Source organism: Carassius gibelio, chromosome A17 (assembly GCF_023724105.1).
Source record: "Carassius gibelio isolate Cgi1373 ecotype wild population from Czech Republic chromosome A17, carGib1.2-hapl.c, whole genome shotgun sequence".
Taxonomy (NCBI): Eukaryota; Metazoa; Chordata; class Actinopteri; order Cypriniformes; family Cyprinidae; genus Carassius; species Carassius gibelio.
The window spans coordinates 21,444,756-21,578,634 of record NC_068387.1 but is presented as its reverse complement, the minus strand read 5'-3'; the positions used below and the strand labels follow the sequence as shown (position 1 = coordinate 21,578,634).

Here is a 133,879-nt window from a genome sequence, read left to right as displayed (position 1 = left end):
TGGCTACACAGTGCGCGTTTTTTAGTTAAACTACTATTCCATTTGCATTGTGAATACTGCACAATACATACTTTCTTTCCTTTGTGTATGATTCTTATATTGTATAGATTATTTATTATTTTTTGACAAATAGGCCTTTACACAAATATTCATATAATTCATGTTTTCTTTTATTTCGTCGTTGTGCATTTATCTTGAGAACCGATCACTACACGTCGGTCGTGTTTGTGATGCCATCTAGTGGCCATTCCTATATGAATATTGGACACTTTTTGGAATGGGATCATAACGAAGCTGGAAATTAAATAAAATGAAATAAAAAATAAAACAGCAATAAAATAACGTATGCAGAGTAAAATAACGAGTTGTGCCCTGGCTTAAACCAGGCTTAAAAAGTCTTACGAAGAGTAAATAAATAAATATAAAATGGTATGGTTTTTTGATTGAAATAATTAATTAATACACACACACACACACAAGCAATGCAAATTATGAGAAAATATTTAATTTTAAGACATTTGATTTAATACCCACTAATGTTAAAAAGTTTGGGTTGGTGAGATTTATTTAATCAAAAATACAGTAAAAACTGTCAAATTGTGACATATCATTACAATTTCAAATAACTGTTTTCTATTTTAATAAGCCATTTAAATTTCATGTGATGACAGTAGAAATCTCAGCATTAATGCTCACGTCATCAGTGTCACATGATCCTTCAGAAATAATTTCTTATTATTTTCGGAAAACATTTGTGCTGTTTAATATTTTTGTTTTCATGAATCAGAAAGGTCAGAAGAACAGCATGTACTTATAAAATGAAATCATTTGTAACATTATAAATGTATTTGCTGCCATTTGCGACCAGTTCCATGCTTCATTGTTGAATAAAAGTAAATATAGAAATAGATCAGTACCTTATTCGGCATATAGAGGGTGCAAGATGTAAACAAATAACACCAAACCTAACTTGACCACCATAGATGCCAGTAATGGGTTGAAAGTTAAAGTTTTTTTTAAACACTCCTCTACAGCTCAAATTTATATATTATTGTTTTAAGTGACTTGTCTGCTTCATTTATTCCTCCTATAATCATAAATTATACAATAAGGTTTCCTTGTTTCATGACATGTTCAAATGCACGTTTGGCCAGTCAATATGAGCATGAGCCAAGCTATTTGTGCTGTAACCATTTGAGCTATAGCATTTAGTGTGTTTACATATGTTTCTCAACATCAGACAATGTGGTACAGAAGGAGAGCTCTACAAATACAGCCATCATAGTAAGCCTAATACAACTGGAAGCTTCACAATCAAGAAAAAAAATTAATTACTTGGGTGGAAATATGCCTAAATAGCTAATAATATGAACAAGACATTTACTAACAAAGCAGTATAAATCAAATTTTATTGTCAAAGCTGTTTTATCATATCATGAAACATAACATTGCACAGAATGGACCAGGGAGAAAGAGCACAAAAATCCCTTTCTGGTCAGACTTAAACGCGTAGCCGCATGTTGGGATCTCAGATCTGTACATGCCCAACTTTATAAACCATGGAAAACTCTAAAATTTTTCAGGATTCATAAACGTCTGTGACAGCTAGAGGAAGTAGACTTTTGGAAAATATATGCCAACTAAGATAAAATTTCATAAGGTCCCAAAATATAAATCATTCTAATATGCTGATTTGGTGCTTAAGAAATATTTCTTATGATTAACCATGTAGAATACAGTTTTGTACAGAAAGTTCAAGAGAAAAGCATTAATCATTTGATTTTATCCTTATAAATGTCTTTACTGCCAATTTTGATCAAACCATCGCTTAATACAAGTACGAGTTTCTTAAAAAAAGAAAAAGTTGCTCAAAAGCAATTAGTGAACAAAATTTTGGCCAACAAATTTATTTATTTATTCATAAGCTCTTATTAGAACTATGCGTTAAATCTATTGATTTAATTAAATCTAATTATAAGGTCTAATAATTCTATAAAAAAATAATATGCAATTTAATTATAACATTTAAAAACAATAATTTTAAGTCACCGATTATTTGGGATCCATATAGTCTTTCGTTGCATGATGGTCATTTTAAAATAGTGGTCATTTTAAAGATCAGTCTTTTTTAAAGGCACATTCAACTGGTTATAGAACATGTGACCCTTAAGAGACTCATTCAAGCTTACTATTTAGTAAGTTTTTAGCATTATAAAAGCTATTTGATGATTATTATTTTTATACAGTGCAGGACCCCAAACAGTCAGGAAGTAAAGTCTCAAAGGCACATGAGGTTTAAAGGAAGCTCGAATTTCTCATTGCTGTGTCTGGATCAGTGTGTGTGTGTGTGTGTGTGTGTGTGTGTGTGGAGGGTGGGGTCAAGACAATGACGTTGTTTCACCAGCCAACAGCTCATTCAACAGAGGAACTCATGGCTCACACTACGTTCTCCCACTGCCTCTTTGCCTTCAAGAGCATGGGGCAGGCTAAGAGGCAAGTCTGTCTGACTCTGGAGGCGCTGAAATACTTGTACGGATCTGTATTTTGGAACACACCATGGTTACACTGATGAGCTCCATTCCTTTACCTTGGTGAACCACCTTTCAGTGTTGTAGATTCTACTCCCAGCAAGAAGAACAGACTAACTGAATGCAGTCTTTCTAATATAGAGTTTGAATTTAAACATGCCAACCTAAGCTAATTCAAGGAAGCCTGGAGAATTTCCAAGAAGATCTACAAGAGGAGTTTGGGTATATCTCTGGCAGTAATGGGCACAGAAAACCAAACCTGTACTGAAAGTCTGAGCGTGGAGCAGAACGGTGGCCCGGCCATCAGCGCGATGATGTTTGCAGCTGGAGTTCTCGGGAATCTGGTTGCATTGGTTCTCCTGGAGTTCCGCAGGAGGAAAGAGAAGAACCGGCAGCGACAGTCTCTGTTCCACTTGCTGGTGACAACTCTGGTCATTACAGATCTAATAGGAACCTGCTTGATCAGTCCCCTGGTGCAGACTGCATACTTAACCAACACCACACTAGTTGGGATGAGTGAGACACGTGCGGTGTGTGAATATTTCGGATTTGCCATGACTTTCTTCAGTCTGGCGACGCTCTCCATCCTCCTCGCAATGGCACTGGAGCGGTGCCTCTCCATCGGTTACCCATACCACTACGGGAGGCACGTCACCAAACGCTGCGGATACATCACCATCCCTTGCATTTATCTAGTCTGCTTTTTATTTTGCTTAATGCCATTTGCAGGCTTTGGGAGATATGTGCAATACTGTCCCGGGACATGGTGCTTTATTGCCATGAATCCAGTTGGGATGGAGGATCGGGTTTATGCCAACGTTTATGCCACTGTGATGCTGTTCATTGTTACAGTTACAGTGGCATGCAACTGTTTTGTAGTTTACCATCTGGTGTTAATGTACCGGAGGCGCAAAGTGAACAGAGGGTCAGTGCAGACCCGGAGTAAAAGGGACAGGAGGTACTTCTCATGGACAGAGGAGGTGGAACATCTCATTCTCCTGGTCTTCATGACAGTCATATTTGTCATTTGTTCCCTGCCATTAATGGTAAGACTTAAAGCATCTTATTTAGGATGAATGAAAGTGATCTGCAGTAAATTGGATAAGTTGCATTTAGAAAGATAAGTGTATATATATATATTTACCGTATGTATAGTTAAAATATACTATATATAAAAAAGTAAAGGTAAACATTTTAAACCAGATTTTCACTAAACTACTTAATATTTCACTTCTTAACTTTAATATAATATCTTTATTACTATCATAACCATAAATTATATTAATATAACATATTGTTTAAACTGTAAACCTTGCTTATCTAGAGCTACTTCTACTTTATTTAACCCATAAAAAGTTGTTTTGTTGGTATAAATTAACGTATTTAGGTTGACTTGACTAAAACCAGTTAATATATAATTTATAATAACTGTGATAAATTGCACGATCATGATATCTATCTAGAAAAGTAAATCAAACAACATCACGGTGCTTCTATATTACAGTTCGTGTCACTGGGCATGGGGATGTTATGGTTTCTAAGTAACCACATATTTAGTTGCATGTTCACTGACCGAGTGGAATGGTTACAAAAATTTAAAGTATTAGACCCATCTTAGAGAGGCTGGTATAATAAAAAAAAACATTATCAGTGCATGAAAGCATTTAGCATTTTGAAAATGACACTACAGCTCACTTAGATCTAGTGTTTCTATGGAACAAAGCCAAGATCTTGGTGACACATGACATTTTTCCATAATCATTTCATCTGCCAGTTTCTGGAACAATACGTTTCAGTGTGATTTAGATAGCTGGAGTGTGTTTTTCTTTGGGTGTTTTATTCAGTTCTTGTGTAAAGCAAGGCTGTGGATGTCACACACAAACACTCTAGGTGCTGAGTCACAGACTGATCTTGTTTTATATAGTCTCGCTGAAACCAGACTCAGACACCCCTCACTCACCCTTCAGTGATCTGGAACAATGCTACCTACATTAATTATTTACAAACGACAATTAACAATAGGTGAAAAGATATTAAAGTATTACAGTTTATTATTTGTGGCTCCCTGTGACTCAGAGCCTTTTGCAAATGTATAGCTGATTCACTGGTTTGAATTGAGTTTATTAAGGACAATAATAAAGTGACATAATTTCACATCCCAGAAGCCCATTGACTAAATTTGTGGTACGGGTTAGTAGGTAAATGCAATGATGGATGGCTCCAGTCTGGTGAAAGGTTATGTGAGAAAATATGAATATTTTTATTTATTATGTATATTGGCATTGATAAACTTGACTAAACTTAAAAAATATATATATGTTTGTTTGTTTCAATTACTTCGCTTACACAAATCAAATTACAAGTGTTTGATTGTAGTCTACAGATAAACACACATTAGCTTTCCAGTTTGATGAAATGCAGTGCATGAGAATTTTGTAATATATTGATCATACTTGACAGTCTGCAAAACAGTTCTCCTGACCAAACAACACTAATTTTTTTGTTTTAATGTCAAAATGAGTAAAATTGCATTTTTGTGTGTGGTAGAGAAATAAAACAAAAGGCTTTTGTGATAAAAGACTATGAGCAGAAGTAAACACACTTAGGAAAATCGGAATAATATGAATCATTCCTGCTCTGTTATTCATCTGTTATTTTTATGAGAATAAACTGAAATGATCCAAAGTTTTTAAAATGACCTTATGACTCATTGATGGGAAGTCCAAGATGAAGACAGAGAGTGGGTTATATATTACCGCTTGCATGGGTGACAGAAAGAGAGAACCCAGGTTTTGTCAGACTGTGCTGTGGTTACTCTTATTTATGTTTTTGAGTTGCTCTACACCCCCAAAATTGTATGTGCCCACATGATTGTCTCATTCAGTTATATCTGAAATCTTAGTATAAGCAAAATCTCCTTAAATTGGAATCAATGCGAAAAATGACTGATAAGTCTCTTGCACAGCCACGATGCTGTCATTAATATTGATAAATGAGCTTATAAGCATGCCAACTATTATAATGGTTTCTCACTTAACAGATTACATATGATTTGTGGGATGTGGAAAATGACATGAATTATTAAATTCATAAATGCAAAACTATACTTTGGTCCAGAGAGTGTATACAGAGGCTGCACATATCTCACCACAATGCTTTCATTACAGTTAGTGCTAGCAGCTCTACACAACGTTTAAATTATCATTTTACATGCTGCTTCTTCTATCTATCTATCTATCTATCTATCTATCTATCTATCTATCTATCTATCTATCTATCTATCTATCTATCTATCTATCTATCTATCTATCTATCTATCTATCTATCTATCTATCTATCTATCTATCTATCTATCTATCTATCAATTTTTTCCTGCTTGACATTTGATATGATTTATTGAAACCAGATAAGTTTCTTCATAATTCTCTGGTTTCTTTGGCAAATCTCACAGTGTTGTGCTCGGAATAATCATTGCCTATGACAACATCTTTAAAGAAAGTGCCATTTGTGGTTAAGGATGGATGACTCTTCTGAATACCTTCTTCTTCTCTCTAGATCCGTGTGTACATCAACTCCATGGGAAAGCCACAAGGCAGCAATAACACTGATCTCATAGCGCTGCGGTTCCTCTCGGTCAACTCCATCATCGACCCCTGGGTGTTCATCATCCTCAGCCCCTCGGTTCTGCGCTTCATGTGGGGGGCGCTGTGCAAGACCGGCTTCATGCCCACCAGAAACTCCCTGTTCAAAACATCCATTTCCAAAAACCCAGCCGGCCAAATCGAGCTGTACCAACCCACTTCCACCTCTGTGGAGACCACACACCTCAACAAGTCAACCGTTCAGATGTTAAGACCTGATGTGGACAGTATTTATGGACTAGACAGATACATCTAAAAATCAATATGCTTTGGAAGGTTCTTTGATAGCATTCCCTATCTATCTATCTATCTATCTATCTATCTATCTATCTATCTATCTATCTATCTATCTATCTATCTATCTATCTATCTATCTATCTATCTATCTATCTATCTATCTATCTATCTATCTATCTATCTGTCTGTCTGTCTGTCTGTCTGTCTTAAAACATCTGAAGTGATTTGTCTGCCATAAGTAATCCGTCATATTTGTTTGTTGATCTAAAGATGGATTTAGAAACCCCCTTAGGTCGTTTAACTGAGTTAGATAAAGCCAACTGCGAGGTCAAAGGGATAAGTTCTGTTCCCTAAACTACAACATTAATTGTTTTGAGACCGAGGGCCCTGTCAACTGCGATTGCCAAGAACTTGAAAAATGTTCAAGGCATGTTGAGTGGGCGTTCAGTCAAGGAGCATAGTCCAGTTCGGAAGATGATATTCTGTGTTTGGAGTGTCTGAAGACAGAGGAACCGTTCTGAAGCTACTGTTCCACAGTCATTGCTCATCCAGGTTTCTTTTTAAAGGCGGTTGTGCTTGCAAACAGGTCAAATGGCGTGTCCACACAGTATGTCACTTTGGACACTTTGTTGGTTTCCTGCATTTCTAGTCAAACAGTTCTTCAAATGTTACAAATGAAAGCTGTCTGCTTGTATTTATATTATCAACATATTTATTGTGCTTTAATTTATGTTGATACAACAGTAAGTCAATGCCATATATGTGTCTTCATATGTATGCCGACTAACATGATTCAGTGGTAATCAGTCATTTCTTTCATGTGAGAGATTCCGATTGTACATAATTGTACATAATTAGTATAAGCATATAAGCATGACGACATGCGTGGTGCCGTTTAGTAGTTACAGACCTATTCTTTGTGTCAAGTTACTTGTTTTTCTGTGCCTTAGAGGTTCTTGAATGTAGTTGTGAAATAATGTGACTCATTTTTACTTGTGCTGTCTATGCATGTAATTTATGTTTAAGTGTCATGAAATGATCTGTTAAATGTAACATTCTAATCACATCGTATCTGTCCTGATGCACTGCGAGAAGGATCAGAATCTGAAGTAGGATTGTGTGTGATTTTAAATTCTAATTCAGTTCTTGAATTTGAATGAAGAAAGCTAACAGAACGCAGATTGCGTTTAGGAGTTGAATTTAAGGAAGTAGAATTAAAATGAATACAAAAAAGCATTCCCATGACTGAATATTTTTAACTAGAAAAGCTATATTTTTAACTAAAAAACTCTGAGAATTTACTTGACAGGTTTGAAAAATATATATATTCCAATTTATGAACTCAAAGGGAGCCAAATCTGCAATTCTGAATTTTGCCCGGACTTATGTGTCTTTATATAGAAAGAAATAAAGAATACATACACTCCCTGAGGCTATAAATAAATAAATATGCAAACACTCAAATGCTTGTCTAATGCATTGCTTGCACAACTTGTATATATTTAATATTCTTGCATTACAGTGCTATGATAAACCATAGGAAGTTTCCTTTTCGTGTGTTTTTGTTCAGTTTACTAGTTCCTAAATATGTTGACAGTTAGCAAGCTTTAACTAACTTGCTTTGCTTAGCAAGATTTTCTTCAAACTGCTGCTCCACCATGACAGCAATTGACCTAAACTAACCTTATACACGCTGGAGTAATCACTGATGGACAGGAATTTCTAACGTGTTTGTACAGATACCTACATACATCTGTATCTGTTGCTGCAACACATTTCTCAACATTTGGTGCATAAGAAGGGTTTTCCCTAACTCGAGTTTGTAAACCCCTGGAGGTTTATGAAGGAACTGCAGTGAGTGAAAAACGAATAATTAATTAAACCATAAAAATGTCAAATTAAAATACTTAATTTTTTTTTAAATAGAATTAAACACATGCAAAAAAGATTAAAGGAATAGGTCACCCCAAATGTTTTTTTTTTTAAATCTCCTAAATAGCCATCCTCTGGCTATTCAAAGTGTACACAAGTTTGTTTCTTCATCTGGACAAGTTTAAAGAAATTCAGTGTTACATCACTTGCTCACTAATGGATGCTCTGAAGTGAATAGGTGCTGTTAGAAAGAGAGTCCAAAGAGCTGATAAAAACATCACAATAATCCACATAAATCATGTCCATATGCTAAAATCTTTTTATAGTATTTTATAGGCTAAGTGCAAGTAGCTCTAGATGCTATTTACAGAAAAAATTTACAGTGAAAACCGTGATATATTCTATTTACCATGTAAAAGTAGCAGTTCTTTGCAACAGGCTAAGTGTAAATAATAATTGTTATACTTGTTATACTTTATACTGACAGATACATTTGCACGTAACTATTGTTATACATTAACAGGATTCAGTAGTAACAGATTGTAAATGATTATATTTATTACAATTATAAATAGTTGCATCATTATTAAACACTCGTTAAGCACATTACTTCCACTTTTAGAACATTTTGTTCATTTTTATTGAAAATAATTTCTAATGTGACATGTGATGGGAAAAGTGAGAAGAACGAGCTCGGCAAAAGCCGGACTCTAACCCAATCAATCGCGTTACAAGCTAGTTTTTTGTGCCCAAAACATTACTATACACCATTGAACCCGTTATTCACATGTGTTGTATTTAACCGATGGAGTCGATGGAGGGCGGAGCTACAGTAGATTTGCGTTTAGTAATAGACACTTAGAATAATTTTGTTTCCATTTGCATTAAGATCATTTTTATTACCACACTGGCATATAATTTTACTCAAGTAAAATGCACTTAATTTAGATCCCCCCAGGAAACAAGAAAAAGTATCTTATAGAATTTTCTTATATAGAAAATCAATCTTTATTTTATTTAATTTTTTTTATATTTGTACTTGGCGGGGTGAAAAAATCCGAAAAAAAAAAACTTAGTAAGAAGAGCATTTTTCTGGCCTGCATTAATGAAGTGTTTAAAAACGGGGAGGAGACCGAAAGAAACTCTGGGTTTCTAAAAGAAAACCTGCTCCTGACCAGGTTAGGTTCATAGAGTAAGTATATGGTAACTAACTCTGAGAATAAGTTACCTCTCTTTCAGAAACGGGCTTGACTTACCCTGCTTTCTCGGGTTTGACAAACCTCCCATTCTGAAACAGAAAACCCAGAGTTTCCCTCATTTCAGGTTTAACATACTCAGAGTTTTCACTTAACCCCCTTTGTGAAACTGGCCCCAGTACTGTTGGTTTGTGCAGATTAGTGAATTCACTCCTAGCACGTGGGCGTCCTCAGTCCTGATCAGTACACCACATGACGTGTGTGTGGCTCAAGGGGAACCACACTGATTTACACACATCTGTTAAGAACAGAAAAGAGCTCTGCATTAGTCTATTAACCATTCAGCAGATATGAGGGTCACCCACACGCTGCTTACAAAAACAACTCTGTTTATTTTATCAGAAAGATGATTGCAATAAAAGTTGAATTCTACTTAGCCTGAGTTTTGGCAACTTGAGCATTTTTTAAGATTTAAATATAATAATATGCAACTATTTGTAAAACAGTGCAGGGTCCGATATTCGTAACATGGTGCATCTCCGGGAGTGTGGGAACCAGGCACAGATCTTGATCTGGCTGCTCTTCAGCTCAAGCAAACCTCAGTTGTCATGGTAACATATCTATACCAAACCACAGCCAACATTCGAGCTCAGGCATCTCGAGAGCTAGAATTACCTGTGGTTCTTTCAGAGAACTGTTAAAAGTACATTTCCTGCATCACCAATGAGATAGAATCACTTCAAACTTTCACTATCAGTCCAAACCCGCTGTTTATTTCTCTGAAAACAGAGGCAATGAGGTTTCAAAGTGATTTGATCTAAAGTAGCTTTTTTCCCATAATATCTGATTCTTTTTCTTTCGTCTCTAAATAATCGTCTCTTACAGTGGTGTGTGTAGAAAGTCACTGACTGATATACATGTATTCACAGACTTACAGTCTCATTTGAATAGCTAAATTTTTCTAGCTATTCAAATTAGTTTTTTTCTAGCTAACAATTTCTGGTCATGCTCCCATGAGAGTTATCAGTTATGAATTCCAAGGTTATGCATGTTAAAGGGATAGTTCACCCAAAAATGAAGATTTGATGTTTATCTGCTATCATGTGATGTTTATCAGGGGCTCGTTTCACTAGGGAGGTTCAACCAACTATGAGTTTAAACTTGAACTCTGAGTTGACTTACCCTCAGATGGGAAACTCTGAGTTTTGGGGTACAGAACAGCTGAAATTAATCGGTTTAATCAACTCTAAATTGACTGACTCTGAGTTAAGCGCGTGCACCGCAACTATAAAAGCCATTATCAATGGAGCGCCGATATTGCGATTCACCATGGCAACAGCTCCCGCCAAAAAGCCGTCTGCATACTTCAGACTGAATAAAATTTGCACCTTAGTATTGTTATACATTAACAGGATTCGATAACAACAGATTGTAAATGATTATTACAATTATAAATAGTTGCATCATTATTAAACACTCGTTAGGCACTTTACTTCCACTTTTAGAACATTTTGTTCATTTTTATTGAAAATAAATTCTACTGTGACATGTGATGGGAAAAGTGAGAAGAACAAGCTTTGCAAAAGCCGGACTCTAACCCAATCAATCATGTTACAAGCTAGTTTTCTGTGCCCAAAACATTACTGCCTACCATTGAAGCCGTTATTCACATGTGTTGTATTTAATCTTGTGTCGATGGAGTGCGGAGCTACATAAGATTTGCACTTAGTAATAGACACTCAGAATAATCTTGTTTCCATTTGCATTAAGATTATTTTTTATTACCACACTGGCATATAAGTTTACTTAAGTATAATGCACTTAATTTAGACCCCCCCCAGGAAACAAGGGTTGTGATTCTTTTCTAAACCCACTGTATATACAATATATTGTAATATATTTTATAAATAATTTATAAATTTATATGTGTAATTGTATATGTGTAATATTTTATGTAATCTGTACAATAATTTGTAATAATCAAATATTAAAATATGTAAACAAAATATTATTTACATTATAAAGTATATTTGCAACATGGATTTTTTTTTGTTTTCAATTTCATTAACTAATTCATCAGAATATAATAATAAAAAAAAGACAACTCAGAATTCAGTTCCTGAAGATAATCTCATTTATAACCCTAAAAATAGGCTTGATTTAATTAAGCAAAATGCATTTTTTTTTTTTTTTTTTGGGGTGAATTGTGAGCTGGGCATGTTGCTTTGAGATTTACCCAATTACACCAATGCTAATGAAAGCTATTCACTGTATTTGGCGTCAACGATGGTAATGAAGATCGGAGAGTCATGAAGGACTGTGTGCTGCAGTGGCCTGTTTAATTTCATGGAAGTTTTCACTGTAATCACATAAAGCAGATCTAACTGCGTTTACATGCTTCTATTTGTTTTCTGACGCAGTGGAGGATGCATCTCTGTTGACTGCAATGATCGGTGAGGTTATTTGTGATCCCCAGCCAGAGCACCAGTGGATGACTAGCAGGAAACAGCAGGAAACAGCTGCTTTTCTCTTGGGAGATAGCTGAAGCCATACATCAGTAAATACCCATCATCATGTATTACAAGCACACACTGACACAAGACTCCGTAATGAACATTGCTCATACATTTACTTCCCTTTTCATCTCAGTTTTCTCTTCTCAATCTCCCCAAACACTCATTTCTATGATTTCAGACCAGGGAAAAGAAGTCAATATCCATGCAGTCATATTTGGTGCTCTTTGAGGTTTAATGTGGAGTGAAATTAAGCAGTTTGCTGAGTTCAACAGTACTGCTCCCTGATGACCTTAGACCTTAAAGGAATAGTTCAACCAAAAATGAATATTCTGCCATCATTTATACTCACTTTCAAACCTGTATGCATTTCTTTCTTCTGTAGAACACAAAAGAAGATATTTTGAAATATGTCTTGGAAAACAATGTTTTTTGCATATACAGTGAATCTATCTATCTATCTATCTATCTATCTATCTATCTATCTGTCTAAGAACATCTGAAGTGATTTGTCTGCCATAAGTAAAGGCGATCTGGTTTGTATGTTGATCTAAAAATGAATTTAGAAACCCCCTTAGGTCGTTTAACTGAGTGAGATATAATAATATAAAAATATCTCTAATATATATATTAAGAGATACTGTGCTAAATCTTAGACTTTTTTGTTGCCTTTTTAAAAGTACATTAGCATTTAAATCATCTTTATAAAGCTACCATTTTTATTACTTTTTTTATTACATTTTTTTTATTCCTTACATCTCCATAAATGAGTAACAAATCAATATCCCAGAAAGCAGCTTTTAAAAATAGGATTTTGTTGATTGATTTCAGCCTTACTGACCAATAAATTGAATAATGTACTAGACAAGTCTAGACAAGGAATGCATAAACAATGTTTTTACTTAATGTGATCACTTTGTCCATATGGGAAATCACCAAAAAACACTACAGAATTATTATATATATATATTTTTTTTTTGTCATTATTTTATATTTTTTTTCATGTCATACCCACAAATCCTGTCCTGTGCCATATCCTGTGCCAAAGAAAGAGTCACCAAATGGCGTTGTGTTTCCCATTAAGAAGAAAACTCCCAGAACAGCCAATTATTAACCATCTCATGCAATTGGATGATTTTTATTTGCCCTTCTGCTTTTGATTAGTACAACTGAGGCTGGGCTAATTAGGCATAACATTCATGTCCTGTCTGCAGTGAATGCCAGGGTTGAGCATATATACGGGAAAACGCATAATCTCATCTCACTGGTCATGCTCACGTCTGAAGGACTCCGGCCAAGCGTGCAACCGATGACGTGGACTTCCCAGCCCAAAAATAATTTAGATAGTTTCTTGTTCCTCAGGAGAGAACAGCTCAGCCTCGATGTTCATGAAATCCTCTGGAGAGACTCGACTGGTGGAAGACCATGAACTACGTGACAGAATAATGCTGAAAGTTGATCTTACTCAGAATTATGTTCTCATTTGACTGACACAACAACAGTATTTATCAAGTTGCACCTTAATTTGCAGCCAGCATCTGCTTGTGTAATCATTTGCGCCAGAGGCCTGGAAAACTAAAGGCAACGAAAACTATGACCCCAACAGCACTGTTCTTAATTCAAGATGGAAACACTTGAAGTCTGCTTGGACAAATTAACTTGATTTGTTTTTACAGTCAGAAGCATTAGGAGTGGAGTTGAAATAACCGTGCAGTTTATTCCAAACACAGCTAGAAGAACATCACTGTGTCACTATTTTTCAGTGGCTTACCCATTTAATATATATATAAAAAAAGTCCAACTCAAAAAATAAATAAAAACTAAGAAAAGTAGACGAAAGGGTGCAAGATTGTGTACTGAAATCCTTTACGAGGAAACTAACTACTTTCATATGACGCATTGAAATTCAATTATATATTCCCAAAAGCTCAATCCAAATAGGGGTTCTGTGTATTCTTATAATGGAATTATATCACTTTGGTTTTCCTTTCTGGCTTATTTAACTATAATCACTCTCATATGCAAGAGAGACGGGTCTTTTTGCCCACTTAATGCTTGTTATATCACAGGTGCAAGAAAATGAACCAACTTAGGCTTCGTTTCCCCTGGGCATGTCATCAGCTGTCTTCATCCAGATCTAAACAGACATCACTGTCATTACTCATGCTTTGTGACTGTATATGATGCTAAACAATACGTCAAGACTCCTACTGTTTTAATGTACAGTATATGGATGATGACCCTTCCCATGTCTCTAAGGGTGTAGTTTGTCTGGTAATAATACACAACCCATCGTTATTTATAACAGTCTCGGTCCTTTCATAAGCAAGATGGATTTGGACTGTGGGCTAAAAATCTGTAAGGCCTGATGGCACACTGGCCTCTGTTCACTTGGCTTTAAGTCTGAACTGTCTAGAAGCCACTGAATGAAATGTAACCTCTTGGATGAACTGGTAATGTCTTTACTCACGAAACCAAAAAGCTTCCGGTATACAGACCTGTCACCAGTAGCTGGTGAATTACCATTATAAGTCAGGGGCATTCTGTCTATATGAGCTGAGAAAGCTCTGAAAACCAAGCCCTTGGAGAAAATAGGTTTGCAGGCTAATTAATATGAACATGATTGTAAATTGATAATTTGTCTTCAGAGATGTTACTTAAAGTTAACATTAAAATTTTATCAAAAAGTATTGACTGCAGCATTAAATTGAGATCTGCTCAGTGCTGCACCATTATTCTTTATCTTTTTCCTGTTGAGCTTATGGAGGCAATGGTTAATCAGAAGTGTTCAGATGAAGCATCGCTGAAAACCCACAGTTATTTTGTTCAATGTGTGTGCTCTCGCAAATTCGTCGTACTTTAAAACAATTTTTTTTAATAACAGCTAACATTAAATATGCATAGCCTAAACATTTGCACAAATACATGTAGTAAAGTAAAATAGATAAAATATATGAAACATATAGTATGAAAGTAATGTTTTAAAAGGTTATCACATTTGTTTATGAAACAAGTAAAAATAAATAAAGTGACAAGATTTGTAAAAAATGTTTCCTTATGCTTATGTGTCAGTTACAGTAAGTCCTCTGATTTTATTGTTGTTTGCAACGTACTCACCAACATGTCATCCAAGATGTCTTTATTTCTTCGGTCGCAAAGAAATTAAGTTTTTGGAGAAAACATTCCAGGATTTTTCTTCTTCAGTGGTGGCCAATGAGTTGAAGGTCCAAGTTGCAGCTTCAAAGGGCTCTTTATGAACCCAGCTGAGACATCTAAATGCATACATATGTTTCCTGACAATTGTTCAAATTTCCAAACAAATTTTCATTCTTAACAGATATACTGTAGGAGACAGTAGTTGCATCCCAAATGACACACTATACACTAATACACTGTTTATGCATATGTATTCAAACGTGTTAGTGTTATGTTATCATTATTAATCACAGTCTGATAGCCCCTGAGTGCATGAAGTGTCCAACATTCCCCACTATCTGTTATTTAAGAGCTTTTTCTTTTTGGAATTTTCAGCCTCAACACACTCACTTTTTATACTACAATACAGAATAGAATAGTGCATAAGTACGTGAACTGGGATGTACCTATTGAATGACATTTACTATTAGCCTGTGTTGAGTTGAGTTGAGTTAATGTCACACTTCTACAAGTCTTCTATAATGAAGTGACTTGACATACAGCCAAGTATGGTGACCCATACTCAGAATTGGTGCTCTGCATGTAACCCATCCAAAGTGCACACACATAGCAGTTAACACACACACACCATGAACACACACCCGGAGCAGTGGGCAGCCATTTATGCTGCAGCCCCCAGTGAGCAGTTGGGGGTTCAGTGCCTTGCTCAAGAGCAACTCAGTCGTGGTATTGCCGGCCCGAGACTCAAACCTACACCCTTATGGCTAGGAGTCAAACTCTCTGACCATTAGGCCACAACTTTCCTTATCATTAGCTTTGGATGTCACAACGCAGTTCCCATGTGAAAAAGGTTCACATTTGACTTCGACATCAGGAGTAGTCTCTTGGGCCTTGTAAACTGGTTACCCCTTACAATCTTCATCGGTCTCCTGGGATGTGGACAGCCAGCAGAAACAGTCTTGTACACGGAGGACGTGTTGAAGAGTGCATGCTTTTGCTTCTTATGTTTTATTCTTTGAAACCACTTTCTTTCTTTTTCCATGGGGTGTCTGAAGCGGATGCCGCTCCTTACCCAGTAAGGAGAATGGACCAGACGATGTTTGTTTTTTTCCCGAAGAAAGACCTACCACCTGAAGCCTGCTTCTGCCAGACAGGCATAAAGGTTAGACATCTCTCCCTTAACACATACATTTGTTGACAGGATTTGTTAGTAGATTCAGAATAGGGTTTAGATGTTTTTAATTTGTGTAAAAAGATTTAAAAGTTCAGAGTCAGTAAGATTAGCCTATACTTTTATACAGCAAAGATGCATTAAATTGATCAAAAGTCACACTGCGTGTAACACTGAAGATTTAAAAATGTGTCTTTGCCATCACAATAATAAAAGGGTTTAAATATATTTAAATAGAAAACAGTTGTTTAAAATTGTAATAATATTCCACACTATTACTGTTTTTACTGTATTTTTAATTAAATAAAGGCAGCCTTTGATGACCTTACGGGATTTATTTCAATCTTATTTTCCCCTTACTGATAGAAAACCTTTTAATTGCAATGTGTATGTAAACAAAATAATAAACACATACATTTGTGAACAAACTATAATAAAACAATTTTTGTGATTTGAGTGTATTGAGTGTATTTGACTGCAGCTGAAGATATCAATGATCATCAAAGCAAAAAGATAATTCCACATAAATAAAAACTGTATGAACCTTATCCTGAATATATTAACTAAATTTTTACTCTTTTAACTAAATAAATATACGTAACTAAATCCACTAAATAGTTTGATTTGATTTAGAAAGAAACAGAACATCCTTTTTTCCCAAGATATTGAATATTAACCAGTTGGCAAGAAATGTATCTTGTTGCAGCAGGTGCTGCAAACAAAACACACAACATAACATAAAACATAAAACACGTACATACATGATCACAGAAGGCTGTGAAAATTCATCTGCATTGTTAATCCTTTTGATGTTTTATTTAAAAGATACACAAAAATGTATCCTTTCATTGGATAATAAGAATTTAAAAGTGGGGGAATGGGGGGCATTATGAAATATAGGTTTTTCTCAAATACTCGACACAATTATTGGCCCCCCTAGAAATTCTTATGAGTAAAATATCTCTGAAGTATATTCCCATTCATATTCACAATTATCCAGCCATGGCTACCTGTTTCACAGAAATATAAAGCCCAAATTCCTATAATCACCCATCACAATGAGAAAAACCAAAGAATATATTACTGATGTGCAGCAAAAGATAATTGAGCATCACAAATGAGTGAAGTGGCTTTAAGAAAAGAGCTAGAGCAGTGAAAATTCCCATTTCCACCATCAAGGCAATAATTAAGAATTTCCAATCAACATAAAATGTTACGAATCTGCCTAGAAGAGGACATGTGTCTATATCGTCCTAATGCATGGTGAGGAGGAGAGTTGAGTGGCTAAAGACTTACCAATGATCACAGCTGGAGAATTGTAGAAAATAGTTAAATCTAGGGTTCAGAAAACCTTAAAAGAAATGTTCAAACAGAACCTACATCACCACATGTTGTTTGGTAGGGTTACAAGAAAAATTCTCCTAGCTCATCCAAAAACAAACTAAAGCATATTCAGTTATCAGCCAAAACTGGAACTTCAAATGGGACTGGCTTCTATGATCAGATGAAACTAAAAAGCTTTTTAGCTGCAAACATACAAGATTGGTGAACACCAAAAGTACACATGGAAAGTACCACATGTGTACAATTAAATATACTGCCCTTTTTTATGTTGCGGGCCTATATTTCTGTTGGAGGTCCTGGACATCTTGTTTAAATACATGGCATCATGGATTCTATCAAATACCAACAGATAAAAAATCAGTAACTGACTGACTATGTTAGAAATCTTATAATGGGCCATGTTTGGATCTTCCAAATGTACAATAACCCAAACACAAACCTCAAAAACAACACATAAATGGGTCACTGAGCTCAAAACCAAGCTTCTGCTATAGCCATTCCAGTCCTCTGACCTGAACCCTACAGAAAATGAGAGGAGTTAACTGAAGAGGAGACGCTGGGAATCTGAAGGGTCTGGAGTTATTCTGGATGAAGGAATGGTCTCTGATCTCTTGTTAGGTATTCTCTAACCTCATCAGGCATTATAGGAGAAAATTTAGACCTGCTAAACTGGCAAATGGAGGTTTCTAAAAGTATAGAATAAAAGGGTGCCATTAATTGTGACCAATGTGTATTAGAGAACCACATTTATTTCATAATGATATTTCCACCCATTTTAAATTCTTATTATCCAATGAAAGGATAAAGTTTTGTGAATCTTTTAAATGAAAGATCAAAAGGATTAACAATGCAGATACATTTTCACATTCTTCTTTTATCATATTTACCAAGGGGGACAATATTTTTGGCCACGACTGTAAACGGCATGTGAGATTCAACTATCCATACAAGATCAAGAGATCACCTGCAGTGCAGCATATCGGATCTGTATTTCATCGGTGATGGATGTGGGCTAACATTCAGGACAAGATACAAACTAAAGTGTCAAGAATCGGGCCAAGCTCATTTATCCACCGGCTGATTTATAGGATTTCATCCACTAGATGGAAAGTTTTCTCAAGGACATACATGCAGTTTTATATCCGAGTTGTGGGGATGTTTATTGGAGGCTGAATCATTAAAATATCAATATTTCCCTCTGATAAATTAATTCAGTGGCTGCAGATACACACTGAACACAAGTTGTATTTCATTTTTTTTTATATATATTACAATTTTCAGAAGTAGAAAAACATCCCACACACAAGTTTTTTGTATTTTCATGTGCATTGTCCGATTCTAATGACTTTCTTCAGATCCTCAAAACCTAATGTTTTTGGTTATATATAGTGTGTGAGACACTTCATATTTTTCTGTAAAATGTAATTATTAATAATAATATTACTCACTCACAAAACCTGTGCTGACTTTTTGCAGCAACCGATCACAAGATTACAGTAGCTAACCAGAAGCTAACCAATTACTGTTACTGATTATCTGCATTTTCCTGCATGCATTTATATTTATTGTGAAATGATTGTGGCATGTTACTCGTCTGCTCTGCATCCTTCCTCTTTGATCACATTAGTCCAAAGTATCATTATTTAATAACGTCAACATGCAAACTGAGTTAGTAAATATCAATTTAATATTGACTACACATTTCCCAAGGAGTTGTGGATTAAATATGAAGGGTTTTATTGTGGAAACGCACCTGGCTTATACACACCATATATATATGTATATATATATATATATATATACACACAATTTTTTTCCAGATAAATTGTGCACTTAAATCCTGTTACAAGAGTGAATATCCTCATTCCTGTCTGTTCTCATGATTTATTACATTACATTACATTTTGCAATCCACTGGCTTGACTTGCCCCAAAATAAATAAATGAACTGAAAGAAAAAACAACTTCTGCTTCTGACTTTCCCCCCAAACAAGCCAAACATCTGACAACTCACAATTGGGATTTTATTTCATCATCATCATCTTTTTTTTGGCTTTTGGCTTAAATAAGCCACACAACAAGACCTTTAACCCATGAGAACAGAGGAAACTGCATGCTGTTGTGGAATGTCCATCTTATAAAAAGGCTGTTTCTTTGGTTGAAAACGTGACAGCAGTCACACACATTATGTTAAAACAAATTTTCTGCTCAAGGTAGAAGTGCTGAGGGTTAATTACAAAATTTACATTATAAAAGCTTAGAGGGCTGTTTTGTCAATAAGAAATAAAGGATGAGTGCTTTGAAGGCTGAAAGACAGACACAGTCATTTTATTGACAAAATGCTCTACAGAGCCCCTAAAGCACCATGCATGATGTGGAAAAATGCCAATGTTTTGCATTCTAGTTTTGCATTGCATTTACACAAATTACTACTTCTGACTGGTCCATCTCTGATGGTTGTGCCAATGTAGTTTACAATCAGTGATTTTAAAAAAAACACTTTAAATTAGATATAACACTTTTGTTTGATACTGACAGCTGTTTGGGGATCTGGGAATTTATTACATGTTAAAAAAAAAATTATTTTTTGGACCAGTTTAAAAGTTATTGCTCTTTCTTGCTCTTGAAGTCCACCCTTCTGCTAGGATAAGAATAATACTTTTTTTTTGTGATCAAAAGTTTTGAAAACCACAAACTGAGGATTTAATCCAGTTCAAAACCAATATTAGATTTTGTGATTTTACTGTATCTGAATTCAGAATCCTTTTTTTTTTTTTTTTTTGAACAACCCATTTTCAAGATTTGATGATTTTATCTGATGGCCAAAATCTGATCAGATTACTTTTGACCCCAATGCTTATATTGCATCCAGGGGCGTCGGACTGGGGGTAAAACCAGTACTGATTACCAGGGCCCCAAAGGAAGAGAGGGCCTTTGAAGTCTGGAATATATATTTTCAGGGGGGGGGCATTAGGACTGCCTACGCAGGGCCCGGGATCTTATGCAGCGCCCCTGATTGCATCTTGCAAAAAGGGCAGAATAAGACCAGTTTCATAAAAACTGATATACTAACCATTCATTCTAAACTCCACCTGTAGAAATCAGTCTGCAGCAACAACTTATTAGACTGGGAGACTGCAACCTTTCGGGGTAAATAAATAAAACATAAAAATCCTAACCATCAGGCAGCTTGACCTCATATAAAAGCTTTGCATTGATTTTCGGAATCAAAATTACATTGAGAGCTTGTGAATATCTAGGACTATCTGGAAAGTTGGTTAGTATGGATTTCATCTATGTTCCCAAGAATTTGTCTGAATATCAATGGGGCAATAAGCCTCTAGTCAAAATCAATAAAACAATATGATTGGTCCCTATTTCCTCAGTAACTGGACTGCCAGCTAACATCTGAAGTCATTTCTTACCAGACGCTGCGAGACAATATCTCTAATTGCCATCATTATGGCATGATGAGTAGCCAATAAATTCAACTTTTAAGATTTGACTATATAACTGGACTGCCAGAAACAGACAAAGCCAAAATGACTGCTTTCATGAATACACACACTTCCGTTTGGGGTTATTTTTTAAATTCAAAGAATCCTGAAAAAAGAATTTATCACTGTTTTCACAAAAACATTAAGCAGCACCATAGTTTTCAACATTGATAATAAGATTTTTTTCTAGAGCCTTTTCCTGAAAAGCAAATCAGCATATTAGAATGATTTCTGAGGGATTATGTGACACTGAAGACTTGAGTAATGATGCTGAAAATTCAGATTTGCCTCACAGAAATAAATTACATTTTAAATTATATTGAAATAGAAAACAGTTACTTTGAATTGTTATAATAAAATCCAAATGCAGTGTATGTATGTAACATCATGTATATTCAGACCCACAATCCTGTGGGACCCCTGGGAACCCTGGCTCATTGTAGAAGTCAGAAAGCTCATGAGAGGACATAGCACAGATACTGTAAACAGAGGTCTTTATGACTGTATGTTTATGGAGTCAAGCAGTCAAGTCTGCTTTATTGTCAATTCTTCCACATGTACAGTACATACAGATAATTGAAACTGCGTTACTCTCAGACCCTTGGTGCATACAGATAACACTAACAGTAGAACATTAAATACAGATAAAATATAAAGCACAACTATACAAATAGGTAATGTAAAAATAAATATAAGTAAAGTAGCACAAGGCACGTGGCAAATAGAGTGCAAACCAGTGAAGCTGTCCTTCAGTCTGCTGGTTCTGGCCTGGAGACTCTGCAGTCTCCTCCCTGATGACTGAAGAAGCTGTGTGACGGGTGGGTGGGATCACCTGCGACGCAGAGGGCTCTATGAGTGAGACGGGTTCTGTAAATGTCCTAGAGGGAGTGGAAGGAGACACCAATGATATTCTCAGCTACTCTCACTATGTGTTGAAGGGTCTTCCGGCAGGGCGTGTTGCAGGCACCATACCACACAGTGATGCAACTAGTCAGGATGCTCTCGATGGTGCTACTGTAGAAGGTGCACATGATGGGGGCCAGGGCTCTGGCTCAGGAACTTGGTGCTGCTCATTCTCTCCAAAGTTGCACCGCTGATGGTCAGAGGAACTGCACCACTCGGCCAGGCTGCTCACCTCACTCCTGTAGTTTGTCTCAACTCTTTCGCTAATGAGACCCATCACAGTCGTGTTATCCGCAAACTTAATAAAGAGGTTAGAGTTGTGTGATGTTGTGCAGTCGTGGTTCAGCAGAGTGAATAGGAGGGGGCTCAGCACACATCCTTGGGGGACCCCAGTGTTCAGTGTTATGGTGCTGAATGTGCCTGAGGTCTTCCAGTCAGAAAGTCTAACAGCTAGTTGCACAGCGAAGTGTTGAGCCCCAGCTTGACCAGTTTGTGAATGAGCTGTTGAGGTATGATAGTGCTGAATGCTGAACTGAAGTCTATGAACAGCATTCTGACATATGAGTCTTTTTGTCAAGATCTGTGAATGCTGAGTGGAGGGCAGTGGTGATGGCATCATCGGTCGAGCGGTTTGGACTGGTATGCAAACTGGAAGGGGTCTAGGGAGGGGGGGAGGGAGGTCAGACTTGATGTGGTGCATGACTAGCCATTCAAAGCACTTCATGATAATAGGGGTAAGTGCAACTGGACGGTAGTCACTGAAGCAGGATGGAGATGGCCTCTTCGGAATGATGGTGGTAGCTTTGAAGCATGTGGGAACAACAGTCTAAGTGAGATGTTGAAAATGTCTGTGAAGACATCAGTGAGTTCCACTAGTCTAGACACTAGATGCCCAGGAATGTTGTCAGGACCCAGAGCTTTGTGTGAATTGATCCTGCTGAAGGATCTCCTCACTCCGTCTGTGATAAGAGTCATCACTTGGTCACTGGGAGGAGGTGGAGACTTCTGTGCAGAGGTGCTGTTTTGTTCCTCAAAGTGAGCAAAGAATGTGTTCAGCAGGGAGAACGCAGGGAGAACGCAAGGAGAACTTTCTCTTAGCCTCTCTGAGGGATAGGTTGGCCCTAGCTGTCCTCAGGCCCACCTCATCTTTAGCTCTGATGGTAGCATTCCACATCTTCAGGAGTCTGTAGACCTCCACTGTGATCCACAGCTTCTGGTTGGCCCAGACAGTGATGGTCTTTGTGACTGTTACATCATCAATACACTTGTTGATGTAGGTGGTGACAGTCTTTGAGTACTCTTGGAGGTCTGTGGTGCATTAGTTTCCATGCAGGCTTATCCTATATAATGACCTACACATGGGTGAGTGAACATGAAACATGATACATGAACATCTCTGCTCATGTGAAAACACATGTGCAACAAACCACATATTGGGATTGCATTGCATTTCTAAAAAACTGTTATTTAATATGTCCCCAAAAAAATCTGCATTAGGGTTTAAATACAAGATACAGTTCCCGGCAGCACACAAAAGACAGGGGGAGGGGGCTTGAATTATATAAAATATTTCTTCCCTTGTTAAATGTGAATTAACTTAGTGTTTCCACAATGAAAGCAGCACGATATGGTAAAAAAAAAAAAAAAAAAAACGTAGCCTTTTTTTCCATGACTGAAACATATGACAATATACACATGTACAAATGCCATGCATATGTGAAGCTCTGTATTTGTATAAAAACATTGCCAAACACACCCTGCAAGAAACAGGCTCTTTGGATAAATAAATACATTTGTGTAGACCTTTTTCAGGCTTTAAATATCACATTCACTGCATATAAAGTTACAGCACTAAAATACAAACTAGTTTGATTTAATTTGGAAAAGTACATTTAATTTGTGAAAAATAAGTTGGAACATGAACATGTTCAATACCGACGTGCTAATATACACACATTTCTGCAAATAGCATTGAAGATGTTAACGTAACACATATTGTGAAATCTAACAAATGACAAGCAGTCATGTGAACTGCTTACATAACCTTCTTTGCCATGAGAAGACTTTACTTTATAGTTCGGAGTGCTGGTGAGATCCTTAGGGGTTTGGTGATGGATGTGGAGTTTGCCTTTGGTTTGGGGTCACATGATTCTGCTCTCTGTGGTCTTCCCTGTCCCCAGTCTTCATTTTAAGACCTTTCTGAATCCAAACATTCAAAGAATGGCACAGGAGGGCCCCATTTCCCATCTGGGATAAAGGCTAAAAGAACAACAGTGAAGAAAGTAACAAAAAAAAAAAAAATGTGTTATTTGTGACGTCTGTCAAACTCGTTGTTTCATGATAAAGAAAAGCTAGCGTAACTTGAGTAAACACTAATTAATTTGTGTACATGCTACTTCTGACAAAAGAACAGCACTTGGGGAGTAAATGATGCTTGATACCTGGAAATCTGAAGTAGAGGAGTTTGACTAATGGAGAGTGACAAGTGATTCCAGATGTCTTGGTGTGGAATCTGTAAACTGACCTACAATAATTCCTGTGAAAACACAATGAATTGTGCATACAGACAGCATAGCTGCATGTTATAATAAAACAACTGAATGCAATCGTTAATGCAAATAGGGCTAGTCATTTGATTATAAGCATTGGTGAAATAAACTATGTTCATCATGCACAGCCCAAAGAGAGATATTAAATGTACCAAAAATGTAGATTAAAATGTACACTAAACTTCCTATTATTCCAAGTTTGGAGTCAGTATACTGTTTCTTGACCACTCTTACAGCATATTAATATGATTTATGAAGGATCACACTAAAATTTTGCTTTGTAATCACAAAAAGAAATTAAATTTTTAAATATTTTCAGATAGATAACAGTTATTTGAAATCTTAATATTTCACAAGATCACTGCTTCTACTGTATTTTTCAAATCAACAAAGCCTTGATGAAACATAAAAGACTTCTTTTAAAAACATTGAAAAAATTTGAATGGTAGAGTGAACATCAACAGAAAAGGGTTGCTTAAATAATAGTAAGTCATGCATTCAAAAAAATCAATAGTGTCTGGAAATCAATACTAAATCACAACGATTTGACACACCGCAAAAGTGGTGGCTCTATAGTCTCCACTGAAATAAGTATAGATCCCAGAGTTTCCTTCCATCCAAAGGAAATAATTGCAGACTATTTCATCGATATAGATGCAGTTTTTTCCCAAGCACACTGATAAAAACCTGTGCACCCCCAACTGGAAGAGTCCAGCAGTTTTTCTTTTCAAATAACTTTCTTTTCAAAGTGAATTTTGGATCAAAGAATCTGACAGATTGATAGATGGATGGATAGATAGATGTGTTTTTGAAAGTTTCCTACTGTATGCTCACTGAGACTACATTTATTTGATCCAAAAGGGAGTAATAATGACAGTAATATTGTGAAACTTATTATCAATTAAAATATTTGTTTAGGATTTATTCATTTTATCATTTTTTAGCATCATTACTCCAGTCTTCAGTGTCACATCATCCTTCAGCCTTTTAATGGCACTTAATATATTGAACTATGCATTTGATCCAAAAAAATCAGCTTGTATCTCACTAGGAATGTGGATCCACAAATATGATATTAACTGTAGAAGACTGGATGAAAGAGACCACTAGCACTCCTCTTCTCATAAATCACTGATGCAGAGAGTCTTCTGCTACCACTAATGTCTGTGGTGTGGTGGGATTAATCAGCAGGCTGAAATGTTTTGCAGCTCTGACGAAACGCATAGTAACCAACCAAACAATGCTGGTTGCTTAAATTACAGGAAAAGCGGACATCTGGGTCCTTGGAATTATTTAGGAAATGAGAATGATATTGGTTTTTAACATATTTTAGTGGTGTTTGCTAAGACAAGCATCACTATTAATATTCCTCATATTACAGTACTTTTTCCTAAGATGTGTTCAGCTGGTGGACAATAAAACATGTCAAAGTGAATTGGGACCCAAGCCATATCTAGAGTCCTGAACAACAGAGAGACTCTTTAAAATTGGCCCAGTAAACAACCACTTAGCCATCACCCTTGTAACAGCTCCACTCCATAATATACACACACAACCATTCAAAAGTTAAGAAGTTCCAAATATTAAGCAGCACAACAGTTTTCAACATTAAAGGGTTAGTTCACCCAAAAAGGAAAATTATGTCATTAATGAAAGATTGACTCGTTCTCGATAACCGTTTCTGTTGGATGCGTCCGATGATACTGCGCATGTGTGATTCAGCGTGAAGCAGACCTACACACAGAGCGTCTGAACCAAACTGATTCTGTGCTAATGTTATGAGCGCGGGTAAACCAGGTAAACAGTTTCAAACGATTCAGTTCGATTTGGTGATTTGGTTCAAGAAGATCCGGTTGCATCGAGTGATTCGTAAACTGCATTGAACGTGCTCACAACAGACCTGGAAGAGAAGACAATGCTGAATAAAGTCGTCTGTTTTGTTATTTTGGCCCAAAATGTATTTTCGATGCTTCACATGGACTACTTTGATGATGTTTTTCTTACCTTTCTGGACATGGACAGTATACTGTACACACAGCTTCAATGGAGGGACAGAGAGCTCTCGGACTAAATCTAAAATATCTTAAACTGTGTTCCGAAGATAAATGGAGGTCTCATGGGTTTGGAACAACATGAGGGTGAGTTATCAATGACATAATTTTATTTTTTGGGTGAACAAACCCTTTAATAATACTTGATGTTTCTCAAGCACCAAACCAGTTTATTAGCTGATGATTTCTGAAGGATCATGTGACTCAAGACTGGAGTAATGGCTGCTGAAAATTCAACTTTGCATCACAGGAATACATTATTTCTTAATTTCATTATTTCTTTTTTTTTTTTTTTTTTTACAGTATCAGTTTTAATTGTATTTTTGATCAAATAAATGCAGCCCTGGTGAGCTAAAAATATTTATTTTGAAGAACATTTTGAAAAATCTGACCAACCCCATACTTTAGAACCATAGTAGGATTCTCACTATTAACTAGCATGTGTATTACTAGCATACTAGCTGTTTATTAGTACTTATAAAGCACATATTAATGCCTTATTCTGCATGACTATATCCCTAACTAACTATTTATTAGCTGTAAATTAAGAGTTTATTGAGGCAATTCATAGTTAGTAGTTAGGAAATAGTGAGAATTGGACCTTAAAATAAAGTGTAACCAGAAGGGTCGCTCATCGCTCTCATGAGCACAATGGAGGAAAAGTCCTGATGCATTTAAACTAGCACAGATTAGATCCTGGACCACAAAACCAGTCTTAAGTAGCAGGTATATTTGCAGCAAAGGCCAATAAACACATTGTATGGGTCAAAATTATAGATTTTTCTTTTATGCCAAAAATCATAAAATGAAAATCATGTTCCATGAAGATATTTTATACAGTTATTACCATACATATATCAAAACTAAATTTTTGATAAATAATATGCATTGGTAAGAATTTAATTTGGACAACTTTAAATGCGATTTTGTCAATATTTAGATTATTTTACACCCTCGGATTGCAGATTTTCAAATATTTGACTCTCTGCCAAATATTGTCCTATCCTAAGAAACCACACATCAACTTAAAGCTTATTTATTCAGCTTTCAGATTATTTATAAATCTCAATTTAAAAAAAAGACTGGTTATGACTGGTTTTGTGGTACAGAGTCACAAATGTGGTGATAACACAGAGGGACATAGCCACTCTTTATGCAAAATTTCCATGTGAAATGTGAAATTAAAAGCAGAATCTTTCTTGTGTTTAGAGACTGAATACATCCTCTGATCACACAGAATAGAGAAGGACAAACCCATGAATGTGTAATGGGAATGATTACACTTACCGCCCCATTACACATACAGGTCTAAAAAAATAGCTTAAACACTAACATTATAGTCAGACATGAGACAATACAATACATACACTGCCTAATAAAATCCATGAGGCCATACAGCAGAAAGGAAACAACTATTGTGTTTTCCTAGTACCAAGAGTCGCAAAAAAGGCACATATACTACAGCTCTTTTAACAGCAATGCAAAGGACATTTCATTATAATTACACTAACGCTTCATGGATAAAATTCAGATGATGTGTATACAATTGTATTTGTTCTGCATCTCACTGGCATATGAAATTTAATAAATATCTTGCGATGGATAAAGTGCTTCATCCATCCTCATAAAACACATTTTAACCGATTTTTCGGAAGCACAAAAAGCTGCCAAAAAAGGCCCCAGGCCCCAGAAGTCCAGCAGAAGGTTTCAGGGAAATAACTTGTAACAATCAGACACAATTAAGGGATACAATTTCCTCTGAGCTTCACAGGAAGCAGATGGAGCAGATGCTGAGAAGTGGGTATACATTTTTTTGTGTGTTTTTTTAACCACAGGCAACAATAGTGATTGTATTAGGGCAAAAGTGTCGATGAGGTTCTGAATGCATATTTTGTGATCTCATAAATACTGGTGAGTGTCGAAGTACTTTGTGCCAGCTTTGTCATGGCAGGGGCATGGGATGACCGATTCCTGGAACTGTAGGCAATTACAAGGACATATCTGATGTCTTCAAATTAGGGCTGGACAATAATTCTTATATCAGATATCAATATATGTAGCAATATAATTTTTTTTTTCAATTACAGTGGTATGATTTTTAAACATTTCTAACATTTCAATATACATTACCCATACACTGAGGTCAAAAATGCACTCTGAACGCAATTCAACAAGCCGAACATTTTGCGCTGTATTTCAATTTATCTGTCCAGAAATGTTAAGTATATTTACTGTCTTGGCACAAAAACTTGATTGCGTTTTACTTCATTCACTTCAGTGCACCTGGGTAGGGCTGAAAACTGAAACCAAATTGTTGTAAATCCTCTAATTAAAAGCTGCCGGGACTGTTCTTAGCCATTAGGGGGCGCTCTGGGGGTAAAAGGAACACCTCTCCTCCAGTTTTTAACCGTGACATCACCAAAACAGGAAGTGGAGGTACAAAGCCAAGATGCTTCTCCAGATCAGTCCTCCCAACAGGTGACCGACCTCTAAAACAAAGAAACCCTGTAGATGACAATTAACAAAGGGTTTGCTTAAAGTCGATGCATGTTGATTAACGTGTCTAACAGAGATGGATCCACCATGGCAGGAAGGAATCCAGCTGTCCAGAGGTTTCTTTTAAAGCCTTCGTCCTCTCCGTACTATCCTCCTTTCCGATAAAAAGCAGTAGCCAAGGTTTCCCAAGCTCCAAATACCAGGGAAGATTCTCCACGGTCAGTTCAGGCTTTAATGCAAAACACAACCTATTTTCATCTTATTAATAGGTTAGTTTTTGGCAAAGGAATAAAAAAATGACTTTTACTGCAATAAGATGGCATTTTGAGACGTATTTTCCCACTAACTCTGTAGGGATGAATTATTTCACTTTCCTATTTTATATGTTATTGTTCTATTTAAATATATTGCCATATCAGCTTCACAAGCTATTAGATGGCAGATATAGATTCAACATTAAACAATATAATAAAAAGTAATATAATATAAATATTTCATAAAATGTTTAAACAATTTTTAAATGGGTCTATAAAAGATTCTTTGAATTGTTACAAAAAAGTCCTTGAGATCATATTTTATATAAATAAGTAAAACTTAACTATTTTTTTATTATAATGTATACACTATTATAGTATTTATTAGTATGTATTTTTAATTAGCTTTTATTTTTATATTTTCAGTTTTCATTTGAATTTAAGTTTTAGGCATTTAGTTATTAGCTTTTTTATTTTTTTTTATGTGCCTTTAATTTTTATAATTTCATTTTTATAATAACGTTTATATCAGTTTTAGATAACTTTAGACATTCAGCTGAATTGTATTTTATTTTAGTTGCCAAGACAACATATCTAACAAATATTTATTATATTTATATATGTATTTTTTTTATTACAATTAATAAAACAATTGTAAAAGTATGTTGTAATGTACAATAGCAACACAGTTAACTACGTCAATGTGGAGAGCCACTCAATTCATGTTACTTAAACTCCAGTAAAACACATGTGATTCCAATATAAAGTACCATTGAGTAACTCTGAAGCATTGTGTTTGGACACTGTGGTAAATTTGCAAATATGTTCCCATAACAACGTACAAAACGATCCAGCTCCACTCATTGTATAAGTGAGACAAGGTCCATTGCTGAGGATGATGGGAGAGAACAGACCTCATAAGGAACTCCAGGGTGATGGAATACCAGAAGCAGGTTTACTGTCAATCCCTCCACCCTGATCAAACACAGAACAGTCAGCTGGAACGCTTTCTGACATTACACCTGAAGTCAACACATGTATCATCTTATTAAGACACTTACAATTTCTTTGAATGCAAAGCATAATCTAAAGTATTTTACATCATCAAAACAGTTGTTGTGAAACTGTCAGATACCATTGCTCTGCCTCTTTCTGGGCAAACAGCCCAAGAATTGTGTTAAGGAGTCTTACTGTTTCTCCAAATTAAGTTACACATAAAACATAAAAAGCACCATTGACAAGTTCATGTGCATATATCATAAGTTATGCAATATATGCTGCGGCCATAAGATAAATTTTGATTGGCATAATGTAACAAATAATGCAAGTACATGAGCAGTGTGACATTTTAAGAGGTCATATGTTATATTTTTATAATATGACCATTTTCTGCATCCTTCTGACCATTCAAATTAAGCTGGCTCCTATGGTTTAAAAGGGATAGTTCACCCAAAAATATAAATTCGGTCATTATTTACTCATCCACTTGTCATTTCAAACCTGTATGACATAATTCCTTTAAAATATCTTCTTCCGTGTTCCAAAGAAGGTGGAAAATCATGAATGTGTGGGATGACATAAGGGTGAGTAAATGCTGATAGAATTAAGATTTCTGGATGAACTACTCTTTAATATTTTTATGTAAACGCTTCCTAGACTGCTTCTGATGCTGGGATATTTCAGAAGGCCAATATAAGCACATTTGACTCTTTTCAATACTTCCTCTGGTGCTCAGGCTTGGAAATCACCATCCACTTTCACTTCATGGAAAACAGAAGCTCAGACATTCTGCATAACATATCCTGTGCATTTCACTGATAATTTCAAATATTAATTTTAGTGCCACATGAGAATCAAAGGCTACTTTATGGCAAGATTAAGGCAGGTTTAAATAAATGTTTTTCTTAGTACAATAAAATAATAATAATAATAATAATAATAATAATATCACTATGTGAAAGTTTTTCCTGTAATTTATTTTTATTAATTTTATGAATCCTTGCTAAGTAAAATAATCCAAAACTTTGAATGTTAGTGAATATAAAATGTTTTCTATTTGATGAAAATTTAAAATAAAAAAATCCAGGTAAAAAAAAAAAAAAACATCTAACAAAAATGACATTTCTAAAAAGATAAGTGTCTCACGGGAGAAATAAAACAATATGGAGTTGTATCATGACAGTCAATGATTGACATTTTTGAGTGAACTATTCCTTTAAGGTTTTTCCATGTACTGTATATATCTATCACATAGCAGTGATTCCTGGGAAAAGTTGGCTTACCCGTGTCATGTATTGAACTGAAAAGTCCCAGAACTCTGACAGGGGTTATATGTACATGTTTACTGTACAATTCTCCCTCCAAAAACAACATCACCTCAGCAGACGAGGAAAGATGAGCAGGACTGGAGACCAGACTCCTGCTAGAACAAAAGTACCTCATTAATAAACATTAAGTGTGAAATGTTCAACTTTTGGCTTTCTCTAAGCAGTGCATTTACAATCACTGCACTGTTGAGGACATCTCTTAATAGATTTTTGATAGTGTTCAACAAATAAAACACCACAGCTGCCTTTATCAGCTAACAGCCATATAAGATAACATATAACAGAAGGTCAGGCAGGAGGCACAAAACTACAAATGTGCTCTTCAATCTTCAGGCCTATACGTTGACATACAAGTGAGTAAATAATGACAGTTTTGTTTGTTGTTGTTTATTTACTTACATTAAATCAAACGATTCAAATAAAGATGCAGAAATAAGGGATATTGGAATATAACATATCGAATAAAAATCACAGACGAGTCTGTTAAATAAATATTCAAAAATTGTTAAGAAAAGGGATGCTAGTCCTGAGAAAAATCATTTGTTTGCAGATTCCACTTGGCTTTATCTAATGCAATGACTTAAGAGTCCAAACACTTTTTGAGGCTAGTGTAAAATCAAAACGATTTATTATGTAAATATTTATTTTTTATATTATCTGAAAATGGATTTCACCAATTGAATCATTAAAAAAAAAAACATAACTTGATTTACAAAATGTCTACATTATCTGCCAATTTATTTATCATTGAAATGCATTTACCTTCAAGAGCATCTGCCACCTCTATATATGACTGAACGAAAGCCATACAGACAGCATCCCCTAGAGGACAAAAGTGGATGTATCAGGGTAGATTTGTCTTGTACATGATAAAATACAGTAATATAATAGGTAAACTAACATTTTAAATAGAACAGCAGCACGGTGATATCATTCTGTGTGACTGTTGTTGTGTTTGAAGTGAGTTCTACATAACAGACTCCAGATCCAGCATAAGATCACGGTGTCTGTACACAGACACAGACACAAACACCACGTCATCAAGAATATCTGGATAAATTCAACAAGAGCTTTAGAAGCAGTTCAAAAGCATTGGAACCATGCTAATAATTAGCAATGACCGCATAGGTGGGGTCCTACCAAAATCTGACCAATGTTCCTCATCTTCCTCTTGGTTTTCTAACTTCTGTTCTTGCCAAAGTTCTTCTTTAAAAAGTTTCACAACCTCTTTGGCACTATTCAGGGAAAATATGTCACATCCTGTTGAGAAAAGCTTTTGTTAAAAACAGATTTTTTTTTTTTTTTTTTTTTATAATCACACACACACAGTCAAAGGTTAAACGGACCTTCTGTGGGAGTCTGTTGGCAGCGTTGAATTTTAGCGAGTATTTTTGTATTTAGGAGTTTTCTCCTAAAAAATGAAGGAAAGAAAGAAAGAAACTGTTGACCGAAAATAAGATCTGTGGACGGTCATTTAGAGATGTGTATTGGATGCTCTATGGTTATATAAAAACTGACCCAATTTAATTTACAATAAAATTGTCCCTACTCCTATTGTGCGTGAGTCCTTTGCCCCAAAAACTTTATTTTCACTATCTTTACCATAATGTAAAAATTCTATACTTCTGAAATTCTCAAATTCCTCCCCTCCAAATCCAGATGGATAAAAATCAAGAAACCCAGCCAACCTTATTTGGTAACAACAATTAACTATAGTTAATATTACAGTTAACATTTTTTATTAATATTGGTTAATGTTTACTTTTTTTATACAACATTGTTAACATACAAATTCCTAAATATTAACATCAGTCACTGGTAAATTAATTTGACAACTGATTTATAAATGATAATTAGTTATATTTAATGTAGGACGTATATAAACATATTTGTATATTAATACTTTTATTCAGAATGGATGCATTAAACTGATCAAGTGTGACAGTAAACTGCTTCACTTTACTTTACACTGCTACAAAAAATTTCTAACTATACATGCAAGAAAAAAATCTTTAAAAAATTAACCAGCATAATCAAATGTAAATTATTATAATATTACACAGCTTAATAATATATTTAGCCGTGTTTTCAACGTTGATAATATTAAGAAATGTTTCAGCATATTAGAATGATTTCTGAAGGATCATGTGACACTGAAATAAAAAATTATTTTGAATCTTAATAATATCTCACAATAAATTATGTTTAAAAATATATTAAAATAAAAAACGATTATTCTGAATCATAATATCTCACAACTTTACTGTATTTTTAATCAAATAAAAGATATTTAAAAAATTTTTTAAAGCATCTGAAAAACAAAAACATGCTTTATATACTTTTAAGTATAGTGTCTCTCTTATATAGCATATACAAGGTGTTATATATTTAAAATATATTAAATAATCTAGGCTATATATATATATATATATATATATATATATATATATATATATATATATATATATATATATATATATATATATATAGTCAGAAATATACATTTCCACACAAACAGACCACCAAACACGCTTGATCAGTTTAATGCATTCTTTCTGAATTGCAACTTTCAGACACCATCTTTACTTTTTAGCTCAACCATCATGGAATGGGATGCACAGGATTGTGGGATATCAAAGACAGCAAAGGATACATCAGCCATGTATAATGATTTGAGGGTAAAGTTTATAAACTTTACTGGTCATAAGCTTTTCTTCATTTATTCAAACTGATATTACAGTCAAGCATCATGTAAAACATAACTAGACATCAGAAAGCTCCTTCCTCTGACATTCTGATGCAATGAGGTTTTGCTTACCTCCTCAAAAGATATTCCATAGACCTTTAACTCACATCCATTTAGATTAGCTCATTTAAAGATGAACTCAGTAAAACTAGTACGCAAAGAATATATACACATTCAGTCAAAACAATTCGCCTGGCCTGTGTAACTAAATGCATCAGTCTTACCCTAACAAACTGCACTTAAGGGCAACCTATAAAAAAATTAATCCTCAAACACTATGACAACATGCGCAAACTTTGACCATTTAAATTTGTAGGCAGGATTTAGCGGTGAGCTGAACACCAATCAGAAAGTTCAAAATACAAAAGAAGAACCAGTGAGAAAACCAATAAGAATGAAGTAGGCGGGGGATTCAAGGCTCTTCTGCGAAAGTTATTTGAAAAGCCCGTCATTTTGGCTCGAATGTAACGGTATGTTTCTATTCACCTCTATTTCGACTGAGCCAATATGGCGACTCGAGCGTGTTGGTTTCCAGCTTCGTCCTATTTATGGAGGTAATACAGTAGCAAATCGAGATTAGCAACTGATCAAATCTTACAGGTTCAACCCATAGACTGTAAGTTAGGTTCAACCACTGCAATCTTAAAAACAACATGCGTAAACGAACATGCAGCCGATATTCTGAAAAGCAGGGCACCTAAAAGATAAATGATTGGTTTCTCAAAAAAAAAAAAAAAAAAAAAAAAAAAAAAACAGTAGGCGGCCGTGTGAATCGCTTTTCGACAACAGGGGCAACGCACTTGAAAAGCCTGACATTTTGGCTCGAATGCAACAGAATTTTTCCATTCAAGTACTATTCAGCTGAGAGCCAACATGGCGACATAGCTGCGTCAGATTCTAACCTTTTCCATTGGTCAGTAGGCGGGGCCAGAGACAGCTGATCGCTTTTTCTAACGCTAGAGTTGGTTTTACTTAGCTCGGAGGGAGCTGCCTTGCAGAGATTGGGGGACTATGCTGTTTTTTAATTGTTTGTTTTCAACACCTTGCCTCTGAACATCCAAGAAGTTTATTCCATGCAACAACCGTTAAGGGCATGCTGTAGTTTTTTATTTTCCGCTCATATGCCATTTGTAATTAAGTTTGACGTTTTTTAATTTCTCCTAATTTCAAAACATCTGCATGAAAAGTTTCATGGAAAAGGAAAACGTTTTGGATAAGTCGACGTGATAGCGAGCATCCCGTCGATATGTTGTTTTTACTAGAAAACCAGGTCAGTGTCAGTGTTTGGACGGACTCATCCTCATCTTCCTCCTCCTCATCATCCTCCACCGAACTGATCCATGCTGCGGTTCCGCCGTCCGTGCAGCTCGGTCTCACGGTTCTCTACACGGTTTTGTATTCGCTGCTCTTCGTGTTTGTTTACCTGCAGCTCTGGTTGATTCTGCACTACGGACACAAGCGCTTCAGCTACCAGAGTGTTTTTCTCTTTCTGTGTTTACTCTGGTCGGCACTGAGGACGACTCTCTTCTCTTTCTACTTTAAAAATGTTGTTCAAGCCAACCAGCTTCAGCCTTTGCCGTTCTGGCTCCTGTATTGTTTTCCAGTCTGCCTGCAGTTCTTCACCCTGTGTCTGCTCAACCTTTATTTTGCTCAGGTAAGTCCCACTTTGCTGTTTCCCCAATTTGTTTTTGTTTTACAATGTATTACATAACATCAAAACGCGTGTTTATGGTGGCTAACATGAATCCTGTTGCTGTTAGATTGCCATTTCCATGCAGCTCACATCTAAGTGGGTCCCTCCCACCAAATTTGTTTACTTCACGTGACTGACTCGAAACTTCGTGCTGTTATTGCGATTAAAAGCATCGTCATACTGTCATACAGTCAAACTATGTTGTTTAAGACATTTAGAGACATTGATCATGTTTATGATACTGGGACAAGAGCACAACTGGAGGTCATCAGTTCCAGCTCCTCTGCTTGGCCAAAACAGTTCACAGGACAGTCTGAATGAGGTCCATTATTGCCACTCTTGGTCCATCCTTCCACGCTTTGTAAAGTTTTGGCCGTCTGTGAATGCAGAACCTCATCATGCAGGGGATGAAATATTGTTCATCTCCTCTCCAAAACCTTATGCACTGGAGAACAGCACAACACAGGCTTTTTAGAGATGTTATTTTTATAAAAATGCTCTTTTCTTTTCTTTATTCTGTAGACCACAAAAAGAGATGTTTAGAAGTATATCCATGCTGCTCTTTTCCTTGCAGAGAAAGCAAATGGTGAGCAGGGGCTGTCAAGCTCCAAAAAGTACAATAAATATAACACAATAATAGTCAGTACAAATATTTTGCTCTATATTTCAAGTTTTTTAAAAGTATATGTTGGTTTTGTGATAGAAACTGATGAAAATTGTTAGTCCTGTAGCTTGTAAAGTAACATATATTCTATTCAAAGTATACTATCAGTCACTTTGGATCAAAGTGTCTCCCAAATGCATAAATACAAATGCAAAATTTAAGTCGTTAAAACTTAACAAATTCCTCTCCTGTGTACTCTCAAATATCCTTCGTAATTTGAATATGCACTTTATTTTTATGATGTTTTGATGAATCATACTTGTGAACATTAATAAGATGTTTTAAACTACATACAAGTTATATTAAATACTTTTATGGTGATTTTATTGTGTTTTATGATCATTTTGGGAGCTTGAAAGCCCTGGTCACCATTCATTTTCTTTTTATGAAAAAGAGAAGTGTAATTCTTTTTTTTTTTCTTCTTCGTTTTGTTTCTCATAAGAAAGAACTATTCCTTTTAATATACAATAATTTAAATATCTAACAAATTAGAGGGTAGTTTATATAATGTTCGCTTGCTCTTGTATCACTTTGGTCGAATGTCACCATATCTGTAATGGTGAAATATTTTGCAGGAACAAAATTGTATATGATATTCTCATTATTATTCTTGCTCCAAACTCAACAAATGTGTGCTTTGCCCTTTCTGTTCGGTTCTGCACACTGGCTCTGATATTAATGTAACCTTGCTTATTTTGCATTTTATTTCTCCTGTAGTCAGCACATAAGCCGTGGCACAATCAAACCTGACGGACAGGCCCTGCAGCCCTGTTAGATTAATTGACAGCTTTGTTTTATGCAACCACCATTTATGCCTGTCTGCAGCCTTTCCCCTTACACCCACATTAAGTTGCAGAGGGTTGCTTGAGAGAGCTGGTCTTTGTTTGTGCGTATTCCTGGGTAGCTATTTGAGATGTGGGCATCGTACCGACACTGCCTGAACAGCAAGAGTTGGCATTTGAAGGTGCGAGCCAATCAGAGCACCTGCTGCAAGAGCATTACGTCACCCTGCTCAATCCTGTACTATTCCAGGCACAACAAAAGGGGTGTGCAGCATTCTGTTCTGAGAGCAGCCACCACACAGACAAAGATGTCGAGCACCCCGACTCTCCGAAATGTCAGCCGATAACAAAATCACATCGGTGGGGTACCGTACCCCTATGGGTCATTTGTGTGGCTGAGAACGCTGTGTTGTATTATAGTGCTCCGTCCTCTCAGTAATGACACAATGACCACTATTTCAAGTCAGCTGTTTGGACCACATTCATTTTCCTTGGTAACTGGATGTAGCGATTGATCTTTCATGCTAGTTGCTGCAGAAACGGGTGTAATATATCTGGTTCATTTCTAGTTTAAAAGGGAAATGCAGCATTATGTAAAATGTATATATCTACTGAAAAAAAGCACACACAAATAGGCACAGAAATATTGCATTTTATAACTATTTAAAAAAAATAATTTATGATATGTAGTATTTTAAAAGAGGTATGTTTATATATAATTTAATATTTTTAACTATATAAGAAATAAATAAGTTATGTATTGTAATATTTCTATGCAATATATTTTGTAATAATTTTATTACACATACACACATAATCAAATCTACATTTGATTAAGTGTGTGTATGTGTGTTTGTGTATATATATATATATATATATATATATATATATATATATATATAAAACTTAAATTATTTATAAATACATTTAGAAATAATAAGTATATATGTAATTATCAATATTTTCATGGAATGTAATAATTATATATTAAAATATAATTTTTTATGTTTATGTAATAAGGTACTGATGCATAAATGTATATTAATATTATAAATAAATATAAATACTATAAAAAAAGTTAATTTATATTTAAAAATATAATATATATATATTGTTGTTGTCCTTTTTCATTCATCAAATTTAAAAACATCTGTGATGGAACTCACATTATCTGTTGTTTTTATAGCTAGAATAAAGAGAAAATCCAGGCTCTTTAGGGAATTGAAATTGCAACACTGTAAATAATGCATTTTATTCCTTACAAGTGTTGTTGCATTTCACAGTTTTCATATATGTTCTTCCACTGTCTTGAGGTGGCCGCAAAGTGATGATCAATTAATTTTTAAATTACAATTTCAGCAACTCTTGTTTGTGAAGGAGACACATAATAAGGTGTACTGTTAATGCCAACTGTTTTTACATGTCCTTGATGTTGCAAATGTCAGACCTAACTGACCATATAAGTTTCTGGGCATGACATTTCTTCAAATTTTACACGTCAAACCACAGATTCATGGCTTGTTTCTGCAGTCATATCAGCCGGGAGAGTCTTATTAATTTAGTTTGCTGAGGAATCTTTATAATGGTCAGGCAAATGGAGGCGTCACCCCTACGCAGTTCTATTACAGCTCACTGAAATGTTGTTTTCTTATTCCACACTCACCCTCTTTGTCCTTGTAAACCATCCATAGATATGCAAGTGTAGTGTAGATTATTATGACATGTTCTTCACTGCCATGTGCGCTCCTCCAGTGCTTTTGCAAACTCATATTTGAGGCTAGGTCACATGATCGGGATCAGTGACAGAATTGTGCCTCCTAATTTGTTTAACAAACTTAGGCACCTGTTTGAGATGTTCATTGGCTGGTCCTGACTAGAATGAATCCCAGTTTGATCTTTGACAGCTGACTTGGAGAAGTTTGTTTTGGGCTAATGATTTGAGCAGTTGTTCTGTTGTGTCAGGAGAGGTTTGGGACGGCTGTTGTTAATCTGTAACTAGGCCACCGTTTCTTTGGCAGGGATCTCTAGGTACTGTAGACCTGCTTGTCATGTAAAGGGAAGAAGTGGGTAACAAGGACAGTCCACAAGAGCATTGAAGGAAAACAGCGGTTTAATCCTCCTGCTTCCTAAATTAGCCGCTTGTTTGTTTCTGGTAAATACAGTTGTTGTTTCTCAACATAAGTGGGCTGAATTTGGTTTGTATACTATGTCACTATCTTAAAGGGCCATGTTGTACTCCCCCTTTATTTCTTTGCAGTGTTTTTCCCTGATGCCCACTAGTTAGTCATAGTGTCTCGTACCTAAAATACTTATATATATATATATATATATATATATATATTTTTTTTTTTTTTTTTTTTTTTTTTTTTACATGACCATTTACCACCCTCATTCTCCTTAAGGGCAAAACACTTTTTTTTGCTACTGTACCTCTAAGACAATCTAAATAATGCATTATTATTTACATTAATGTATTTAGATGTTAAAAAATATATAGGTTATGAATGGCTAACCAATGAATGTATAAGGGAAGTTTTTTTTTTTTTTTTAATAAATCAACATTGTTAAATGAGTTTAAAATAACAGATTTCTATTGAATTTTTTTTTTTTATGTAGTTTAGTGTCACATAACACACCCTTCAGAAATAATTCTTATAAGCTGATTTGGACATAATATTTTGTATTATGATTGTACTGCTTAATATTTTTAGTTAAAACTGTGATGCAGTTTTTTTTTTCAGGTTTCTTTGAATAGTTAAAAAAAACATTATTTGGAATTATCTTTTTGTAACAACGTAAAATAGTTTACTGTCACTTTTGGTTAATTTCATGCATACTTTCTGAAAAAGTCCTACCTCAAATAGGGTCTACTAAATTAATAATATGTAAAAAAAGAAAAAAAGAAATTACATTTAAAAGTATATTAATATATTAAATTTGACCCTGGCTGGACCACAAAACCAAAAAAAAAAAGGGTCCAGCAATGCATATTACTAATCAAAAATTAAGTTTTGATATATTTAAAGTAGGAAATTTACAAATTATTTTCAGGGAACATGATCTTTACTTAATGTGCTAATGATTTTTGGCATAAAAGTAAAATCAATAATTTTGACCCATACAATGTTTATTTGGCTATTGCTAAAAATATACCCCAGCGACTTAAGATTGGTTTTGTGGTCCAGGGTCACAAATAGCCTAAAAGCTATTTAAGAACTGTAAGCCACAAACTCCTATTTTGATTTTGTGTGGTATTAAGTGTGCTGTTTATCTAGTGGCTTTTTATTTGTTATTTGCTGTGTGTTGATAAAGCTAGCATGACATCATGTGAAAGCATAACCCTTATGATTTCAGTTTGCACAGCATGTTTATTCACACTTTTCTTAATGTTTCTCTTCAGTTGCCTGTTCACATTCCTGTGGAGGTTTGTGTTTGCTGGCTACAGATGTTATACAAGCATTTGTGTCATGGACGTGTAAAGTATGACTCATTTGGCTTGGGCTTTGTGTAGAAAGAGCTCCAAACTCACATGATTTCTGCTCCCCAAACATACACTTACCCAGTTGAATAAGTGCAAGCTAATCAGAATCAAACAGATAGTGGGAATGATTGACCCAAGGGATGCTAAACACATTTCTTTAAGACTGTTGACAAAAACTGTAGAGTGTTTTGGTTTTATTACCTGGACTTAAGAGTAGTGGTCATAAAATAGGCCAGTGTTTTGGTGCTGTTTTCATTGTGGTATTCGGTGTGAGTTGGTAAAGCCTGTAGTTTGGGCATGAAGTTGGCATGCCTTGACCTGAAAACTGTTTATCAATAATGTTTTTCAATGTTTTAATGTTTTCCTGTTGTCCTGTGTAGCTTGACGTGTGAATGTTAGCATAGTTTGCTTCCACTTAAAGGCTAAGGCCGGTGATGCACTGACGTAAGCATCTCAGCTGCGTGGCATGTCCATTTTTATTTCGGCTCCCATGTTCACAAGTTAGGGCTTGCAGACTGCCTGCATGAGACGCGCGTCTCAGGGCGCGGAAAACGCATGCATGCTAGAAATAGAACCAATGCCTAGTTTTCACGCGACACGCAAACGTGTTGGAAGCGTTTCCAGGCAAAATAGAAATGTTTATGTCATTTTGTACACAAATACATATTGAAAAATGACATTTTGATGTTTGTAAGTCTATAGGTTGACAAATTCAGATATAAATGTAATTTAAAAAATAAATAAATCAAGATTTTCAAATATTGCACCTGCCAAACATAGTCTATTTTGCTGTCAATACTGTTGACGATGTCCTTTATCAGTAGGCTTTATATTTATGCTCAACATGAATTATAGATATTGTTGTCGTGAAGACAAGAGCCTGGTTTGTCGACGGCCTCCCTCCATGTCACCTACAGCAGCATGCCATAACACTTTTATTTCATAATTTCATAATTTTATCTTCTTATTAGTTTTTATATCATAGATATGATTTACCAAAGAAATCAGACATTAATGTTGAGAGCAGAACATTAACTTGTTGCTAAATGTCTCAAATGAAGCTTTTGAATATCTGTATGCTGCTAGTTATTTTTCAAAGTGCTCCATGTTGCAGCATAGAAACCCACTATTTCCTTGAATGATTACAACTTATCCGGCCTGACTCTCAGAAATTGTTGAACTGTATGGAATCGTTTGGTTGGCTCCTAACCATCCCGACAAGTTTTCATGAGTTTGTTGGCGTTTTTACTGTTTGACCTTCTCTGACCTCACACAGAATGTGAACCACCATCTCTTAGATGTGTTAAGTGAGGGCTTTCAAAAACAATCTTCTACAAAAACAAGTATTAAACAGACCAGAGGGAAGTGTTCCAGTTGTGTTTCCCAGTGTAGGTACTGTAGAAGAATCATTGGTTTTGGACCTCCTCGGGGCCTTCTTGACATGAGGCACTGAAGGGGAAAGTGTGTGTTTGCTCGGCTGTGTTCTGATTATTAAGGAGGAAAACAGGAAATGAAGAGTTCAACCATGTAAACATGTCAGAAGGCCTCAGTGTCCATTCGGATGAAAGCTTTCCTTCTCTTTGGTTTGGTAAATCGGTCATATGCACTGAGCAGTTGCATGTGATCTGCTGTCAGGATAAGCAAGAGCCGTGTCTCTGGTTCTTTACAGATTCTTATGGACTGAGATTATTTGGATTTTGTAAAGAAAAGTAATCTTTTTTTTTTTTTATATTCATGTTCTTCGCTGTTTACATTCTTTGAAATCAATACATGTCTTTATGGGATTTGTTAATAAATAAATGAAGACATAAATGTATAAATGTATAAAATGAGAAAGATTAATAGTATTGATATAACATTATTGACAAGCTATTAGTCGTGCTAGGTTAATTTTCTGTTATATAATAGTTTGTCTTAAAGCCTCATATGAAAACAACAGATTTATAGCTGTAATACGTTTTATTAAAAGTCATTAGACACTGAAGTAGACTTTAATCACATCAAGAAAAGTTCATTTAATCATGGAATAAAAGATCTTGCATGAATTTTCAAGTGTCATGAATAGCAATAACACTTTACACCATCAGTTAAAGAGGAAGAAGCTAAGTTTTACAAAGTCTCATGACACTGAACCGCAGCATTGTGCACTTTCAACAGCATGACTCAGTGTGATGTGGACGTATCATGGTAAAAAATACATTTAAGGAACTGAAACAAATGTCTGCATATGGATCACAGAAAGGACTTGCATATTAGGGTTGTGACGATAGATAATAGTATAGTGTATCACTGATTGTCAGAGATATCGCCTGTGGCTGATGTCTTTGACAATAGCAGGACAATTATTATTATTATTATTATTATTATTATTATTATTATTATTATTATTATTATTATTATTATTATTATTATTATCATTATTATTAGGGCCTGAGCACCACTGTGTGAGGACCCTCTTGGAATTGCTCTGTTTATTATTATTATTATTATTGTTATTCAAAATGAATTGCATTTGTGTGGGCCTAAACATGCTCGAAAACTTTGCACCAGAACTGGCGGAAATTTACGTCTGATATAGGTTTCAGAAGCGGGTGTTGCAAAATGGCTCGATAGTGAAGTACACCCATTCAACGAAGTGCCCCTCAAGCTACGTTTCACGTACATGTATGAAATTTGGAAGGCACATGTATCGCACCAATATCTACAAAGAAGTCTCTTGTAACGAAATCTGAATCCCAACAGGAAGTCCATTATTTTAAATTTTGTGGCATTTTTGCCATTTTCAAGTGTTCAAAACCAAATTTGATCAGTGTAAGTCAGATATAGTTGTTTCACCACCTGTTGGCAACAGGAAGTGGCATGTTTTTCACTGTAAAATAGTCCTGTCAAAGATTAAATGACAATAAGATTATATTTGGTCAGTCTAATCTAAAAGGCCTTTACAATATTAAATTGTGAAGATCTTGAGTTTTCGTTAAAGGACGTGTCCGTGGCGGCCTGACAAATATCAGTGTTTCAACATGAAAAAGGAAGTTGTTGTAACTCAGCCATACAATGTCCATCCTGAGTCCTGGCCTGAACACATCTGTGGTGTGTGTTGGCACAGTGGATAAGACACATGGTGTGTTGGCACAGTGGAAAAGACACTTTGGTGTGAGAGACCCGGGTTCGAACCCACTGTGTGGCAGCAATGTGTCCCTGAGCAAGACACTTAACCCCTAGTTGCTCCAGAGGCGTGTGAGCTCTGACATATATAGCAATTGAAAGTCGCTTTGGATAAAAGCTTCAGCTAAATGTAAATGTAAAAATGTAAAAAAAAAAAAAAATGTAAATCTAAAGGCCAGTATTCCATTATAAACATAGTGCCACCTGCTGACAACAGGAAATGACATGTTTTACACTAACTAAAACCTGCAATGTCCAATCTGCCCTAAATTTCTTGTTTCATAAGAGTAGACTGAACTCAGTTATTATTTGCTTTGCTCATTTTCTGTAATTTTAGCTGCTGTTTGAATAACTGATTAAACTTAAGCATTATAATTAGTTACTTATAATGTTTCTATTAAATTGTTACTAAATACAAATTCAGTCATATTAAAAATATTTTAGATATTTAGTTAATATATTACACTAGGCTGCTTTTAGCATTACCCTGGAGTTGGTTCACTCTCAGGCTATGAAACCAAGTAAGTAAATAATTAAATAAATTAGCATCAATCAATCAATCACCTTTATTTATATAGTGCTTTAAACAAAATACATTGCGTCAAAGCACTGAACAACATTGATTTGGAAAACAGTGTCTCAATAATGCAAAATGATAGTTAAAGGCAGTTCATCATTGAATTCAGTTATGTCATCTCTGTTCAGTTTAAATAGTGTCTGTGCATTTATTTGCAATCAAATCAATGATATCGCTGTAGATGAAGTGACCCCAATGAAGCAAGCCAGAGGCGACAGCGGCAAGCATGATAATATTGTGTATCGGTTAACTCACAGGATGATGATAGAACGATTTTACTATGGAGCACATCACCCAACACTATTACATATCACCCCTCATAGTATACTGCTGTCTGTTTTTTTGTTTTTTTTGGTCCTTTTCTGTGATTGGCTGAAAGTAGCTGGCATGTTTGTGTGAGCATAGTGCTTATAAAAGTCACGAGTTTACATTTTATCCCAATCAAGACATGCCTGTCATTGCCCAGAATACAGGCCTGTCCTTATTTATTTGCTCTCTCACTTTCCCGTTTGTATTTTGCAAATGCAATTTATTTATTTTTTTATAAATAATTGAAAAATTATTATTATTTTAAATAATTATTATATAATTATTATTAAAAAAAATATTGTTACATTGAAAATTGAACTTACACATTTCCAGAATATCCCTTTTAACCACTTATAACACCCTTGCATTCTGGCATTGTTTGTGACTTTTGCACTAATGTTTTCAGAGAATGTAAAAATCTAGTTTTTAGTTAGTTTTTCTCTTCATATCTGACCTGTGTTGAATGTGGAGCGTGCTGACCTTGTTTTTGCTTGTAAGGGGTGGGGAGCGGAGAGCAGATAGATAGGAGCTTTTAATGCTGCCTTCTCTCGGTGAAAGAACAGAGCTCGGGGCCACATGGGTCCCTTGAGTGTGTTACTCTCTCGTGAGATGACGAACGCTAGGTTCAGTCTGCTGTGTTTATTTTTGGAGACTTTCTTCTGTTTAACTTGGAATCATGCTGTGCCATGTCCCGGTGGAGTCAGCGCTGTGTCTGCTGACAGGAATACACATGAGGATGGCACACATGAACATGCACGATTCACAACAAAACACAAGTATCAACTAATGTACCTATTTATCTCTGCGTGGTTTCTATAAATAAGCTGTGTTTTGCACTAAGGCCAGTAACAATGTTAAATGAATGGTTTACCCGAAATTATTGTGTGTTATATCAATTTGCACATGGGTTTTTGGCGTAACTTTTGAAGGTTTTACATATTTATTTTTTTTCTGACCTTCTCATTATGGTCTACAATCTTTGAGTGTTTTATTGCATATCTTCAGCCATGTAACTAGAGAAGAACAGGACTGGGATCCTACATCAGGAATGTAGATATGAAGTGTAAGTTTTCATTGTTGTTTCTTAAATGAAAAATTGAAATTCCCATAATCCCTTGCCTTATTGGATTTTTTTCACTGTTCTGTTCATTACATTCATGGTATTTATGTTTTCGGTCACAATTCAAAAAATGTTATTATGGAATTTTTCTTAAGAGATTTTCAGAAAGTAATGTAGATTGTAAATTACAGAAGTGATCAGGGGTGCGTTTCCCAAAAGCATAGTTGCTAACCTGTTAGCAACTTAGTTGGTTGGCAATGGGAAATTGTATTGCAACCAACAAAGTTGCTTACTTAGTTAGCAACTATGCTTTTGGGAAATGCACCCCAGGACACCAAGTTGAGCATAGTCTTTTGAAATGATTTAAAATTAATTGTTAATGTGTTAATAAGATGTTAAATAGTTTTTTTATAAGAAACTCCTGACTAGCAGCAGCAGCTGTATTGACTAGTTTTGCTTGGTACCGTGGTTTGTTTTTGATAATGTCATGGATTGTCATCACTGAAAAAAACAGTAAGGCTAGACTTTGACTTTTGACTTTAGACTCACTGTAGGGATTTTTTTTTATGTATTATGGATCCTTTTTCGTCTAATTTAATTGTCCAACTTTCATGGGAAACTCAAACAGAAAGCTACAGGTCATGTGTTTTCCTGTTTTTGCCGATTACTGCTGTGGTTTATTGTACAAGAGTTTAATGTGACTGAGCCTAAAGAAGGCTCTTGGTGGCCTAGTATCATTATGTTGAAGTCTGCTGTTATGCATGTGTTCATACTATCAATTAGAAATTTGAGGTTGGTACAATTCTTTTAATATCTTTTAAATAAATCTCTTATGCTACCAAGGCTACACGGTTCAGTAAAAACAAACATGGGTAAATATTATTACAATTTAAAATACCTGGTAACCAGTTAGTTTTGTATATTTAAAAAAAATTACATTTATTCCTATAATGGCAAAACTGAATTTTCACTTTCAGTCAATTTAATGCATCTTTTCTGAATAAAAGTATTACTTTATTTTTTTTTTTAATGGTAGTTTATATGCTAGGGTGTACTTCACCTACTAATGGATGTTTTGATCAATTTAACAGGTCTTTTAGGAAAGTATCATTTACTTCAAAAAAAAATCTTATCTTTTGAATGTTAGTGCATATGCTGGAGTGTACATTACCTGCTAATGGATGTTATTTGTGTGAACTACATGAGGGCCAGAATAAAAACGGTCCATGAACACTTATCAATGATGTTTGTGCAAGCCTCTGTAGTAGCGCTTGCTAGAGTTGCAAAGACCTCAGGTATAACCAATAACTCAGGTATAACCAATAACATTCACGTTGTTAATTTGTTTAACCAGGAGATGTTTCTGTTCAAACAAACTCCGAGATACAGCCTTGTCCCTGGTTATTCTTATCTTTGCCTTAGCACAGGCTAGTCATCACTTGGCCTGTGAACAGGCTTGAAGTTCAGATAGCAGACGTTTCCTGCTGAAAGCAACTTTTTTCTGTACTGATAATACCTCTGCTCAAATAACCAAAGATCCATGCTAGAGTGTGTCCCTGGTCATGTTTGTAAGTAATAAAAACCTTTCTATGTCCTCTCCCACAGGTGATTTTCAAAGCCAAAGCAAAGTATTCCCCGGAGCTCAACAAGTACAAGTAAGAGATTTTCTTTCCTTGCTGTCAGTGCTGTTAATGAATTAAGTGGTTGCTTAGAGAGAGCCAATATGAACAATATACTCTTTCTTCACATTTTAAGTGCTCTAAACTCTTGTCACCCCTGAAATCGTGTGCAACTTTCACTCTTTCTTTCTTGGTTCTTGCAGAATAGGCAAACTGTAGCTATGAAACTTAGCTGTCTATACGCTGCATTTATTTAAAGAGATGCTTTTAGTACAACTAAATATAAAATGATTTAATTTACAAATAACATGTTTTCTAAACCTGTATGCTTTTTTTTTTTTTTAGCAGACTGTTCATGCTGATCTTTTTCATACAGTGAAGGAATACTGAGCCTGTCAAGCTTAAAAATATCAATAAAGCACCATGGAAGTTATAGCAGTATTGGAAAAGGTTGAAATATGATGACCATACTTCTTCCCTCACCTGTAACACTCAACTCTGTTTTTTATGTTCAAATATGGCACATCAAGACACATTGCACTATATTTGACTAGGTATCATATGGCCGCAGAAGATTTGGAACAAGTCTTAACTACTTTTTTTTGTGGTACTTTTATGTCAATATTTTTGTGTGTGTGTTTGTTTGTTTCTTTCTTTTGGAGTTTGACTGCCCTAGTACTCGTTTACTCGTCTGCTTTTCATCATATCATACAGCTTTGGAACAAAATTAGAGGGAGAATTTTCGGGTGAATTTAAGAGGATTTCGAATTTTTGTTTTGTTTGAAATATCAAAAGACGAAAGAAGTTTGAGCCAACTTATTACAGACGTGTTCGTTTTTTTTTTTTTTTTGGAGCATCACTCTGTACAAATACGGGCTTTGATCAGGTTATTAGAGTCTGATGCCGAGTGAAAAGCTTGGAGATTGGAGATCCTGTCTGAGTCGGGATGAGTGGGAGGAGGGCATGTGGTGGAACGGAGGGGGAAGGGGGCAGAGGAGAGGATTGAGACATGGCCCAGACAGAGCTAAGCTACTGCTTGACTGTGCTCATCATCAGTTCATTGTCTTTGAGCTTTTATCTATTATTCAGATTGTTAAACTGAGCATGAAGTATTATGGGACAGAGCTTGATTTTCTTCAACAGAAAAAATTCTATTATACAGTATTGTTCAAAATAATAGCAGTACAATGTGACTAACCAGAATAATCAAGGTTTTTCGTATATTTTTTTATTGCTACGTGGCAAACAAGTTACCAGTAGGTTCAGTAGATTCTCAGAAAACAAATGAGACCCAGCATTCATGATATGCACGCTCTTAAGGCTGTGCAATTGGGCAATTAGTTGAATTAGTTGAAAGGGGTGTGTTCAAAAAAATAGCAGTGTGGCATTCAATCACTGAGGTCATCAATTTTGTGAAGAAACAGGTGTGAATCAGGTGGCCCCTATTTAAGGATGAAGCCAACACTTGTTGAAAATGCATTTGAAAGCTGAGGAAAATGGGTCGTTCAAGACATTGTTCAGAAGAACAGCGTACTTTGATTAAAAATTTGATTAGAGAGGGGAACACCTATAAAGAGGTGCCAAAAATGATAGGCTGTTCAGCTAAAATGATCTCCAATGCCTTAAAATGGAGAGCAAAACCAGAGAGACGTGGAAGAAAACGGAAGACGACCATCAAAATGGATAGAAGAATAACCAGAATGGCAAAGGCTCAGCCAATGATCACCTCCAGGATGATCAAAGACAGTCTGGAGTTACCTGTAAGTACTGTGACAGTTAGAAGACGTCTGTGTGAAGCTAATCTATTTTCAAGAATCCCCCGCAAAGTCCCTCTGTTAAAAAAAAAGGCATGTGCAGAAGAGGTTACAATTTGCCAAAGAACACATCAACTGGCCTAAAGAGAAATGGAGGAACATTTTGTGGACTGATGAGAGTAAAATTGTTCTTTTTGGGTCCAAGGGTCACAGGCAGTTTGTGAGACGACCCCCAAACTCTGAATTCAAGCCACAGTACACAGTGAAGACAGTGAAGCATGGAGGTGCAAGCATCATGATATGGGCATGTTTCTCCTACTATGGTGTTGGGCCTATTTATCGCATACCAGGGATCATGGATCAGTTTGCATATGTTAAAATACTTGAAGAGGTCATGTTGCCCTATGCTGAAGAGGACATGCCCTTGAAATGGTTGTTTCAACAAGACAATGACCCAAAACACACTAGTAAACGGGCAAAGTCTTGGTTCCAAACCAACAAAATTAATGTTATGGAGTGGCCAGCCCAATCTCCAGACCTTAATCCAATTGAGAACTTGTGGGGTGATATCAAAAATGCTGTTTCTGAAGCAAAACCAAGAAATGTGAATGAATTGTGGAATGTTGTTAAAGAATCATGGAGTGGAATAACAGCTGAGAGGTGCCACAAGTTGGTTGACTCCATGCCACACAGATGTCAAGCAGTTTTAAAAAACTGTGGTCATACAACTAAATATTAGTTTAGTGATTCACAGGATTGCTAAATCCCAGAAAAAAAAAATGTTTGTACAAAATAGTTTTGAGTTTGTACAGTCAAAGGTAGACACTGCTATTTTTTTGAACACACCCCTTTCAACGAATTGCCCAATTGCACAGCCTTAAGAGCGTGCATATCATGAATGCTGGGTCTTGTTTGTTTTCTGACAATCTACTGAACCTACTGGTAACTTGTTTGCCACGTAGCAATAAAAAATATACTAAAAACCTTGATTATTCTGGTTAGTCACATTGTACTGCTATTATTTTGAACAATACTGTATATTATAAAATATAGATGTTTAAGTTGTTCACACATAATTCACTCATGACTCTTTCATCTCATTTATTTATTCTTCTCTAAAAAAATTATTCTCTCCACTCTTGATAGGGTGCCCCTGCGTCTAGGATTTCTGCTGGCCAGTGTTTTTTTCCTGGTGGTGAATGTGACGTGTGCCATGCTGGTTCAGGGTGATGCGGATGAGAGTCAGGTGAAGGATGCCGTCCTGGCACGAGTTCTGGTTAACGACAGCCTCTTTGTGCTCTGTGCGATCTCACTTGCCATCTGCATCTTCAAGATCGCTAAAATGTCTTCTGCCAACGTCTACCTGGAGTCAAAGGTAAGTGAATAGGGCTGCGGTTGGATTTGGAGATTTTTGCTTCATGTTTCATTGGGATTCAGAACACAACAGTGCAGCGGTTTCAGTATTCAGTATTATTTTCAGTGGTTTCAGACAGTGCAATAATAAGTAATTGTTTTGAGTGGTGTTGAAAAAGCACTTGCTCTTCTGTCTAAATGTGGTGATCTTTGTGATTGTGATCCAGGGGACATCAGTATGCCAGGCCACTGCCATTGGGGCAGCAGTTATCCTCCTCTACACATCCAGAGCCTGTTATAACCTGGTTGTGGTGGCTCTTTCTCCTGAAGATCGGCCCAGCCCGTTTAATTATGGCTGGTACAATGTATCTGACCAGGTAATTCAACATAACTCTATATATAGTTATTGTTAATTATAAGTATGATTCAGTATTTTTTTAATCGTTTTTGTTTTAAATAATTAATATTTTTATTTAGCAACGATACTTTAAATTGATCAAAAGACAGACTTGCGAAGATTTAAAAAGTTCCAATTGATTTTATTTGAAATACATTGTTGTTTTCAACTTTCTATTTATAAAAGAAACCTAAAAGAATCTATACATATAATGGTTTCCAAAAAATATTAGGTATTAAGTAGTAAATATTAAAGGTGTTATGAACTGCATTTTAAAATTATTTTATAATGTTGTTTGAGGTTCATTTATAATGTTAGTATGACATAACATTAAAAACTATCATAATTTAAAAATAATAGGCTTTTGAGTATATTTTTATAGGTGGGGCACATTCAGGACTCGCAAGTAAATGCCTACTGCTGTGATTGGCTAACAGTTTTGCATATTAAAACAGCAGATGGACGCTGCTGTGATGTGCTCTAAAAACAACATGGGTCATTTGGGTTAAAACGTGTAAATACTCAAGTCAAATGCAATATGCAATAGTAGTAAAAACACATTTACTCACACTTATGTGTTGCAACATTACGGTTAGATCCAAATAGTCAGACTCCGCACTGCATCATCTTTTACTTTCAGTCTCTCTGAAAAGCCTGCATCATATTGTCTTGTTTACATATAAATCCATATTAAAGCAAACAAACAGTGTTTCACTGATGCGATCTGAAGCTCTTTCCTAATTATACCGTTTTTACACCGGACATGATCGACGCAACTCAACCATAAACAACAGAACCCATTATAATCTGCGATTCTGTCTGCGCTGGATGCAGCGAGATACATGAATCCATTATGTATTTATTCTTCTCATTTTCATAGTTGCTAATTTATTTCTTGCTTTATTTAGTACTGTATCCTTCAAGAGCTTTACCGTTGTGTGTGTGATGAATTAGTGATTATGCCATTTGCTGCATATTAACAAATGCTCTATAAAAAGAGATGTTGACGGCTTCATTCATTCAAAATAAAGAACTTCAACATGGATTACGCTGCTTTGTGCCGTGCTCCACAGAAACAATCCATTTGAGGGGATTTAGTCAGATATGGGCTCTGTTGGGGAAAGGTCTTTGTTTTGCTATAAATAGCCCGGGCAAGGCTGCTGTGCAGAAAGGATGGCTGGCTGGCTGCCTGGTGGTGACCTAGTTTGGGTTCACCTCTGAGACGGGCCGATAGGAAGCTGGTTCCCCGGATCGGCCTGCCCGCTTCTCTGACTCAGCTGCGGATATTTGGGTGGCCGTCTGCTTGCTTATTCTTCATAAAGCTACTTTGTCTCATGTAAAGCTGTTGTGAGGATTTGTTTCTGGCTGTTTTGATGATGCTTTTAATTCAGGGATTGGTTACATCCTTTCTTAACCTGCATTGTCTGCATTTTTGCGGATATTCATTTGCATTGTGTTTTGTGCTTTTGTTTGTTGTTGGCCACTATCTTTGTCTTGTTGCACTATTCAGTGTTTCTATAGTAGGGATCATTTTAAGGGGTATTATCTTCTGTGGCTGCATGATTTGAAGAAAAAACTGAAAAGCACCAGGTTAGCTGTGGTTGTTTGTAGAGTTGCACAATTTTTAAACAAACGAAGAAAAAAAAAAAAAAAAAAAAAAAAAAAAAAAAAAAAATATATATATATATATATATATATATATATATATATATATATATATATATATATATATATATATATATATATATATATATATATATATATATATATATTATTTTTTTTTTTACTTCTCTTCTGCTCACAAGCCTGTATTTATTTGATCCAAACTACAGCAAAAGCAGTAATATTGTGAAATATTTTTACTATTTAAAATAACTGCTTTCTATTTGAATATATTTTAAAATGTAATTTTTTCCTGTCCTTTCAAAGCAGATTTTTTTAGCATAATTACTCCATTCTTCAGTGTCACGTGATCCTTCAGAAATAATTCTTAATACTCTGATTTGCTGATTTTTTTACATTCAGGATTCTTTGATTTAATATAAAGATCCAAAGATCACCATTTATCTGAAATAAAAAGCTGTTGTAACATTATACCCTATACCATTCAAAAGCTTGGAGTCAGTAAATTTTAGGATTTATAGAAATGAATACTTTTATTTAGCAAGGATGCTTTAAATTGATCAAAAGAGATGATAAAGATATTTGTAACAAAAGATTTCTGTTTCAGATAAATGCTGCTCTTCTGAACTTTCAATTCATCAAAGAATCTTGAAAAAATTCTACTCTGCTGTTTTCAACATTATTACAGTGATATTTCTGTATTATTTATATATTAGCATTTCTTTATTATTATTTAAAATCTTCTTTTATACTTACATTTATATTTATTTCAGTTTTTTATTTTTATTTTTACTGTTATTTCAATAAGTTGCCATGGCAGTATTTCTAATTTTGTGATAACAATAACAGCTCTGCATTCTACTCTGACTAAGGTGGCCTTTACAGTGAACCGATACATCAATATTCTCAGAAGTGCAAAGTTCTCAATGTTAATTTAGTCTTGTCTTGTGTTTGTGTCTCCAGGCGGATGCAGAGAAGATCAATGGGGAAGCCTATGTGGTCTTTGGGATCATCCTGTTCTTCTGGGAGTTGCTGCCCACCAGTCTGGTAGTGGTGTTCTTCAGAGTGCAGCGGCCCAATCAGAACCTGGTGAAAGTCTAATCCTGTCTCACTTCTCTAAATCTGTCCATCAATATCACAGCTGGACACTTACTCCATGATGAGAGCCAGCGATCGGCTTTTTAAGCCCCAGCGGAGAGTTGTTTTCCTGTCAAATAGAATTAATTACTCACTGAAAACAACACCCCATGCTGCTGTGTTAGTCACGGTTTTGCCTGTCTGTGGTGGTCCAGTCATATGAACTTATTTATATTTTGTATATGTTGTTTCCACAGACACCGGGTGGCATGATCAACAGTCACAGCTTTAGTTCCAGAGCGTATTTCTTTGACAACCCACGCCGCTATGATAGTGATGACGATCTGTCTAGAAACACAACTTCCCGAGGGGAAAGATGCAGGTGTGTGTGTACTCACATTTTTAAAACAGGAGTGTTTACTCACAGACTTTTATATTAGAAAGTTACATAACCTTATAGCAAAGACTATAGAATACCCAAGACATGTCATTCATATAGTTTTGAATGGGATAAAATGCAACGCTAAATATGGCCGCTCAATCACAGGAAGCCCCGCCTTCTGAATGAAAGAGCCAATCGCTAATCGGTAAAGTCATCACGTCACTGTTGTCAGAAGTTCCGGTTGCTGCTGGACACTGTTGTTGTCCTATTTCTTTGGAGATTTCAAATATTACATTTTATTCTGAGCTTAGTGAACAGTTTTGGAGAATTTGATGTTTCCCCATTCAGAGAGGCGTTACAAAGATGGCCACTGAGTGACATGACTGAAAAATAAGTTTTTAAAGGAATAGTTAATTTACAAATGATCTACCTTTTGTCTTTCCAAACTTTTATGACATTTTTCTTCAGATAAAAACAAAAGATGTTTTTTTGTGAACTATCCCTTTAAATAGCATGATTGATACATAAGTTAATTATATCTCTAAGTCTTAAGGTTCTGTTTTCCAGCAGTATCTTGTCATCCACACCGCAGACGGGCCCAGGTTGGTATGGCTCGATCCAGAGGAACAGCAGCCTAACAGCGATCCCTCACCTGCTGAACGGTCCCCAAACATCAACCGCCCCTCTTCTCTTTTCCTACGGCAATATTCAGACCAACCAACACCACAATTACTACTCCACCCCCCAGAACTACTACTCAAGCTCCCAGACACACTACTCCACCCCTCCGAACTAATGCAGAAGTGGATTGATCTAGTCTGAGGTGTGACTCAGCCAGGACACCATTGAGCAATGCTTTATGGTCGTCTTGGCCCTCAGTCAGTTCATCTGCCCACATTAAAACGGAAAGAAATGAATGGGACCATACGAAGGTGATGGGGGAAGGTTTGTTTGGACCAAATGGACCAACTTTTCCAATGCTCTCATTTCTAAAAAAAAAACATCCATCTAATCACCCAATATTGGCACAATGAGCTCCTAGGAGCCTTCAGCACATGGACTCCCCTCTGTGAGTTGGGATGTGCTTTTTGCACTTATTGTGGGCCTGTGTGATATGTTTGGATCAGTTGGAATAGTTGTAGGCCAGAATGTGTTGTTTTGTTGGTGGCGAGGTTTTTCTGTTTTTGGAGAGTACGTCTTTTATATTCCATCGTTTTGGAGAAAGAGCACAACCTCCTTGTGCATCTGAGACGACCAAGTGAAAAAAAATTCTGGATCCGTCGTGCACTGACATTCACGTGACTCTTTCTTGAATTCCTTTAACGTTTTTAACACATTGCCAAAGAGCCTGTGCTTAAAACCAAGGTAGTACATTTTAACGCTTCCCAAAGACAGAGAGACACCCGGTTCCTACAATCCTAGAACCAACGACTCAAATGTGTGACTAGGAAGACTAACTCTACTTACGTCCTCTGATATTTTGGTACTTGGCTTTTGAAGGACATTGTGGGCTCGTGGGGGAATTTACCTGCATATATCAGTAGTCCAAATCTAGAATATCGTTCTCCAGGGATGCCTGAAATGGTGCCATCGTATGATTTTCCTAGCTGAAAACATGTTGCACAAAATGAATGTTTGGATTGAACATGTTTCATGAGCTTTATATCATCATTCCTGTATAATTGTATTTCAGGAGCATGACTGGTCAGCAATTGATCAACATATCCAGCTTTAATGAAACGTTCCTTTCCATCTTCCTAAAAAAGTAATTGTGTTTTAGCAAAACAAATAAGCTTATTATTCGCTAATTTGCTGCTCCTTATGTTATAAGCTGTGTACAATATATCAGCAATCATTCGGCTGAAGCTATCATCAGTTGTGGTGTAAATATGATGAATGGGCAGCTGTAGGGTTGAAACTCCATATGCACCTGCTCTATTATTGGATTTATTTTTAAAATGAGTTTTACATTGCGTCTTACTGGGTTTTATTTACTCTGTATGGAAAAAGTGGATGATTTTAGTTGATTTGGACATCAGATCAGCCTCATGTCTTATTTCCTTGCTTTCTGCCAGCTAATGTGTAGCAAAGTTTTTCAGTTATGAGAGAACTAGAGCATTAATTGATGGAAATGTTATGCATTTGATTGAATGCCGATTAGGTTAATTTCCTGAAAAACTGCAGATGAGATGGGGCTTTGTGTTTGAGTTGGTTGGTTTCTTTTTATCTTTATTAATTTATAAATGTAAGTCTGAAAAATGTTACTGTGAAATTTGTCATATCAGCTTGCAAAAGAGCAAGTAAAGCCTTTTTTTTTTGTTCGAGGCCAATGAATGTAACTTGTTTACCCATGTTCATAGTTAATAAAAAATGTACACAAGCACTACCAATAAAAAAAATAAAGTTTTATTGCATTGTTTTAAAAACAAGTTTTGTTTATACCAGGGTCTAGGTCATTTGGCGTGATTTATTCTAAGAAAATTTTGTTTATTGCAGATGGCAATAGAAGTAAAAATAGAAAGTTTTAAAAAATCCAGTGTTTCAGTATATTCAGTTTTCTCCTTCAAAATACCAGTGTTCATTTCTCTTGATAACGGTCTAACAGATCTAACCGTGTTTTCGTTTCTTGGCAGAACTGTTGGCCACAATTTAATTTATAGTGGTTAGATCTCACAGAGTCTGATGGATCATCAAAAACATTTAAATATATTACACCTAGAAAGAAATGGAAACTTGGTTTTATATATGCAAAATACAGTATATAAATAAAGTGCTCCATTCTTAAGGGATAAAACTGCAGTGCTGTTAACCTTTAAACAACCAGTGTAAAACCTCTGAAAACCGTAATTTAACCTAAAACAACCTCGTCTTGTCTTCTTGACTGAGGCTGAATGAAGGATTTTTACAGTCACTGTTTGAGATTTGACAACAGCGAGCGAAAGTTCTCCAGCTCTCTGATACTCGTGGAGATCCTGAAACAAAACAAGACACCCATGAAAAAGACATTTCTACTAAATATATCTAGACAAAAACAGATATTGACATACCTTCCGAAAGCATTGAACAAAGACACTATTTCCTGCCGGCTGAGCTGAAATGATGGATTGGTGTTGCTTGTGTTGGGAATTGCCTCTATTTGCCTTTCTGAGAACAGAATTTTCAGTGCGGTTCCCAAGCCTTGGGTCTATGAGAGACATTCAAATAAACGTCACATATCAGCACAGATAACATCATCTGGTTACCCGTCGTGATCTTTACCATCTTACCTGCAATTTGCCCCAAAGTCTGCATTTAAAGCATTCAACACAGTCCATGATGCGTGAGATGTTCTTAAAGGTCAGCTTGAAGTCGTCCTAAGGTCAGGAAAGAAGCAACTGATTTATCACTTCTTTAAAAACATATTTCTGTAACATAAGAGCAAACATGGAAAGAAGCTACTGACTTTTAGTTTCGTGGCTTCCTTCTTATTCCCAGCAAATAGAGCAGTCTCGTCAAAATGCAACGGAAAAGATCTGCAAATAAAGAATATTATATAACTTCAAAAACTGTAAACATGTATAAAAACACTATATTGTGAAGTATTTTCTATTTTACTATAATTTATTCCTGTGATGATAAAGCTGAATTTTCACTCTTCAGTGTCACGTGATCCTTCAGAAATCATTCTAATATTTGATTTATGGGTGCTCCAGAAACATTTCTTATTATTATCAATGTTAAAAACAGGAATTATTATCTTATTATAATATTTTGGAAACTGTGATAAATTTTAATACTTTAGCTAAAAAAAAAGAATGATTTGAATCACTTAAAAAAAAAAAAAAAAAACATTGCAATGCTCTTACTTGGCTATATGAAGGAGCTCTAGAAGCAATTTCTTGTTCTCGTTATCTTGCGTGTGTTGGCCAGTGTACAAATGAAAGGTGGGATGTTCAAAATAAGGGAGTATTTTTGCCAGAGCACGCAGCTCAATGAGGTACAGGAAGTAAAGGTTGCGGAGCCTCTTTGGCCCCTCCCCTTCTGTCAGCTCCTCGTCAAACCTCAGCTGGAACTCCGAGACATTGTGACCCCACTTCAGTTCGAACCAGTTTTCTGACCAATCAAATCAGATAATCAAACACTCAAGTTTAAATAGTCCTAACTTTACAATGGAAAACACACAAGTCGTGACTCACCATCTAGTAGGTACCTGGCGCTCAGGTGTATGTTTATACTGGCATGTAGTCCTGAGATTAGCCTGAAGAACGCTCGTTTCTCTACACACAAGCCTGGGGGAACAACAATATCAACGTGTAAATTAAAATATACAGTAGCACATATAAAACGCTCCACAATTAAGCAGAAACTTACCTTCTAGCCAGCGGTAGAACCCTGGCCCTTTAATAAGAAACAGACTTGTCAATTTCTAGCTGATCAAATCACTGGTTAAATGGATTTGAAGTGTGTAACCTTACCGTCATCTCCTAAGGAGGAGGGAAAGAGAGAGAGTGAGAGACGATTACGAGAATTAATCATCATAAGCATCACGATATGGTCCATGGCATGGGTCTACTGCATAAAAAAATCAATGTGCCAAAAGCTGACAAATGTTAAACTTAAAACAAAACATGAATTAATGCTTACCACTGTTAGACGCCAAAGGATTCAGTGGTCGCTTAACTGAATATGGTCTGAAAAAAATAGCACGAAAAAAAAGGTCAAGAGTTGTTAAACATTATGAGCACTCGATAATTAATAAAAATATTAAAGACAGGTTAGGGTGCAAATTATGAGTGGGTTTTTAGGGTGTGCTACTTGTTCAGAAATTCTGTAAAAACAGAAACATAGCTATTTTCTGTTGTAATATATTTGAAACCGTAATTTATTCCTGTGATTTCAAAGCTGAATTTTCAGCATCATTTCTCCAGTCTTCAGCATCACATGATCATTCAGAAATCATTCTAATACACTGATTTGTGCTCAAGAAAAAGTAAGAATGTAAAAGTCTGATTTGCATGAAATACTTGCGAACAGAAGCTGTAGTTATTTATAATATGTTATTGAAATAAGAAAAAACATACAATGCTGTTCAAAAGTTTGGCATCAGTAAGATGTTTCATGTCTCTTCTGCTCGTCATCAAGGCTGGATTTATTTGATTAGAAATGCATAAAAAACGGTAATACTTTGAAATATTATTGCAATTAAAAATAATGGTTTTCTATATGAATATACTTTAAAATAGAATTTATTGCTGTGATCAAAGCTAAATTTTCAGCATCATTGCTCCAGTCTTCATTGTCACATGATTCTTCAGAAATCATTCTAATATGATATTTATTATAAATATTGAAAACAGTTTTGCTGCTTCATATTGTTTTGGAACATGTGATGCTTTTTTTCAAGATTCTTTGATGAATAAAACATTAAAGAGAACAACATTTCTACACTGTCGTTCAAAAGTTTGGAATGTTTTATTTTTTGTAAAGAAATTAGTGCTTTTATTCAGCAAGGATGTGTTAAATTGATAATAAGTGATCATAAAGATTTCTATTTTAAATAAATTCTGTTCTTTTTAACTTTATTCATCAATAATCCTGAAAAAAAGTGTCATAGGTTCCAAACAATATTAAACAACAAACTGTTTACAACATAGGTAATAAATCAGTATATTAGTATGATCTCTGAAGGATCATGTGACACTGAAGGCAAAATGATGCTGAAAATTCAGCTTTGCATCAAAGAAATTAATTATGTTTTAAAGTATATTAAAATAAAAAAACAGAATTTTAATAGGAATAATGTTTTACTATTTTACTATGGTTTACTATTTGTGTGTATTTTGAAAACACATTAAAAACCTGACTGATCCCAAACTTTTGAACAGCAGTGTAGTTAATGGTAAGCTAAATATTCTGTGGCTGCGAACACTTGTTTGAAAGTGTGAGAAACTTTAAATGAAATAATTTCACTGACAGAAATAGTTGGTCACTGGTCAGAATAAATGTGATGGTGACTCTTTACTTGAAGCAGTTCTCCTCATATATGCTGTTCCAGATCCGCCAGGCCTCTGGTCCTTTATAGCCGGTGAAACGCTCAGGGTTGAGCAGGAGGTCGACATACTGTGATTCAGGCGAGTCCTCATCTAAGAAAAGAAAAAAAATCAATGAAGCAGCCTGTGGAGGATGACTAAAGCATACTGGTCTGCAGCCCAGGATGTACTGGCCAGTGATCAGACACTTCAAATAAAAAGCAGACTATCAATTTATAAAAACCTTGATTACCGTCCAACATGCAGAAACGGTCCGATTCATCGTCGTGTTTCTTCCACTCCTGAAGAGCCTGGCGTGTCTCCTCACTACAAGGGGAAACATTGAGAGAGAGAAGTTATACAAACAAGGTCAAAAAGTAAAGAATTACCATATTTTTTGGACTATAAGTTGCACCTGAGTTTAAGTCGCATCAGTCCAAAAATACGTCATGACGAGGACAAAAACATATATAAGTCACACTGGACTATAAGTCGCATTTATTTAGAACCAAGAACCAAGAGAAAACATTACTGTCTACAGCCGCGAGAGGGCGCTCTGTGCTGCTCAGTGTAGAGTACAGGAGAACTTTTGAGCAGCATAGAGCGCCCTCTCGCGGCTGGAGATGGTAATGTTTTCTATTGATTCATTTCTCTTGGTTCATGTCAAATAAATTTTGATAAATAAATCGCACCTGACTATATGTCGAAGGACCAGCCAAACTATGAAAAAAAGTGCGACTTATAGTCCGGAAAATACGGTATAAGCATTCTCAGAAAGCACAACATATTGACACAAACATCAAATATGTTATACCTTAGAGAACCGTTGACAGCTCCAAGTTTCTCTGCCTTCTCACACTCCTCTATATCCTGACTGGCTGCTTCTGAATACTGAAGGGGAAAATAATCAACATCCACCAACAACAAAACGTGTGAAATATACTATTCGACTTTCTAATACCTTATAACTGCTGGATTTAAGGCCCTCTGGTACTTCACCCTGCACAGAAACACACAAGGAGTCTTTTCACTATAAAATCCCTCAAGACAAAATCAAGTGAATGCACTTTGAAAAGCTCACCGGTGTGCACGGTTTCACAGCACAGTATTTGAGTCCACACTGACTGTGGTCTGTCCAGAACGGACAGGGGTTGTTCAGATTGACCTGAGCAGAATATTGAATATTAGAGCTGACAGAACAAACAATAAATGGACATTTTCACTCTGTTACTAACAATAATCTCACCTTATAAAACCGGAAATAATCAGATGCTAGTAGTTTTTGTAGTTTGGGAAAGATTTCTTTGTTGTTGAAGCTGTCGATGGTCTCCACATCACAAGCACAGTCATCAAGGGTCCCAGTGACCTACGACCAAAATGGAACCAACCAATCAAAAGCATCACATTTTGACATCAGTTAAGTTGGTTAATCATGTTAATCATTTGCAAAATTATATTAAAAATCTATTAAATGTTCTGTGTGTGTGTGTGTGTGTGTGTGTGTGTGTGTGTATATATATATATATATATATATATATATATATATATATATATAGGCAAAGCAACATTTATTTTTATAAAATTAATTTTAAAGCAAACGAAATAGACATAATTGTAAAAAAAAAAAAAAAAACAAAAAAAAAAACATACAAAACACAATAAAATAACTAAACCTGAAATTAATACTCTTAATTAGTTTTTATTTTAGTTTAAGTTTTAATTTAGATTCTAAATAATATTAAATTAACACTGTTTCCTTATGTATTCTGGGGCCTTTACCTGACTGATCACCATGTTTATATTTACCATGACATTATCATAGTACGTAATGCATTTCTACTCTCAACACTTTCAACCAATGTATTAACATAGTTATAACTTAGAAACAATATAATACTGTGCTCATTTTTATGTTAGCGTCACATGTTCAACATTTAATAAATTGAGTTTCCAGCATACTGAAACAATATTAGTGATGTTGATGTGCTCACCTGACAGAAGCACCTGTGCGCTGCGGATCCTGCTGCTGTCGTAGTGTGGACGCTGGTCACTAAAACCGCCAGCAGAATGAAGGATTTCATTGTCATTTGTCAATGAACTGAGATCGGCAAAAGTGTGTCTGTTCAGTGCATGCTTTCTCTTATCATTACACAGCGACGGTTGTTTCTGTACAGTACTACGTCGCACTTCCGATTCAATCAGCCGCTACGTGAGGTACGTGACTCAAATACTGCTGTCATATGACTGACGCAACATGAATAAGTGGGCCTAACGCAGGCATTCTCAAAACATTTTGTCACAAAATGTTCATCATTTTACTCTCATATTAAGTTTTCAGTGAATCTGTCAGGCTGAAATGTAAAATAAGCCTTTCTAATGTATTATGGATAAAAATTGCACTACACGCAGTTCACCACAAGATGTCGACAAAGACTACACTCTGTATGAGGCGGCTTTCCAGTCTCTCAATTGTACTGAAGAATCAGTCTTATTTTCTGATATTGAAATGCATGTAATGTATACATAAATCCAGTTTTCTATTAGGTTCCTAGTGATATCTGATGATATTCATCTGACCTCTTATACAGGAAGATCTTTTAAATACCGTACATCTGTCTATTCTAGAGTTTGTGCAGTGCAATCTTGTACACTACTGTTAAAAATATAATTTTAAGTATAATGCTGCAGCATGTTGGCATATATATTCAATGTAAAAATGAAACATACTTATTCTGACCTGTAGTCCTACTTATTAAAATATATGAAAGAAATGTGGTCATACAAAATTCTATTTCATTTTAAATTATTAAAGATGTCTTGCTGAAAAAGGGGTAAAACCTAGTGGTTTTAGGTGGCTAAGACTGGTAAAGATTTAATGAAAGTTTGTACTTTGGGACTGCACTGTGATCCTAAAATAGAGTCTTTTTTATGTCTAATAATTATGTCTAAATCTAATTATTATTGTTCTAAATATGCACATCTATCTATCTATCTATCTATCTATCTATCTATCTATCTATCTATCTATCTATCTATCTATCTATCTATCTATCTATCTATCTATCTATCTATCTATCTGATTACGAGCTGTGGTAGAGCAGCGCCATCTCATGGACGGAATCCGCCAGTACATCGCGCCTCGCAGCGGTTGAAGAATTCAAGGGCGGAATCGAATGTATCCCAGTTTCCTTTTTCGACACTTTGTAACCCACTTCCACCGCGTCACAGTAGGTCAAAATCTTCCCTTCTAACAGAAACATCCTCAGACTTCGACGGGCAGGACTTGTTAACTATCCCCTCCCCTTTAACATTTTCAAACAAAACTTGAACTCCATAGTCTAGTTTCGATGCGAACACCTCTTGGACTCTATTTGCTATAAAAAATTCCCTGATCCCCGGTCAGTTCTCTCCTGTAGGATAAGCAATACGATCTGCTCCCCAACTCCATTCTCTATTTTTGTGCTTCCTTGTGCTGCCAAGCCCCTGACGTAATGCTCCGTGTTAATTATTAGCATGTGGGAAGCGATGCCGAGACTCTCCTCTGCTGCTTAAACAAGAGCGACTGACTGTGGGGAGAAAAACCTCGTCAAGATGGCCAAACACACTGACCCCGAGTGAAGGGGCACCGCTCCCCGTCCCGTCCTGTCCTGCCACCAGCACCAATGCAACTGCGCCTTTAGGTGAGTGACTTCTGTTTGTTTTTTTTTTACTTACTAGAGCATTTGAAGCCTTTTCAGTACAAACCTGGGTTGCCACATCTCTTGTCTCAGCATTTTTTTTATTTTATTTTTTGCCACAGTAGTATTTTTTTGAGGGAACTCCGAGTATGTAAAATGGAAATCAGAAAACGTGCTTTTTATTTAAAAGTTTTGGGTCTTTAATTAAAAAACGGGTAATTTCGATTGATTTACCCACCAAACTGCGAACTTAGTGTGGGGAATAGCTTCATATGTAAAGGGTTGTGAATATTGTGCACTGGCTTACAGTAGGGAGTCGAGCAACAATTTTTGGGAATGTTCTGGACAGTCGGTGATTCCGCTCGGTTATTATATGAAACGGTCGCTTGAGTGCCGCATGTATGGACACGAATTATAGAAAATTAAAGCCTGCGTTTATTTTTATTTGTCTACGTCTAATGCTTTTTAAATGTAGGCTGTAGATTTAGTTCAACTTACAGTACTAAATATATTGAGATTGCATTATTTCTGCAGAGTTCCCAGTTAACAGCTCATCCGCGAATAATCACTATAAAGATTCACTAAATTACGTTTAAGCCTTCTTACGGACTCGCTCGTGTCCGCTAATGTCTCTCGCCTCTCAGACATAGCCTACTTCGGATTTGATTCATCGTATGTCAATAAAATAAAACTATGAGTCAGTGCATTTAAATTGTACTTGTTTCACGGACCGAGACCATCTGATATTTGCCAGCTGGTTATAAATGGTTAACCTGTTCGAGTTTCTTCTAAGAAATATTATCTTCTAAGAAATATTAGATCCGTGTCATTTTCATCTGGAAGACTCGAGCAACAGGTTTATGGCGCGTTTCCAAAGACTTGTGAAACCAGCAATCGGGTTCAAAATATGTCGATTTTACAGCTGACGGTCTACTAGCTGGTTGGCTAATAACTAGTAGACTAACATCTGGCCAAACCAGCCTATGGTAGTAAGCCAGTTTTTTTTCTTCATCTTCTTTGAACTAATTATGGACCTATCTTGACCATAAACAATCTTCCAAAACACAATTGGCAGCTTTAAAATAACATTTTCACCAGTGCTTGACTTTTTGTGTTTGTATTTCTTCTAAAACATGGATTGTATAATCACCACTCCTTACTTCCACAGAAAGAAGATGTTCTCTGTGGATAATGCCATCAAGACTAAAGCTGGACTGTCACTGTCTGCAGGAGGAAAGCTGAGGAGCGTTTTGTAAGCCCCAAGTGGCCAGAGGTTTGGAGAGAATACCATCTTAAAAGCTTCAAACAGGGATTCCCTCCTAACTCTGAAACCCAAGAACAAAGATGCAATACTTTGGTACCCACTAGCAAATAACATCTCAATGGGCTGTTTTCTGTCAAAACTCAAGTGAAGGTGCAAGCATTTTTGGATACATCTGCGTGGTGGTTCTCTATTGAGCTGCAAAGCATTGTCACCGGGTTGTGGCCATCTCAATCTCTCCCTCTCAAAGAACCCAATCGCCAAGTCTTGGTACCGTGAGCCTGCCCACCAGATCATGATGTTTCGTGACCAGGTGGGAGTCCTCGCCGGCTGGTTTAAGGGATGGAACGAGTGCGAACAGACGGTGGCGTTATTGTCGCTCCTCAAGCGGGTCAGTCGGACCCAAGCACGCTTCCTTCAGCTCTGTCTGGAGCATTCCTTGGCTGACTGCACCGAGCTGCATGTTCTGGAAAGAGAGGCCAATAATCCAGGTTAGTACAGAGGCTACCACCTTAATCTGCCAGTGCTAACCACATGTGAGCAGGTGGATTTGAGGTGTACCTGTTAAGAACAGGTGCACCCAGCTTTTTTGGTTAATGTATAGGTGCCGTTTAATTTACCCATAAGTTACTTTTATATAGAGATTTCATTTCTGTATGTAAAAACATAATGTGTCATGTTGTATCCAAAGTGTTGGGTTAAATTTGAGGGAGTGCTTTAGTGTGGGTGTGTGACCATGGAAACTATAATACAGTGGAAGCCCAATAGTCCAATAAAGAAGGAGCACAATTATTTATGCACAGGAATAATCAACCAACATGCTGAGCTGAAGGCCTGTGGATGTTTTATATATAAAGGTAAATGTACAGTCAGGAACTACTATTGCATATTTCGTTCTTGCACTCCAACACACTCTAAAACCTGAACATGGGATTCCCATCAGAGTTTATAGTGGGCTGGGACTCATAAAGAGCCTGCTTGTGTTTTGCAGTGGTGTGTGTAGTATTTTATATGAGGGATTTTAGTGCAGCTCTGTCACTGTTATTCTAAAACCTCAAGATGGAGATCTCAAAGAAGAACTCATGAAGTTTTTCAAGTGGTCCTCACCCTGGTGTGTTCACTGACATTGAAAGCAGCTGACAGGGTGCAGCCCAACTGAAAATTCTGCTCTGTGTATTTCTGTTGACGGACTCACACGTTCTCTCTCTGATGATGAGTTGCTAGTATGTTATTGCAGATGGTGGATTTGCATGCTTGTATGTGGTGGTGACCTTTGAATCTATTGGAATGAATGGAAGCACTGGAAATATGTGTGCACTGTGTTCGTCTGTGCATGCCTACCTGTGCGTTTCGCCTCGGGCTGTATTAAACAGTTGTGCCTATGTCAGCCAGAGCAATGTCAGCTTCCTATTACTCACCAGACGGCAGGGATTCTTTGGTTATTCAGCGTATTTTCTTTCATTCAAGCAGACGTCTGGTTTAGCCTGGACTCTCATTAAGTATCTCAAACTGAAATCACTTGAGGCGATTTAGTTGTGGTTTTCCATGTGATGGTTATGTTTCGACTTGTTTAGCTTAGCAAACTTATAACTGATCTTACACTGATATTTTACACAGGTTTGGAATTTTTAGACCTGGGTGTGGTTTTGCATTTGAAGCCTGTTCGGGGGTTTCTATAGAAGATTAAGATTGTTAAAATGATTATTTTAAAATAAAATGCCAGAAAATACTGTAATGTAATATTATAATGTACTTAAATTGGCAAGTTAGCATAATGACTGCTTCTGTAGAAATGTACATGGTTTATTAATTATTATCCTATTTTACATATTTATTATGCAGGAATCTAAAATATATAATATAGTCAGCATATAAAATCATTGAAATGCATGTCTATATAGGTTATAATTTTTATTGTTGATTTGATTTGAAAATATAATTGTAAATATATTTTTATTGTTTTAACGTAAACATTTTTATAATAAACCAAAATTATATTTACCAAAATTATGTGTAACAAAGTTACACATAACAAAAGAAAATGTAGATGCAACTTTTTTATTTATTTAACATTCATTTCAAAATTAATCTTTAAGTTCTTGTCTTATTACATATAAACATAGACACACTTACACACACACACTTTTTTAATTACAATTTGTATTTTTAGTTATTTTAAATATGTTTTATATATTTTAACTAAATAATTATAGGTCATTTATCAATTATCTATTTATTTTAATTTACAATATTAATATTAATTACTTATCAAGTAATTAATGACTGTCTTTATTTTAAAATAATCTCTCTCTCTCTCTCTCTCTCTCTCTCTCTCTCTCTCTCTCTCTCTCTCTATATATATATATATATATATATATATATATATATATATATATATATATATATATATATATATATATATATATATATATATATATATATATATATATATATATATATATATATATATATATATATATATATATATATATATATATATATACCAATAAATGATAAATATAAACCAATAAATGACCAGATTAAGACATTCCCGTTCATTAGAGCAGTGTATACAGAGTTAACTTGCAGTTAGAAGTTGAGTGGAAAGATGCAACTATTTGGAAAGAACTGTGCCAATGAGAGGGATCCACAATGACCTACTTATTTCCCTCTGTGAAGGAGCTGCCTTGTTCCCCTGACCCAAATGATGCAACTTATTTGCCTCTCATCTCAGCATCACACATTGTAACAAAATGCATGTGTGTTTTGTAAATTGAGTCACAAGTAGTATTGCGTACATCATATTCAGTTTCATGTCTTTCACTTTAAATGCTAAAAAAGTTATTTTTGCTTTGGTAGAGAGTTTTGCTCAGCACTTTCTTTATTTAGTTATATCAGTCTTAAACAGCAATGGAGGATTGGTTTAATTGGGCATCTATGTGATTGAGAATAAATGAAGAAAATGAATCCAAAACACAAACAAGGTTACACAATCCAAGCTTAGGTTTTGTTGTTGTTTGAATTTTTCGACCGCTCCAACCAGCATGGAGAGTAAGATAAAACAGAGAGCGTGTGTATATTTATGTGTGTAAATGAGAGAGGGAGGTGCGTGTTTGTTGGAATATTATTCTGAGCTGGTGTTTAACCCTTGGCCCTTTTTCCGCCCCTCCACCTCACAGCCCAGAGGCAGCAGAGTCCAGACAGGAGGGGCACTGTTGTCATGAATGACTAACTTCATACCTCTGTGTGTATGTGGGTGTGGGTGTGTGTGTGTGTGTGTGTGTGTGTTTGAGATGATGAACGCTCTCCGAGTTGTTCTTCCAACATGGTGGCCTCTCTGTGAGATGCATTTAAATGTATTTTCAGAAATGTCAGACACTCATATATCTAAACTGCACCAGCTGCACTGAACTGACGCTCCCTGTTGTGACAGGTAATGTGACAGGAGAGTATTGCTGTTTTACATACTGAAATTTCTAAATAGTATTTTATTTAATTCTTGTCCCACAATCATACAGAAAGTTTAATTTCAAACTGTAGTATTAGTGTAAAGCTAAAATAACATGGCTTTAGTATTCAAGGGTTTTCAGTGTCCCATGATTCAGTTTATGTATTGGCAAGTACTCATTATCACTGCATAACATAATTAATTTTACATTTATGCATTCTGCAGATACTTTTTTCGAAATGCAACCTATGTTCCATATAATTTTTTTGTTTTGAAAATATAAAAATGTATAAAATATATGATTATCACTGTCAATCATTGCAATTACGAGAGTGAATCCCACATTTATATGTGGATGTCACTCCCGAAAATTTACAGTGTGTGCATGGCCATTGTTTCTCTTAGCAGCATGAAAAACAAAAATGTTATTCAAATTCAATATATAGAGAGCAAAGAAAGTGTGCAAAGATTAATTCCTTTGTAATCACTGAATTGCTGTCACTTATTTTAGTTTATGGCTATCTCAGAAAGTTGTGTTGTAAGCAATGGATCACTCTAGATCTCACAAAGAATCTATTTTTTACACCTTGTTTGTTATAATGGGAGGATTTGCAAGCTTGCATAACTCAGCACTGAACAAAACACTGCCATTTGGAGAAGTGAGTGGATTCTTAAACCCCTCTGAGATATGTCTGTGATTGGCTACACTGCAGAACACTGCAGAACACTGCGAAACACCTCTAAATAGAAACTTTTGATGCTCTTTTGAGCACCAAAACAAATACACACTGGAGTTTTTGCCAAATCTGTTTTGCCAATATCCAATTTTTACATCTGCAACTGAGGGTGCTCTTGCTTTCATTTTGAGGGTGCATGATGTAACTCTGATTATGAGCTTTGTGTGCTTCACTTCAATGTAGAGTTCACTGCTCTCATCCTCTGGCCTTGAGACACACCTCCCCTTGTGACCAGTTGCCCTGTTCGGCCTGTTTGTTTTTTTTCCTCTTCTGCCTTTCATAAAAACGTCAACAAACTGTTTGAGAAAGAAAGAGTGCTTGTTTCTGGTTTGGGTGTCGATGTCGAACTGTTACATCGCACCCATGCATGAGCAAACAGTTTATTTCTGGCCCTCGCTGTGTTCTGTGAACTCATGCCCAATCCCAGGGACAGCCAAAGAGAACCTGTCAAATATATTCCTTTTTGCTCGATTGCTTTTTGTTAGATAAGGAATCAGTCTGAAAATTCTTTCCTCGTCTTCTCAGTTGGCTTGGCCATTTTACAGGAACAGGCTGGCCAGTATAACATTAATAGGTAGGACTTACAGTACATTTAGAGAACTTCATGTGAGCTGATGTTCTGTCTGTCATGTGATATGTAGAACTGAAAAGGTACTAGGGCATTTTCCGTTCAAGTTCCCCTGCACTGCCAGATTACTGGCCAGTTAGGAGTCAATAATGCTCCCAGTATAACCAATATTGGATCTCAGTTATGAACCGAAAGGTTGTTGGTTCAAACCCTGCAAGTAACACTGAACCATCATTCAACAGTAGTCCCACTGAGCTCTTGAATATTCAGTAACACCAGGTTGTTCTAGGAGTAAGGTTTTATCCAATAAGCAGATAAAATTGTCGGTATGATCTCTTTCTCAATTGGAGTTTTTCAGTCTTTTTTTATTTTTTAGCAATACCTGCACTTGATTTATCTCTCTGAAGACCCTCTCATTCTTGTTCAGCAAGTCTTTTTGACTATATTGAGTTCATGGTTTTTGTTAGTGAAACACAATGTGCTTAAAGGGATAGTTCACAGAAATTGTTTTACATTTTCATCATTTACTCATCCTCATCTCGATACACTCAAGACTTTTGTTAATCTCTAAAACACAAATGTTATATTTTTCAGTTCCCACTGAAAGCTCATTCCGAACTGAGTAATTTATTAATTTAAATTTTTGGGTTAAATGTCCAAGTCCAAATGTTCAAGGCACTGATGGACAGCTTGCAAATTATGGACAACATACAGTTATTTTTGTATATAATAGTTGACAAGCTGTATTTTGTTTTATATCTGGCAGTAATAGTTTCATTTGTTTTAAGTATTATAATGGCTTTAATTACAATAATGATTTTAATGATTTTAGGTATTATAATGGATAAATAAGACCTAGACATTTTATAGATATTTAAGTTTTTATGAAGTCCTAATCTTTGGTCAACCCACACAGTGGTTTCATAAAAATACAATAACAAATACCAGATATCAGTATCGATCATTCACTTATTAAACTTAAATATATTTTATAATATCAAATAATGGATCGGTACCGGTCACAACATAATCATTGGATTTAATGTATAATCAATATACTGAAATAAACATTTTCTATATCAAATACATTTCATCCTGTTTCTCTCAACTAACCTCAGTTACCTGACATTATTAAATATTTATAAATCCTTTTGATCCATCTTTCACCATCCATCAGTTGATGGTCTCTGTTTTTTATAACCTTTTTTTAAATATTTAATTATTGATGAAATATTTAAAAACATTAGATATTAATCTTATATATTGAAGCCATTCAAAAATTCAACTGAAAAACGTTCAACAGAAGGACAGTGTAGTGTATCAGCATTAGCATTGCCCTCTCAGACACACTTTACTTTGTTACCACTACTTGCTTCCCACTCAAGTAAAGTTGTTGAAAGCCTGGCGCCAATGTTAACTTTAAGATGTCTCCGAAAAATGCTGAGTTTGAATGACATCAGCACTCGAGTCAGTCTGGGACTGGGTGATAACTTACTCATCACCTGTTTCTCATCTTAATGAAAGGCAAAATATGCTCATCTCAGCGAAAATGAACAGATGACATGCAGGTACTTGAAAGGCATATCTCCCTTTCTCCCTACTCATACTGAGTAACATTGCTTTGCTTACGCCATCTCTGCTGCTGTTGAAGGAGACTGTGTTTAATTTGCAGTCTCGTCTATACAGCTGTGCTTATCTACAAATTGGTTTGATTAGCTGAGACAGCAGTATTCTTATCTACTTTTATGTTGATGGAATGCAGTATTCATACATGTTGCTTTTGGCATTCATAAGATGCTTGTTCAGTCACATAAAAATGAATGTAAAACATCTTAATTATTATTTTCAGTATCCCCAGAAATGGCTATTAATATTATATACTAGTGGACATTTTTCTGTTAAAGGGGACACCGGATACGGAACTTCTGAACTTTTAATGAGTTCTAAAATGCTATTTATTCCTTTAATGGCGAAGCTGAATGCTCCAGTCTTCAGTGTCACATTATCCTTCAGAAATCATTCTAATATGCTGATTTGCTGCTCAAGAAACATGTCTTAATATTATCTATGTTGAAAACAGTAATATTTTTGTGAAAAGTCTGATACTTTTTTCAGGACACTTTGATCTTGTGTAACTTTATTACTGTCACATTTGATCAATTTAATGCATATTTTCCGAATAAAAGTATTAATTTCTCATCTCCTCATCACATGTTCTGGCTCTTTCACGGTTACATGGTCTCTCACGCCGTCAGACCGGTTCTATAGCTTGCTCCATATGTGGGGTGAGCTGTCAGTGCACGCTTGACTGAAGCTCAGAGCGATGCTTCAGAAGTAGTCACGCTCGCTCTTCACGTACCTAACAGTTCTGTTTGCTTTACTGAGTGTGTCTCTCTTGTGAGGCTGATGTCATGTCACTTTGCAGCTACTGTTTAGTATGCTTTATTCTGCAGCTGGTAAATGCATAGCGCAGGCAGCTCTATCATGGTGCCACAATGCAGGACTTTGTTCAAAAGTGCTGATTGTGCTTTTAAGAAGTCAGACTGAGATGTTCTCTCCAGACAGTCGTGAAGCAGGAGCGGGTATGTATTTGAGTATAAGGATGTGTATCTTTCACTTGCCCTAAATGGGACGTTTTCTCACAAATCAGTCCACAATTATATAACCTCCGCAAAGGAATCTCTGCTCTCTCTCCTCCAGGTACGGAAATAAAGATTTCTTCCGAATAGGAAAATAATGATCAGTAAATGAGGAGGGGGTTCAAGTAGCACAGGGGCCCAGACATTTCCTTAAATAGAGCTCTCTGCGCTCAAATCCGCAGACTCGAGGCTCACATTCCAGAATAGCTCTGGCTGCAACATTCTGCGCCATTTGAGCACACACATAACCCCTGAAACATCCACAGGTAGACTAAATCGATCTTCCATTCCAGTGAGGCTTTTACAGATGCTACAGTCGTCGGATTACAGTGCCATTTTATGCCAGAGGTTGTCCCCAAAGTTTCCTTGAGGAAAGAAAAGTCTGTGAAGGCTAGTTTTCTGGAAACTTACTGAATTTCACTTGGGACTTGATCAAAAGTTTATGTTTTTTTCCCACCTCATACTATTTTTCACTTGCTCATTTAAATTGTTATCAATGAGAACTTTTTTTTTTTATCAATATCGGTCAACATTGGATATTTATACATGGTATTAAATGTGCAAGCTCATTTCCTTTATTTTCTCTTTTAACAGCTTTTATGGCTGTTACGGTTGTCAGGTTAAAATGGCACTTCCTGCCTGTTGTTGTCTTGTCTGGAGGGCATGAATGGAGCAGGTTTTTGGAGGCCTCACTGACTGCTGATGAGGTGAAACATTAGCACTCTTTAGCAAAACAGTCATAATCCATCATATCCAAAGAAAAATGCCATGACTAGGGTATTCATTATTGTAATTATGGTGGAATTTTTCATAGTTGACATATTTTTGCGGGTTGTTGTTTCAGAGATGATCACAAATAATATCGGAATGGTTCTTTTTTTCAGGATCAATCCAAACCTGTTTTTGCACTACAGTGCGTTTGGTTCAGGATGGAAACCGCGGAGCTCATTTGCACAGGTTGAAAGCTCGTCTGGGCTCAGATAGAGAAGATCAGATAGAGAAAACGCTTTGGGGTCAGTTTTGAATGGGCTCACATGTGGGCCGTGACGAGCTTCCTGCGTTTGAGAGTGAGAGCTCATCATCCGTACTGAACAATAGAGACGTGCAACAGATGACTCGGAGCCACGGTGACTGCTGTGTCTAGTGACAGAGGCAGGTGTTTCCCACTCTGTTGTCTGTCCAGCTGAGCTCAACGGATAGTTCGTCTGTGCTGCTATTTCCAATGTCAAACCGGATTAGTAGCCATAAATATCACTGGCTTGAAGGAAGAGAGGAAGAAAGTGTACGCTCCAGCAAAGACAAACTCTCAGCACAAAGCGCCTGCCAAGCCAAAATTAGAACTGTCGACCTCATTCTCTAATTTCTACAGCAGACGTAACATTTGGTGATTGTGTGCGAAAAAGGAACTGAGGAGGCGGACGAGCTGAAGTTGCATGCGTACAGCCTCTGGGTAATTAATTCAGCTGACCGAGGGCAACTCTGTCTGTGTAGGAGTCAGAAGGTCAGGGCCTTTGAGACAGACAGAGGCAGACAATCATTCCACCGAAACTGCACTTGTGCCAGAGTTGGTAGTGTGGCTAACCTCCACAAGTGTAACTGGCCTGAGAGCCGAATAATGACGTAACTGCCTGTTACAAACATAACATGCTGCAGCATCATGGTCTTTGTCGAAGTTGTCAAAGCTGCAATTTTAAGTTATTTGTTACAAAAAAAAAAAAATATTTTTTAATTAATGAAGCTTTATATGTATTTGTCTTTATATAATTTTTTATATATGCCATTTTATGTATTAAAATTATTTATGTATATACATATATGCGTTTTAATATTTAATAATTGAATTAAATATTATACTTCATAATTAATTAAATGTATATATATTTCTGTGATTATGAAATTATATACATAAATATCAAAAAGAAATTCTATACAATGATTTCAATATGTATACATACACTCATACACGTTTGAAATATTTTAATAAGATTTTGACAAACTAAATATTTGACTTATTTTACTTACATTTCTTTTATTTATAAAAATATTTCATATTTTAATAAATTCTATGCAGAAATATCATTATATTGTATATATAAAGTACACTTGAATATTTTATTTTTGTAAATTAATTCTGTACAAAAATAATAACACAATAACACAAAAATTACATATTAAATATAAAAACAATATTAATATAAATATATTTATAATTTTGGACATCATTTCCATTTTTAGGATGCTTAAGACAACTTTTATATACTTAAATGTACTTAAATGTGGTTTTCAATTTATTCATATATATACATTATATATAGTTAATACACTTTTCTTTGCCCTCAGCTAGAAATTACACTAGTAAAGAGAGACTCCGATGCTATATGGGCATCTTCATCTTGGAAATGGAAAGGGGTATCAGTGAATTCTCATCTGAATGACTCGACCTTACTGCTGTACATGCTGAGCTTTAAGTGCACTGTAAGGCCCAGACAGGGTGCTGGTGGGGTCCAGGCATGTGTAGACCTGTACAGACTGAGCCGTTGCTTGTTAAAGCTGCTCCTGAGGAAGGTGGAGCCACTGAAGTTCATCAGGGGCTTCTTACACTCTTTCTTTATCTCTTTTTCTCTGCCAACTGAAACGTAAGCATCTCCAGAGCTTCGCACATGCTCCCGTGGGTGTCATTTCAGTATAACACAGGTCGATTGGGTCATTTTTTCAATCTTCCCTTAGTTACTTCTTGGAGTGTCATCTGATGCTTTTCTTTCAGCTTCCCACTGCTGAATCCTGGGAATCTTTTAAGAGCTGCTTTGTCCTTCACATGGAAGTATTTCCACTGGTCATTAGATGGAATGCGGTTTGGTTTAGCAATACGATAATTCTCCCTTCTTTCTTTCTTTCTTTCTTTCTTTCTTTCTCTTCCCCTCCCTTTCCTTTCTCCACATCATTGATGCTCCATATTTACCTCCACCCACTACTCTGCTGAATGCATTAGATCTTGGGTAGCCCGTTTAAGGAAGTGTTTGCTGAAGTAGTGTTGAGGGGGATGATCTCAAAAAGAAGGTATGTGTCTAACCAGCGTCGTTTCGGATGCAGCGCACCCCATTCGGAAACTGTGCATTCTTCTGTTGGACCTGTGGTATGCCAGCACATTCCACACTGCTGAGCTGGAGCAAGCAGCCAGTGGGATGGGTGGGGCATCTCTCTCTCTCTCGTTCTTTCTCTTCTCACTCTCTAGCTACTTTTTCCAAATAGGCCATTTTTCCTTTCCCTACTTTCCCTCCTGGAAAAATCTTCTCGATGCAAGTTCATCCTGTGTCCACAGACCAATTCCAGTGTTGTTTTTTCCCTCATAAGTGGAAAAAGTACAGACAGACCTCATTTTAGATCTTCTGATGTGTTATACAGCAGGTTTGGTTGCGTCTGGTTCATGTGTCTGGTTCGTACTGGCATTATTTTTGAATCTGAGCTAAGGTTGTGTATCCAAGAGATTTAAGAGTGGTGCACCATCCTCCCAGGATATTGTTGTGTCCTTACTGTGTAGACTCAACAACTATAAAAAAGGAATGATCCCATTCTAGACCAACTCTTCCTGTTTGTTGTGCTGACAACAGAAATGTTGGACAATAGTTGAGGCCAGGATCACCATGGATGCAGCCACATTATGAACTTTACCAAGAGACACCATGTTATTACCACAGTGTTGTTTTTAATACTGTAAAAAACATGTTAGTGCTACTCAAGAACTTAGTTTAGGGTAGTTAAGTTTTATTGTATTTTTTAAATGAATACATTTATTACAAAATATTTGTATAAATGACATTCTTTTAAACTTTCTAAATTGAAACTGCGCATCTGTAGCGCAAACCCGTGCTTCAGAACGCGCGCAAATATTAAGCTTTTTCAGAAGTATTGTGTTTGTGTTGCCTGAACGCAGGCCTACTGTGTACCTTGTCTTTTGGTGACCTTCTTGCTGTGTGTCAGCACACAGGGAGCATGTGCTTCAGCTGATACAGTCTCTGATGGTCTCATATAAATAGGGTGTTATCACCAGTCCACTGGTGTTTGGAGTCGGTGTTGTGGCTGTCCTATTTTTAGCATGAGAGAATAATGTCTCTGACAAACATATCTCCTCCCATGCAGACATGAGCAGGTTTGTATGACTGTGCGTGTGTTTTTATCAGCCGCCAATTGTGTCCCTGGTGTAAATGGAGCATCTGGTGGCATACGATGGGGGTTGTATCCAGGTCAAGAGGTGCACTGATGTTGTTACAGTGGCCTGCAGGAAGCATATATTCGTTCTCACATTAAAAGTGTCTCAAAGTTCATCTGATTAAAGGAGGAAAACCTCTGTCTGCGTACGGTTGGCTGGGCGTTCTCTAATCTGCACTGCTTGGGTTTAACCATCCGTCTGGTGAACAGCATGCCTGCCTGTGTTTCTGTTTGGTTGTTTGTTAAAGGTCTGTCGATGTTAAAGCATGGTTGTGTTCTATTCATAACACAATTATTTGCTTCATATGTAACATAATTAGAAAGCAAAAATGTATATTGAGCAACGAAATCAGTTGAATAAATTATTCACTGACTGATTGTATGTATTTTACTGTATTTAGTTTTTAAAATTGCAAATTAATCATCTTAATCCATCAAACCAAATAAAAGTTAAAATGTAAGGATTTAACTCACCAAAACTAACATAACTGAGCTAATTAGGCCTAATAATAATTATTGATTTAATGACTCAATCAAAATAAAATTTCTGAATGAATCTGTGATTTTGAATGAATTCGTTTAATAAATGATTCCTTGATAAATTCACAATAGCATAGTGTGTTACTTTTACTATTTTTGTCTTAGCTTTACATTGTAGGAATTAGGGCTCTATTGACGATAGTCAGAGATATCGACGATAGCAGATGTCTCTGTCGATAGTCAAGGCTATATTAGGCTCATTCTTCTATTAATGTATTGAATTATTGTTATTATTATTATTTTAATTTTTATTAGATGGCCTATTATAATTCGGCTATCAGACTTCCCAGCTATTTCACTTCAGCGCCGCATTTCACACACACACACACACACACACACACAAGCACGCGCAAATGAGTTTTAGAGCCTGTAGCTAGTGAAGAAGTCTCCATCCTCAAACAGACGTACATCGTCTGCAGATAAAATATATTTTATTGCACTTTAACAAGTATTCTGAATGGCCTATATATGTGCAATATTTTAAAAGAGCCTTCACTAACTGAGTTTAATGCCATAGTTATATTAGAAATCATCTCATTCTTGTTTCTGTGGCATGAACTTACCTGTTTTAAATACTTTATATTTAACATGTTCGTTTATTTCCAATATTACTGTTAAACTGTTGAACTTTAAATGAAAACTACTATTGATTTTCAGCGTTGACTGATTTTGCAGAACATTTAGATTGATAACTTCTGTGCACAGATGTGGAAAATTTGTCACAGGACGCACGGTATGACAGTTGTGTCTGTATATATATAAACTAGCTGTTTTAAATACAGTATTTTTATATTTAGCGTTAGGTTATCAGTATGTTTGAAAGTATATTTTTTCGATTATTGGCGATTCCATAGACTCTCTTGCGCGCACCTGCACGGTTTAAAACCAAAAATAGTTATGATATGACAAAAACAGATAGTCTCTCTCTTACTCCACCCATGCACCATAATATCGTGTATTGTCGATCTCACAGGCTGACGATATGACACTTTGAAAAATGTTCAACACTAGTAGAAATAGAATGATAGTTTGATATTCCAAATTTAGCCAGTGACTTGTTTTGTTCCTGAATGAATCAGTGTTTCGAGTTGACTCACTTATAAAGTCATTTGTTTAGTGAGGCTCAGAAGGAATAGTATCTCAGTGTTTTTTCTCAGACCTCGCTCCTCTGGAGTAGTTTGTGCATAACAATGTGCTGTTGAAGAGCAGCTTCTATTTTAAGCCAGTCGGAAGGTTAGTTGGAAGTGGTGGAGAGATTACAAATTACAACTGAACACAGGGATATTTGAACACTCTGCTCGCTGAGAGCGGATGCCACGTTGAGTTCACTAGAACACACTAAAGGCTTAAAATGACTCAGTGAAGCCCTAAAGAAGGGCTTTCCTCAGACTGACCGCTGTGAATCAACTGTGATTCACAGTCTCTCTGCAAAAGGTTGCTTTCACTACATCTCTGTCTCTTTCTATCTTTTTTTTTGTTTTTTTGGTCACATCCAACTTTTTCATTCCAGTGCTTTCGTTAATAGTTGAAACACTTTTTAAATAATGTTAAAGGAGGGCTACTGTTTTGGGGTACATAAGAAGAGACAGAGAAACACGTTTCACCGGCTCCTGGGGTTTGTGATTCGACTGCTAGCTATGAAATAAGAATTTGTATGCATTATCTATCTGTGCGATAGAATTAGTAATGTACCTTTTTGGAACTTTACGGCTGGTCAAGTCAAAAGACTGTCCATATAAAATAAAATTTACATGTGTGGCTGTTATATGAGATGAATGGTTTTGCAATATTTGGCGAGTAGGTTTTTGCAAATTGTCAGATGTTGGATTCAGTGATGAGACACATAGAAAAAGCATAGTGTGAAAAAGAGGTCCGGTGTCACTCTGGAATCTCTGGGATCTGATCCTGAAGGAAGTGAACGGGGGGATGGTGGCAGAGGAAGTCAGAATCCTTGAGATGAGTAAGCTGCATTGTTTTAGCAGCCGCACTCCCTCTATATCCAGCTGGATGGGTGGAGTGAAGGAAGAAGAACTGCGTAATGATGGAGGAGTGTGGGAGCCATAGAGGAGCTGGCAACCGCTGAGGTAGAGCAGGACGCTGGCCAAGTTGAATGCTGGGCTCTAATTTTAGTAGAGGAGTGTTGCTGAGGGTCATGAGGACTTTATTACCAGATAAACTCATCGCAACCTTTGGCAAAGCACAAACTGAACTGAGCTGAGTGGTGACACTTAGTGGCGGACGTACAACCTTCTCTCATCACTCATTGGATGAAACATGAAAATTCTCGTGTTTCTGATTAAGCACTTTAATCTAATTTTGATTTCAGAAATGTTCTCCTACATATTACCCCCTTAAAGGAGTATTTCATCCAAAAATGAAAATTATTGTATATGTTTATCCGAGATGGAGGTGAGTTTGTTTCTACATCAGAAAAGACTTGGAGAATTTTTCCATTACATCACTTGCTCACCAATGGATGCCCTGCAGTGAATGGGTGCCATCAGAATCAGAGTCCAAACAACTGATACATACCTCACAATAATCCACAAATAAACCACACAACTCCAGTCCATCAATTAATGAGGCAAAAAGCTTCAAGAAACAAATCCATCATTAATGCATTTTTTATAATAATCAATCGCTTCTGACCAAAATACCAGTCCATAATCAATAATAACGCTTCCTCCACTGAAAAAGTCCATCCCCTGTTGTCCTCTAAAATTAAATTTGTTTAGAACTGTTTTGGACTCTTTTCACTTGTAAATCGTGCTTGATCTGTATATTAAATGAACTGGGGTGAACTGGGTTTGTCAACTTGCTCTCTAGAATCCCGGAGGCCCATCAGTAAAAATGGAAGTGCCTGAAAAAGACCCCTACAGAGACACTTAATCATCAGTCCACAGTCGTCCTCAAGTCTGTGCGTCTGTCTTTAGCATGACATTGGTATGAGGTCTAAACAAGCATAGCTCCATGCTAAACATGACAGAGGATCGCTGAAACGTCTCTACTCTACTCATACACACACTGATGAAACATTTATGATTCTGTTTCATTAACATTGTCATTTGTGTTAAACATGTCTCTTGATCTAATGGTAATGATTATATTATATTATATTATATATTATATATTATTTCTACATTTACATACTGGTGAAAACATTTCATGGTCACATTTAATGGTTAAATCAATAGAAATTACACTTTTTAAATTTCTTTGACAATTAAGTGCAAATTTTCTTTACCATAATGCATCCAGATGATATTTTTGTAGGGTTTTGATGTGTAGTTTTTAAGTGCAGATCATCATCTTTATTTGTGAATGTGAATTTCACGTGAAATTACAGTTGAACATTTGGTTTTCGACCACTGAAAATGGGTAATATTCAACAATCTGAATATGGAGTGTCATTTAAATCCCCATATCTGGGACTGAATGATATAGGGCCTTGAAAATGAAGCTTCCAAAAGAAAAGTTTGTTAAGAAATAGAATCTAAAATCACATTGTGATATCTTTAATATTTCTATTTCTATTTCTATTTAAACTATAGGCATGCAAACTTTGGAAAAAGAGTATTTATGGCATTCAGACAGGTATGTTCAGTGCAGTTGTTTTGACAGAAAGAAATGAGATACATTTATAGTTTCAACATTATTTATTCTTCAGACATTCCTCTGTAAAAGAAAAGAAGTATCAGATTTATGCAGTGTGACCCACATTTGGTTTTTGACCACTGAAAATTTGTAAAATTTTAACGATTTACTCCTGCAGCCGTATTGAAATTCCAATATCTCTGTGCCTGAACCATATAGGGCCTTAATAATGGAGATGCCAAAAGGAAAGTTTAAGACCCAGTATGTAAAAAGGCATTAAGATATCTTTAATATTTCTTGAATTACAGCCATGAAAACTTGAAAAGTGCTTTTCCACCATTTTTAATGGTCACCATTAGCACATAATACAACAATGATGGCTACAATCAACAGATTTTACTGACAGACCTACCAATTTCTTTGTAAAAATATTCCCATCTTTCTGAAGTCATACCCGGATTACTCCATGATTCATCCATGATATTTAATAGTTTTGCTTTTATCACTATACATGTTAATCTTTCTTCACAAAAATACTAGCAAAATAACTAATTTGAGCATGGGAAGTTTCTGAAATTTGGTTGATTTGACACAGAATGACCCTATTTTTCCTATAGTTAATTTTTGAGGCATGTTACAATAGGTTGCGTGACCCTGGTAATGAATAGTGTCCCCACCGAATACTTAAAATACAGCAGTTATTTTAAAGGAAGAGTAAAAAATTTTTCCAGGAATATATCACTGTGTACCTCCATGTACAATGCAATAAACCACATCTCTTCTATGTTAAATTCCTTTTTTTCCCCGAAGGTGTTCTTTCTGGAAACACATGCAAAACTTTGAAGTTATTTTATTTTATTTTTAAGATCTTTTCTGTAAACTTGTGCTAACTTTTTAACTTTTTGTTTTTCTTATTTTGCAGTGTTGATCAGTCAGTGGCAGAGTGAGTCGAAAGAACGGGTCATCTCTCTGGTTCTGACCCACCTGCCTCTGCTTAAACCAGGCAACGTCGAGGCCAAAGTGGAGTACATGAGTCTTCTGCCGAAGATCTTGGGCCACACCATCGAACTTGGCCGGCACTTAGAAGAAAGCAGGCAGCTTCTGTCCTACGCCCTCATCCACCCCGCAACCTCCCTCGAGGACCGCGGGAACCTCACCCTCTGGCTCAACCATCTGGAGGAGCGGGCTGCTGCCCGAGGAGCCGGAGATTCCCTTGAGCGTGCACCTTCATCTCATCACGGGCAGCCTCCACACCTCTATCCCCACCACCAACGCTATGGGTCGGATGACCGTCTCAACGGCTGGCAGGGTTCAAGGGACTCTGGGCTGGGAAGTTGGCAGCAGCAGCAACAGGGCTGCGAAAACGGGCACCTCTCACTGTACCCATCATCTTCCGTGCCCTCCACTATCAACGCTGTAGGTACAGGCAGTGGGACCAACACAAGTGAGTGAACTATTCTTCATTTTTGGCTTAACATAGGATGCAGTCTGTCTTCCATTTAGTCTGTCTATAACAACAGGTGTTTCACATGAGCTAGCTGCTATTTTGTCTATTTCATCTTTGGCAAGTGTGATTAAAACAGCCGCAGGTCCAGTCTAACAAGATGTCAACTCTTTCAACATTGATAATATTGTGACCATCTCAAATCCCCACTCATTTCCTTCTGGACAGTTCAGATGTTGTATTAATGACTTTGTATATTTGTCACATTAAGGAGCATTCAGAAGTATGATAGCCCATGAAACGAGAGGAAAAAATGTGTACATGCGGCACTGCCGTGCTGTGGGCATAACAAAGATATTCAGAATGGACATATCTGTGGTCAGAGCATGATATTTCCAGCTAAGAATGCAAGGGTCTTTTTTTCTGATGAAGGAGACAGCTGAGGATATAAATAAGGGCACATTTAAAGCATTGCTCCAGCACCAGATCCTCTTTGTTTTTGACTACTTAGGGTACTTAACAGCACAAAGGACTGGTTTCACAACTCTTCTCCAGCAACACCAGAATGTAGGCTTCAGAAATGTTATCTTTCTGGTCAAAATGCTGTTGTTCTTTAGGACTTATTGTGTTAATGATTTAGGGCAACCCTCTGTATCGTAAGATAAGGCTGGGTAAAATTATTTGCCCAAAAAACTGCCTCCTAAAATGCTAACAATGAACATACTGGAATCTTGTCTATGTGTGTGTACATTACAAAAATTATTTATTTATATATGTTTTTTTTATAAATTAATAAAAAAAATTCTCTAAATTTCTCTTACTTTATAATGAGGCATTCAATCAGTTCATATTGGTCCATTTACGGTATCAGATCAACAAAGAGAATTTACTTCTTTACAACAAACCCTTAATCGTCTCCTTGACAAAGAACAAAAGTCACATTATATAAGAACATCTTTGAACATTGTTATTTTTTTTCACATGCTCCCCATTAGGGCTGCACGATTTATTGGAAAAAAATGACATTGCGATATTTTATTTTTCTGCGACATATAGTGCGATATGAAATTGAATAAAATATTTTCTTACAAACAAAAATGGGGTGAGCACACTTACATTCTCATTTTAAATGATTTAAACATCAGAGTATTATTTAAATTAGAGTAAATTATTTATTTGTAACTTTAGGATATGGTTGAATTGTTAACATGTTAACTAACATGAACTTACCACGAGCAATACTTTTGTTACTATATTTAATAAATTGAACATTATTGTAAATTGTTACCGATTTTTTTAATACACCCATTCAGGCGTCTCGTGAGTTCAGTGGTGGACAGGTCAGTTGTTCATTAAATTGAATCGGTTCAAAGGAATCATTAGTTCGCGAATCAGACGTGTACAACACGCGTTGTGTAATTATGTGGGTTTGACAACACCGAAAACATTTCATAACTGGATAGTTTTTTTTTTTTTTTTTTTTCTCGAAACCAATTGAGTTTGATTAATATGCGCGAGGGAGAGAGAGCAAGACAGCGCTCGTGTTGTTTGAAGACGGTGAAGGTGAGCACACGTACGTGCGCGGCAGGGTCTCTCTCTCTCTGCTCGTTCTTATAAGTGCCCTGTTAAACTGACAGGACTTAAAAAGACATGCAAATGATAAACTTTCACTCTATGATGATTAAGCTGTGCAATTAATCCGCGAATCACATTCGTCAAGGGCCGGGTAGAAGCTGACCCGTACAGTTAATGAATAACGGATCAACTACGACAGCCTACAGCCTACATCCTGCGATGTGACTATCATGGATTCGTATCGTGATATCGATGCTTAAACGACACATCGTGCAGCCCTACTCACCATTGAACATTTGTAAATTGAATTAGAAAAGCATCCTGTGTCCTTCTTTCTTTACTCACACAAACACCCTCTCACCTCCTCAACTAAGTACCACATAGCATCCCAGCTCTTCCCTTTTAAGGTATCCTTTGTGGGGGTTTGTATTTAGGGAAAATGGCTAATATTTGGGGACTGTAATGTAAGCTGGGCACCAATTTTAAACTAGCCTCAAAGACCTATACATAGTCCAAACATTTACAGCCGCATATAGGAGAAGAGAGAGCTCTTCACACAGCCCATAACGTATCTTCTCCATCTCATTCTCGGTTTGTTTCCTCTTTCCCCTCACCCGCAACGAGGTTGAATATTCCAGAAGAGGAAGACAGGCTTACCTTTTTAGTAGGTGCAATGGAAAAGACTCGCAGCTTGTTTTGTTTGCCAGGTTTTCCCCCCTTAGTGGAAACAAATAAACTTGTGTTGGTTGAGCTGGCTAAAGCAATTTACTGCAGACTGAATCTAAATGCATTTGACATTGGGTTGTGCTTGTTTGCCATGAAAGTTGTTTAAAAATTCAAGTGAGTCTACTTGAGAATGGAGTCTGATTTTAATAATGCATATTTTACCTGCCACTAGGTATTGGAAACAGGAACTTTTATTCAGAACTGGTTCTAAATAATTCAGACTCTGGGTGTTTCTTCTTTGTGTTCTTTGTTGTGAATCAAAAACATACCGGAGAGCTTTAGTAGTGTAGTCTGCTTCCCAAACGTATGACTCTTATGAGTCAGTTCTTTTAAGTGAATCAAAAATATACTACTTGAACAGTGTCATCAGATCCCAAACAAGTCAAAAAACTTGCAGCTCATAACTTTGTTACTGTTACAGTTGAACTAAATTTAAAACTCTTCTGAAAAAAAGAGTAAAGTACTAAAATGAGTAAAGCAAAATAAAATAAATATAAATGAGAACTAAATACAAGTATATAAATAAGAACTTATAGAAATTACAAAAGATGTAATTGATAATTATTTTTAAATGAAAACATAAATAAAAGTCCATTCAAATTATTAAATATTATAATAGTTAATAAATAACAAGTGTAAAACATATATTAGTTTATCTACAAATATTTTAAATATATTTCATATTAAAATAATCTCATCATCTGGCAATCATTTTCCAGTTATTTCATTCTCAAAGACAAAATCGGTGATAAAATCGTTAATTTTATCTAGTGGATCGCAATCACTAATGGATTATTATAATAATGTTCTTCAATTTAAAATTAGAGATGCATGGTATGCAGTGATGCTAGATGGTATAACATTTTGAACTCATTTATTATTCAAAATAGCCCTGGAATATGAAATCATATCCTGTTGCTCATATTCATTGCAGTCCAAAATAATTTTGCATGCTTAGTGTGACCACCCCGTACAACTCGACTGCCCGATTGTCCACACTGACCAGACAGAAAAGTTTTAAAATATTCACCCTTATGTCTGCCTCGAGACAACAGAGCTACTAATCGAGGCTTTTAAAGTTGACGCTTTTGACAGAAGATTCCAGAAATATAACAGTCCTGATTTGTTTGTGTTCATGATGATCCCTGTGGCCTGATCTCACACACGCTGTATGTTTGTTTTCTCGCAGTCCTGTCGGGTGGGCAGCACAGTCCTCTGAGGCGTTCAGTGTCTCTGACCCCTCCGATGAGTGGCGGATCTAACCAGCCTCTGGGGCACGAATGGCTGTCCCAGGAGGACCTGCGTCCCCGCGGGCCGGCCCCCGACCACGCCCCCATCTCTCCTCAGAGCAGCGTGGCGTCCTCGGGCAGCGGAGGCAGCGAGCACCTGGAGGAACACGCTGCTGTCCGAAGTACATTCCATGAGGAGGGCAGCGGGATGAGGGGTGAGCCATGGAATTATGTGCATTTGAAACTTGACCAAACAGGACACTATATTTACTGTTTTAGTAAACAGATCTTAAAAATACATAATTAGTCATGATGAGCCCAGACTTTTAAAAACTAGCACACTCACAAGAAATGTTATCCTGCATTGCTTTTCATCCGAAATGATGTGATGTCACTCTCAGATGTGCCGTCATGGCTGAAGAGTCTCCGTCTCCATAAGTACGCTGGGCTCTTCTCCACCTTGACCTATGATGAGATGATGTCACTGACGGAGCAGCAGTTGGAAGCTCAGGTTGGTGTTTTAACCCTTCATGCGCTCCATTGCTACGCTGCAAAAATGACTTTCCTGCTCAATATTTTTGTCTTGGATTCCAGTATAAATAATTAAACATATGTGTTCCTGGACCACAAAACTTAAGTCTTAAGTGTCAATTTTTCTAAATGAGCTTGATATGTTATGATCGGACAATATTTGTCTGAGATAGAACTATTTGAGAATCTGGAATCTGACATTCCTAAATATTGAGAAAATCGATAGCAATCCATTTATTAGCAAAATATTTAATATTTATATATATATATATTTACTGTTGGAAATTTACAAAATATCTTCATGGAGCTTGATATTTACTTAATATCCTAATGATTTTTGCCATAAAAAATAAAAAATCTATAATTTTGATCCATACAATGTATTTTTGGCTATTGCTACAAATTTACCCCAGAGACTTAAGACTGGTTTTGTGGTCCAGGGTCACATATGTAAAATAAAATAGATTCACTTTAAGATATTTTTCAAGATAATATGTCTTGTGTTTAGAGAAATCAATAAAAATGATTAAAATATGAAAGAAAAATTGCAAATAGGGTAGGAAAAATACATTTGTTTTCCCTTTTGAATTATATTTATATATCTTACCCTACTGACATTTTTTTTCTCTCTATTTTTAAGCCATTTAAAGATATCTTGGCCAAAAATCTAAAATAAATTGTTTCCATAATTTATTAACTTGTTCCCTCATTTTAGGTTAATTGTGACTATTTAATTCAATTAAAATGAAGGGAACTAATTATTACAACCTGGCCGTGATTTAAATAATTAAAAATTCTCATTTTAGTGAAACCATGTAATGTTTTTTTTTTTTTTTTCTTGTGGAATAATATATATAGGCCTTATTGGAAGAGTTAAACAGGCAATTCTTATATGTTAAATTTGGCTATAGATCACCCATTAATTGAAGGGGAATCTTATATATTTTATCCATCATGTATGTACATATATAGATTTGTACATTTTATATGTTGTAGCAGCTTTGCATACTACGTGAATGTCAGATTTTGAATGTTGTTTTTCTCTGATATAGCAAGTCACCAAAGGAGCACGGCACAAGATCATCATCAGTATTCAGAAGCTGAAAGACAGACAAAACATGCTACGCTGTTTGGAGAAGGTCAGAGCCTCTCTTTCCCCATGTCAGTTTATTCTGACTCATAGTGCACAGACGTATCAATCACAGTCTTTACATTTGCAGTCATTCATACTGAGGTTCAGATTTGGGTTTAAACCTTTACCCTTTCAGTATCCAGCCTTGATCTTTAACTGCAGTTCCACACTAACTCTGAAGCCCAAACCTCTGCCATTATCATTTTCACATGCGCTTTTTATGTATGTTACTTATTAAATGTCATCTAAGCACACACTATTCGAAACAAGAGATATGAAGGAGCCTGATGTCTAATTTCAGAGCAACCTTTTCATCAAGCTTTCCATCTCGATGCATTTGTAGCATCAGAAATAAGACACCTCCTCCATTTAAAGTTTTAATATCCCGCATGTGTCGGCCCTGTTAAGAGTCGCACCGTGCGACGGGGAAACAAACATGCTCGTATTTTTGGTAGACCTTTATTTTGTACTCACATGTCATTTTCTGCCTCATTACATGTCTGAAATATCCTGACAGTTGCCCGTATTGAATTTATGGAAGTGTCTAAAATAATGCTGCACCACAACCTCGAATATAACAACTACGCATGCATCCACTCATTTGTCATCTCTCTGTCTTTCAGGATATTTTGGAGGGAGGGAATCTACGTGCTCCTTTGCAGGAGCTCCACCAGATCATCCAGACACCCATTAAAGCCTGCAGCACAGAGGAGTCTTCACAGCGCCACCTGCTGAGCGCTGAGGGGAAGAGCAGCATCGCTACTTCCCACCTGGGCGGAGGAGAGACGGAGGGCAGCTCCACCGTCATAACTGAGGGAGACATCCCCGCTCAGTTCACTCGCGTCATGGGCAAAGGTTCACACCTAGTTCTTCCCGTAAACTGAGAATCATTCGAGGCTGTTAGGAATGTTTAGGTCACCACTTTCCTTTTCCAAACAACTTTATCTTACAGACAGAAAAATGGTTCAGAAGATGTCAGACAGAGATTATGTAGTTTACTTCCCTCAACTCTTGTTGAGTTTTCCATAACCATATGAGACAATGTAATATAGTTTAGCCATTGTGTAAAAAGTTTTTTATTTATTTTTATTTTTTTATGTGACTAACTTTTTCTTTGGTTTTGTGACAGTTTGCACACAGCTCCTTGTCTCCGGGTCAGATGAGGAGAACATTAGTTCCTACCTACAGCTTATTGATAAGTGCCTTATCCATGAGGTGAGTGTTCAGGAAATCCAAATTTATTAATACATGAAACTTCTTGGTTTTATTGTGAAAAATTCATCTGCTCTTTATTATTCCCAATGTTGAATATCCAGTTCCACTCAGACAAATGTCACATAATTGAAGTAAAATAGTTAGTGAACCGGTGTTGTTTTTTTTTTACCAAAACTATAATTATTAAATATCGTTTTTCAGTGATTAAAGTACAGCTGAAATACCTAAATCAAAATTTAGTTTCCTCGGCAATCAACTGAAATAAGTTCCAGTCAAAAAATTGTAATGACTCAAACTGAAGTAGAAATAAAAATGTAAATTAAAAAAAGCACAGAAAATTTTAATAATATAATAATAAATAAATCATAAATCATAAAAACAGATAATATAAAACTAACTCAAAATATGTATAAATACTATAATATTTTATATATGTATATTTACAGTCGTCTTATCATATAAAAGATAGTGTATCAGATAAAAAAAAATATATATTTCAGATTTTAGGTAGTATGCTAGAATTAGCATATAATTAATTTCAGCTAATAAATGTAGACTTAAGTTAACTGAGCATTAATTTTGATTTCATGATGTTTAAGCCATATATTAGGTGTGTTTTTTTTTTCCAAATTGAAGTACAAAAGGTGTTTTAGTTTCTCATGTGAGTCTGTCGAGGTCAGCAGATGGTGAGAATACAGTTCCCTTTTTTGGTGACAAAAATGACAAATGACATGCTAAATTTTAGAATAAGCACACATAGTCCCATTAGACAGTAGGTACAGTATGTTGAGAAGTGTTGAGCTTGAATTGGACTGGAAATGGATTCTCTCACTTCTCTGACGTCTCCCACCTCTCACAGGCCTTCACAGAGACGCAGAAGAAGAGGTTGTTGTCATGGAAACAGCAGGTGCAGGTACAGTTCCGGTCGATTTCGAGGAAAACTCTCCTTGACCTAACAGGACAGAGAAGAAGGTAAAGTGGATTTTGGAAGTTGGGATGTAACCGAATAGTGAATCTGTACTGACACGGAAAACGAATGACACATTCTACAGAATCTTGTATTTTATTTCGTTAAGGTGTTCTAAAAGTTCTAAATGTCATTTCCTTACCAAACACAGTATTCGGATTCTGGCACGTGCCTATTTGAAAGTCACGGTTGGAATCATGGCACAATCTGACATTCTTGTTCTGTTGAAATTCAATCCATTTAGGTCCTATGATGAGACCATGATACTGTAAATGAAATTATAAAATTAACATATTGTATTTTTCGGACTATAAGTCGCACCTAAGTATAAGTTGGATCAGTCCAAAAATACGTCATGATGAGGAAAAAACATATATAAGTCGCACTGGACTATAAATCGCAGGACCAGCCAAACTATGAAAAAAAGTGCAACTTATAGTCCGGAAAATACGGTAATATTTTGAACATGCTTCTCTGACATATTTCAACCCTTTGGGCCAATATTACTTAAGGTTTAACACTCTTCATCTAAAAAAAATCGCATGTACATTAAAAAAAATAAATAAAATAGAAACATTGTTATCCAAGATATTCCAATTGATGTGAAATATCAATCAAAACATGTTGAAAACATGCATGGATAAAAAGGGTGCTTTTACATCTATCAAAGAATTTTAGCTTGTGAAAATCTATTGTATTTCTTCTTTTTTAAAAGCCTACCTGAGACACTATGGGGGACTTCTGAAACATTGTGTTTATTAATTTTTATTAAATTAAAACTACTCAAAGTTTCAACCTGATATCAAACATTTCTTGTAAATAGTCATATTCTTGAAATTATTATGACGACACATTCTGAAATACTTGATTTTGTAATGGTATTTTAACTATTACTCTGTTATGTTTTCACATAAAAAAAAATGATTACAGCAATTTAAATCGGTAAGCAGCTGTGTATTAAGCGGGATCATGTACAGACAGATAATCATTACTGCTAAATAAATTGCTTTTGTATTAATGGCCATTGATTGTGCATTATCCTTCACATATTTATAAATGATTGAGTAAATTTCAGTGGAAGATATTCACCATGACAGCTGTCATCCCGACAAAAAGAGCTCTGTTGCTCAATTTTACTGAATTACATCATACAGTGGGCCGAGGACAGGCCTTTTGAGGTTTACTCCATCAGATACGTTGATTAATTTAGGGCAAAATTACTGCCATCTGTGTTTTTATTTATTGGAAAGAGACTTTAATGATGATCGGATACCACAGACCACACAGATGTGTTTAGGACCATGAGTCATGATTTTCCGTCACTCCCTACTGGATTACATCATGGTCTGAAAATAGACCATATGATACTCAACAAGAATCTCCTTTTTTATACCACAGTCTTTGTCAAACTTTGTCTTTTTAAAGTCCCCACTTGTCAAAGTCAATACTAAGACTACGCCTACATAGAATCTCGGTTTTTAATAAATGTAAATAATAATACATTTGTTTAATTTTACAACTTTTGCAATTGATTTCTCTTTCTGTAATATTATCTGAGTGGTATTTTAGGACACTGTCTGTTTCATTTCAGCAGTCGTTACGGTCAGTCTAACTCCCTTCCAACCACGGGCTGCGTAGGCAGCAACGTTCCCACCCGGAGAAACCTGCGGCAGTATCAGATGCGGAGTTTGCCTGGTGTAAGACCCATCCTTTTGGGTACCACCGGCCTGTTCGGACCAACCCCCCGAAGCAGTAGCAGCACTCCTACCGGCCTGAAGCAGGGAAGACAGGTTTGTCATTACACAAACAACACCAAACCCAAAGCGTAAATGACTTTATTACCACTTCAGACTGAAGGGAGCTCTAGTTTTTGAAGTGGATGGAGCTGGAGGCAATTTACAACATTCCAGAAATCCTACATCACTGTTAAATGGAACAACTGAGGACGGGGTTTTGGAAGCGTAGTGATAACCTGGCATTCTTGCGTGTCTGCTCAAACATTTTTCTTGGCACGCTTACAATGGGAGGAAGTTCCAACTGCTTCTCTGGTTCAGAGTGTGTGGACGGTGGGGTTAGGTGCGCGAAACAGCCGATGAGTCATGTGTGGGGAGAAGTGTGCCTGGAGAGAGAAGAGAGAGAGGGGAGGGGAGAAAAGAAGAGGAGAGAAAGAAAGAGAGAGTGAGAGAGAGGGAGCTAGTCAAAGGCAGTGAGAACAGTGCACAGGCATTTCCTGTTTTTCCCTGCTCCTCTGTCGGGAGGGCCAGGAAAGGGGGAGAGGGAGTCAAATGAAGGGAGTGAAAGAGTAAATGAAAGTCAGGTTAGGAGAACTTATTCACATCAGATCACTACATGGATGGACGCATCTTATAAAATTATCAGTGATGTGTCCGAGTGATACATCACCCTAAACCACCATCAAATTAATGGAAAATATTCTTATCATAATGCACAAAAATTAAAAATGTATGTATATGTGTGTGTGTTGTATTGCAGTAATGAGAATCATAATGGAGAATAATGCAAATTATAAAAATGTATGAAAAATACTTAAGCGGATTACCGTAATTTCCGGTAAATATGCTTAACTGTCATAAAAATAATGTCGAAATGCCAAAAATATATTAAAATAAAAAAGTATAATTTATATATAATTTAAATATATATATATATATATATATATATATATATATATATATATATATATATATATATATATATATATATATATATATATATATATATATAAAATGTATTAAATAATATATATAATTTTATTATGGTGAAATATTACATGGACATGTTTTTGTTTTCATTCATTTATATATATATAGAATAATTTTCTAGAAGATTTTTATAGATCTTCACAGAATAGTCATGTTTCACACTGAATGAATCAGAAATGATATTTTCATTTTATCTAGTCAAGTAGTTGTTTTATGTTTAGAACAAAAAAGGCTTCATCATAATGTGAAACTGTTTTTCATGTATTATCCATTAGTTTAATGAACCCGCTTATTTACCAAGTCTATTGTGTCAGTCCTAGTATTCGTATGATGTGATTGTAATTTGGCTGGCATGTATGTTTTTGTGGTAGGGTTTGTGGTTTGCCAATCCAGGGGGCAGTAACAGCATGCCCAGCCGTACCCACAGCTCAGTTCAGAGGACCCGATCGCTACCCGTCCACACCAACCCACACACCATGGCTATGTTCCAGCAAACAGGTAGGAGACAAGAACTCAAACACAAAACCCCAACAGATGATGTTAAAAGGTAACTGTTTGAAAAAAGTTGCCCTCCAGTTAAGGAGCTCAGAAGTAAAAATGCATGTAAATGAAATGCCATCTTGATAAACTTTGTCTCTTTTGTTTGCTGTGAATGAAAATCAGTCATCTACTTGTGTGCAGTGCATTGTGCTGCATTAAAAATAATCAATGTATCTGCAAGTTATAACACATTTCCTGTTTCTGTTTTTTCACCATAATTTCTTTGCCTCTCCACAACCAAACTATTCCAGATATCAAAAATCCCTTTGCAATTTAGCATCCTTAATGTCTTGAGATCATTTTATCTGAGATTGATGGTGATTGCATGAAAAACCTAGGAAGAGTATTAAAAAGTTAAACATATGCACTTTTTAAATAGTTCAAAGTATTTTTTAATAGACATTTTTGAACAAGATGTCTTTTAAGTGCGTGGACAGCACTTCCTGAATATTGTGCATTATAGATTTAGATATAAAATTGCATTCAACATGCTGATGCCCCTATCATAAATATATTTCTGGGGTGAAAAAAAAAACTCTACAGAAGCATAGAATTGCTTATATCAAGTTAAAAACACATCAAATATTTGTTAGTGGTCAGACAGTTTTCTTTTTCTGACTGAAACCATGTCACACATTTAAAGTTTTCTGGCTTCTTTGTGCTGTGTGCTCCACTGACATATATTCAGAGCAGACAGATGTTCCTCTCAGTCTGTGGCTCCACTCTGACTGAAGCTGAAACTCACTTCCTGCAGTTTGCTCTGTTCTCATGGATTTATAGAAACACTTGTACTCTTTCAGAGAAAAAAGAGGGGCTGTGCAAAAGAGTGTGTACAGTGTTTTTGTGTAATTTGCTGCATGTTACAATGACTGGCTTTGTTTAGCATGCCTGCCCCTTTTTCTGTCAGACTCATTCCCCTTCATTTTCTCATTGCCGCCAATTCAAATGTGTTCACATTAACGCCTTGATTAATTCAAAGGCATCAAAGAGGGAACACTGTGAGAGAGACTTGATGGGACTTACAGGATTTGCTGCTTAAAAATAGCAGGTCATCTGTTCCATCCAGCTAGTGGTTGCCTAACTCAGCTCTTCCTTCCCACAAGGGATTTTCAAAGGCCCGTTTGCTGTTGACTCAGCTAAAGGCGAGGGCCAGCTCGAGCAGTCAGAGTCTGGCCCACCGAGACTGAAGCGACTCTTTAGAACAGAGCTCACACTGTAGGCCAGTGTAATACCGAACAGTTCACATTTTGTTCAGTGCAATCTACAAGCATAATGGCAGTTTGAAAATCGAGGTTGCAATTTGGAACTATTTATCAATTGCAGTTTGATGACAAGGATGTGAATGAGGTTTGAAATGCATCTTTTTGCTACACTCATTTGAATTGTCATGTGTTGTGTATTGTCATAACTTGTTAAAGCTTACTCAGTTTGTTTGTCATTTTGCAGATTTACAGGTGCCTGTGACTGAGCCTGACATCAATAACCGTTTGGAGTCTCTGTGTCTCAGCATGACTGAACACGCTCTGGGAGGTACATGTCCACATCTTGCTCAGTTTATAAATACTGTACTTAAAGGAACTGTTCACCCAAAAATGAAAATGATACCAATTTAAGTTTGTTTTGTTTTTTTGCATTCTGAAAGGATGCTTTAAATTGACAAAAAGTAACAGTAAAGATACTTGTCACTTTGTATTTTAGAATCCTAGAAAAAATGTACCATCACATTTTCCATAAATATATTAAGCAGCACAATTGTTTTAAACATGTTTCTTGAGCAGAAAATCAACGTATTAGAATGATTTCTGAAGATGATGTGACACTGAAGACTGGAGTAATGATACTGAAAATTCAGCTTAGCATCACAGGAATAAAGTGCATTTTAATGTGTTTATTACAATAACAACAGTTGTTTTAAACTGTAATTGTTCACAATATTACTGTTTTACTTGTATTTTTCATCAAATTAATACAGCCTTGGCAAACATAAGAAACTTATTTTAAAAAAATCTTAAAAACCATGTTATGCGAAGATATTAACATGTCGATCTTTGAAAACAGAAACTACTTGTCTCCTATTAGATAAGCAGCCTCTCATTATTTTATCTGAAGAAATTTACATTTTGATGTCTGAATACAAACTCAACTTTTGGTATGAGCTGATGAATGAGGATGTTTCTAGTATTGCATAATGTATGTTATACAATCTGTGCAACAAAATCTTTTGATTTCATCCTCAATCCATGAGAATGGAATCTGAGGAAATGGTTTGGATCTATGCTGACTATGGCAGGATCACGAAACCCCAAGGGACAGTTTCTGTCAGGAACATCCCGTCTGACACTCATTCAAAAGGTCAAAAATCCTTTTGAAGTCCTTTGTTTTCCTTTGAAAATGTTCAAGGGAAGACTTTTTGTTTTCTTTCTCCAAAACATTTTGGTTTAACTTTTTGAGGTGCATCTTTGGTGGGAGCTTTACAGATGCATCAGCCACAACAATCTTCAAAAGAGAAAATATTGTGACTATCAGTTTCAGACAGGAAGGAGCATTGCTTTGTATCCACATGTCATGGGATCAGTGCAGTGAGCATTCCCATGTGAAGTGGAGGTGCATAAAGAGTGTTTTTTCTCTCAGGGCTGACACACAGAGGCTTTCAGTGCAGTGGGCTCAGCACTGGACAAGCACAGCTTTGTGTTGGGGGAGTGCAGGCAGACAGACAGAAGAGAGGCAGGCAGACGGGCAGAAGAAGTGGGCAGCTCTGCGGTGAGCTCAGGAATGCCCCGCTCGCTCCACAGCTGCCAACAGAGACCGTAGTGTTCTTGTGGCAGCACACTCCTAGACTTTCCCCCCTCAGGACCTCCACCTCCTCTGGTCAGCAGTCTTGCCTGGGAGTTTTGTGTGCCCTCATTACGCAGAATGAGATTGCTTGCTCTTTGAAACTGTATGGTCGGGAAGTCCTACTCATTTCAAACAGAAGCAAAAAAATAAAAATAAAAAAAAACGGATTCACTGGGTTGTTTCAGTAATTCAAAGACTTCCAGAAGTCCCGTGCAATATTTTCTCAGAAGTTATAGAAGTTACACTACCATTCAGAAGTTTAGGACCAGAAAGTGTTGGTTTGTTTTTGTTTTTTTAAAGAAATTAATACTTCTATTTAAGGACTGCTAAAAAAAAATCTAGTAGGTTATATAAGTTACATTACTGTACTGTTCATGTAAATTAATAAAAGAAGACAAAATGTTCATTTTTGGGTGAAAGGTTCCAGAGTTGCACTTGATTGTGTTGATGTCATGATGTCACTTGTTTCCATAGATGGCGTTGATCGAACTTCAACTATCTGAGAGAAGAAAAGGGGGCGCACAGGAGACACATGCCTGGCAGCAGGGGGGAAGGTCAACACGAGGTCACAAACTCCTCTGCCTATAACCCCGCCCCCTCCACCTGCTCCCCTACCAACGCCAAATAGCCAATAAGAGAAGTGGGGCGTGGTCTACACAGTGCCATATTTTCTGAAAGGCTTAACACAAGCAAGTTCTGTCACTATGACTACTTCAGCGTGTTTACATTCGAGTTTGGGAGAAAATCACATCTTCAGCACTTTGAATGCCACAAAGGGTCTACGCATCGACGGGCCATTAGAGGGTGTCTGTAACGCAGCGGAGACAACCTTAAAGCGTTCAGGTGGCTGTCTGGGACGTCACAAAATCAAAACCAACCAGTAGACGAAACCAGATCAACACATAGTTACAGATTTGATTTCTGTGCCTCTGTGCAGATGCTAAAAATATTACGTTATAGTATGTTTACACCTTATACTGTCAAGAAAATCCGAAGTCATTTTTTTTCAGGTGTGAGCGTTGTCAAAATCCGAGGACGGTGTACAGCTTTAGGTTCCTAAATGGCTTCATAGTTTACAAGTGTGTTTGTATTTACTGTTTCGTTGTTGTAGTTTTCTTTTGTGCCAGCAGGAAAGCTGATTTACAACACTACAAAGACAGTAAGAGCTACGGATGGTACGGATGCAAGAAAGATAGGGAGCGTGAGAGCAGCGATGGGAAAGGAAACAGGAAGTGATGTCAGCAGAAGGGTCTGTGGAGGGAGCAAGGAATGTCGTACATGGATTCTGACGTTAAGGAATAGTCGAGGGAAATCAGGAGGTCAGAGGAGTGGAATATAGGAGAAATGCCAGATGGAAAGGTTGAAGAGGAGAAGGTGAACACAGAGGTCAGAGCTGCAGACAGACAAAATATGCAGAAATATACACACACACACAAATAAATAAATATATATATATATATATATATATATATATATATATATATATATATATATATATATGTGTGTGTGTGTGTGTGTGTGTGTGTATACGTATATATATATATATATACATTTTTATTTAAATATATTTTATTTAGATTTTAATTTATTTAAATTAAAATATAAATAAAATAATAAATATATATATGTATATGTATATATATATATATATATATATATATATATATATATATATATATATATATATATATATATATATATATATATATTACAATTAAAGTTAAATAAAATCAAATGAAACAAATATGATATGTATATTAACTATATATTTTTGGCAAAAACAAATTTAGTGTAAACATGGTAAAATGTGTTTCTGGAAGCATAAAGATGCTTGGGAGAAGTGTACAGCATCATGAATGATGTTCGTTCAGATACTGTGGGAATCTGTGGAGATTTTTAGGGATTCCGTGTGGGCCTGGAGAGGAAAATGTTTTACAAATTTTTTTTTTTTTTTTTTTAAATGCACAGCTGTTGATTGGTTTAGTGATTTTGGGGAGATTTTTTACAGGTGTCATATGGAGGTTTTCAGCTGGTTTCTGTGTATTTGGGATATCACATGCGTGGTACACTATGTCAGTAGGCTGTTGAAGCAACAGAGAGAAATATACAGTAAGTCACATCAAAATGTATGAGGAAAAAATACTAATTCACCAGTTACTAGTACAGAGCGCCATCTTGTGGTGAAACTGTGCAATAGTTAACATTAAATAAGGCTCGAGTATTTTTTACAGTATTGTCTTAATATCAGCCATTAGTTTATCATGCCAGGTATTAAAAAATAGAACGTTTACAATAAGAAATTAGCTTTTAGTTTTAGACTCTTACAAGTGAAGATCAGATTTTGTTGTTGTTGTTGCTTTGTTTTAATCCGGAACATTAAAGTCTCTTTATGAGGGTGTTCAGTGATTGTTAATGATTCTTATTTAGAGTTTTTCCTATATACCTTTGCTTTTCCTGCCATTGGTGCTGTGAATCCTTGCTAAAACCATCAAAAGTGAATTTGCAATAATGTGCAATAGACTCTTCAACAGCAACATGGTCTGAATCACAGGGCTGAGGGGGAGCTGGACTAACAAACTCTGCCCTCTCCTCCAAATCCACCACAATTCCTGAACCGCAGGACTGTTGTATCCTGTAGTTCTCATGTGGAGGCATTTGCTGGCCTGCAATTTGATGCACCTACCCACACCTCATGTGTTTTTTGGCTAATCCAAAGAAACCAGTCATGATTAAACAGACAGTAAAGAGGCACTTTCACATCCGTTGAGAGGCGATCGACGCAATTCAAGCTGCCTAAAAGAAAGAATATTAACTGTGCATTGTGTCGGCTTCATAAACGAGTTAGTGCCTCCAAACTAGTGCTTTTAATGTGCATGATATGCCTTAAACGGAATGGTAGCCGGTGTTTTACAAGCATGTTAGCAAACCATCATGTGGCACCTTGTTTCTAGAGGTGCATTTGTTTGTGTGTATTAAGCCACTCATCACTGCCATTTGAAAACAATTAGCAGATTCAAATGATTATTTATTCTTTTCTATTATTGATGCAGAGGTTATTGTATTCATTAGATGTATTATTTAAGATACTTTGTGTATTAACTTTTGCTATGGCTGGTAACCATAAGTACATCTCAAATAACAACCTAGTTATTTTTTGACGTTTTGTTTTTCCCAATTTGTATTCTTTATCTAAAAAAACGCACCTGATAGTCAAAAGAGATATCAGTTTTTTGTTGTTGTTTTAATATTGCTGTTTTCCTTTATTTCTTGTGAGTATCTATAAATGCTTATATTTTGCTAACGCTCCCCAGATGGTGTATTTTAAGGAAAATGTTTTTATATTGTCAAAGAGCCAAATTTTTTTTGTTTTTTATGTGGAGATTTCGCTGTTATTCTGTTGCTGTTGTTCCACCTCAGCTGTTACGATGTTTAATGCCAAAAACATACTGCGTAGGGTCATTGCGTAGAGAAGTTATATAGGAAGAGCGCTGCTTGCTCGTGATTGGACAACGAAAAATGATGTGGATTCAGCTCTGGTTTGTTTAAAGGGGTCATATGACGTTGCTAATATGACGTTGTGTTTTTGGTGTAATGAAACATGTTTATGCGGTTTAGGTTAAAAACATTTTTTTTTGTTTTTTTGTTTTCACATACTGTATATTATTGTTTCTCATCTATGCCCCGCCTTTATGAAACACGTAAATTTTTACAAAGCTCATCTTTCTGAAAAGCGAGGAGTGCTCTGATTGGCCAGCAATCCATTGCTTTGTGATTGTCCGAATACAACAAGTGTGTGATGGAAATGTAGGGCCCTTACCATACTGTGATGCATATCCTGGCACGACGAGACAAAACCAATAAAACCATGTGACATTTGTTACATCCAGTGGGGACATAATTACTGATTATAATGACTTATACTGTCTTTTTACACGTTGCATATTGCGCCGCGTAAACATAAAACCATGTTTGCTTTCGTAATTGAAAAAAAAAAAACCAAGCGCTACACTTTTCCAAACTCACGTTTGAATCATCAATGGCAAATTCTTTTAATATGAAAACATACTTACAGACTGAGAGTCAGAACAGTAGGTATTGTACTCTCCCAGGATCAGGAAACAGTCCTCCATAAAATGCACTGCACACATCTGAATATTTGGGTTGAACTGTTCTGGAACTGTGTTGTTAATAGAACTTAACCACTGATTTCTATTTGTGTCCTCTTTTGGAAGCCAAACAAAGTATTTTCGATGCTTTAAAACACACAGCGTCTCCACAACATGGCAAGCGGCAGCAACAATGCCTAATCGAGAATCAAACTTCTGCCTTCTTTCTTTGCGTGAAGATTCAGATGGCGCAATGCCAATCTTCCCACACAGTGAGGTAGATGTGTGGGGGCGTGTTTAAATTAGGAGTTTTGGGGGGAGTGGACATGTCTTAGGTTTTATAAAGAATATGTCTTTGGGTTTGAGACTTTAGTCTTTGCATCTTTAGGGATCTTATCTATTCATGAACAGCTTGTAACACTCCAAAGAGAAAGGAAAACTTGAAATCACATCATATGACCCCTTTAAATGTTTTTCACATGACGAGTCGGAGTGTGAAGACGCTTCTGTCCAAATGTGTTTGACTGCAAACATGCAGCAAAAGTACAGATGCTGTAACAGTGTTAACACATGCTACCTTGGTATTCTGGAGAAAAAAATGAAATAGCGTTTTAGCATTGACAAAGCCTTTTTTGTTACATTATTTTGTGAAAGCTTTTGCGCGTCAGCATATTTGGACGTATGTGATCGATGCTGATCGATTTTATTTAGTTGTTATTTGATTTGTTGTTTTCTCCCTCTATTCTGAAACAAGGGTCTTGCTTTACTACGCTCTTTGATTCTTTTCCCCATTATGTTGTGTGTGTGTGTGTTATCTACAAGAGCCGATGTCCTGTATTGACTGCAGGCTGAAGTACATATACATTATATAAATATATATATATATATATATATATATATATATATATATATATATATATATATATATATATATATATATACAACAGTGAAAAAAAATCGATCAAAACAATTTATATTTTAGAGATGCATGCAAGAGGCTGGGAAGACATATATAGAAAAAAAACAAATGGCAGTGCCTTTTTCTTTTCTTTTGTATTCAGACATTTACCCCAAATGTAAATGATTTTCTATGGCTCTAAAATATAGAGATAAGCAGATGGTCAAAACTTCAAATCATACAAAGTCCATACGAGCTGATTCTGATGCGTCTGCACGGAAGGAGCGTGCTGGTAGTTCATGGCCATCTGATTCTGTATGCTTTAGGTACTTCAGTGCTGTTATGAAGTTACGATTATATCTGTCTGTACAACACAGCTATGTATATATATTCTTTGTTTGTATGCGTGCGGGCGTGACACTGTGAGAAACTGAATTGTCTTGTAATTTTTGTAAATATAGCCTAGTTGCGTCATAACGTGGATAACTTCCTGTCACGTTACCTGTGAGGCGTCACAGCTCGTGTTACGTCTCTCCGCCCACCTTAGCGCAGGTTTTAAAAATCTTTACTGAAATGAACATTACTAGTCCTTAAAGAGAGGGTTTCTGTAATCTCTTTCCCTCACTGGTTTGTGGCCTTGTGAGAGTGTGTTTTTGTGCGTTAATGCTGGGAGATTTATATTGTTTGTGTGTCCGCCGACTGAATGTGTTTCGTCTGTTTTTAATTGGGTCTGTGTTAAATGCTTGACATCTTTGTAATAACCACAGACGAAAAGTATTAAAGAGTAACTTCTGAAAAAGGCTCACTGTGTTTTTTTCTCGTCTGAAAGCAGCTGTTGAATGGTATGGAGGAAGCTTTGCTCATATATTCAGGTTTACTAACCCCGAGTCTGTGGGGAATTTACTGCCTCCTCTCGATCTCCACCAATCAGAGCTCGAGACAGGTTTTTATTGCCAAGAGGCGGGGCTTTCTGTGGAAAAAAAAAAGGACATTAAAAAGACGGTCACCCTCAACTCGCTGTTTTATGAACTAATTTATGATGGGCTAATGAAAGTGTCACATAGATGGGCAGTGTTGTTCATGGGAAAAAGATTAGGAAGTGAAATTGGTAAATTATATAAAGATTATAAAAAGGTAGAAGTTCTTTTTTACACACAAACACAAACCCTGTAACTGGCTCCTGCTATCTGCCTAAAGCACTTTAAGGGTAGAATAAAATGTTGGAAATTTTAACCCTGAGAGAGAGAGGGAGAGAGAATGTAATATTATACCTAAACACTTTTATCACATACATTTTTATTTTTATTAATTCATTAAGCAATAATATAACAATAAGCACATTTGCCTTCTTAGGTTTTAAAATTTCCATTAGAGCAAATTAAAATAATAATGCAAAAACAAATACCTCACCCTCAATCATCCTTAGGTTACTTGATAAAAAATATATATTTAAATTATAAAGCATTAATTGTTATTATTATTTTTTTGTCTTATAATTTTTTACAATAATGCAAATTTGTTAGGGTAATGACCTTTAACTTTCTTGAAATTCATGTTATAATGCGAAAATTACTTTTGGGGTGAAATATGATTTATTTATTATAATTATTTGTGAAATCCATCCTTTACTGATTCTCCTTTGCTTTCTACCAACCCCCTTAAAAATATATAATAAAATATAATAATATAAATAAATATATATATATATATATAAAGCACCTTTAAAAACATAAAGAACATTCTAACATATTTTACACAATATTTTATTTTATTTTAAGCTGAAAATGACGAAGAACATCAATAGTAAGGCTCTTTGAGACTTTAGTTTAAAGAAGGCCACATGAATAACACTATACTTCTCAATATCAAGTGTTCATTTTCTCAATGAATCCACTCTTATGAAGCGATTGTGACACTGAACATCTCAGATACCATTTGGCTCAGAGTTTGGACTTATGGAATGCAGAACATCACTCAAGGAATGTTTCATAATTTAAAACAAGTCATTACACAGACAATACAACAGTATCAGTAAATCCACAGTATCCATTGTTTCTGAGCGTAATATAATTTTCTACAATGATACATAAGTATATAGTTTGAATTCTTACTCAAAAACGCACTGTACATAACCAAGGAGAGGTAAACATGCATCTGAGTAAATGTATAAAATATGTTTTACAAATGTATATATATTTTAGTTGATTTCCATCTTTTTTTATCTTATTTTTATTACAAAGATCACAATTATATCAGTACAGCTAAGTTCTGTATTCTTCATACTGTAAGTGAATCCCACAATGTGCAAAATCAGATACTAAGTTGACCTTGACTGCACCTTAACAAATAAAAGAAGACCTTCAGAGAGTAAACAACATCTAGGACCGTACAGACAGGACATTCAGAAGGCTGGAGCTGGTTATCACTTCAACACAGAACATCCAACACATCAGACTCAACAGCTGATTTTAAACAGAAAATAATAGAGTTACACAAAACTTGTAAATGCCATCAATGACGAGCCCAAATAAACACTTAAACAGACAGTTCACCCAAAAATACTAAATATGCTATTATATACTCACCCTAGGGTTGTTTTAATCCTGTATCACTGTTTCTTTCTGCTTGACAAAAAAGAAGCTAGCTGAAGAATGGCTGTTTTTGTCCTCCCAATGAATTGTCTGATCATTTTAACACCGTGCACCGTGTCTTTTTGCTGTGAAATCTTAACTTAAATTTTTAATTGCTTATACTTTTTCAAGATAATCACATACTGTATTGAAGCAACTTAAGTTTAATCCATTATCCATACAAGTTAAAACATTTTATGAAATATGAAAAAATCATATTAAAACTTGATTAAAATACATCAGGATTTCAGCTACATTTATTTATACGTCTCTTTATCATAGTTGAATTGCATTGCATTATATGTTTCAAAACTACAGAGCTTTGATAGTAAAATAATCATTTAAATACCAAACTGCACATTTTCACTCAGTCTCGACTTCTGATGTATTTTGCCTCCTTGAATATAAACTCCATAAAATCACCATGATAAAAATTGGTAAAACATTTATTTTTAACATTACAATAATGTGAATTTGTGAAGGTAGTTTGCTTAAAAATCATGTAATAATGCAAAAACGGTGTTTATATTAACAGCAAAAGTGCATATTTTCATAAAATTTGGACCTCTGAATAAAATTTAGGTTTTTATTTTTATTTTTTATGACATTTTCCTATATTCTACTATATGAGCCATAAAAACTTGATGTATCAAACATAATACTCAACAAAAAACACAAACATGTAACCTTAAAAGTATGCTTCAATAAACCGTTCCATTAGAAAAATATCATTTTTTTTTTTTCAGACTAACATTTCATATGTCACGTTTAAGGCAAAACATGTGTGGATAACATGAGGGTGAGTTTCATTTCCGGATGAACCATCCTTTCAAGAGCAGATGATACTTTGGGTCTGGGCATAATTACTGACTGATGTACACAGGACGCATACATTATATTAAATATTACATTATAAGACAGCGTAGCCATAATACATTTTCAGCACATAGTAAAACAACAATAAAACCAGTCTGGATTTATTCACTTATAAAAAGTGGTGCTTTCTTTGTAATACTAGGTTTTTGGATATGTACCATTATAATACCATAACAATCTTTGAAGTACAATGTAAATATCAAGGTGTAAGAATATTTGTAATTATTTAGTGGTTCTATTCATTACCGTTACCGTACCATTGTTCCTCAACAGTACTTTTATGTAATTATTCAAATATTCAGAATGACATGCACCTCCCTGTTCAGGAGCGTGAAAATAAAACCACTTTGTTTGCGTATTTCAAGCAACTCAATTGCGTTGAATAGAGAATGAATGTGACACAGCCGGAAAGAGATCTAAACAGATTTCGGTGGGTTTGGTTCTTGTCAGTTTAAAGAGGTGAAATTGTGTTAATCTAAGACGTCCTTCAAAACACAATGCTTCCATTTAACAGTAATAGCCACAGTCCCGTCAATAGAGGCTCCCACAGCTCTACTGACTAAAACGTGCACAAAACACACACATCCACACACGAGACACAGACGAGAAGGTGTTACCGATGGGACACTATGTTACACAGCAGCAGGGCCTCGTCCGGAGGCAGAACCAGAGATGAAGGATCCGTAGATCCAGGGAGGCGTTTGAGAAGAGGGCTGGTCAGAGTGTTTTGGCAGTGGAGAGTGAACACGGACCCTCAGCTCCGGATCAGGCTCAGGAACTCGTCTCGTGTCTTGGGGTCCTCACGGAAAACACCAAGCATGGTGCTGGTCACAGTCTTGCTGTTCATCTTCTGGACGCCTCGCATAACCATACACATGTGACTGAAGAAGACCACAGAGAAGAAATACATCTTGAGGACTGGTCATACTACCGTAATTACTTATACTTAATAAATCCAACAAAATGTGTGGATTGTTCATACTTATTGTATTGTTACAAAAAATAAAATGCAATAAATATTGAGGACTGTTCATATTTATTACATCGTAAATTAAATGATAAAAATTAATTTGTGGCTGGAGAATAATAAAGAAAATAAATAAATCTTCATATTTGGTCATTTTTAGCATTATATTGTAAATAAAAGGTGTAATACGTTGCTTCGATGACCACCCCGACCCCAGCAGGCTGTAACGCTTCAGTGATGGCGACTGCAATCTGTTTGGTTAGACGCTCCTGAACTGAAATCAGACAAGCAGATTCCAATATTAAGTTTTCAGGTTATTAGTGAAACCAACAAGGATTTCGAAGGAATGTAAATATTGTATGTTTGTTTGAGGGGGAGGGAAGCCATTACCTTGCAATCTCCTGCTATATATCTCAACAATCCTAGTGCAAAACAAGAGACATAGTTAATAATTAAGCTAGATTTCTGTGAGATCATATGTGATGGTGCTTTGATAAAACTTCATTGCTCACGGATTTTAATCACTGTGGTAATGATAAAACTTAATAAGATTTAATTAATAAGAATAGAACAAACACACACACAAAATCCTTTTCACAGATAATGTTGACTAGGAAAAGTCAGTCTCTGTGCCACTCTGACCTTTTCATGACTACAGCTATTAAAAAGAAAAAAAGAAACAATACCAAATTTTAGAAATCAGAAATGCACCTGTGTGTGTGTGTGTGTGTGTGTGGCACTGCTGAGAGCTACAGTTCGTGACTGCTGTTGTCATGTCTTCATTAGTGGAGTGCAGTATAATGGCTTGTACATCGTGAATGGCTAAGCCACAGGTATTGGGGTCAGATTGGATCAAGCTTCTCTTTGTCACTCACACATTGTGTCTAATCCTCTTACAGACACTTACACTCTCATTGTTTCAAACACACACATACACACACACACACACACAAAGGCGCGTGCATCTTGATTTCACAGACAAACAACTCCCTTGAGGCAATGAGAGCCACTAATCCCCTTTACTCAAGCAAATGCTGCTGAATTTACTGAAAAAAAAGAAAAGAAAAGCTGCTTTGTGGCAGGATAAATATGCACACTCATGAAGGAATCCATTAAGATTCAATATTGTTCATTATAAAAACAAAATCACCTCGTTGTATAACAAAATCTTAAAATTTATTTTAAAGGATTGCAGAACACTCAACAAAAAATGCATTTATATGATAAAAATACATAAAAACTTAAAATAACTGCTTTGTATTTTAATAAAAATAAAAAAAGTAATTTATTTCAAGAAAAGAAAAGCACACTGATCCCATATACCCCATTTTAATTAAAAAAAAAAAAGTGATAAAATGTATTGTTCAACAAATAGGGCAAACATTAGTAGAACATGTCCATAGGTTATTTGATACAGGATTGTATTTCGTAATGCAATTATATTCAGATGGACTGGGGAAAGATGGAAGTGATTTAAGTGCCCAAATACTTTTTGGGACCACTGACTGTGAAAAACAAAAGATGTAAATGAACACAAGAAAAGAATAACAAATAAAATTAATTGTAATAGATTGGACTTTCATATGTGTATGAGAAACATGGGTGCATTTTGCCCACCTTGCTAGTTTACTCAGACCAAGAACCCTCTTGTTTGGAAGGTAACCTATGTGCACCTGTACAAAACACAACACGTTATCTGACAATAGAAAGACAGTACTGCAAAACATGGGAGTAATATACACACAATACTTTCACAGTAAACTGTGTAAAATACTTTTTGACTGATTAGCTATAATAGCTTTTTATAGTAGGGAAGTTGTGGCCTAATGGTTAGAGAGTCAGACTCATAACCCAAAGGTTGTGGGTTCAAGTCCCATACTGACAGGGATTGTAGGTGGGGGGAGTGAGTGTACAGAATTCTCTCCCACCTTCAATACGACGACTGAGGTGCCCTTGAGCAAGGCACTGAACACCCAACTGATACTGGTGTATAATTTGATATAATCGTGTTACAGTAAATAACCATGGCTACAATATTAACCAAAATAATTATGATTTCTGCCATAACCGAGCATCCCCACATGGCACAGCAGCAGAGGAGAAGTTAAAGATGCAGAGAGCCGCATCTGTGCATATGCTCGGAAGTGACTGTACATCTGACAGCTCCCCCAACCTAACCTCCTCTCCACCGTCCAACTCAAATGTCACCAACAATTTGATGAAACAGCCCAGAGAAAGGGCAGCATTAACAGACATGCAAGGATTTTCTCTCTTCTTTCCTCTTCTGCTCTCTGTTCTGATGTGATAACCCTGCACATCACTGAACCCTCTTGGCCTTCTTTCAGCGCTGCCAAACTTCAATCAACATCCTCCAAAAACATAAATCGAGCTTTACCAACAACTACAGAGCACCTGGGAAATGAGCAAAGTGCTTTTTTTTTTCAACTTAATCCACTTTAGGACAACAGGCAAGATGTGGCGGCTGTATGGAAGATATGTTTCAAGGGAAAACGAGAGCACACCTGTTCAGCTCGGCGCTCGTGATGGACACTAACAGTGTTGTGTGGACAATCATCAGGACGGTGGACGCTGAAGCGCAAGCAAGAGGGCCAAAAACAGAAAATGAACGGGCGCGCGCCTCTCTGAAGGAAACTGGTGTGTCATTATCTTGTTGCAGATGCCGCGAGTGGTGAGGTAAATAGATGAGAAGGGATAAGGGGCCGCGCCGATGACGATTAGCGGGGGACGCAGCGGAAACGACGGCCCTCTGACAGCGTCTGACAAACAAAATTGCAAGTGGCGGAAAAAAAGCCATTCAGTGCGCTTGATCAATGGCTCAGTCTATCATCAGCAGCCATTTGAGCCGTGACAGTATCGACGGTGTCTCTTTTGTCTTAAATGGCAGACACCTGCAGAGCTGTGAGCTGGAGGGAGGTACTAAATGTCAAACCTGGAGGATTAAGAGTGGCCATCTTTTCTGAGTGGATCTCAGACCCAATATTCCAGCTTGTCCTTGTTACCTTCTAGATTTAGGCTAATTATAGCTAACTAACTTGGTTATTGACGGACTTTCTTTCTTTGTTTTTTTCAAGGTGAATCAGAAAACCTGTAATGCTGCCATTATGTGAGTGAATCTCAAAAAATAAATTTACAAGGCATATTTCACCCCACAATCAAAATACACATTTAATAAAAAAAAAAAGAAAGAAAAAATTTTTTAAATCTTATTTTCATCATAATGAAGCAAATTTGCTATCAAATTCTCATTAATGTAATTCTTCTATGAAAATCATCCTGTTTAAACCCCTTAACTGTCACCCTGTCCCGAATACAAGACGCCTACAGTTACTTCACTATATTACAATCAAATCTAATCAAATCTTGACAAACTATATATCGTTGGAAAGGGCTAAGACTCCCAAATATATATTTTACCATTGTTTTTTGTTAAAAATTATGTAGGAAAAGTAATACATTAATTTATGACAAGAGTGCATCATCAAAAATCCAGATTATAACAGGAGTTTTGACCTTTGTTTAAAAAAAAAAAGACTTCTTTGTTGCCTTTTTCTCTATCACATTTTAGAAATAGTCTGCATACATTGACTTCAAACACTACTTACTTGAGCAACAATACTTTACACATATAAACTTCAATAATATACCACATTACAGTAATGATAATGAGATTTTTTATATATTGGCTTCATAAAAAGAAAGTCCCAAATATAAGCTTGATTTCTTTGTTTTAAGAATAATTTATATCATTCTATAATTTCTATATATTTTGTTCTTTTTGGGGTAAAATATGACCTGGATTGTAAATAAATGAAAAATAAAATCAATTAAAATGTTAAATTAATAATACAAATATTTTTTTAAATAAATTTATAATGAATGAATTAAATCAATTAATAAACTTTAATAAATAATAAAAATGAATAAAGACTTTGTTAAACCCTTATACTGTACCATAGGGTAGTGCAGTGAAAAATTCATTTTTAAAACTACGTATCCACCTCAGAGGTTAAGTCATAGAAACTGCACTGAAAGGCAACATGAAAGTGGACATTGATGAGGGTAAAAGGATTAGTCTTACCCGGCCAAAAATGGGAACTAAATGGTGTTCACACATGGAAAACATGTCAATATCCTTCACGATCACCATCTCGTCATGGTCTTCATCAAAGATTGCGTCATTCAGGACATCTGCAAGGAGGCACAACAACAAATTAATAAGTTCAGATGGGTCACCGTCGGGTGAGTGATATGACACCTGATGACATCATGAAATCATTATATTTCACCCTGTATGCTCTTCCTGTTGTGGCTCAGTGTCATTTCTCTTAGCTCATATCTTTGTTTAAACATGTCCTGTTTTATCTAGTGGAAATGCACGGTCTTTTCTTGTGGGGCTTTTTAATTTCCTGGCCGCGTATCTTGGGGTATGTTTCCATGGACACATGGCAGACTGATGCTGGGGCTTCAGGGGCTTGTTGAGATGTGACTCTCATTTGTGTTGTTGCCACTTTAGTGTAGTCACCGTGTGAAGGCAGAAAGCAATCCATTTTCAGGCTGTTTTTATGCCTATGATTACTTCAGCGACAGATGTATCCCAACCAATTTTTTTTTTTTTTTACATTTTCTGAAAAACTGAGCAGTGTTTGCCCAGCAAATCTCCTCATCAAGGTGGCAGGGTGTTGTGGGTGGTTGTCAGGGTGTTGCTAAGGTGTTAAAGGTCTCCATGATATTTTGGCCGCTGCAGGCCTGTCACAATCATCAGTGTGAATTAATTGTCTTACAAATAATTGAGATTTAATGATTTATTTCTATTCTGTTCACGTCATAATGTTTTTGTAATTGTATAAAATATGACGATAGAAATTTTAATAGCCCCATATAATTTACTTAAATGTGTAGAAATGTATGTTTAAATAATTATTTTATAAATATCATAAAATATATATTATTACCATATTTTTCGGATTATAAGTCGCACCTGAGTATAAGTCGCATCAGTCCAAAAATACGCAATGATGAGGAAAAAAACATATATAAGTCGCACTGGACTATAAGTCGCATTTATTTAGAACCAAGAACCAAGAGAAAACATTACCATCTACAGCCACGAGACGGCATAGAGCGCCCTCTCACGGCTGTAGATGGTAATGTTTTCTCTTAGTTCATTTCTCTCGGTTCATGTCAAATTAATTTTGATAAATAAGTCGCACCTGACTATAAGTCCCAGGACCAGCCAAACTATGAAAAAAAGTGTGACTTATAGTCCAGATACGGTATATTTATAATACAGCAATATAATATAATATAAAATAAAATGCCGTGATTAAACCCACAGGCCTCCATTTCATGTGAAGTGAGACCTTTGACCTTTGATCTTTACGTACTTCACAACATTTGTTTTTCTTTCATATTTACTCCCTGCCAGATTATGACTTAAACCTTTACATTTTTCCTTATCTCATCCTAATTTGGATAGCAAAATGTGATAGAAATCTATGCTACACAACTCTCCCAGTTATCAGATCACTTACAAATCTGCATTATTTGAGGTAACATTCATTGAAAAAATAATGTGTTTAAAGTTTAAAGGTTAAGGGTTTGTTATAAATGATTATAGTAATAATAGTTATGCAGACACTACTGACAAACTAATTTTTCTGATGTAGTCTCATGCTTCCCAGAACCAGGAAAGGCTTTTGTTAATTTTTAAACCTATTCCGGTCTTTTCACTGTTCTGCTTGGTGACTAACCAGCATGATTTTCAGAAACCGAGCACACTATGTATGCATGTAGTGTTGTGTAAATGCTGCAGCTGATCGGAGCATCAGTCTCGGCTGAATTTAACCTGAGGGCAGCAGCAGCTGCTGTTATGAGAGAACTGTCATCAGGCTCGTCCTAAACAAACAGCTGCTTTCAAATGCACAGGAACAACACACGGAAAGGTCTCACGCATGACGGTGGCACTGACAAAAAAGAACAGGAAATCAAATCAGCATCTCCCAGAAGTCATCCTTCAGCCTCGCTGCCACCGTCACACACACTCTCAATTAAACACAAACCTGCTTACACACTAAGCAAATATACACTTGGAATACAATAAGTAACCATAGAAACCCATTGAAATTGTGAGGATGTCAACCAGCAGAGCTCTGGTTAAGGGTAATGTTACTGCTCCTGAGGGTTTGGCTTGTTCTCCATCGTTTAAATAAGAGACAGGCATCCATCCAGGAAGTGGGGGCAGGGGACAACGAGCGGAATGAGTAATAAAGAAAAGAAACCATACTGAGCCGCCTGACCGCTGTAACTTAACCAGTATCAGTCGTCTCTATGATCTTGAATGGTTTATGTGGCATGAGACCACAACAAAACCATTAAGTATAAGGAACATAATGATATAATGCATTATAATAATATCATAATAAATAATCCTCTAATTTCCTTCCTTTTCTAGTGTCTGTGAATCGTGAGTACAAATGTTTCATAACAAGCATCCTTTCTAAAACACAAAACGGTAAAATGGAGAAAAAAACAGTAGCAAAAAAAACGATTTATTTGCATAATCGCCCAAAATGATTTACAGGTGTGTGACATTTCAACATATATATTACATAAGTAAACATTGCTGTTTGTTGTAATACTGATAAACAATAAAAAGTATTATTGTTTTTCTTTCTTTCTTTCTTTTTTCTTCAGTTAGTGTAAAAACCAAACCTGAATATTTGAAACTAGTTTCTTCTTGTGATTTGAATGTCCTGGTTGATCTTTCGATTTGTGCATTATTTTCAAAGTCATATCATGTCATATGTTAGTCTTGTGTGAGTTACAGGCCAAAATAAAAATTAAGATTTCATCGTTATATACAGTTATATTTATACTTTTATTTTATACTAGTTATATTTAGGTTATCGGCTGTTATTCCTAACCTCCAGTGTGATGCTAAACTAATTATATATTAAAGTATTTTCATAGAATATATGCAAGTAAACATTGATACATGTTGTTGTATTGGTGTATATATTTTTTTATTATTATAATTAAGCCTATTTTCCCTCTGTGTTCAGTTAGTGTAAAAACAGTAAGCTGAAACACAGTGTTAACCCAGAGGTGAATATACTGTGACATCAAGTGAGATCAAGGTGGAAATTCATCATTCAAGCACTTACTATGTACCATCAGCTTCCTTTTCTTGCATTAACCAGTGAGTCAACCACCTCCCATAAAACTGTGAAATTCAACACAGTGTCACACAAACCCACTGAGATCCCTAAACTGTTTCCTCCAACACTTTAAATGTCTTTTTGTGGGAGACACATAACTTTGCTAGTTCAGAACAATATGTGAAACTGCAGGGGTGGTGCAAACTTCAGCCAATCCCACTGAAGAAAGACCTTCCTCTGGAAATCTGTTATCAAAGGCACGCTTCCAGTGACACTGCATGATATACCTTCTGTGAACTGTGGACCATGTTCTAGTGATGCATATGTAAGTGCTGTGAGCTCATCGAGGAGAGTCTGCTTTAACAAACTTTTTTGGTGTAGAAAAGCAACATTAATACATTCCATATGCATCTGTCCTAATAATGCTACACAAACCAAGTCCAGATGTGCTGTTTTCTTTGTGGAGATGTTGTTGGTAATGCGATGGTGGGAGGCACCCTGGCTCAACCACTCAGACAACAGCCTGAGAGTGACCAGTGAACAATTATGCAAGATAAACCTTCGCTTTGGGGTGGAGTACCTGTTGAGCCAGTTAATCAAACTGATGGCACATGAAAGTGTTTGAGGAAATACTTCTAACCTGAAATGCTTGACAATGCATTAGTAAAAGATGAATGGTTTGTGGGCCATAACATTTTCTGTATCATTATAAGGCCCCGACAACTCCAAAATACCAACCTGATCTGATGAGAAAATGTAACTTTCTGAAAAGGTGTCAATTTTTTTTTATGAATTCATAAGATGTGTTTTAAACAGAAAAGCAGATCAGAAAACATATGAATGCTATCATACTAAAACTAATAATTAGCCACTATTTAAAAGAGAATGAAGTGCTTTGAGAGTGTGTTGAAATAGATTGTGAAAATATAACATGATTTTGAAGAATCTCCTAGTTGATCTTTGAGTTTCAATGAAGGTATAGATGTAAAAATTAGATTTCATCATGTCCTACACAACTAAGTCTCCTGATTACATATGATAGTTTTTTTTTTTTAGTTAAAGACCCAAATTTTCACAGATTTTCTTCTAGTAACATTTAAGTTATTCACTAACCATGTGTCATGAACAAATCATTAAGACCATTTCTTTAGCTCAATCAACCTAATAAAAACCTGAATTAATGATTCATTCATTCCTCAATCTACTCTTGAAAATATGATTGGTGATAATATGATCTGTGAAAAAAACTTAAATATCAGCCTCACACGATCACTGTCAAATAGTGAAGACTTGTGATGTAGTTTTTGGGCGTCCTTTGGGCCAATTTAAGGTGAATTAAAGTCCTTGACATCTTCAGTGACCATTCATTGTCCTTAATAGACAGATCAACAAAGTCTCTCTTTGTCTTTCACAGAATAAATATCATTAAAAGTTTAGATACGTAAATGATGACAGAATTGTAACTTTTGGATCAACTACAATTTTTACAACCTAACTTTCTGTCACATTGCTTCCCGTTCTGTCTAGATGTTTTTTGAACTCAAGACCGCCTCTGTAAACGCCCCCTTGGTGCCATAAAACTGTACAATTATGTAAAACAGAAAGTTAAATGAAAAAAAAAAAGTTAACAAAAATGACGTTTATTTAACATCTTTAGTCAGAGACAGTTTTCCAGAGACGGTGTGACATTTCAGGATGTTAATTTAAGCTTGCAATACGCTTAAAGTAATTCTAAATCAATTTAAACCAAAAATAACCTATAAATACACACGTCTTATCAACTGTCATTCATACATTTATGCAACTCACCGATGATTTTTTCCTGATAACCCTTGGTGAAGAACTGCATGGCGGTGGCGGCTCTCCACGGAGTTTTGAGGAGCCCCTGCCGCTGCGGATCTTCCCCGAGCCCCCTGAGGATCGTGGTGTACGCCGCGGCGATGCTCGGCAGGCTCATCTCATTGTCTTCCAGACTGCGAGTGCGTTCTTCACGCCAGCTCTCCATCACGCTGGAGGACGGCACGGTGCTCGGGGTCCCTGCGGCACCACCGGCGCTCCATCCGGGAACTTTCGCCCGTCCGTCAAAGTGCCCATTGATCGCGGCATCTGTTTCATTTTCATTTTGATTCATTTGTTTCTGTTTGGAGCGCTCCATGATTGCCTTAAAGTGACAGCTTGGGTTCCTCAAAGTCGGTTTTAGTGCTACTACCTGTTTTCAATATGGTTTAAGGAGTAACAGACAAACTTGTGAAGTTCAACAGTGATAACTCTCTTGTCAAACTCAACTCGGCGCTCCAGCAGGGACACTCAGGGGTTTTATAAACACTGGCTAATCTCTGCGCGATCCTATTGGTCGCCAGGGCTACCGCGTCACGGAGCCAGATTGCTATTGGCCGAGAGACGTGCCTGCGTCAGGCCACCTGTCTAGTAAGAGGATGAAGTATCTTATTCAACAACAACAACAAAAAACCAAGGAAAGGAATTGTCTTATTCACATTACAGTGATGTCTTGGGGCACATCAACCCATCGAAGGGGACTGAAAAGACCTTTGGGTGATGATGTTCTTATGATGAAAAATAAAAGCAGTGTTTCTAAAGTGAAATGAACCATGCAACATAAAGGTTGTACAACTGGAAACTTGTCAGTTCAGATCAGTTTTATTTCAAAATGCACAAAGTTCAGTGACCTCAAATGAACATCAGAAAACTCATTCACAACACTTTTCACAAGGACATCCATCATTACATCACTGGTGTGCAAGCAATGTTACATACTTTCAACTTACCAATTTGACAAGACAATCTTTAGAATAAAGAAAATGGCACACAAGGCTCAAAATGTAACATTTTAGCTTTTATTATGATTATTTGTTTTACATACAGTACAAAACATCACAAAAACACATCCAAAGCATTCAGGATTTCACTAGATTTGATTAAGAGAGCTAGTTATTAATCTTCTCATTGCAAATTTTTTAAAGAGACTTTGCTTCATTTCAAATACAAATGAAGAGACGCACAGTGCTTTCAAAAGAGCTCAAACTTGAGAACAAATGGATCACAAATGAGCAGGCAGTCTATATGACAGAATAAGAGGTCAGCGAATTACAGTAAACAAAACAAAAAACTTTAGGTTTTCCCCAAAATCAATATTAAAATAAAATATAAAAATACATGGGCATTAAACAAATTCATGTTAAGTGCTATTCATTGTTAAATGCAAACGCAGAGAGTTTAGCAGAAGTATCCAGTGGCTTTTTCTTTTTGGTGCTGCCCTCATCCGACTCCATTTGTTCATCTGCTTGTCCTTCTTCATCTTCACGCTTTCGTTTCTTGGGGTCAGCGTCGCCCTTTGCTCTCTCCCTCCAGTTCTGAATCAAAAGATAAAATGGAATTATGTTCATTCATGTACATGCTTGCAAAAATCAAAAAAGCGATAAACAGTATCATTCAAATAAGCCTGTTATTGTAATTAAAATTGTTTGTGTAAACAAAAGCAGCGAACATTTACTGACGACCATGATGAGTCACCAGACCCATTTCACATATGAGCCCCGGGGCCCTTTTTGCACCCCCCCCCCCCTCACGCTGCACGCCATTCTTCATTGTAACGCACTCTTTCAGCGGCTGATGCCACCCCCAAGTCATTAACATAAGATCAATGAGTGCAGCATACACCCCCAGCCAGGGTTTCCAGAGCAACAGGCATCCTAACCATTTCCCATCCATGCTGGAGTGTGTGAAGAGTCATTCTGCCCTGCACTGAGTGGCCCTGTGGGTGCAGGCTCACGGACAGATTGTTCATACAGCAGAGAATGAGTGTTTGGAAAGCACCCACACATAGACAGGTAAGTGGAGATCAGAAAAATCGGAAGATACTTGCTAATAAACAGTGTTGTCATGGATAAACTGGCTTAGAGCTTTAGGATCAAATTACAAAATAGAGGAAACTGAACTAGAGAAAAAAAAGAAAGTACATGAATGAAATCTGTTACACAACCAATGCACGTGCAAAAAAACAAACAAAAAAAAAACACTGAAACAGGGAAATTCCTAGGTAACCTTCCTGAATATAATAATAGACTGAATAATAACTAAACAGTTTAAGATAAATGTGCATGTGTCACAATAGTGCAGAAACGCCCCATGCCTTCCTTGAGAACATCCATTTCCTCAAAGTCAGGATTGTCTGTTAGAATGCTCTTCCTATTCTCCTCAAGCCACAGCTGAAAGCCAGTTTTCGGCCTAAAGGAAGTAAATTGTAGTTACAGACATGACAGCAAACAAAACATTAAAAACAATGACAGCTTATAGGAGATCATACTGGTGTCAGCCAGCACAAATCATGAACAGCTGATTAATGTTAATATTCTACTTTGAGATTATTTACATCAGGTAAAAAAAAACATTTGGATTGATTTGTTAATCTAACATCAATAAATAAATATGGATTAAAAATAATAATGACTGACTATAATTCATTTTAGAATGGAGTTATATTGTCAACAATGATCTGATTAATTTTAGTTTTTCATTCAAATACTCATTATCTATGCCAATTTGTAAACGTTATTATATTTCATAGTATACCTGATTTCTCTTAGACACACTACCAAGAGGTTAAGGCCTTTGTCTTAAAAAAAATAAAATTACAGATTTACTCTACTGTTCTTATTTATTAATATATAAAGTTATTAACAAAAAGTAATCATTACATTTTTATGGTACATCCCTAAATTTGATACAATTAGTATGATGACTGCTGAAATGAAATACTTTCGAGTTGAAAGTAAAATAATTTGATGTTCTTACATAATTAAAATAAAAGTAGCAAGAAAAATCTCTCTTTTACTTTCGGTTTTCAATATTTTCCGCTGACGCTGGAGGCGTAGCTGCAGGAGCCGGTTTGACTTTTTTTGATTCTGACTGGTTGTCCTCCGGTTTCTTACGGTTTCCTTTAGAGGCACTCATCTGGAGCAGAGTGGCCTGGGTCTGAAAAACGGGGCCTTGCAAATGAACACGGACTCAAAACATGTAATTATCTGTTACATATAAAACATGGAATTTTGGGTGTAGCACACTGGCTAAAGAACATAATGTTGTTTATACTCCAATAGAAAGACCTGACATTTCACCTGAACAAATGTTCTGCCATCAGAACTAAACATTTTGGAGGAAAGGATACTAGATAACCAGGTCGTCCCAGGCAGACCGAGCGGAGAGTGAGTTTTATGGGGTGAGACAGAGTGTGTGACCCTGCAGAGCTGGAGAACATTTGTATTTGAGCAACACACTGTACCTTGGACTTGGGTTTGGGTGCCAGGGGCTTCAGGACTTGGGCTTTGTCTCATGCACTCCAAAACATTAGTTGTTCTGGGCTGACCAGCTGGTGAACTTGATGACTTTCCTGCTCCAGACATCTGCAATTTAAACATATTAACCAAGTATTCTTGAAACACAAGATTTAAAAGGAGCTTTATTTCTTTAAGATTTGTGCAATTCTAACTTTAAAAGGGTTCACACGTCCTTCTCTGCTCACTGTGACACACAAGCATTTTCACTGTCAGCAGACACTCATATATAACTGTGGCCCATCTGTGCCACTCAAAAACTCATTTGAAAAATGCAGTCAATTTAAAAGAAAAGTTAAAGAAATCAAAAATTGCAAACTGCAAAATTCCTGTTTTTAACCTTTTCATATTCGATTTACTGAAATCTTTATATTCTATTTTTATATTCTACTCACTTGGTTTGGCAGACAGCCTCTCGGGTGATTTCACTCCTTTTTTGAAGGGATTCAAACCTGGAAAGTTAAATTTTGTACATATCCAAATATGAATAAAAAATCATATTCAATAATAATAATTAAAAAAAAAATAGTAGAATTTTTTAGACTAATGCCCAAAAACAAGTACCGTAATGTGCTCAGATAAGAGTGTCAATAAAGAATGCTTTCATTTTAAAGATCAAGAAATATATAACTAATATGCAAAGAACTTTTGCTTTGATATACTTTAATACACTGTACTTTTCAGATCCGAGTATGGAGGAAAAACAAGTATTTAAAACATAATTTCAAGAGTTTTTCTAGGCCTGAAGATGATAGCTAGCTAGATATTCATTTAATTCTAATTCATTATGCTAACCTCTGATAGGCGGACTCTTTTTCTTCGTGCTCCTCCTCCTGAATCTGACTGGCTTTTTCCAGGGCGAGTTCACTGTAGCCCCTTTCACACTGCACGTCGGACCCGCAATATTCCCGTAACATTGCCTGGTCGCCTTCTGTGTGAAAGCAACCACGTCCCGGAATTGATTACCGAATCAAACCCGGGTCGGGGACATAGTAACATTGCGGTAATCGATCCGGAACGAGCGCTGTGTGAACAAAAGCCAGATCTAATTCCGTATCGAAGTGATGATGCGCGTTATCGCGCGACTCTTTTAACATTCGCGACGAAAACATATGTGCAAACTGTAATGAAGCAGAGATCAGTTAGGCAGGTGACACACTGGCTGCGTGGCGTGAGCGCCGCGTGTCTGAAGCGTCCCAGAAGCGTCCCAGAAGCGTCCCAGAAGCGTGGAGGATTCTGTGACGTGTCGCGGTAAAAATAGGCGTCGGTTCTATTTCTAGCAAGCAAGCGTTTGCCGCGCGGCTCGAGCCGCGCCTGAGAAGCACCTTGTTTAAACATGCCCTCATGTCTACGTCACTGTGTGGGAAGATTTGCATAGCACTGCCCAAATGTAAAAGGACAGTATAAGTCATTATAATCAGTAATTATGTCCCAACTGGATGTCAAAAATATCTCGTTTGTAATGGATTTTATGGGTTTTGCCTTATTGCACCAGGACACGGCATCAGAGTATGTCAAGAAGGCATAACATTTCCATCATGCACTTGAGCTATTCAGCCAATCACAAAGCACTTGGTGGCTGGCCAATCAGAGCACACCTTGCTTTTCAGAATGATGAGCTTTGTAGAAACAGACAAAGGAGAAACAAAAATGTACAGTATGTGGAAAATAATGTGTTTTTAACCTTAAACCGCACAAACACATTTCATTTCACCAAATACACAAAATAATGTTCTTTCTTAGCAACATCATATAACCCCTTTAACTATCAAAGGAATACAGTAAAGGTGACTCACCCTCCGCAGTGAAGCCCATCCATGCCAGGAAGGACTTCAGTGTGAGAGGCAATGGTTCTCCGTCTATGACCTAACGTCTCTGTATGCCAAGCCCCTGATCTCCATCAAACCCGGTACCTGATGGCATACATGACAATCAAGCTCAACCAATTTACATACACAAACTCCAAGTGTTGGGAATAAACTTTTGATTCAGTTTATCTGGATTGCTCATTTAGTTGAATAAAAATAAATAAAAAATCCATCTGAGTCATTGCTCAAAAGTGCTTCCAGATGTGCCATTTTTATTGTTTTTTAATAAGTTAAATTGTGATCAGTTTTCTCCTTTTACGGCTACTTTGCAAGTCGACCTTAATTATTAAAAGAAACAAGGATATAAACTATAAATTTATTCATGATGGAGTTGAAAACCAATGATTAGAAACTAGTATGTAACAGACTACATACACAAAAATAAATAAATAAATAAATAAAGCATACACATTTATGAATATGATTTAGGGCTTGTGGTTGTTCAAAACAAGGGGATGCTGCCATGAAACCAGTGCTTGTACCGAAAGTAGATTGGCACGCATTAGTACCTCTGTGATACACTACAAGAAGCTCAGTTTTCCATATACTTTCTACATGTACATCTTTTTCTGTCATTATGTTTAAGGAATTGACTTACTGAAAAATGAAATGTGTCTAAATCAACAAGTGTCAGAGTATGATTATGTAACAACCCTGGTATCGTTTTTACATTTCCACAGAAAAGAAGTTCCCAGTAACAAAAAAAGTACCATAGTTTCTTAATATTCAAATTTACCACGAATGCTCATTATCTGAAATACAACTTCTATGACACCTTTTGTAATTTATTCACTTAAAGCAAAGAATTCACTACCGGATTTCTACTGGATTAGTAGTTATCCAGATAAAAATGGAGGCAAAGTGTACATTTGCTTTGTAAACAAAAGCTAGCAGTTGAGGACAAAGGGGAATCTACAGATCAAGGTTCACATCAGCTTCTGCTGACCGTAATCTGATTAACATGAAACCAGCCCAGCTGAATACCAATGAACTTCATTAATGCATCCAAACTAAAGAAATGAAAGAAACTAAGTCAATAATTAAAACTAAGCTCTTCAGTTCCCTCACAGGCCAGCAGCACGGCATCCTGGGATAGATCGGCCATGGTGTGGCCCAGGGTGTTTGTGGAAACATGTTCTCATTCTGTTTACGCCAAATTCTGACTCTACAATCTGAATGTCTCAACAGAAATCGAGACTCCTCAGACCAGGCAACATTTTTCCAGTCAAACTGTCCAATTTTGGTGAGCTTGTGCAAATTGTAGCTTCTTTTTCATATTTGTAGTGGAGATGAGTGGTACCCGGTGGGGCCTTCTGCTGTTGTAGCCCATCTGCCTCAAGGTTGTGTATGTTGTGGCTTCACAAATGCTTTGCTGCATACCTTGGTTGTAACGAGTGGTTATTTCAGTCAAAGTTGCTCTTCTATCAGCTTGAATCAGTCGGCCCATTCTCCTCTTAACTCTAGCATCAACACGGCATTTTCGCCCACAGGACTGCCGCATACTGGATGTTTTTCTCTTTTCACACCATTCTTTGTAAACTCTAGAAATGGTTGTGCGTGAAAATCCCAGTAACTGAGCAGATTGTGAAATACTCAGACCGGCCCGTCTGGCACCAACAACCATGCCACGTTCAAAATTGCACAAATCACCTTTCTTTCCCATTCTGACATTTAGTTTGGAGTTCAGGAGATTGTTTTGACCAGGACCACACCCCTAAATGCATTGAAACAACTGCAATGTGATTGGTTGATTAGATTATTGCAATTGCATTAATGAGAAATTAAACAGGTGTTCCTGATAATCCTTTAGGTGAGTATATATATATATATATATATATATATATATATATATATATATATATATATACATATATATTTAACATATTAATATTAACAAATATACAGACAAAGAATGATTTTATTTGGGGGTTTTTTTTATAATCAAGCAAATATAGGCACATAAAGGTCCATATACATCATGACTTGAAAATGGCGAGACCCTGAAGGTACGACTGACCTTGGTACTCTGAACAATGGAGGAGGAGGACAGTACGCCTTCCAGGAGCCCGAGGCAGCCCTCGGTGTCAGTGTAAGCGATCCGGCCCCCTAAGGGATGCCACTCCATCCCACACACAGTGAACCCTTTCTCGTGTTTCTGTCTGTAATAGTACAAAATCAACAACATCATCACTGCACAGACTACACTGTCTGAAATGAAAGATACCATCTTCCTAGAAACATTGTTAAACTCACAATATTGAATGCTATTACAGAAGACGTATAAAGCGTTAATGAAAATACAATGTTCACATTCTGTCCAAAGTCTTAAAAAAAAAAAACACACCAAAATCTTCAATAATATTAACATAAATGTGACTACAACCTCTCAATACACAGTTTGACCAACAGGTTTCCGCCAACTGTTCCTCCAGCCAGAAACTTCCCACACGGTGACCAGACCACGACATTAACAACCCGAGAAGAGAAAGAGTCTGAAAGATTTGCTCATTTCATTATGCACTGCAATATAACGCAACTTTTACCACACAGCTTTTACCACACAATACATTTGATACAGTAGGCAAAAGCTTAATACACAATTGTAACGCTAATAAAGGTTTCCACAATCTAAAAATTACCTATTTCTAATTTTATTTCTTTTAACTGTTCCTCTGAAAATCACTGAGTTGCTTTCTACTGACCTGTGAGATGAGGTCATCGGAGAGCGTGCTGACATGTGTCCATGTGTTTCTGTCATACAGCTGAATGGTCAAGTCCACCGGTACGGCAAGCAGCTACAAGTGTGTATATACAACAAATGAACAGCTAAATCTTAAATATCACGACTGTTGTATATGGCTGAGAGAGTGATTGATGTGCTCATAAAGCATTCATATAGGAAACAACCGAAGAGAAAACTTGAAAATGTAAATTGAATTTTGGAGAGGCCTTGTGTGTGTGTGTGTGTGTGTGTGTGTGTGTGTGTGTGTGTATGTGTGTGTGTGTGTGTGTGTGTGTGTGTGTGTGTGTGTGTGTGTGTGTGTGTGTGTGTTAATGTCCATACCTTTCCTGAACGAGGCTGCTATGTAAGCCTACAGAGAGCCTTGGCATTGCTCACATCACTAGATTTCTGGAGAATTTTCCATTGAGCTTCTTGAGTCAACACACACACAACAGAGTTCACCAGCTTTACATCAGATCTAAAAAAAATGGTTTAAATGTATTTTATTTGAAATGTTAGATTTTTTTTTTTAATGCAGTGTTCTTTGAGTTTTTTTTATTTATAATTTTGAAATTAAATTATTTTTTGAAAGGTTATAACTTATAACCAAAAAATAATTAATACACATAATAAAGAGCTCTCTATTACTTGAAGTTGTACATGTTTTCCAATGTGAGGCCTCATACCTGTGACTCAATAGACCACACAGTAACTAATCCATCACAGCTGGAGGAAGCCTGTCAGGAAGTGACATGAGCATACGAAAATGAATAATTATGACCCAACGCTTCAAATTTAATAGATAAATACTCATCACAACACGTTAAACATCAACAAACAACACAAATCCACTACTGTTCTAAATATATTCTCTTATGCTCACCAAGGCTGCACTTATTGGATCAAACATACAGCAAAAACAGTATTTTTACAACAGTTTTATATTTGAATGTATTTTAAAATTAATTTTTTTTCCTATGAAGCAAAGCTGAATTTTCAAGCAGCCATTACTCCAGTCTTCAGCGTCACATGATCCTTCAGAAAACATTCTGATATACTGATTTGCTTTGCAAGAAACGTGTTTTTGAATGGTTTTGCCATTTAATATTTTTTGTGTAAACCACAATTTTTTTTTCTGAAATCTCTTAAGAATATTAAGTTAAAAAGAACAGCATTCATGTTAAATAAAAATAATTTGTAACTTTACAAATGTGTTTGTTGTCACTTTTTAACAAATGAATGCATCCTTACTCAATAATATATATATATATATATATATATATATATATATATATATATATATATATATATATATATATATATATATATATATATATATATATAAATAAAAACATTGTACAGACCCCAAATGATAATGTATGCAATAAATGTTAATGGCAATGTAAGAAATAAATATGACACTGAAATTATTCATGAGCAATTCTTAATTTGGCCACATTCACAAATAAGAGGGGATCATTAAAAGGCACCATGACACTCACAAGGAACGCATCAGAAGGGTCAAGAGCCACACTGAGGACAGGAGCATCATGTCCACCTAAGGTCTTCGGCTGACTGCTGTCCACCACATCCACTATCTTCACAATAAAGTCACTGAAAAACAGAATGCCAAAATTAGCGCCTTCATTCTCCACCATCTTCAGCCCAGCAGAGACTCATATTGGCACTGCAGATCTTTACGATCTGAAGTGGGGAAATAAATGAAAACTCATTTCCGACCTCTACAGGAAGAGAACAAAAAAAAATCAAATAACCTGTTGGGAGCTCAGCTGCATCAATATTCAAGCATCGGCAGCAGGATAAAACTGCTTGATCAATGCTGTGTCATGCTCGCTGCCTTCAGCCGTGACGCATCAGCTTAAAACAATCCATATATCCAGAAAACTGCCATTTACCCAAACACAACTAATCATAAAACAATCAAAGTGATTTCAACTGTGCATTGATGTCGGACGAAAGCACAACGATGGGAGTATTAAACGATACATTGAAACAATAATATATTATACAAAAAATAAATATGTTTTTTTTGACACCAATTTGACTAATCAACTACTACTAAAAATAAGTTATATCAACTGGCGTTTTAGGCAATTTAGAAATTCCCGCCAGGATAAGTGTGGGAAAGAGAGGATGTGTGATCACCCTGAGACCTAAATATCCTTAACAATACAAATGTAGCAGGATGAGGACTGAAAGTAAGTCGCACCTGGATCCTGTAGCCACTCTTGACCCGCTGCTGCTGAAGGTGACGTGGTTTGCGTTGGTGGTGAATCCAGTGACAATGCCATCTGGATCTCCCTCTGGGAAAGTGTCAATCTGAACTGTGTTGTTGGAAACTGCTGTAACTAACTTTCCATTCTGCAGGGGATAATAAACACTGACATTTAAATAAAAACTCACTATAGAGTTATTCATGTAATTATACTACTATATACCGTATTTTTCGGACTATAAGTCGCACCAGAGTATAAGTCGCATCAGTCCAAAAATACGTCATGATGAGGAAAAAAACATAAGTTGCACTGGAGTATAAGTTGCATTTATTTAGACCCAAGAACCAAGAGAAAACATTACCGTCTACAGCCGCCAGAGGGCGCTCTATGATTTCAGTGTAGACTACAGGAGCAATGAGCAGCATAGAGCGCCCTCTCGCGGCTGGAGACGGTAATGTTTTCTATTGGTTAATTTCTCTTGGTTCATGTCAAATTAATTTTGATAAATAAGTCACATCTGACTATAAGTCGCAGGACCAGCCAAACTATGAAAAAAAGTGTGACTTATAGTCCGGAAAATGCGGTAATTGACTGGATAAATAGAAAGAAAAAAAATGTTAACTTACCTTCAAGGCTACAGAATACACCTTCTCCCCAACATTTATGGATTTGGGATCGTCGTCATCTAGACTTTTCCAAATGCGAACATCACCGTCGCTCCCTCAGGTCACAATACACCTAGGAAACATCATTAGGTGTTTGAAACAATACACATCAAAACAGGCATCTTAGAATTTCTAATTCCTTGCGACTGAAATCAAAGCGTGTTAAAAACACAGTTAAAATGCTCAGTTACAGTATATTATAAACTGTAGTAATATACTATATGGATAAATGCATCTTAATTCACTTGTATAATCCTTTTCCATCTTCGAGGCTAAATTGCCAATATTAAAAAGAAAATGCAAATATAGTTTTTACAAAGCTTTTTATTAAAGCAATTTATTAAAGCAATTCAGTTTTATTTACATTTTCGTTTTATTGTCTCCTTTATTTCACAGACTTCATTTTTCATTTTTGTTTTAATTTTCAAAGTAAACCTGCATGGATATTATGTTAACCAGTGGGCGGGGTTTATTGATTAAATGACGAAGAGTGCGTACAGTTTTCTATATTTTAAATGTCAATCTGGTTTTCATTTTTACAATTGAAATGATTTATTTAAAACCTTTCATATATCATTTCTTAAGAAGACTTAAAAAAACATATAAATTACCAAAATAATCTATAAAGAAAAATAACGTACATGGGCAGGTGTAAAAATACTGTTAAACAGAATTTTCATTATGTGAGATATTTATTATGTGCAGATATAGACAACCTGGCTTTCATCTCCAGTTTAGACAAATCACATGATGCCAAATATTAAAATTATGTCATTAATAACTTACCCTCATGTCGTTCCAAACCCGTAAGACCTCCGTTTATCTTTGTAACACAGTTTAAGATATATGTTCGAAGTGCATGTAAAAAAATTATGTTATTGTTATTAACAAATAAACAGCAGTTGGAACTGCCTGCAGCAAAACTGATATGAGACATAAGCATCAATAATTTAATACAGTCTGGAGTTGTACATTTAGTCCTCTACATGAGAATAAATAAAATATCCTCATTGTCTGTTTGCTGAATAATTTGATATGCAGTTCAGGAAGCAGCTCCAGTATATGCTTGTAGACTGAAATATAATACCAAATATAATAAGATTAATAGACACAATGGGACATGTCATCACTGCATCATTTTTTTTTTTTTTTTTTTTGCATGTGTTTCCAGATTTGACTACATTGTAGAGAACAATTGTCCCCAAAAGAAAAGTAAAATATGAAACTAATCAATAAATTATGGTTTAATAAAAATTAATAAATAAATGTGTGTGTGTGGGGGGGGGGATAAAACAACAACAGCAGAAATCAATAGTATTAAAGATGATTTTAACAGTTGATGTTTTGTCTATTGAAATTCTTTCAAAAAATCTCAGAAACATTAATATTTAACATCAGTGGGTTTGGAAGATCAGTATGGTTCCTGTCTCAGTCAATTGAGAATCAGTTTTCCAGAGTGAAATCATAATAACATCTTTAACTAAACCAAAGTTGTAAGAAAGAATCATTCCACATTTAGTTAAAAGTGAAAATATTTATGTTTTCAATATATGGCATTCAGTGTATTGTTTTCCCATTTTATACAGTGGTGGTGGATGAGGAGATGTAAAGCGTTTTGGGTGCCTATAGAAAAGCACTAATGTAAGGAATTATTATTATTATTATTATTATTATACCATATGTACACAGATTCCCTTTAAACCATGCAGAACATAATAATTCAAAATATTCATAAATAGCAGCACATATTTTCACCTATTAGAATAGAAACTTATTATAAAACATAATGAAACAAATCAGCCTCGATTAACTTGTTGGTTCTATTGCTTGTTTTTATTGAAAATGTATAGCTACAATATGTGGTTGAATTGCTTCAATACTGGACGGGTCTATCAAACAATAATATACTGACAAGGTTTGGCAACTCAAACAGAAATGGTTTAGGCACTGTGTTTAGCTCTAAAATATAAGTCAGATAGAGAATCTAGTGGTTAATGTCAAGTTAGTATTACAAGTCTGCCATCTAGTGGAATCTGGTAAGTATTACAATAAAACTGTCACTAGAAGAAACAACAAAAAACAACTTTTTAACAGACTTTGATGATGATGTGTTTGCACAGATTTTAACATCACAAATCTAATAGTAGTTTTTCATATTTTCATTAAAATAGTCACATTTATTATGCTATGCGTTGTGTTATAGCCTATTCACTTGGCATTAAGTAACACAAAACGAAGACTGCAGTGAGGGTGTTCAAATGGAGGAGAGGGTGCAGACAAATCTGACATCATTCTCGCTTCTGGCTGCATTTCTCAATATGCATCCTTAAACGATCTTGTCTTTAGTCGTTTCTTAAGTTTAACCGACTATGACGGCTTTCGCTTCTGAGAACACCGGAAATGTGAAAAGGGTCCATTAAATTTTCTGTTTCATCATGAACATCTAGGGCACAGAACTTTATATTGCATACAGACGTAAATAAAGTGTATTAACAGATGAGAAATACAAAACAAGAAAAAAGACTAATCAAATTCATATAGAGAACTTGCAAAAGAACACTTAATAGTATAGAAATGTGAAGCAATTTCCTGCGTATATTTGTTTTTCACAAGATTATGTTAGAAACATAATCTGTTTTTGTGCTGTATGATAACAAAGTCCACCATGTTGTGTGGAATATATTTGTTGTGCCTTTCAATCTGTAGCAACGTGTAGTTTTCTCTCATTTCTGTTTTTAAACAGCACAAGCTCCATTGCATCTATAGTGGTATTGCCTAAGGAAGAGTCTCAAACTGTAGGGTAAAGGCAAGGTGTCAATTCCCTGATATGTTGTACAGCTACAGATGACCGCTCTGCACATGTGCTGCAGAGAGAAAGGAAAGTTCCTAGATAGTGGGCGAGAGAGAAGAGGCTCAAAAAACAAGCATGTGGCCGGGTCACTGTAGTGCCTCAACAGGCCCGTGACACTGGGATCTCTGTACATACAAGGGTCACGGCCATCAAAGCTAAAGCGCTTCCCGTTTTGCTCTATTCGAGCATGGAGGGAGCGGCTATAGCGTCTGAAGCTAACCGAGAAGAGGTATTCATCCTGGGCAGAGTCTCGGAGCAGAAAGGTCCCCTCTGGTTGCCCTTCCAATAGTTGCTCAGCTTCGAAACGATCCAGGACACCCCAATAACAAGGGCTGTTGTTGATCTGAAGCAGATCAGGAACCAGGATGTAGTCAGTGTGGGCGCAGCACTGGGCGTCTCCATGTGCAAAAGACGGATCCCAGTCATCCAGACTAGAAGCCCCACTAGAGCTGATCTCCTCCCATGAAATGAGCGTTGGAGGAGAGGAGGATAACAAGGGACATTTGGGTTCGGTTTCGATGCTTAAAGAAGGTTTGGTATGAGTGCCATGTTTCTTGATCAGATGCCAACACTGAGCCAGTTCAGATTTCGGAGAGAAAGGACACTTGTCCTCCATGAGCTCAGACACATGAATCTTCCGTTTGGACCAAAAAAGGATGGAGAATGGACGTGAGGAACCGGACTGGTGGTGATGGTGGTGGTGATTGCGAAGAGGGAGACACTGGCCGACGGCGTCCTGAAACTTCTGCCTCAGAGACCGACGGGACAGGGCTTTCCTGCAAGGAGAATCCAAATCTGGTTCTCCAGGGACTGTGCAGCTGCACTTTCGCTCTCGACGTCTCCGGGGACAAGAAGCAGAGCGTACAGTCTGGTCATCAATTCCTTCCCCCTCTTCCCCTCTGGGCGCTGTCTCATGGCGTGACCCATGGGAGCGTTTTTTAATACTGCGGATGTAACTATCAGCGCTCCAGCTCCGCAGATTCTTGGGACGTGTGTCTGAGTTTTTGGGTTTCCTCTCTGACATTTCTGCAGGTTCTTTTTGGAAAAGTGCTGCACAGAATTTAAAAATAAATTAATATCGGCAAAGAAAAATATGAAGAATACTAATAGTATAAATGCTACTACAAGGCATGCAATATTACAAAATTAATGAATGCAGCATATATTTATGTAGAAACTATACATAACTGACAGTACCAAATATGAATTTAAATCATATAAATATGATTTTTCAGGAAATAAACAGGATTCTATTAATATGTTTTATTTGAAAGGAACACATTATTTTATACAATAATTAAAATAAATAGTTACCTAACTATTTATAACATAGACTATACAATGTATTCAACAACTTGAATTTTTCCATTTATACATTAACAAAATATGAAATACATTATGAAATTACTTCTATCTGTATAAGGTGTGTGTATATATATATATATATATATATATTGTGTGTGTGTGTATGTGTTTGCAGCATTTATGTATATGCAATTTATAATTTTTAAATAAATTAAAATAAATAAATAACTAATTTAATTAAAGATTGTTTTACAATCAGTAATTTAAACGGTATTTAATATTATACATTGTATGTGCACCATCTGTAAGGATACTTTGCATATAACAACTACTGTATGTAAAAGTAACAGACAAAAAACTTTAACCTCTTAAGTATCTTTTAAATGAAAGAAACCCAAATGTATCCTACCTTCAGAATGAAATGCTGTAGGAAAAGCTGATGTCCTCACAGAGGAGTAATTAATTTTTCCATGCGTGAAGTTCGTGCAGTGAGAGCTCGGCATGAACTGATGGGAGGAAGTGCATCCCTCCTATTTAAAACCTCTCAAGTATCAATTCCTCAGAGGAATACTTGCCCTTCACTGGACGGAAGCGGTACTTTTGTCAATGGACAGTTAACATATCATATGCAACGATGAATATGCTGTGCTGAAGAAATGACATTGAGAATCTTAAATGACTATAGGATGTATACTCAATGTCAGTATTAGTATCTTATCTACTGTAGCTGTTATATTATTATAGGCTGTTTTACCATCAAAAAAATAAATAAATAAATAAATAAATAAAAGTGCAAAAATAAGCCACAAGCCCACAACATTAACATCTTTTAAAATGTATTATCTCTTACTGTGACCTTTGACTGAACATCAGTGAATCAATGAGCTAAATGAAATTAGTCAATAATAACGAACATCTATTTACAAGGACAACTTTGTTAGGAAGGAAATAGGAAATCTCCTAACAGACACTGAGAGCTTTACTTCATTGATTTATTGATTGATACAGTATGTGCCCTGCTTAATTTGGGAACATCCGGCAAACATTTGCAAGCACAAAGGCAATTTTTGACACCCATTTCAGACGGTGGTCAGGGGTCCACTCCTATCAAATATCAAGAGTAATATCACAGGGATGCAGTTCCGGCCTGCTAAATGGATTACAAAATAAATTCAATAACTCTTTATGGCTGTGAAGTCATTAGGTGATGTCATTCTAAAATGTTACAATATTTTACTCTCATTTATTTAATATCACAGGCACACTACTGTATAGTTATAAATTATTCAGCAGGACACTGTGCATCTTATTTTTTTTACATTTTCATTGTAATCAGTTTCTCTCTTTTATGTGTGTGACTCGAGGCCAGCAGGATGGCATCCAAGGAACTGAGTGATGAATTCTCTTGTTATCTGTTAAAAGTGGTTGATCAGATCAATGTGCAGAGGCACAAATGATTCAGTTGTTCCACTCAACCCCCTCTCATGTCTTACAGATGTAAGAACATCGAAGAAATGTTATGTATTTCATTCTTTTCTCTTATAATATGCTAAACAGACCTTAAAAAATATATAGCCTATTATAAGTTACAAAAACTGAAATAAAAAATTACCAGTGACACCAATGTAAATTAACTGCCAAACTGTCAAACAATACAACCATGGTTATTTATGCTCCAGTCCATGATGGGAAGGGGTAAACAGGACTAAAAAAACACACAAAAAAATAAAAATGCAACTGCTTACCAGCATGTTTTGCCCTTAAAAAAATAGTATGGTAGAAAAATAGATGCATTGAGATGTATTACTTGCATTCCAGGAATTAACAAAAAGCTACAATAAATAACTGACATTTTTTAAGCATCATTACTTTTATTCATCATTTCAAAGTGTATTGTTGCAGAGAATTTTATCTCTTGGCAGACAGCATAACCTTCCTGCCCCATGAATTACCAGAATTTTACTGCTTCTATCAAATACTTGGACTAAATTTGGAGTCCCACAAGACCACACAGAGCAGAAACGAAGCATGTTTAGCGGGAGGAAGTAACAGGATCAGACAACTGGGAGAAGAATCTCCTGTATCACATACGTGATATGTGCACAAATCTGTAGGCTACTGTATATCTGTATAGAGAGAAATCATCTTCAAGCAGAAAGAGGACAGTAACTCAGTCTGCCCATTAACATGGCACAGTTTATCAAAAATAGGGAACCTTGCCAAGCAAGTCTCAGATATGCCAGCTATTACTGTGCCATCGATCTGATGCACAGCAGAGCAACCATGAACATCATGAATTTTTCATTTGATTGTGTTGTCAAACTGTAAGACTAAGACCATACAAGCCTCACCCTCTTTTTAAGAGCACTTTTTTTCAGTGTACATTCGCAACACCTCCCTAAAGACTTGTTTATGGTAATACAGAAGTATAAGGCTCTCTGTAAAAGACTCCTGCAGCTATAATGATTCTATTGTCTGCACCGGTTTGCAGCGTGTCTGGCTGATAATATCGCATGACCATCATTCATGTGTAGATGTACTGATGTTGCTTCAGAACGGTGGCTCTTTGAGTGATGGAAAGTCTGTAATTAAATCAGCAGGAAGTCTCTGGCTCCATGGCTCTTGTGTTCATGTTCTCTCCATTGATCTGTGTCAGTATCTGGACAGCTTCTGTAACAGCTGTTGCCGCTTAGGTGCTCTGGGTAGTGTTAGTCCGTGTTATGGTGCTTTGAGAGAAATTAAATTGCCTTGGTTTGCTAAAAGTAGTTTTAAAGTCAAAAGTGTGTCAGTTTTTTAATGTTAAAATACCTTTTAATATGCATTCAAGTAAGTAAAGCATTTACAGACTGATTTGTCTCTATGGTACTATACATCATTCTATTTGTTTAAGCAGCTCAGCTGAATTTAGTGACACTGGCTCAACCAATGGCGTGAGTTTGGAGGCTGACCAGTGGTGGACGCGGAAGTGTTCTGGAAACCTGTTTGAAGTCAAACAACATTGGAACTTGAATATCATAGAGATGTTGCACTTTTGACTTTAGCTTGTATGCAACCACCCTGAACACCCCAAAACCCAGTCAAAACAAAACTAGGTTATTTTTATGCACTTGTTTACTTATTTGCAATTCTTTATTGTAAATCTATGAAATATGAAATTACTGCATTAGTTTGAGGTACTTAATTAGTTTTAATTTAATTAATTTAAAATATACAGTGTATTAATTTATAATATACATTATTTCCTCTTTAGCTTGCCTCCTAATTGAGTTTTCCATAAACCCGGCATTGTATATTATGAATATTTTTGGTTTCTTTGACGAATCTTTGACGAATTGTTTCTAGTTTCACTTACCGTTATTTTCCTTAAACATTTAACTTCATGTAACATAAAATTCTCATAATGACTATAGAAATTACAAATACAGCATCATATTAATTATTTTATGTACACACATTAAATTGGGCAAGAATCTGTTTGAATAAACCAGATCTTATATATTAATATATATATGATAAGGCCAAAATTTGCAGTCTCGTTTTCTGTACGAGCAGGGGCTCGTAACACCATGTACAGTCATTAAAGACAAACGGACTGTATTTCCATGATTTGTATCTTCCACTCAATGTAATGATCCATGGTTTAGTCATGTGAACTAGTATATCAGCTTTCTGCAGGCATTTATTGTGTTCTCGGCCTCACTATTTCCCGCAAGCTTCATTCAATACCTGCTGTCTCTCTGCTCCCCTTTACATGCAAGTTATTGAGCTTATTAAGGATGCCTGCAGCATTTTTAAACAGTAATAGGAGATGCATTATGGACTTACTGTTGTCACAAGAGCTTTGTCTACACCATCATTATTTCATCAAATGTGTGCACCATATTGACAAGCCACACCATTAAGCATTATTTGCAAATTTTTTGGGAAATTAATTTTTTAAAGGTTGGGGATCGGGTATTCTTTAAATAGAGAAATTAACTATAAAAATAACAATAATAATTAAAATCTTAATTTCTCTGTCTTTCTTTGCTGTGGTCTGTTTTGATATTATAATATTTGATATTCTAATGCTTACAGTGTAGGTACCTCGATGACATTTGGGATCAGTGGAAGGTGTTTCTTAATCAACTTATTTTTTGTTAGTCCTCTCTGTACATTCACATCTGGCAGAAATCTATCGAAAGTTACTTAAAAACATTTGAAACGATGATTAA

At 36.1% G+C, this 133,879-nt stretch overlaps 6 protein-coding genes and 1 pseudogene across 8 annotated transcripts; 3 read left to right on the top strand and 4 right to left on the bottom strand.

Moving 5' to 3' along the window:
- Nucleotides 1-2,430: 2,430 nt before the first annotated feature.
- On the top strand, nucleotides 2,431-7,870 carry LOC128031430 (prostaglandin E2 receptor EP2 subtype-like). Its single transcript, XM_052619686.1, has 2 exons — nucleotides 2,431-3,574; nucleotides 6,084-7,870. The coding sequence occupies exons 1-2, from the start codon at nucleotides 2,768-2,770 to the stop codon at nucleotides 6,423-6,425; spliced, it is 1,149 nt and encodes a 382-aa protein (XP_052475646.1). The 5' UTR covers nucleotides 2,431-2,767; the 3' UTR covers nucleotides 6,426-7,870.
- A 27,188-nt stretch (nucleotides 7,871-35,058) lies between these two features.
- Nucleotides 35,059-56,825, top strand: LOC128031740 (G protein-coupled receptor 137Ba). 2 transcript variants are annotated; one of them, XM_052620115.1, is made up of 7 exons: nucleotides 35,059-36,134; nucleotides 47,817-47,866; nucleotides 50,731-50,959; nucleotides 51,165-51,314; nucleotides 53,921-54,046; nucleotides 54,292-54,416; nucleotides 54,987-56,825. In XM_052620115.1, the coding sequence occupies exons 1-7, from the start codon at nucleotides 35,727-35,729 to the stop codon at nucleotides 55,210-55,212; spliced, it is 1,314 nt and encodes a 437-aa protein (XP_052476075.1). In that variant the 5' UTR covers nucleotides 35,059-35,726; the 3' UTR covers nucleotides 55,213-56,825. The 2 variants fall into 2 exon arrangements, with proteins under 2 accessions (XP_052476075.1, XP_052476074.1); XM_052620114.1 differs by having other exon boundaries at nucleotides 54,984-56,825.
- A 313-nt stretch (nucleotides 56,826-57,138) lies between these two features.
- LOC128031739 (ERO1-like protein alpha) lies at nucleotides 57,139-62,697 on the bottom strand. Its single transcript, XM_052620113.1, has 16 exons — nucleotides 62,416-62,697; nucleotides 61,671-61,790; nucleotides 61,506-61,589; nucleotides 61,386-61,424; nucleotides 61,239-61,315; nucleotides 60,678-60,751; nucleotides 60,418-60,538; nucleotides 59,040-59,086; nucleotides 58,871-58,879; nucleotides 58,767-58,793; nucleotides 58,592-58,684; nucleotides 58,262-58,508; nucleotides 57,859-57,928; nucleotides 57,683-57,769; nucleotides 57,464-57,600; nucleotides 57,139-57,388 (listed from the first exon to the last, which is right to left on the bottom strand). Exons 1-16 carry the CDS (start codon nucleotides 62,509-62,511, stop codon nucleotides 57,325-57,327), a joined length of 1,392 nt encoding a protein of 463 aa, XP_052476073.1. The 5' UTR covers nucleotides 62,512-62,697; the 3' UTR covers nucleotides 57,139-57,324.
- Nucleotides 62,698-63,528: 831 nt separating this feature from the next.
- Nucleotides 63,529-97,440, top strand: LOC128031738 (protein Smaug homolog 1). 2 transcript variants are annotated; one of them, XM_052620112.1, is made up of 13 exons: nucleotides 63,529-64,104; nucleotides 65,270-65,853; nucleotides 82,017-82,538; nucleotides 86,029-86,283; nucleotides 86,470-86,579; nucleotides 87,652-87,738; nucleotides 88,355-88,586; nucleotides 88,861-88,946; nucleotides 89,806-89,918; nucleotides 91,508-91,703; nucleotides 93,008-93,134; nucleotides 94,623-94,706; nucleotides 96,486-97,440. In XM_052620112.1, the coding sequence occupies exons 2-13, from the start codon at nucleotides 65,658-65,660 to the stop codon at nucleotides 96,512-96,514; spliced, it is 2,037 nt and encodes a 678-aa protein (XP_052476072.1). In that variant the 5' UTR covers nucleotides 63,529-64,104; nucleotides 65,270-65,657; the 3' UTR covers nucleotides 96,515-97,440. The 2 variants fall into 2 exon arrangements, with proteins under 2 accessions (XP_052476072.1, XP_052476071.1); XM_052620111.1 differs by having other exon boundaries at nucleotides 63,531-64,104; nucleotides 91,505-91,703.
- Nucleotides 97,441-102,762: 5,322 nt separating this feature from the next.
- Nucleotides 102,763-114,972, bottom strand: LOC127933419 (GTP cyclohydrolase 1). Its single transcript, XM_052530420.1, has 6 exons — nucleotides 114,476-114,972; nucleotides 109,588-109,697; nucleotides 107,106-107,161; nucleotides 105,879-105,910; nucleotides 105,678-105,762; nucleotides 102,763-105,402 (listed from the first exon to the last, which is right to left on the bottom strand). The coding sequence occupies exons 1-6, from the start codon at nucleotides 114,819-114,821 to the stop codon at nucleotides 105,276-105,278; spliced, it is 756 nt and encodes a 251-aa protein (XP_052386380.1). The 5' UTR covers nucleotides 114,822-114,972; the 3' UTR covers nucleotides 102,763-105,275.
- A 527-nt stretch (nucleotides 114,973-115,499) lies between these two features.
- LOC128031627 (WD repeat and HMG-box DNA-binding protein 1-like) lies at nucleotides 115,500-125,593 on the bottom strand (annotated as a pseudogene).
- Nucleotides 125,594-127,220: 1,627 nt separating this feature from the next.
- On the bottom strand, nucleotides 127,221-130,152 carry LOC127933545 (suppressor of cytokine signaling 4-like). Its single transcript, XM_052530589.1, has 2 exons — nucleotides 130,075-130,152; nucleotides 127,221-129,410 (listed from the first exon to the last, which is right to left on the bottom strand). The coding sequence occupies exon 2, from the start codon at nucleotides 129,382-129,384 to the stop codon at nucleotides 128,245-128,247; it is 1,140 nt and encodes a 379-aa protein (XP_052386549.1). The 5' UTR covers nucleotides 129,385-129,410; nucleotides 130,075-130,152; the 3' UTR covers nucleotides 127,221-128,244.
- Nucleotides 130,153-133,879: the final 3,727 nt, after the last annotated feature.

What these genes read in the sequence shown, in the direction of transcription:
- LOC128031740 (XM_052620114.1), top strand. Translation starts at nt 35,727, where the DNA reads ATGTTGTTTTTACTAGAAAACCAGGTCAGTGTCAGTGTTTGGACGGAC. An exon ending in ACGTCTACCTGGAGTCAAAG is followed by an intron (nt 50,960 to 51,164) that starts GTAAGTGAATAG and finishes ATTGTGATCCAG; the next exon opens with GGGACATCAGTATGCCAGGC. An exon ending in AGCGGCCCAATCAGAACCTG is followed by an intron (nt 54,047 to 54,291) that starts GTGAAAGTCTAA and finishes TTGTTTCCACAG; the next exon opens with ACACCGGGTGGCATGATCAA.
- LOC128031739 (XM_052620113.1), bottom strand. Translation starts at nt 62,511, where the DNA reads ATGACAATGAAATCCTTCATTCTGCTGGCGGTTTTAGTGACCAGCGTC. An exon ending in CGCACAGGTGCTTCTGTCAG is followed by an intron (nt 61,791 to 62,415) that starts GTGAGCACATCA and finishes TTTTGGTCGTAG; the next exon opens with GTCACTGGGACCCTTGATGA. An exon ending in CTGTGAAACCGTGCACACCG is followed by an intron (nt 61,425 to 61,505) that starts GTGAGCTTTTCA and finishes GTTTCTGTGCAG; the next exon opens with GGTGAAGTACCAGAGGGCCT.
- LOC127933545 (XM_052530589.1), bottom strand. Translation starts at nt 129,384, where the DNA reads ATGTCAGAGAGGAAACCCAAAAACTCAGACACACGTCCCAAGAATCTG.
- LOC127933419 (XM_052530420.1), bottom strand. Translation starts at nt 114,821, where the DNA reads ATGGAGCGCTCCAAACAGAAACAAATGAATCAAAATGAAAATGAAACA. An exon ending in ATATAGCAGGAGATTGCAAG is followed by an intron (nt 105,763 to 105,878) that starts GTAATGGCTTCC and finishes GTCTGATTTCAG; the next exon opens with TTCAGGAGCGTCTAACCAAA. An exon ending in GGGGTGGTCATCGAAGCAAC is followed by an intron (nt 105,403 to 105,677) that starts GTATTACACCTT and finishes GGTCTTCTTCAG; the next exon opens with TCACATGTGTATGGTTATGC.
- LOC128031430 (XM_052619686.1), top strand. Translation starts at nt 2,768, where the DNA reads ATGGGCACAGAAAACCAAACCTGTACTGAAAGTCTGAGCGTGGAGCAG. An exon ending in TTTGTTCCCTGCCATTAATG is followed by an intron (nt 3,575 to 6,083) that starts GTAAGACTTAAA and finishes TCTTCTCTCTAG; the next exon opens with ATCCGTGTGTACATCAACTC.
- LOC128031738 (XM_052620111.1), top strand. Translation starts at nt 65,658, where the DNA reads ATGATGTTTCGTGACCAGGTGGGAGTCCTCGCCGGCTGGTTTAAGGGA. An exon ending in GGAGGGCAGCGGGATGAGGG is followed by an intron (nt 86,284 to 86,469) that starts GTGAGCCATGGA and finishes TGTCACTCTCAG; the next exon opens with ATGTGCCGTCATGGCTGAAG. An exon ending in GGCTATGTTCCAGCAAACAG is followed by an intron (nt 93,135 to 94,622) that starts GTAGGAGACAAG and finishes GTCATTTTGCAG; the next exon opens with ATTTACAGGTGCCTGTGACT.